This window comes from Protomyctophum bolini (assembly GCF_963924005.1).
Source record: "Protomyctophum bolini genome assembly, chromosome: 9".
In the NCBI taxonomy this organism is placed as follows: domain Eukaryota; kingdom Metazoa; phylum Chordata; class Actinopteri; order Myctophiformes; family Myctophidae; genus Protomyctophum; species Protomyctophum bolini.
Genome location: NC_137870.1, coordinates 34,014,595 through 34,158,773, shown reverse-complemented (window position 1 = coordinate 34,158,773; position 144,179 = coordinate 34,014,595). Strand labels below are relative to the sequence as shown.

Below are 144,179 nucleotides of genomic sequence, written 5' to 3'. Positions count from 1 at the left end.
ACTAATTTATTTATCCAACGTGGGAGGTCAAATGGAAGCATGCCCATGAAAACTAAATAAAAACTAAATTCCATGTCCATGATATCATGATAGTAGCATCCTGTGTATGTTATATAGCTCACTTCAAACATGTAGTGCAGTTTTGGCCAATGGTTTCCTGGTCATGGAACAATTGACCAGCTCTGTACTCTTGCTGTAGTCTCACATAGCCATGACGGAAGCATTTGGAAACTACACGAGGCAACAGTCAGGCAACACAAGACTATACTCTTGCAGTAAGGCTGTGACCGAGGCTAACTCTTGCAGGGATCTTGGAGAAGGCCTGGGAGTATTTATATCCGGTCTATGTGTGTTTTGTGGATTTGGAGAAAGCATATGACCGGGTCCCGGAAGTGACACTGGAAAAACAGAGAAGATGATAGCGTTGTTAGCTTGTAGATCTGTGGTGCCAAAGAATGACGTATATCGAATCAGAATGTTCGCAAGGCAAAAGATGGCCCCAACAACAAAGACGAATGCATATTGTGAACAATGGAGGATAGACGTTGCAATGGCGATAAAATAAAATAGATTTATTTCAAGGGCAATGTGTGGGAGCTAGTAGGCATTGTGCGTGGCTCTGTTCAGTTCAGTTTGCAGACGACACCAGGCTTGATCATGAAAGATGTTGAAACAGCCTACAGGAGAGAAGTGGAGAACAACCTGGCTCTCAACATTGACAAAACTAAAGAGCTGATCTCCCATCCAGATCGGAGGAGCTGCAGTAGAGAGGGTCAGAGAGTTTAAATTCCTGGGGGTGCACATCACTGAGGACCTCACCTGGGCAGTACAGAGTGGGTGGTGAAGAAAGCACAACGCCTCTTCTTTCTCCGAAAACTGAATAAAGCTGGCATGGGTCCAAAAGTTCCAAGAGCTTTCTACAGATCAGCCACCACAGAGAGCATCCTGACTGGCTGTTTCACAGCCTGGCATGGCAGCTGCCGACCTACACCGACCTACACCGCAAGGCATTGCAGAGGGTGTGCGGACAGCCGAACGCATCAGCAGATGTGCTCTCTCCATCCAAGCCCTGTACGATGAACGTTTAAGATGCTGCCGCATGGAAAGCGGTTTCGCAGTACTGGAAATAGACTGCACAAAAGCTTCTTTCCCTGCAATCAGATACATCAGAAACAAACAGATTAGAACCAGAGCGAAACAGGGCAAAGGAAAACGCATTCAGACATTGCGTTCTGGACAGCTGCTTATCTGACCCACTCATAGGGGACACACAGACACTGAAATCTCCATTATATGGGCATAAAAGGGACAAAGGCAGACAGACGGGTACTGTACAACAAGTACAATGGGAATTGCATAACTGGCTTCATTTCCAACTTGCATCATTCCTGATTGACTTGGACTGGTCTTGTGAGTGTCAAGCAGAGGGTCAAGCATTCCCATATATTTATTCCCATATATTCCTACATGCAGGGCATTACATAGGAATTATGTGATGGATTTGCTGTAGGGTATTGCCCTTAAATAAATCATCCAAATCAGCCAAACCACTGTTGTCCCAGTCACTGAAGACTGTTAGGAGGCCTTCCTTATTCATCCTAAACAGCTCTGAGCAAAACACAGCACATACGGCTCCCCAAAAATACATCTGAAAAGGTTATGAATCATTAATCAAACAGTGGGGATGTACCTTGCCTCCAGCACTCTGACAGCCTAGCTGGAAAGAAGATGCTGCAGGATGATCTCTGATGTTACTCCCCCAAACAGGATGAACCTCCTTTTTGCAAACAAATTCATCATGGGAGATCCCTGTGCACTGGAGCTGATATGTTTTGGGTTCGCTTTTCTGTACTCCCAAAGGGACCTCATACTCCTGCTGCATTTAAATTGGCTATGTGACAGGAAGCAAGGAAAGACATTTTTAATAATCATTTTGCCTCTGGTTAGATGCTGTTTAATATGGAGCCCTCACATAAACATTCAAGCAGTGAGATTTATTCATTCATTTAGCAACCAAGATTAGTAACAAAATTGCAAACTAGAAAATTAAGTGGGATTAGTACAGGTTTGATTTATTGATATATTTTGAGCTCAAGCATATAGCAAAGTAAAATATGAAGAACATAAATTGTCTTACATTTGTCCTTGATGATAACAGTTTGTCTAGTTCTCATTAGATCATTTGGCACTTTATTTGAATAATAATCCCATAATAATGATTGTGTCCCCTTGGGTCACAATTTGGGGTTGGAGGATTTCAGCATTCACCCATATAGCCCTTTGGAGCAGGCTATATTTGGCAAATGTGCACAGTAAGGGTGTCACATTATAGATTTACTGTAGACAATAAAATCCTCAGTGCTGATTGAACTCATTGCAGAATGCTTGCGCACGCACGCACACACGCGCGAGCGCACACACACACACACACACACACACACACACACACACACACACACACACACACACACACACACACACACACACACACAGACACACACACACACACACACACACACACACACGCCCTTCTCATTGGTTATTCAAAGGATTCTATTCCTGCCCTCCAGAGGTGTTACTGTGTAATACCATAACCTGGCTGTGGTTTAACCACTAGCCAGAAATCTAACTCTAGCTTATGGGTAAGACAAGAACCTAAGAATAATCGTGATGAAAATAAGTCATATGTTCTCACTTTAAAAATGAGGTATCACACTTTCCGAAAGAGAAATAAAAAAAACTTTAAAACAGTTCACTGACATTCTAATCTACACTGTAGTGAGCATAACAATAATTGAACAAATATAGAGCATGTACAGCAAAATCCAGACTCTTTACACATTCAGAGTATTCAGGATGATGCTGTGGAGTATGCAATTCATGGCAAAGCATAGTATGAAACGATGCCATAATTGTACTATAGGAATTCAGTATAATACAACAGTTTTGGCACAATCTGCCATAGGTGAGAGTGATTCGGTGAGAATGGGTGGATCCAATCCATGGAGGTGGTTTGCTGATTAGTATGGCACTTTTATTCTACACTACAATAGATGGATAAATAAATACCTATATTATCCCGCAGGGAAATTGTCTTAATAACAGTGCTGATATTTTACAGCATTGTTAAAAACAGGGCGGCCAGCATTCAAGAACTCTTTGCTTCCTGCCCTCAGACCAGCCTCAGACGGGTTGTATCATTACAAAGCCTATACTTAGTGGACCCACTCTGAGTCCCCCACCACACGTATAAAATGTACCTTTTGGCCAGAAAGGGATTTTCTTTCACCGGAAGGAAAAGTCTGGTCTATGAGGTTTTCTCTTGGCAATATTGGTAGAGGGCGCTAAAGTAACTAAAAGTATTTTTCGTCCAGTAAAAAAATAAATCCCTTTCTGGCCAAAAAGTACATAGTGTAGTGGGGGTTGCTTTGATTGATTGGTTGAAATATGTATAACAGATTGGAGAATTACAGTACATTTCAAGCACAACTCAATACAAAACTGTTAACTGTGGACGACACCATAAAGCATTACACTTGTTTACAATAGGGTCCACCATGTTCAATACTGCTTTAGGTCATTTTGGACATCTTTAGGGGGTCTTTGATATGCATCATTATTTTTTAAAGGAAAGGTCCCTGCTCTGTTCCCCCCAGAACCCCTTTAATGCAACGCCACCAATTAAGGGCATTAGGGCTACCACTGAGTGTGCTTCTGCCCCTACCTTGCCTTGCCGTGCTCCTATATTCTATCCCCCCTCAGCCAATCTCCTACTCCCTTCTACCTGAGGCCAAGAGTCTGATTGAGTGTAGTCACCTGTGAGGACCAGCTGAGCCTGGTTGGGTCTTGAGCTCCTGAGACTATTTAGAGTAAACTGTGTGTGATTCTGTGTTCGGCAGTGCTGATTCATAAGTGCATGTCAGGTTCTCTGTTATGTTTTACAATTTACACTTTACAGTGTATTATTTTGAGTTCATTTTGCATTATTTCTAGAGTATGTTGTTTCATTGTTACTTTGTGACACTGTACTTTACTCTGTTGAGATGTTTTACCAAATCACAGAGTATGGTAGCCTGGATTGTTTGGGTCAAATACCTAATACATAAGTGTTGGTTCTTCCTGACAGTACCTCCACCCGATCCACCAGGGCTGGACTGGCCATAGCACATACCGGGCATATTCTTGGTGGACCGTAGGGGGCCGCCATGATATAAAATATTTTGACAAAATATTTTGACAAATTTACGCGAAAATGACCGGGCCGAATTTCTGTCCCAGTCCAGCCCTGCGATCCACACTCTGCCTGGGGTTGTCTGTTTCTTCTTTCTGGATGTCTGGTTTCCTCCATGAATTATGAAACATGATCCGTACGTGGATTGTTGCAAAGCTGCCCATCTCAGTCATGATGTCAAAGGGCATTTGTATTGTGGTTGGATCTGGCTGACTGTGAATTAGTTTGAGTTCTCAGTGACCCCTGTAGACTATTAGCGTATGATACAAGACGGGCAAAGCATTGCTTCACAATAAAGGATAGCTATTTTGATCCCTTACCCATGGTACAGAATCTACAGAATACTTAATGCTCTGCCATCTTTTGACTTGACAATCCAGCATTAGAATGGCTATTGTGTTGTTTTATATCTAGCCTATTGAGTTGGCAATTGAGTTTTCAGCTGTCTTATTTTATTGATATTTACATAATATTACATGATAGTTACATCTCCGCAAAGCTTGCAATGCAACGTATAATAAATGTAGCCTATAGGCCTACACTGTAAAATCCTGAGTACGGTTACTGTACTCTTTACTGTCACTTTGCTGTGTAATAATGTTTCTCAAAGGGATTTGCTTTTCAATGATTATAGGATGGTATATAATGAGACTCCATAATGTATTCAGAGTCCCACCCTGGGAACTTATAGGATCCCAAACCAATGCCATCCCACCACTATGCCTAACAGAGCCACTTTAGCAACAGGGCTCCTCCTGCCTGTACATTATTGATGGGGCTTAAATAGAATGTGCCTTTGTTCTATAGGTTCTACCAAGGACGGCCACAAGCCGTGTGTCTACGCCCCCAGCGTCCCCGCTTTTCCTACCCGACTTCGCACCAGTGAGGGTTGGGACTTGGGAGGGTTACAGAGCCCTGTATGCAGATTTAAACACCTTTACAATTGTTTTAGTTGCCTTTTAGGTTCAAGATTAATATTAACTTGTAATATGCTATTGGCTGTTTGTATTCTTTTTGGAAAAATATAAAAAGATACTCATGGAAAGGCTTTTATTATTTTACTTACCGGTATATTGACTCTATAAACAATTTAGTATAATTTAGGCCTATGTAAGGTTTTGCCCACTCAAATGGTACCTTGTCAGATAATCCCCACATAGCCTACAATAACTTCCGTGAACCACTTCACTGTAGCAGCCTTTACATAAATTATATTTGTACTTAGGCTCTCAGTCTGCTGTCGTGAAAGTTTATAGTGAGTGAAATTCAAATTAAGTTTCAACACCAAAGTAGTGATAGTTGTTGTGAATTAGGAAACTGGACATTTGCTTTATCCTCGCGTTGCAAGTTGCATTTTTTGTTTTCACCAAAGTTTTCATTTTATTTTATTATTCTTTATTTAAGGACATCCACAATCATACAACCATTTTTCAAATAGTATTTCTTTGTCCACAGGCTCTTTTTTTCCAGCCCCTCCCACCCCTCATTGGTGCGACATCGGGTAGTAAAAACGGGGTCTCCCCATGCGTGGTCATATAGGGGCATTGGGGGAAGGGCCGCGATGGGGTGATGCACCCCATCCCATCATGCAGAAGGCCATTCATCCATCACATTAAGAGGTGCCGCATTAATCATTAACAAGTAGCCTCCTGTTGAAAAAATGACAGACAGCTTGACAAATAAGTCCAGATGAAGTGGGACAAGGTGATGATGGCCTTATTCACTTTCCAGACAATTTATTCAAGACACAACAAAAGAATACCCAGATGCAGAGAAAAGTTCCTGACTGGAAATACAATTACTAGAAAAAGTGCTCCTCAGAGTAGTCCTGCAGGTCTCCGCCAGGTCAGGTAGGTTATTGTGCCTCCTGGTGGTGCTATAATAGGCCAATGTGAAAAGGTGCCATTTTCTTCTTACACCTTTGATGGACGTTCAATTTCATTATTCAGCAGCATTTTCTTCCATTTAGTAAAAATCCATCGGTTGGTGGATTTTTTTGCAGTATGCTGACCTGACCTGACGAAGATCTACTAAGATCGAAACGTTGTCGTTTATTCAATAAAGTAATTCTTTACCAAATCCTTCCATGATTGCCTTATTGGCCCTGTGCCCACTGTCGAGGTGTGTGTGCTCTGCGTTCCTGATTTGAGGCATTTTGTTCAAAACCGGAAGCCAACTTTGGAAACCAATGTTAGCCAATTAGGATGGAATATGAAATATCGGACAGATCCGTCTTGAACACATGACTATAGAGATACTGTGTACTCATTTGCGGGAGTTTTGGACAGAATCTGAAGGAGTAATATAACAAAATGTGTTTTTACAAAAGTCGGCCGAATATTTGGGGCAGAGGTTAATTCGGAAATGGCATCCAGGGATGTGTGTGTGCACAGTTTCATTCTATCGCCTGGCGGCTGGCGGAGACAATAACGTGTCTCTCAGAGAGGCTTAAACCAAAATCGGGGAGAGAATTTCTGCACAGACTGAAGGTGGAAACATATTTATGGCACTTAATACCTGTCTTTCAGATGGTCAGCTCTTTTCATCTAAAAATTCCAGTGGGATTTTCTGCACTTGGTGCTAGCTGCAAGGGTCACTTTTGATAATCTAGAAATCCTAGAAAACGGCCCCGGGGAGAGGATTTCAAGTGTTGGGACCCAGGCCGAATGGGGCCGCTCATCCACGGAGGGATTACTTATCCTTTTAGAGGGATTTCACATTCTTGCTATAGCTTCACCACTGTGTGCAGGGGGCAAAAGCCAAAAAGAAAAACATATTTGTCCTATCAGTATATCCTGTCGGTGTGAGTGCGTGCCGTGCACGCAGTGGTGGAAAAAGTACTTTTTTTAATGACTGAGTCCATATCAGTGTGGTTTGATTTGTTCATTTTACAGGACGACATCGCCCTAATCTCTGATACAGTCGAGAAAGGAAGGGAGCTACTACTGGCAGTAGAAAAGGAGTGCAGGAAGATCGGCCTCGAGCTCAATGCCAAGAAAACAAAGGTAATGACAGTCAATACCGAGGACAAAACCATTGCCACTAGAGACGGGATGGTTTGATTGATTGAAGTATTAACAGTTTGCAGAATTACAGTACATTTAAAGCACAACTCAATACAAAAACTGTTAACTGTGAGTGGACGACACCATAAAGCATTACTCTTGTTTTCAATTCATCATAACATCATAAAGGAGGTAAAAAGGGGGGAAAATATATACAGTGAGGGGAAAAGGGGGTGGGTGGGGAATTCAGGGAGCCAGTTTCGAAATGCAGCCGTCCGTAGGTGCCCTTTGAGAGCGGTTTTGAAGGAGTCAAGGGATTTGCATGTCTTAATGACTGTTGGTAGGGCGTTCCACATTTTGGTGGCATAGGAGGAGAAAGAATTTTGTCCCTTGTTTGTGCCGAATCTGGGTTGCACATGGTTTGTTGCACTCCCTCTGGTGTTGTGGGTGTGGACTTCGTTAACATTAAGGAAGTATTTATGGCCAGTTTGAAATCTTGGGGGACATGTCCCTGTTTGATGGAGAGGTTTAGGAGCTATAGAGATGGCCGAGTCTCTGAGAAATTTGGAGGGAATATTGTCATGGGGTTGAAGGGCTCTCAGTTTTTTAAGTACCTCCTCAGTTGTTACCATTCATCTTTACAAACACCTCCTAGGTTTTTGTAGTAGGCTTTGATGTGCTCTACACACCATGGGTTCCCAACCACTGGTACTAGTACCACTAGTGGTATACTTGAGCCCCCCTCTGCTGGTACTCAGAGGAGGTAGTTGTTCTGACCAAGCAATTGGTTGAAATAGACTCTCCAGCCGTGCTGAAATGAGCATAACATGAGCATGACCTATAGCCGTAAGATTGTAGGACGGAATAATCACAATAGAAATATATCAGTTGTGCATCAGAGCAGCAGCAAAATTGTCTTAGGAATGGAACAAAAACAAAACAATGTAAATAATAAATTACTGAGAGTGCGAGGGCAGTTTGTTAAACAGCGTTGTTGCAATGTTGTTTGTGTGAGTTTGTCGAGCTCAGGGCCTCAGGGCCTGGACTGCCTCAACTGAACAGGATCTGAAGGTTCGAAGAGCACTTGCCTGGAAAGCTGTTCATAGCTACTGTGGAGTCAGTACTGCTGTATGGGGCCGAGACATGGACCCTCACAGTACAACAGGAAAAAGCCCTGGATGGAGTCTACACAAGAATGCTACGAATGGCACTATATAGGTGTCACATGGACGGACCGCATCAGAAATGTAGAGCTCTATGGGGACCTACAACGGGTCACGGACAAAGTCAGAGAGAGAAGGATGAGGCTGGCAGGGCACTGCGTCAGGCAACCAGAACTTGAGGCAAGTAAATTTACTCTATATGGGAGCCAACCCAGGGCAAAGTCAGGAGGGGAAAGAAGTGTACTACCTATGTAGATGTGATGCAGCGCGACATAGCTTGGCTGACAACACTGCAGAACTCAAGAACCTGATGTTGGATAGGAAATTGGGCAGCGATCCAGGAATCCCAAGTTGGTGTTGGCTATAGACCTCACTCTCGCAGTAACAACAACAACTGCAACAAGACGTTAAACACAAACAATGTATTAAAACATGTTTCTGCATCATCATTCACATCCTATTGCCTTACTCATTGACTGACAGAATCCTGTAGCGCTCACTGGAGTGTGCCCCCTTATGGTGCAGTGGAGCTATAGCTCTGTATGTGTTGTCTGACTATTATAGTAGTAAAAGACTAACATTACATAAAGCAATGACAAAATGAAATACACTTATGCAGGAACCTTTATCCTTTTAACTATTTAACTTGTAATCCCATGAACTCTACTATGAACGTGAGTAGGAATTAATTATAATGAAATAAACAATAAGGGGTGTTTTAAGCTTAGGCCTACTTAGTTACTTTCCACCACTGCGTGCGCAAACACACACACACACACACACACACACACACACACACACACACACACACACACACGCGCACACACACACACACACGCGCGTGCACGCACACACACACACACACACACACACACACACACACACACACACACACACACACACACACACACACACACACACACACACACACACACACACACACACACACGAACATGTCATCTGACATGGCATGGCTTCACATCTTATCTACAGGTATGTATGACAGAGCCATTTACCTACTATGATTGGCCCGTGTATAATCTAGGGGACAGAAAAAACCAAAGCATCTTTTGTTTATTCACATGTATCATGATAGACACTGTGACCTAAATTACAGAAAAGAGGGCCATGAATATTTAATTACTGTCCCGTCTGCTAAATTGAACGTATAGCCTGCAGGTGGATTAAATGCAAATGAATATGAAAATACCTTGGATCAAAAAGAATATTCCATCATCAATCATTCTTTCAACTGAGGACAAAAAATATATTCTTTGAAGCAACATTTCATCCCAGCAGATTGTTTTTATTTATTTTGCACAGAATGACAAAGTTTTCTTTTCTGTCAGCTATAATGATGCTTAGTATAATAGATTGAAGATCAATCAATATGAGTAATATTATTTAGAATAAAATCCCAAGTGTTAGTAATGTACTAATAAGTTAATAACTTACTAATAAGGGGTCCTCATCAGCAATGTTTTACACTATGCGATACACACCAGGATGTGACCTTTGTCCCCTGCATGTTGTCCTAAATATGCAAAGAGAGTATAGTGAATGAGTCCCAGCCCCGCCTCACTCCTATTCCTCCAGAGTCCAGGCTATTAACATTTTAGAGGTCCCACCATCTGTCTCTAAAGGTTACTGTCCAAAGTAACCATTAGAGAGAATGAGAGCACACGCGCATCCTTGTTGTTTTAATGAAATTAGAAAGAATAAAGTATAAAATAGGGTAGATTTATCTAACATACAATTACTCCAACATAATGAACCTTATGGTTCATTATTTCAAAAAAAGGTTGTTTTTAATAGCTGGGAAGAAAGATTGCCACTGGGTTTAGGTATAGGGGAAGACATGTCACTTCCCTTTGGGTCATGCACCTGTCAGCTTGTAGAGCTGCTATTTTCAGCGCACGACACTGTTCATGTACGATGAAATAAAATAAAGCATGCTTTTCTTGCCTAATCTGTAGCATGTTACCTCCCACCCTGACCAGACCCTCCCAAATTTGCTTACCAGTATAAACAGAGATCCACGGACGATGTCATCATAGCCACAATACTCAAAACCACCCTCACCCACCTGGAGAAGAGGAACTCTATATAATATAATATATAGGTGGCATATGTTCATATGTGGATGCTGTTCATATGTATGAACAGCATCCTCATATTATGAGGATGCTGTTCCTACACCATTCAGTATTCATCACCATAGTCTCCTCTAACTCTGGTCCATATATATATGGACCAGAGCTAAGTCCCCTCCTGCAGACTCGACACCAAACTCCAGGGAACCAACGTGGCTGGATCCATGTACTTCCAGTCAGGCCGACACCATGCAGGTCGTGCTGATGGGGTCCAATGTCGAGGAGCCGAAACCCAATGATTTTACTCTCTTATACTTCACTTGGGATACATCTAACATGAATAAAGTATCTTCGGAAAGCTAAACTAAATCTACTTAGAAATTGTACAGAGAAAACATATTTTGTAAAAAGATTATTAGGGTGGTGTTTCTAACCGGAAGGTATCCGGTTCGCTACCTGATCCCCCATGGATCCATGCTTATGTGTCCGTGCTCCCAATGAGCTAAGATGGTTGTTTCCACCATGGGCGTGAATGTGTGTATGAATATGTGATGCATTTTCCATCTATTTTATAATTATTTTACAAATGTATTTCTGATTCATTCCCTTGTTTGTGATGTCAGTCACTTATTTTGACCATCTTTGCAGATAGATTGGTGTTTGGAATTGTACATGATGAACCATACAGTCACCATACATTAAGAGCCATAATTGAAAATGGTGATTAGGTACCCTCTAGTGGAGAGTAAAAATGTCTTTCTTTCTTTCTTTCTTTCTTGTACTTACAGTAGGCCTATACATTCATGCAGTTAGTCTATATTCCTCATTTAAGAATAGTTGAATAATAATAATAAATGGTCTGCCATCTCTGTTCAATTTCCTGAAATGTTAATAAAATGTAAATAATTAAATTAATTCATTAAAGTAATTAATTTCCATTCAATTAATGAAAGGAATCAAAACCAACATAATTCCTCTTATAGAAAGCATCTAATTTGTGATATTTGCATTTGTGAAATGTGTAATAAGGTTGGATAGTCTGAATATTGATAGCATTGATTTAGGTGTATATTGCAGGGCAATTTCTATTGATGAATAGAATAGATATGACTAGACATAATAATAATAATAATGGTAATGTATGCAGACATGAACAGAAACGACAGCAACCATTCATTCTTGACAAATATATAATTTCTTTCTCATAACAGCTGCACATAATAGAATTATACATTATTGCAAATAATGTTTAATATAATGAAAATACCCCTGAGACTTCTTAAAAGTCTGAAAGTGTTGATCTCAGACTTGGATAGATTGGTTCAACTTCAAGTCAAGTCAAATTAGCAGACCAAAATAAGCTTTGGGATGCTTTCTGCAAATAAATAAACAAATGTGCCCACTTGTCTTCTTGACATTATGGTTATATTGTATGTTTGAATTTTGGTTTGTACATTTTTGTGCCTTATGTGAGGTACAGAATATTGGCTAATGGCCTACAAAAGTTTTCACCTTGAATTTAATAATACATGCTTACTACAACATGCAACAACAAAACAAAAAATGTACAGTAAAAATGTACAGTGTACAAGTAAGCAAGCGCTGGGTTGAACAAAAGTCTATGCTGTCCTTCAAAATGGCAAAGCAAATCTATGACTTTTAGTCAGTAGTTGGTAGGCCAATGGTAGTCTGCTGTCTGCTTCACCTGTGCTCATGGTTCATACACAGAAGTGCAGGCTTTTTTCTATTACACATACAAGCGAAAAGCATGAGCACCTGGCATACTCCTGGAATACTCACACACTGACAAACTCACTGTTTTTTTTTAGATGAAAGCAGATAGTTAGGTCATTTAGACTGGAGTATGTATAGCCATCTTTTGGTCTCCTTGACCATTCCTGTCTGGATTTGAAATGTCATTTCTTTCTTTTCTTATGTGGAATATTCAAACTTCATGTTCAAGTGGTGAAAAGGTTTAGCTTTCCAAAAACGAGAGCCAACGCTAACAACAAAATAAACGAGAGAGAGAAAATACAAAACCAACCATATACGTTGATTCAGAGAAACCCATTCATACCTCCACCAGTATGGAAATGTGGCCCTGTCTCATCATGTCATGATATTTCATCATGTCATGTTAATTAATGCTAACTTAGCCGCTTGAGCTTTCGATAGAAGGCTGCAGCCACCAGTACAGCAATCACCCCTATCACACCGAGGACAGCCACTGAGATCCCCAGGCCGACTGCCTGACCCTTGCGAATACGCTGGGTAGAGGGGTCTGCACACAAGGGAGAATGACAACAAAAATCATACATCACAATGATCACACACATAGGGCAACAAAGCACCCAATGTCTTGTGAAGACAATACATTCATAAATAATGAAGTTAATAATACTGTTGTTTGGGGGGGGGGGGGATGCATGACTAAACTCGAAAAGTTCAGAGGAGCGCACAGGTCTCTGCCAGGCCGGGCTGTGTATTTCTGTGTCAGATGTGTCAGTTGTTGCGTGTAGCCATCAAGACACAAAGTGGATGCAGGTTGGGGGTGTGTGTGTGTGTGTGTGTGTGTGTGTGTGTGTGTGTGTGTGTGTGTGTGTGTCTTCCATTCCCTATGGATGGAAGAGAAATTGCTTTTGGCTCTGTTTGTTTATTTATTTAATGATTGTTTTTTTGGGCTTTTGTGCCTTTATTGATAGGACAGCAGGCTGACAGGAAATGGGGAGAGGGAGATAGAGGGTGACACGCAGCAAAGGTCGTCGGTATCGGGATTCGATTGGATGTCAGGCTGCATCAGCAGCCTATAGGCGCCCGGACCACTACCACGAAAACAACCACGACCCTATGGCCTTCGGCCATCCGGCCAGGCAGAGACAATAATTAAAATAATAATATTGATGCAAAATAGACTTACCGTTAAGCTGGATTACAGCGGCTAGAAGAAAGAAATGTGAGAAATACTCAAAGTTAGTATCCATGGTTCATTTTGAATTATTGTAAAATAGACTGAAATATATTTGATTATTTCTCTATTTTTATTTAGAGAAAGTGAGAAAAGGCATGAGAGACACACATGGACAGAATAGAAGATGTAGAGTTTAAATGTATGTGTATACATGCTGATCGACTGATGGGAGACATACTGTTCTCTGCCTGGGTTGCAATGGGTACCGTGAGTAAAGATGCCTCAGTGATACCATCGCGGATGATAGTGGTCTCAGCATCCCTCCTTCTCCTCCTATTATTGCACTGCTGTGGAATCAGAGCGAAAGAGACAGATTGGTTCACGGTAAAATCCTCGGTGACATTCATTTGTGCAATCTGAGTTAAATGAACACTGATTTGACTGTGCTATTGGTGTGAAAGGTTTGGCTTACTTTAAAGGTCTCACAGGTGGAGCGCTCACAGAGTCGGGTGATGCAGTGAAGGTAGTAGGTGGAGACCGTTTGGTTCTGCTGCTCAAGGAAGCGGAATGCAGGGAAATAGAAGCGGGCCTTCTGGCTGTCCCCGTTCTCCAACATGATTGTCATCGGATCTATGGAGCAACTTTTGGAAAAAGGCGAACCTCACCTCAAGCGCTCAATTGCACACAGATAGATACAGAAAGTATATTAATGATTGAAAATAAGTGAGGTGAATTTAAGAATAAAGGCTCCCCTGACTTGAGGTGGCTGTGTATTTACTGCACGAAAAGTGGAAAGGCTGTACAGATATGGAAGTGTTTGAATTTAATGTGGAATTCTGGTGACCATCGGGCAGAAACCGCGCCATCAGGCCTTGATCAAGCGAGAGGAAATAAGTTACGTTTGTAGAACAGTGATTATACAACTGTGCTGTTTTACTTACGAGACAAAGAGATTGAAGAAAGTAGAATTGTTGGGTTGAGGAGAGACTGAGGCATAGCACCGGTCCAGCAGAACATGGTACCTGTGCAGAAAAAGTGAGGTCCACAGCACCGAGTCAGAGACTCCAGGTCACAGGTGGAGTCCTCAAAGTCTATAACTAATTATTCAGTCGGACACACTAACCAGCAATATGCTGAAATAATAATATATCTACAGTATGTATCAGTGTATGCGTGTCCATACATACAATGCTAGCATGTGCAAGCAAGCATGCATACATACAATATTTGCATTCATATACAGACATAGATACAAATTATATACTGTACACACATACAGACATGCAAGCAAAGTACCTACAAATCAATTTCCTAATCATAAAAAATATGCATTGCTGTCATGAAAGAATGGTTTCTTACAGGGATGTCAGATTGGAGGCTTTCACCTGTACGTAGATTTTAGTTCGCAGTTCAAGACCCCGAGGTGGTATTATGAGGGGCGTAGTATAATTCAGATCCTGGCAAACAAAGAAGGCATGGCAATTAATATGAAAGTATTTGAAATGCAGATGTTCAAACTTCTAGGCTTAACAGTGCATAGAGCCTAATATCTGAGATATGTGAGCACGTTCCTCTTCATGGTGCTTACCCGTTGGCGTTTGCCAATTTGTGCAGCTCAGAAATCTATGTGTCAGTGCATGCATTTGAGATAGCACTACTGTGAATGTGTTTTCTCACCCGGAACAAGGCCATGCTCAGAGTACTGATGAAGCTCCCATTGTTGTCTTTCAAAGCAATGGAGGAGGCTGACCTGAGAGGGAATAGAGAAGCAACAGTGAGCGAAGGTCCATACAGAGAAGACAAAAGAGTGATTTATGCTTAGTTGTGTGCCAGTGTCGCGTAACCAAGTATGAATCAAGCTAAACACTGATGCATCCATCTCAACCCATTATGAATATCCTGCTCTCAATAGGAGTATGCTCAGGAAGTATGATAGACATTTACTGTATGCATGCTTAACGCATCGTAATAGCAATCCCTCTATATCATGCATTAAGACAAAATGAAACACTTACACATCCACCTGGGTGTTGTTAATGAGATACTCAAGTGGGTAGGCACAAGAGTAATAGTACTTGAGCTCTGCATTGTACGTGATCTTTCCAATGGTAGGATCCCAAGACCTGATCACTCCACTCACGTTGACTTCCTGGATGTTGGAGAAGTCCGAGAAAACCCCCGACCCTGGTGCACTTGTGGTCTGAGAAATTAACAACAGATTGTTAATGCAGTTCTGGAACATCAGACTGACACCAAGTGGACACTGTGCAGTGATGTGCATCGTACCTGCTTAGCAACAGTACACATTCAAGTTCTTAAGCACTAAAACCCTATAGCCTGTATACTTTGTTGATCGGGATCCCTCAGGGCCCTATATACTTGGCCCACACCTTTTTCCCCTCCACACCAAATATCACTGCAAGGAAACTGCCAATGTACAAGCTATATATGTCACAGAATATTCACCTCAGAATAGAGACAGGAGAAGTCACATTATTTTAAACTATTTTCAACTGCACAAGATGTGGTCTAATAATGGGGTGGCTCTGTGGATCTCACACTTCATGCGGCTATTCTATGATATCAGTCTTCTGTGACATTTGACTCCATATTTGAGTAAGGTTTCAGCCTGAATATCCGACTGCCATTATTACTTTTTATTATTATTATTTAAATATTTAACTTCTATTTAATTATTATCAAGTTAAATATTTCAAAAAGTAGCCTATAAATCTGGGAAAGAAATGTATGGAGATACTTCCATGGCCTACTGGCAGTGTGCACAAGAAATACAGACAGACAGACAGACAGACAGACAGACAGACAGACAGACAGACAGACAGACAGACAGACAGACAGACAGACAGACAGACAGAAAATGGCAGACATCTGTGCCCCCAGGACTTACCTTGAACTTACTACCACAGGCATTTCCTTCTCTGATGGGGAAGCTAAATCTCAGCACCGGAGGAGCCACTGAAGTGTCCAGCGTTCCTTTGCAGCCCACGTTATCCATAATATGGTTCAGCACCAGCAAGCTCCCATTGTACCCAGTGTACATAGCTGGGCAGATTAGAATGGCCAGTTCAATGCTGTTGGTCCCACAAGACACTGATATATCAGTATATTCTGTTGAAGAGGATCAGACAGTAATGTTACTGAGTGCATCATCAGATCATTTGCTATGCAACATAACTTTAGGAGAGGATGACATTCAGGTGAGGTCATTTCAATGACATGCTGAGGGTGAGTATTATATTGCATAATAATTACCGGTATATTAATAACTAATAAAATAACTAATGTGTGTGTGTGTGTGTGTGTGTGTGTGTGTGTGTGTGTGTGTGTGTGTGTGGCTTGCGCGCGCGCGTGTGTGTGTGTGTGTGTGTGTGTGTGTGTGTGTGTGTGTGAACTTATTTATTATTATAAATATTATTAGTATTGTAGATGATGACATTCAAGTGGACTTTACAATGAATAAACTATGACCCAAGTTGTTGTACAAATTAAGTCAGTCCCCTATTTTAAATTAGAACTTAACAACATATGAACTTATCTTAACCCATTTTGTATATTGTTATAATTTAGCTATTGAAAAATAGCAGATCTACAAGCTCACAGCGCACCACCGAGTGGCGCGCTATGAGCTTGTAGGTCTGCTATTTTTTGAAAAATCGTGAAAATATTTATTTCAGAAAACTGGAGGATTTAGAAGAATTTCTTTTAGTTTTGAGGTCAGGCCTAATAAATAAAGAACCGCTCCATGGTATGAGAATAAATGTTAGTCCTTTACCTGGTCTCCTACCAAATGATCCGCATTCAGTTAGTGTAAGGGCCTCTCGGCCCGCAATCCAAAAGGAGCTCAGGATGAGGAAACAGACTAAAGCCATGTCACCGGAATGGCCTCTGTGAAATGCTGAGGTAAAGATAAAAGCAAGCAAGCAAGCGGAAGATGAAAATCCAAAACAGTGTACAGCAAAACATTTGTAGATCCAGTGAGGTGCGTATGGATGCTGAAGGTCCAAAACAAGCTGGATAATCCAATGTTGTCAAGCAATGAAAGTCTTATGCTGTGTATATGCAAATACCTCAGCTCAGTCAGATGCTTGTGTCTTACCTCTTCAGTCTCTCAGTTGTGTCGAGGTGTGTCCACAGTGGTCTGTCTTATATATGGCAAGCGGAACAGCTGTCAAGTTGCAATGCTGTTTTAGGATTGGATGGAAACGGGGTCAATGCCATTTTGGTGGAGCTGCCTCAGTTTGCTTAAACAATTCACTTTTGTGGTTGAGGCACCATGGTACTTTCCTTGAGGCAATTGGTGAAACCCAACACAGTCACCTTCAAAGTTACATGGCTAAACAATGTCAATGTCACAAAGTGGCTTTGTGGCATTGTGTGTGCAATGAACTCCTTTACATACTAATATGAAACTTAATAAAGTAAGAAAGTGTATGGTTCATAGTCTACTGGGACTATGAACACAATGAAAAGGGAGGTCCTGTTTCCCCATATAGCTGTCTATAGGTTTAATGTGTCCGGTCCTGAACCTGAATGACCCAAAAGTTTGATGAATTAGCGCAAATGATCACTTCGAAATTCAGGTGTTAGCTCAGCAATTTTATAGTTTGAAGGATGTCACTAATAATTAATTTTAATTATTAGTGAATATTTTATTATTAAAAAAGTAATTTAAGTACCAATTATGTGTACGGTATGTGATTGTGAAAATAATAATAATAATAAATGTAATAATAATAATAATATGAGGAATGTTCAAGCCCACTTCTTACTTAATCATTGAGTAATTTTGCTGTAATTTAGCTAGTGAGTCAAAACACAAGGTCCCAGCAGGTAAACAGATCATCTTCCACATTCAAGTTTTGGGAAATGGGTGAAGGACATTGGAACATGATCTTGTCAAGTGAGTCACCTGGGAAGAGAAGTCATTTTCACTGATTAGGGTCAAATCAGGGTATCAGTGTTGGCCTCGCTCTTTTGTCAAAATGTATAAAACTATGAAGAGGATTACGGACACCGTACTTACATTGTCATAGTTATGACGTGTACACTCCAAACGGACTGAATGCCCTCCTGTCCTCACATGATCATTTCTGAGTTGTCCCTCAAACACTCCCTACGACATATCATATTTTCAGGTCACTCAAAAGAATAAACTTCCTGGCTGTGGTTTCTCATGGAACTTCAGTTGAACTTGGGTTCAACTGAATTAACCCTACCCAGTATATGCTCTTTGGAAGGAAAGTTGCACCAGTTTTCAATGATAATATAATAGGCCTACCTCGACTACACAATAGTGACTTTTCTTTAATCGTTCTCAATTCTTCCATATAAAAAACACATTATGTTAATTATAAGTATGTTTTAATGTTAGAAATTCATCCAAATAAACTAAAATATTTGATATATCATATTGTATCATAGTATTCTGTTGTTTGGGGCATACTGGCATAGGGAATTGTTCACAAAGATAATCCTAAAACCTATATGAAGCATTGTGACCCAGTCTTCACCAGGGTCATTGTCAGCAGTACTAGCTTACACACCTGTATTGTGTTGCATTAATGAGTTGAGTGGGAGGATATTATCAGTGTGCAAACATATTTGGTAAAAAACAAAACAAAAAGGATGTGGCATCATCAGTAGAAGAGCGAGAGAGGAGGAGGGATGTCTAGAAAAAGTGCTCATCAGCGCATAGGTCTCCGCCCAGCCAAGAAGGTAGTTTGTTACTGATGTGGATGTGTTGGTGTTATTGTAGGCCTACTTGATATGTCAGCTGGGTTCGACTGGGTTCGATATGTCAGCTGGGTTCGACTCCCGAGCGCGACATCATTTGCCTCGTGTCACTCCCCATCTCTCTCTCTCCCCCTTTCTTCTCTGTCTACTGTTCACTATCAATAAAGGCATAATTAAAAGCCCCATAACAAATCTTAAAAAAGGGGGGGAGACATGGAAGAGGAAGGATGGATGGGGTTTCGGGAATGATCAACGTATGGAATGTCAGAACCGGTCCTGACATATATCCTGCACATACTAATATTGATGACATCAGAAATCAGCTGGGGTCATATTTTGTCTGAGAATCTATGCTATATAGGTTATGATTTTACCTGCAGTAGGCAAGTAGGCTTACTGGGCTACTAAGAAAAATATTATCATCATATCATTATCATATCATATCATATCATATATCATATCATACTATAATTAACTCAATGTCTGAATGAATGAATGTCTGAATGTGTGTGTCCTCTGTGACACATTTTATTAGGTTCCTGTGTTTTTGTGCCTTTGATATATTTCTGTACTTTTTCACATACAATACATACTTTCTCATAAACAGTTGAGCTTGACCCTGGTTGTCTAATTGATCGTCGTATTTTAATTTCATCATTGGATGATGTTGCATTTTCGCTGGATTGTCGCTGCACAATGGTGTCTAAATCTCTTTTCATTGTGAAAACTTTCCTGCACTTGATATTTTATTTTGGGGATTTCATTTGGAGGCAAGTTATGTGCAATATCCAGAAGGGGATGAAATTCACGGATCTGGGCAGCTTGTAATAACGTAGCCCATGAATTTAAGTCCCTCGGTTCTACTCAGCCATTGGAGATTCCAAAGAACTGTGTACAACACAGTCAGTGGACTCCTGCCTATTGATTACTGGTCTCTGATCTGGTTCCATGCTTGCTTGCTAGCTAATGCTTGCTTGTTAATGCTTGCTTGGTTTCTTGCTGACTGGCTTGCTCACTGCTCTGTGACTGAGTGGAGATTGGAGAAACAAATCTAAGCTCCAGTCAAACTGGGGCTTAAATAGGGCTGGCTTGATTGCAGGATGATTGTCTCCAGGTGGTGTCCACCTGCCAGGCAGGAGGCCCAGACACGCCCACTCCCAGAACTAGGTCAGACTGTGAGATGCTCATTTTGCTCAACAAACATATAACATAAATTACTATCAGTGAAATGAAAGATATTAATGATATTTACATGTGAACAGTAACTTGTAACTTTCTGCAGGGTAATTTCCCAGGGGTGGGGGATCATTCTATGTCATACTTACCTACTTTTTGTTTAATAATTGTTATATTTCAACATCACGGAGTCTTTTGGGTACACTGTAATGCTAAATGCAAGTCTCTAAGTCTAAATGTAATATGGTGGGAAATATAGCCCATTTTGTGACCAAAGGAAAAAACGAAAATACTAATAGGACCTATTTTTTGAATTATTACTCTTGTATACCTTTATTCTATAATCCCAATAACCATTTTTTGTCATTACAATGTTTTATAATTCAGTCCCCATCAATTCCAGGTATAGTTTAATGTATTAACTTGTATTATAAGGATATTATATGAAAATGAGAATTTCGGTTATTTCTCATATAAAAGTGGTGGTAACAGGTAGAAAGCTACCAAGTTGGTAGTGCTACCACGGCTTACTTAAATGATACCATGGGCATGTGGGAACATAAAAATCATCATTAGAATTTGCCACCAGAATCTATTATATCAACCCCACTGGCCCATGTACTAGATGTGGGGGGGGGGGGAATATATGTGAATAATTGTTTTGAAATTACTGTGAATTTAATGTTGTAAAGAAAGCTGATTGATTGAAACCTTTATTTCAGGGGAATCCAATTGAGACCAGGGTCTCTTTTTCAATGGCGCCCTGTATACAAACAAGAACATTTACGGCAATGATTTTACATAGATGACATGGACACACAGTACAACAAATATAATACACAAGCACATACACACAGAAACAAAACCTTATAACCAAATATTACAAAAAGCAGGTGCATATATGCCTTCCTCTAGTGTGAGGTCAGTTAAGAGTATTTTAAAAGTAGTAAAGGACATTCAACTTCAATTTGTTTTGACAATTATTCCATAAATGTGGAGCATACACCCTGAAGGCAGTATCTCCCAATTTAGTAGTAGTTTTTGGTACCTTCAATAAAATCATATCTTGTGATCTGGTACCATGAGCTGATGTATTGAGCTGTCAAGGCCTTTTGAAACTTCATTACTCATTCATCAGTTTTAATATAAACGATGCACATAAGGAAAAAGATCATTCACAGTCAAGACTTCTATCTATGATATAGCCGCTGTATACACCTTACACTTTTATCATTTTGTTCAGTAATAACGGATGTGTCACAGATTCAGCAGGTCATCCTTCAGTGGTCCTTATTAGATTTAAAATAAAAATCATCTTACTGTACTATAATGTTTGTGTTTAAATATTCTTCATTTAATGATGTCACAGTAGCCCACTTGAAAGAATGCATTTGGTTCAATGTAACAGATCCTGTTCCAAACAACAGATTGCAAGTATAGCCTACTGAGGTATTCAATAGTATTTACTATTTTCTATCAGGACCTACAGAAGGCCAGCTTTAACAAAGAATAAAACACGTCACTTTAAAAAATAGATATAGAAAAAGATATATATATATAAAAAAGAAAAGAAAATACAGAGTACTACCCAGGCAGTGCCCGACTGGCATGATGTGACAGGACATGAGTCCTGACACACACACACACACACACACACACACACACACACACACACACACACACACACACACACACACACACACACACACACACTGGCCATTCACTGGTTATGCATACATGCAGGACACATGCAAACAAACACTTAATAAAAGCAAGCAGACATTAATAAAGAGATAAAAAATGCAATATAGTATAATGAATACCACTCATGTAGATTGTAAATAGACAGTTTATTACATGCGTGGCACATGTAAACGCACAGAACTCAATCTGTTCATTTGAAGGTGGGGTTCCAGGATCCTGAGGATGTGACTGTGGGTAGGCGGGTATTATGGAGCAGGCGGACTGAGAGCAGGAAAAAGCTGATACTGAGCCCACCTAGGATAACCACGCCCGAGAGCAGCGCACTGGTCACTGGATTCATTGGCAGGGAGGTGTTACTAGATGCAGCTGAAAGATAACAGAAACAAACACAGAAACTTAACAACTACTGTATGCAATCATTGACATGACCTGATAGCTAATATAGCTGCATTTTCAGGTTTGTGTGTGTGTGCTTGCGTGCATGCGTGTGTATGCGAGCTACATTCACTCCATACCTGAATGTTGGTTAACAATGTGTTAAAGAAAGCTTACCAAGTCGTGAGTTGTTGGCTGGTGTTTCATCTGTAAATATTGAGACAGTGTTCATTAAAATGTTTTTGACAAAGTACTCAATTATGAATAAATATAAAAATATAGATAGTTCATATACTTTCTTATTCACAGCCACCTATTTTTTGGGGTAGAAAAATAGAGTTTCAAACGATCTGACAACTTTGATACATTTCTAGAAAATATAAGGGAAATTAAGCCCAGGAATTTGTGGAATTTGGGAAAACTGCACAATTTCAATATAGAAATAATTTCAACTTTTCTTTGGTTTTCCCTTTTTCTTTTTTAGGTGGGTGAGGGCTTAACACAAACAAGCAATAGGCCTACTAGGTCTAGTCTTTAAGTATTACCATTAAATTGAATTAATATGCACTGCTGAATGCAGTGCACTCTTCCATCACATGTACAGCTTTAGAACAAAGGGAAGAAGAGCTCCATGGGTCAGGTGGCTCTCTAGACAGGTGCTCTTTGTTGGAACCGGTTAGCTTTATAAACCCAAAGTCCAGTGGCAGAAACTGTATACTATAGACCAACAAGGAAGAAATCCAATGCACTGTGAATCCTGTTCATCAAAATGTGTTGATCATTCAATATGAATTGAAATAAAAACGTATTGGACTGCAATTAATACCACTGGGGTGAGAAAGCAGCATCTCTTGGACTTTGTGTCAATTTGTCAGCATCCCATAAAATAGGAATTCTGTGAAATTGCAATCCTCTGCATTCAAAATATATTCTCCCATCACATTAGTGCCAACTCACTGTCTAAGGACTGCATTCTTTCAGGAAAGTCTTGACTAGAGTGACTATTTTCATATGTATTATAATATTTCAGATAGTAGCAAAAATCAAAGTACACAGCAGGCGTTGTCCGACCGGGCAAGTGCTCGTTTGAGAGTGGACGGAACAGTCTATAAACACGACACGAGATATCTATCTATACACCTGAACGTGGCCAGAGTGCTCCATCATCTGGTCTGTGGAATGTTAAATAAGAGCACTGTTTACCTATAATGTGCTGTTGCTACACTTGCTACACATAAAATATAAAATAGTTGAACAACATGTGTGAAACCATAGTCATATTCATAGCCATGTAGGCAAAAAAGGAATAATCTAATACATTTTTAATTAAAAGGTAATTGAAAGGTAATCATAATTTTATAATGGACGATTTACTTTTCGGGCAAGTGCCTCTGAGACCTTAGTATCAAACTGTCAACCCCTGACACAGCTAATAACTTGTTAACATAACATCTTCTGCTATAGCAGTTAAACGTGTGGGATGTAGCTCGATTGAGCATGCTAATTGAAGATTTTTAATGAATGACTCATAATTTTTTGTAAAACATTTATTTTATAAACATTTACAAACATGACACGTGGCTAGGTATGAGATTTCCAGGGATCGGCACGCAAACGGGAAAATGGCTCATGTGATGATGCCATGATGATGGAAATGGACCGAGGAGAAATTCAGGGATACTTCTAGGCAGTAGGCACAGCAGAAGAGATGGGGGACTTATACAGAGAAATGTAGATGCGACATGCATGTGACTGTGGATGAAGTATGTTAATGCCTCTGTGTGTGTCTGGGTGTGGGTGTTGCTGTGGGCCATTACTCACCACTCCTGGTGATGATGGGTCCTGCAGAGATGATGGCCTCCTCAGAGGCTGGCCTAGAATCTGGCTTCTGCTCCACATCCCGCCTACGGCGTCGACCACAAATCTAGCAATTGCATTTTCAGACTATTAAAAAGCACATTTCATTGTAGGACATGCAGCAGTAGTTATTCATGTTCACCTTGTCTGTTTGTCTGTTAGCAAAATAACACTGGGCCAGATGTTCAGGGCAGCCTGCTGATGTTCATGTGTAAATCTTCTCTTTGGGCGCAAATAGATGATTAACATTGAGTTGAAAGGGTCAAAGGTCAAAATGTCATAATTGTTGATACAGTATCTCAGGAATGAGGAGTCTTAACACTTTCCCTCCCTAACACAACTTACACGGGTACACAGGCTTTAGTTACGACACTATCTGACAGTCAATCAGTCAAAAGAAGAAAAACAACAAAACCTAACCTGCCATTTTCTTCTTCTTTCTAATTATTTGTTTGGCCCGAAATTTTTTGTTTGTTGTCATGATTTGTCACAACTCCAGTTGGCTTTGTACGAGGCTTAAAAGGTCTTTAAATAAATACTTTTTGAAATGTCTATGAGCTTGAACAGGGAATCATTTCCTGGGCCCCGGTAGGGGGCGGGACTGCGACGCTCTATGATGTCATGCTGTGACATCAAATGACATCATAATGTCTAAATTCTGTCTGTAAACAAAATAACTCAAGAATGGATAGGCGTATTTTCAGCGAACTTGGTGGGATTGGTCGCAAGTAAGCTGTCCTGGAAAGATGAAGGTCAAAGGAAAAGGTCATGTGTGATGGAAATGGACATGGCATAGGCTACAGGTTTACATGGCTTATACTATCCATTAAGTCATATTGTTATTTACAAGGAGCCATGTAAAGACTTTCGGAGAACCTACCTATACTTACCGGTATGAGCATGATGCAGTCATCCACCCGGCAAAGCTTGGTGACGCAGTGCAAGAACACTGTAGACATCTTTTGATGTCTGTGTTTAACAAAACGGAAAACCTCAAAGGCAAAGCGACCCATCTGACTGTTCCCATTCTCAAAAACTGTTGTCTGTGGGTCTTTGTGGCAGCTGTTTCAAAAGAGAACAACACATTCATATTACAGTGTACATAAAATGCATGCACACTGCGCACACAGACATGGAGACTATAAGCTGCTATGTTTAAATGTCCATTTGAGATACTTTCCAGCCTTGCAATAAGCCTTTTAGAGTTCATTAATTTATGTATGGTGGTCTGGTGAATAGGCAATGGGGCACTTTTCTTTTGACCCCGGCATTATTTGAGAAAAAGACAGATTACCCAAAGAAAAGGTCATAACGCAGTTCATCATTTGGATTCCCTGAGGGGGTTGTGTAACAGTAGTCCATCAAGATATTCCATCTATGGAGAGACAAAACCGTGAGGCCTTGATGGAGAATAGAGATCTAGCCACACAAGGAATAGTACTGATCTGTCATTCTCTGCTGTGGAATGGCGCCTTCACACAGTATAACAACATAATGACAGAATCAATGAAAAGAAAACCATAGAGCTGGCTGGAGCGGAATTGGAAGAGATGGGGATTCAAAAGTGTTGAGGTTGTACTACTTTACCAGTGTATGATAAAGAACTATAATGTAATACATGTCAATGCTCTAGGAGTCTAATGGTTAACCATCACTTGGGAGACTCTGCAATACCATGGATATAAAATATTTCATACCGTTTATCTAAGTTTGTGGCTTTGACAGCTGCAAACACTCTGGTTTTTAAAGCTAACCCTGCCATTGGGATTGAGAGATGCTGGTAGTATGTTGAGTCCTGTGGAAAAGACAGAATTATAAGAAAACCAAATCAAATGCTATATATTTGGATTTTCTTTTATGTGACACAATATAGCTGCCAGGTTTGCAGGAATTATTATGCTTTTCACATGATCAAACCTAATGTCATACTCACATTGTATAAGACCATACTAAGAGTGCTCACAAATGTACCGTTGCTTTCCTTCACAGATATTGCAGCAGATGACCTATGAAAAGGTAGTTTGAGGTTATCATTATTATGTATTCACATCATTAACACAGTAATACACACAATTAATACATCATATTAAAGGGGTGCATACTTAGTTTAGACTAGTCATTGCTTAGACATGGGTTAAGGTTAGGTTTAGGTGTGCTTCCCCGTGGGAGGTTAGGTTTAGGGTGAGGGTTTGAGATAGGTTGTAGTTGTAGGAGTGACTAATGACTGGTCTAACCAATGACTACCGGTAGTCTAAACCAAAAACTGTCTAAACTAAGTACTGCACCCCATATTAAATTATTTAAAAGGTAACGTATGCAATGCATTTGAGCTACAAAGGGGAGCTTCTAGTAAATGCAAAAGATAATTTTATTATCGAACTATTGTCCCAAAAATAAAAGAGCAAAAGAGAAGATGTGAATAATCACATATGGATTTCAAAGTATAAATTCACTGTAGATCCAGATTTTCTGGATGGAACTCACGATGCCAACTGTGAGTTGTTGACCAAGTACTCTAGAGGGTAACTGCAGCTGAATTTATACAGTAGCCCAGGCAGGTAGCTAATAATGGTTGGCGGGTCGGGAGTGTCAATATAGCCAGAGATATTCCCAATCTGCACGAGAGACATGTTCCCATAGGCATTGGCCCCATAGGCCGTGGTTACCTGTGGAGAAAGTGTTTTACAGATATATTATTTTATTATTAATTATTTTCACTTTAAAAGTTTTATTCCGATAATACTGCCATATTGCTGAGGCCTTGCAAAGACCTTTATCCCCCAGGATAAAGTGTCATCGTCAAACATGTTGCTATCTAAGCAAAATATCTCAGATGCAACATAGATTTGGCATATAAATTAGGCTTAAAACTGTAATTTTCCTAGAGAAGGTGTCAATTCTATTTCAATTAGTATTGTAATTATAATTGGTACGAGGCCCTGTTCATACGCTGCAGCTGACTGTGTGCTCCTTACCTCAAGAGTGTTCCCGCAGAACTCCAGAGTATTGAGGCTAATGCTGAACAGCACCGCTGTGGGGAAAGTGTTGTTGTTGATGTAGCCCCTGCAGTGGCCATCACCATGCCGACCGTTTAATGCCAAGTCTGCATCAGTATAACCAGAAAACAACACTGGGCAGAAGTTGATCTTCAAGGTAATGGTTTGAACCCCACAGTACACACTAATGTCCCGCTCCGCTGGAGAAATAGAGAATTAAGGACAGAGTGTAAAAAATATAGAAAGTGAGTGGACCATACTGAAATAGAAGTTAAAAAAAAGATGTGGAAATAAATAAATAAATAAAGCTAAAAGAGCTGGTGGTTTAGAATCCACATTTTGGAGAGGAGAGAGAATGACAGGTCTGACATTTACACAATTACATAAAGCTATTTATTTTGAGTATTCTCACCAGGAAATCTGCTGTGGTAGTTGGCATCACAGTTGTATCCATTGAATTGCGTGGAGACTGATGCAATCTTACTCATCATTAGGAAAATACAGAACATTTGCTTCATTTCAGCACCTGTGAGAGGCTTACTTACTGTCATCTTCAGAATGTCAACATTGCATCAACCAATATTCCTCAGGTTACGGCATGGATTTTCGATATTCAAAAGAATATTGCACTGCCTTCTGGTTTCTTTCTAAACTATTATGAATCGTACCCCCATCAAATGTTGTTCCCTCTACACACTTACTTCTCTTGTCACGTTAGCCCCAAACCTCAACTGCTCCACCCCTTTTAAACAAAGGTGCCCCCTCTTTGCAACTCATTCCCCCACTCCCTTTTCTCCGCTATACCTCACTCTCCTTTTGCCTACTCTCTCCACTCATTTTCTGCCTCATCTAACACCAAAGCAATTGACCCAAATCCCTCTTACCTTGGTTTGTGATGAGTGAAACATTTGTCACTACACCACATACTGTAGTTTGAAGGCATGAAATGCCCCAAAAGGAAAGTTAGCCTCAGAAGGTTGTGTGTGTGTGTGCGTGGCTGCGTGCGTGTGTGTGTGTGTGTGTGTGTGTGTGTGTGTGTGTGTGTGTGTGTGTGTGTGTGTGTGTGTGTGTGTGTGTGTGTGTGTGTGTGTGTGTGTGTGTGTGTGTGTGTGTGTGTGTGTGTGTGTGTGTGTGTGTGTGTGTGCGTGCGTGCGTGTGTGTGTGCGCGCGCGCGTGTGTGCACATAAAAGGAAAGGAAAAGGAAGGAAAAGGAAAAGGAAAGTTAGCCTCAGAAGGTTGTGTGTGTGTGTGCGTGGCTGCGTGCGTGTGTGTGTGTGTGTGTGTGTGTGTGTGTGTGTGCGTGCGTGCGTGCGTGCGTGCGTGCATGTGGGAAAGACAGAGCAGCGTATTATCCAAAAGACCCTGTACTACAGAACATGGGAAACTTCATCAGATCTGAATGGCCTGGACAAATCTTTTCACAGTGACCAGAAACTTGAGCGGACTCAGAGGGTTCCCACTCATCTCTCCTCGGTCTGATCTCTGTCTGTCAAACAACACAAACAGCGGGGCCTCAGCAGGGGGGCCGACCCCCGAGTCCAGGAATTAAGCTGTCATCGGCTTATACACAGAGCGAGCTGCGGCCTACATTCACATGAACATAAAAGTCAACTGTGGTCTGATGCAGGGCTGTGTGTAGGTAATTGTGAGGCACAAGGCATCACTTAGAGAAAAGGTATTCTATGGCATATGTGATAGTCACAAATTGATTTTGGTACACACAGAGAGTTGTGCTCTGTACATTCTTTTTTTTAAATATATGTTTTGGAGCTTTTTGCCTTTATTGATAGATTACAGTAGTTTGACAGGAAAGAGGGAGAGAGATGAGGGAAAGATACACATCAAAGGTCATCGGGAACAGGACTCAAACCCGCGACACGCTGTCAGCCTAGTTGCCTGGTCCGCTGGCCCAGGCCATTCTCTGTATGTTACTTTTCTACTAGCTCTATGAGAACCATTGATTGATTGATTGATTGATTGAAGTATTTATTAACAGTTTGCAGAATTACAGTACATTTCAAGCACAACTCAATACAAAAAACCTTTTAACCGTGAGTGGACGACCCAATAAAGCACTACACTTGTTTACAAGAGGGTCCACCTTGTTCAATTCATCATAACATTTAGAGAGTCGGAGAATATACACTTCTATATAGCCAAAAAACTGGAAATCATCATAAAGGAGGTAAAAAGGGAAAAGAAAACATATACAGTGAGGGGACAAAGGGGTGGATGGGGGGATTGAAATTTTACGGGGCCAGTTTCGAATTGCAGCCGTCCGTAGGTGCACTTTGAAAGGTTTTGAAGGAGTCAAAATGTTTTGTGCTATGCCTCTGGCTGAGCCATCTGGCAACTCTTGTATTAAGGACAACTTTAAAGGTCTGGGTCTGGGATTGTCTTGAACATAATAAAGTATTGATTGTAAATGTAAAATATCATGCTATTTGGAACTTTCTAACTGTTTAGCAACAGTACAGACACATAATTAAATTCTTGTTGGAAGTGCTACCCATTTGTTCACGTTTGGATCATTGATTGTGCATTTAAGCATGGGATAATTTATGACAAGGCAGTCATTGTTGAGAAATGTATGCCACGTGCGGCCGTAAAGTTGTACCATCCGTCCAGCGCAACACGGTTGCCTCAGAAAAGGATTCATCAAATAGAATCCATTTTCAGTTACTGCATTGCTATTTTTCGGTTCGAATGTTTTCAAAAACATTAAAGCTATAACGTGTAACTTTTTCAATAAAACAAAAGTTCAATTTGATATAATTATTGACTGGCAAAAGTTTCACAACACCCACTCCATGAATTGAAAGCCTTTTCTAAATATATGTTCTATTGAAAGTGGGCAGCACAAAACACGTTTGACACAACCCCATTTCCATTCGAAGTTCAAATGGAACAATTACGAGCTCATGGGTATATAGTGCAAGAATGAACTAAAGACCTGCAATGATGGTAGTGACCAGCAGTGAAATTACCCAGTAAGGCTTTACTAATGGATTGCATTTTATAGCGCTTTTCTAAGCACTCAAAGCGCTTTACATACATTGGGAGGTGAAGTGGCGAACAGTCGACGCCATGCAGCGTAATCACTTCCCACATTCACACACCGATGGTGGCAAGTTAGCACCGAACGACTCACGGCAGCATAAAATCAAGCAGTGCAGCAGTTCTGAGCCTTTGATTAAAGTGTTTTTCTGTGCCCCAGTCCCTTTATATCTACATACTCAATTATAATTAACATTTTTTTCAATGTATTTTTTATATTCTGTTATTGACTGCTGTAAATGTATTGTCACAGCCCCCTGTAGTTTGGCCTATACTAGGGCCTGTGTGGTTTGTTAGGTAGGCCTAGTCTTGTGTTTTCCACAGGTCCTGCCGAGTTGCCAATCGGGTGCATTGGGAGCACCTGGCCAGTGTTCCCAGGGTGCACTATAAGAGGCTGGGTGTGGCCACACTCAGGCTCTCTCTCTCCTTCCATGAGAGCAGCAGCATCTTTGCTCCATTCAACACTACACCCACCACACATCCACTCTCACTACCCACACTCTACTGATTAACACACTCCACCTTAGTACTCTAGTATTGTTTGATTCATATGTTTGTTTATATTGTGCACTTTTAAACAGCCGTGTGTCTTCCTCCTTTGTTATGGCCCAAGAGCCAGGTCATAACAGTATTTATGTGTCATTTTTTACTATGGATTTATAAGATACTATGCCTTTGCCTACCTGTAGGGCTTCCCTCTCCATGGTAACAGCCTCTCTGAGTTCCTCTATATAGCTTTTTATGCTATATAGCCTTTACCATTGCTTGTTGTAAACCAGATACCTGATGAAGGTCGTTTAGACCGAAACGTCATCTAATAAAACTGCTGCTCTATAAGTGAAAGACCCTTTTCTTCTCATGATTCCCATTTGGTTGCCGGCTCCGACACACCTGTCCTTGTAGGAGTGCACAAGGCCTTTTCGTTACAAAACATATTTATTTGAAATAGTTTTGGGTCTTTTGTGAATGATTTTGAAATAAAATCTGAATGAGTGTTCTTTGTCACATCACAGTTTACAAGTGCTAGCCTATCATGCACTACATCGTTTTGTAGAATTATGAGGGAAGAGGATAGAGGTATAAGTGGGAGCAAAGAGATAGAAAACAGGTTAAATGGAACAAATAAAGATATACAGATAGCGTATGTGAAAGCAGATATGTACATGATATTTAGAATGTTAGCATTTCTCGGGAAGAAACCACCTAACTCCAAAATGTTAAATTTTCAGAAAATTAAGAAAACCTTATAACATTAAGGCTCTTCAGCTCAGGATTGACCATTACCATTTATTGCAAAGCTATTGCATTTAGTTTGGTGGTGTGGCTCTGCTCATATGAGATTACCTGTGCACCAAGACAGAAGAATCTGATGTCATCAACCCCCAGAGCAGAGCAAAAGACATTACATACATACATTACAACATAACTTTCAATGAATGCCATATACCACATATAGACACATATCACATGATCATAGTACAATCCATAAATCACATAATAATCACAGAATCACCCATTATGAACTAAATGCCACAGGGAGGAGGCTGGGGAGGTGGAGGGAATTTGAACACTGACATCTGAACAACCATTTTGTCAGCTAGAGTGAACACAGTAGTGGGTGACTGACTAAAAGCATCACCTGATTGTATTTTGGGCATGAGTGAGTTAGCTTGCGAATAAGAAACAGATGGACTGATTAGTGGGAGTATATGAATGAACTATTAGCGAATGAATGGTCTGTAGGCCTATCTATCGCTGTGCTGGATATTTTGAAAACAACGCAATACTTCCTCATCAAAGTTGGTGTTGTGACTTTATACTGTATATTGTCAATTACTTGCATGAGAGGGGGAGCGCACGGGTGACTGTTTCATCGCGGGGCGGAGTATAAATTATACTTGATAGGCTGCAGGTGCACGTGCAGGCGTGCATACGCAGGCTCTGCTGCCGTGATCATGAGCGCACCTCCCGTTCTTTTGACAGCGACTGGATGTGTGGTTTTGAATTGCTATTATTCTTCACACACAACAGAAACCGAAGGATTATACATTTCAAGGGCGAGAGATCACAATAAAAATCCTAATCATTCTTCCTCCACACTGTAGTGCGGCAAATAACCAAACCAATTGTGCATTTTATGACTAAAGCATGAAACTTTCAGCATATCACATTTACACACCCCAAGGTTTGATTTCAGACGTGGAACACTTTCTGACCTCTGGTGACCTTCAGAATTGCATTTCAGCACGTTTTGTCGTCCCCCCCCCCCCCCCCATTTTGATGATTTTGAATGTGTGTGTTTGAAGCACCCGGATTTACGTGACGTAAATAAACTAAATCACTTCCTGAAGACATCAATTTATTAATTAGTCAGCTCAGCTGCTACATTTTCATTGACTGAAGAGAAGGTACCCCATTGGAAGGAAAGCCATTGATATTGAGCTCCTTGAGGAGCTCAATGGCTCAGATTTTTACGCGGAGGAGGGAACACGTCCCCAGCGGGAATTGAACCCTGGAACCCAGAAAATAAAGTATTTGCATCGTGACTACGAGTTGTGCCACCTCTCCTCCTTTATGTTTAAGTTTGTCTCAGGTCAGCACCTGTACCTCCCCACTATTGTTGTGCGCTCCTAGCCTCCTACATCTTTGTTTGTTCTCCCACCTGTGAGTAGACAATGACATTTTTGGTCATGTGGTACGGTTGTTTAACCACATGAACCCTAGCATCCCTATTCTGGGGCGAACATTTTTTAGAGCTTAAGATAAGTGTAGATAGAAAAAGGAGCAGAGCCCTGGTCCATAGGGGACCCTGGTCAACTATGGTTTTAAAGAAAGAAGAGCTGTGTAGTATTACATTTTTGAGTGAAAGACAAAGAAGAGTAACCTATTTTAGTATATATCTATTTCCTTTAAGTTTGACTAGAATTTCTAAAGCGGCTATATGTTCCGTTTTTGGTAAGTATTTCTCAGCTACGCAAATCCCACTTTTATAGGAAACTTTATAAAGGTTTGTCTTAAAGTCTTGTGTGGACTCTTTAATACACCATCATCTGTGTGCATTATATGTGCGTAATCATGAACACACGTGCACTTGTTTGTTTTCATTGACCTGAAGTGACCTGAATTGTTTTAGTCATCGCGATTGATATGGGTGTCTACTGTCTTCAACAAACAGCTTTTATGCATCACTGCATTATAAGGAGTCTTCCAGCCTCACGTGTTACCTGTTCTAGATGGAACTTAATGGCCACTGCTAGTGACAAAGCCCTGAATAAACAACAGGCTGAGCAGCCTGCTATTCATCACACACATCTAGTCCTCTGATGAGGCAGGGCTGGCTGAAACCAATATGAAGACAAGTGCCATTCTGTGCAAACAGGATCAGATGGCCATGTACACAAGAAATGAATACATACGTATAGTCAGCCTGTTACCAACAAGCTTATTTTACAAATCCCACCCAGTAAATGACCTACTTGTCCAATAGGTCTACATAGTGCTCCACTTCTTTACCGTCTTTCAGTCATATTCTTTAAGAAGTACTCAGAAGGCGTATGTGTGTGTGTGTGTGTGTGTGTGTGTGTGTGTGTGTGTGTGTGTGTGTGTGTGCATGCGTTTGTGCGTGTGTCTATGTGTGTGTTTGCGTGTGCTGTGTATACATACATACGTGTAATGTGTGTGTAAACTGTTCAAGGTTCAATCGGGGGCACAAGTGTAAGGCGGTCAACTTGAGATAGAAAAGGCTGCCATGCTTTACTGAATTTGGAGATTGAGCCACGCAATGTGTATTTAATTTTTTCCAATTAAAAAGAATATAGTACCGGTATGTCAGATATCCAACGGGAATGTGAAGGGGGTATGTGTAAACTGTGATTTTTAATGTTTAATATCCATTGCCTAATGTTGCAAAAATGAAAAGAAAAGAAGAAAGACCAGATGGAAAGGTTAAATAAATAACACTTGTGTGAAACAACATTTTCACTATAATAATTTGTCTCAGATAGACCTCAGCCAAGTTCATATTTGTTTGTCCCCAGCTGTTAACATATTATTATGATTCTTAACACAATTCTCCTTAATGGCCATCAGTTGAGATGAGAAAATGGTCCGTGATGGTAGAGTAGAGCAGGGTGATGTGCCCAGTCAGAGTTCATTACTACTGATGATTTTACAGTGGCAACTTCCATGTCGGCCACAGAGGAGTTCCATCTCCCCCCGGATAGTAGCCTACTGTCTCAATCTGATCAAACTTAAGCGACAGACATGCAAAAAATGCAATCTATGCTGCATCGCAAAACCCGTGAGAGTGTGAGTGTAGTTTGATACTCCAGGGTTAACACAGGCAGGAAAGTCAAACCCTTCATCAAAGGCAGTGCTGTGATTTGATCTCCACTGAGTAATCATGTTTTCAAAAGCTATAGAACTCTTTACACTACTACATTAAGGAAAAGTACTTATTTTATTGTTTTTCTCCTAAAAAGGTAAACTTCTCCTTTATCTTTTCCAAATAAAGTTAAAATGAACTGTTTGTATATTTATTATTTTCACATTCAGAAGAAGGCATGTTTCTATTGCACTGTAAAAACTAAAATGTTTGCTGAGGTTTGTTGATGCAGCCTATTGTTTTGTAAGAAACCTGCTAAAATTCCCAGGTGAGAAGAGAAAACAATGGCATGACTTAGTGTTTGTGTGTAACCTTACACTTTATAAAGAATACGGTATAGTACGTGACACAAAGGCATGTGCCTTTTCAATAACATGAGTGACCTTGTTGAGAATATAACTAAAAATAAACTCAGTTTTTTACTTTCTTGACATTTTTAACTGCACATGAAAGCTATGAACGATGGGTAAATGTTGATGAGTATCTGTATTTGCAGGGGGGAAGTCTGCAACAAATTATCTTTTATTATTTAATGGCCTTAATTAATCATACTCATGGTGATGTATTGTGATGCACTGTAACAGTACGTTTCTACACAACATTTGATCACATCTAAGACTATAACTGATAAAATTTAAAATTATATAGATTAGATTATTTTATGTTGTATACTGTGAATTCCATTTTACAGTAGAAGAGCTTGATAGTGTTATGGCACAGTGCTGCCCCCATGTGCTGTCAGTGTCTTAGTACATGACATGGAATAGGTGCAGCAGATGTTGCCATGAACTTCAATTATGAACTTCAATTCCAGGCTCAGGCCTAGAATTTTGTCTCTTTATGGGCATGACCAGCTCGGTGTTGTAAAGATACATAGATAGATAGAGTTTTTTATTAAACTGCCTTGCATCATAAGATGCCCAGCCCGCACGTATAGGCTTACAAGACACTCACAAAATGTACATACACCAAGATACCACAAACAAAATACATAAACAGTTATGGATACTTCGTTCTCCAACGTAACTGCCATGCAATCTCTATGAATTTTCCTAAAACAAAAACTTTCTTTGTGAACAGCCTAACAATTTAACATACGGTACAACATCCACACATCCAAAACAAATCTGGGTTCAATGTTGGTTGGTCAAATAAAAAATATATATTTTATTGTATGAAATTTAAAGATAGTGTAAGTGATATTTTTTGGTTAAATACTTGTTGTTGTTCAAACATATATTAATCTATATCTATATTGTAATAGTATAGATAGAGTGTTTGTCTAGGCGGGGGTCTCCCAATCTCTCTAGCTCTTTAATAAATAAATACTTTTTCTTTGCAAATTTCTGCAAATCTTACCAAATGATTACAATCAGAATATAGAGCTATTTAACATTTATAAAATATTATCACAACAAAAAACAAAAATAAGTGATATTTGAATTAAGTGAAATCACTGAATATATATATTTTAAAAAAAATCACAAAATATACTGTGGAACTGGAACATACAATTTACCAATATACTTGTACAAACAACTCCAGGGTCAAAACTTAGCCCTGGACTAATCTGAGTAACTGGACTGGAAGATGGGGTATGGGGAGTCAGGGGGATCAGAATAGAAATAAATAAATAAAGAGTGTCTAAAAGCCATACAGGAAATAGGCGCTGACTGAGGCAGTGTGGGCGGGGCATCAAGGCCACTGTGGCCTCAAGGCATATCATTTGATAGGCCAAACTGAGGGGCAATGATGGCCATGGCCTCCATGAAATTCAGCCCCAGGGGGCCTGTCCAGTGTCCACAAAGAGAAGGCAATCTGGCTCTGTGCATAACCGTGGTCCCATTTTTTAAATTCCCGTTTCCTGTTCTTGTTCATTTTGCCATAGCTTTGTTTGATTTGCTCAGCAGCAGATTTGAACTGGAAACATACATGACACCTTCACATGTGTCTCCAACGGTGTTGGGCAATATTAAGAGTAATGTTACTTGCATATTACTCCTTCAAAAAGTCATATTATATTACTTATTAGTTATTATTACTTGGAATCAAGAGTAATATGTTATATATTACATTAAAAAAAAGTATTTTCTGGTCAAGTAATATTTTACACTACTCGTTACTGGGTACAATAATAATATTACAGTAATATATTAAAAGTAACTTGTTATATTGCCCAACACTCGTCTCCAGTTGAAATTTGCTGCTGAGCCAATCAAACAAAGCTATGGGAAATGAAAACTGGGACTTATTCACAGAGCTGTGTCCTGGTACATCGGCACTATGCGCCAATTTGAAAAAATGCGGGTCGAGGTTCTTCCTTGGCCTACTGGGGTGTGTGCAAGGTTTCATGGTCCTGCAGTGTCTGATACGGTATGTTATCCTTTTAGCTCTAATGTCTGACTGTATACAGACAGACAAACAAACACAAACGGACAGACCAGTATTTTTCCTTAACAAAATATGTGTTTATGCTCTTTTCTCTCAAATTTCATCCCTTGCAGTGCACAATTATTTTTAGTTATTTTAATAATAAATTGCATACTTACATACTAAATTACATGCTTATATCTGTAATTATACAGTTACAAATACTGTAAAAACAAACCCTGGATAGTCCTACATAAAACCTAGTGAGCAAGATTAAATTTGATCTACTTAATAGGAAAATTACCGTTTTAAACAGGAAAGTTAGATAATGCTTAATTATGTATGAGTTGTTCATTAATGGAGAGGTCATACCCGCCTCCCAACAGAGGACGAATTACACTGCAGGGAACTATACACTCCGGTCAATGGGGCTTAAAGTGGAAGATACAGCATTGATCAAAATATCAGAAAACATATAGCCTGGCCCTTGAGAAAGACTTGAACAATTTGCTTTATGCTGATCCGAATATAACTTCCACCTGTTAACATAGAGCCTGAAAGACTTGAATGCAGTTGAGGTGGTCTGGAGCTCAGTTTGACAAATGTCAGGACTGGGTGTGTGACATCAGAGGCCAGACATACAGCTAAGCTCCGCTTCTGGTAGGAGAGAGACGTTCTGACTGTACAGGTGATTACCATGAGGCTTGCAAGATGAGATAAAGCCCACACAGGAGGTTCTGCTACATCTCCTCGTGTGCCCTAGCCTCGGTCCCGTGTGCTCAGTGCCCACAGAAAGTGGCGAGACCTGACCAGTGCTCTCTTGCTAATTTATATAGAACACAGCAGTAAAATAAATATTTAGAGGAAGGAACACAACGTGCATGAAAATATCAGCAGGTTTTGAATCAGCGTTATGTGGGTTGAAAGTTATATAGAAACAAAAAATAAATAAGGAGCATTCTTTTATAAACAATTAAGTTATCTGACCATAATGAGAATATGTTATGTTTGCTACACCCAACTGGTGTATTAGTGGATAATTCCAAGTCATGCCAATGAACACCAACCTGCATGGGGCTGCTAAGGAAGGACTTGTGGCTGACTGTTAGTGTTTGGGTCACACAAGAAAGAGGATCAGTTGCTGTATCTGGTCTCTATTGATCCCAGATACAGATGACTCCAAACATAAGCTCTTAACAGCAAACAAAAGCACTTAACACTAACAGCAAATGTTAGACCAAACGTTATACCAGTTGGTTAGTAGTTGGCTCTATGCACAGTTCGCAATGCCTGTTCATAGGTAATGACAACAGTCCTGAGACTCCTTCCACTATTATCATCTTGGACAGCACCACGATGGTCGTGGATAACACTAGTGCCTCGAGTACCTCCCTAGGGAAATGCTCGCGAGGCATCCTAACCAGATGCCTGAAACACCTAAGCTGGCTCCTTTCCAGGTGAAGAAGCAGCGACTCTACTAGTACTCTGAGTCTCTCTCACGTGACTGTACTTCTCATATCGCCCTATCTCTAAAGGGAGATGCCAGTCACCCGAAGAAAACTAATTTTGCCTGTTTGTATTCGCAACCTTATTTTTTCGGTCATGAAAGAAAGAAGAACAGTGCGGTACAGTGACTGTAATACCGCCCCTGCTGCTCCGATTCTCTGGCTGATCTCTTTCTCCATCCTCCCCTCACTCGTGAACAAGACCCCGAGATTCTTAAACTCCTTCACCATGGGGTAATGTCTCATTCCCTACTTGGACTGCATGCACAATCCATCGGTTTCCTGCTGAGAACCATGGCTTCAGATTTGGAGATGCTGATCCTCATCTCAGCCACCATACACTCGAATGTGAACCGGTCCAGTGAGAGCTGAAGGTCTTGGACCGATGGTGCCATCAGGACCGCATCATCTGCAAAAAGCAGTGAAGTAACCCTTAGCTCACGAGCCATATACCCTCTCTGCCACAACTTCGCCTCGAGATCCTGTCCATGAAAATCACAAACAGGATAGGTGACAATGCGCAGCCCTGGCGGAGGTCGACCGGAAACTAATCCGACTTACTCCCGACACAGACACAACTCTCGCTTTGGGTATAGGCTACAGAGTGAGATTGGTTGGCCCTCAACAAGGTCCCCCTCTCACCCCATACTCCCGCAGCACCTCCCACAGAACCTCCCGGGGGACCCGGTCATATACCTTCTCCAAATCCACAAAACACATGTAGAATCTCCTACAACACTCACCCTTCTTTGACTTCGCCCCTGCCACAACCGATACCAAGAACTGGCAGACCCAAATGCAGACAGATCAGACCCAAATGCAGACAGATCAAAGATCTGGAGAACAGGAGAGGAGAGTGAATACAGGAAAAACTTTAACTGAATACATGTGGCTGGCTAGAAGTGTTCAATGATCTGACATTTAAATACTGGGAATCTGGGAGACTGATGAAATGATGGCAGGCAGGTGTGTTAACTGGGGAGAAAGAGCTCGGAGACTGGCAGAGAGCAGCAATTTCTGACCTTTTAAAGGAAATGTTTCAAACGGTAGCCAACAAATCTTGAGTTATGTATGTGCTAATTTATTTATTACAAAAGTAATAGGCCTATGGTATAAAATTACTGTTTTGGCATATATAGTAACTTGTTAATGCCAGTGGCCAACACTGATTTTCATTAATTTATGTTTAAGAAGAAATTGACACTGGCAAATAAATTTACATTCTATGAAATAAATGCCAAACTTTATTTAATCCCTAAACATACTCCCTCCTTTAGCTCTTGATCCAGTTCCAAGACAATAATTATGTTATTGTTTAATATATTAAAGTAGTGCATTTTCCACCATGGCCCTGGTCAGTTGTAGAGAAACATAATATTATAGTATTATTATACAGTGATTGAAGATCTGCTTTTGACGGTCTGAACGTCACCCATATACTAACCTTTCTGCGAACAGAACAGGCCCGCCATTTCCCTGAATGCTTCTAGTCCTTTAAACCCCCAGCAGCACACAGTAGCGGCGACTGGCGATACGGACTCGGAGGCAGCAAGCAGAGACACTGGGATCTAGTGTGCCGTGTGCGAGATCGGGATGAGAGATAGGCAGGGACACGGGGCGAATGAGTCAGCCAGTGGACCACCTTGTACCACATCACATCTACTGCCACAGCTTTATGAAATCTAATTAAATCAGAGTCGTACTTTTAATTGACGGAGGAGCAGTCGAGGTGGCGAAAGTCTACATTACCATTTTTCTTAAATCGGTTTTCTTTATTCCGCCCGCCCCTGGTCCTTGTTTTGTATTGCCTAGGGTTTCCTTTTATTTTCCACAAGGTTGGAAGGGGGCCTCTTTTGGCCTGTTTATTTTATTTATTTATTTTAATTACAATTAATTTTGAAGAAGTATTGAGGATTTTCTGACTCTTGGTTGCATCAATAAAGGAAGATGTCGGGGCAAAGCATTACGGACAGAATAACTGCAGCCCAGCACAGTGTAACGGGATCCGCTGTGTCGAAAACAGTATGCAAGGCCACTACTCATGAAGTCATGGGGCCGAAAAAGAAACATTTGGATTGTGAGTATCTCTCAGAAATAACATGATGTGTCATCATACAACATACAATGTATGTAGTATTCACTGAGTTGTTGCGGTAGTGGTGCAAGGCCTCAAAGCCTAAGGATAAGCTATGCTAGCTGGCCCCTGTCAAATAGCCTACCGGTATGTACAGTAAATCACAGACCTAACGCCACATAACAACATAAATACGGATAACATAGTACATAGAATTTGACCTATAGCCTACAAGCGTAACAACGCATCATATCATTTAGACTCTAGTAAGTCAAATCAATGCTTATCGAACTAGCCTACTTAGCTTTGGCTAGATCATTCCGTACAGCACAGCTGTCTTTATTGTCTTTTATTTTGTATTTTATCTCCCTTGTAGCCTGCTTGGAACTTCTATCCTAGGCTACATGGCTACTACTTAAGGATGGCCTTTTAGTCAATATGTAAACGAATACCGGTAACCCAATTTGGACGCTAAGCAGAGTAGCCAAGTCTGTCCATATACAGGCCTAGATTTCAAAGTTACATGAATGCTTGTAATTCCATTGCTCAGTAGTGTATACACGCATCCCATTATACACCTGCAGCCAGTCAGGTGTAGCCAAATGTCAGACACTTGACATAAGCAGATACAGATATGATGGATTTTAAGCATGAATCTAGAATAATGTAGCCAGTAGATACTGTAATATTGTTCTATTAGTTTTGAGCAATATTGGCAGCAGGAACCTGTCTGAATTAGCAGAGTGCCCTGTCTATGCTATCATATCACAAGGATGTCTTCCTCTACTCAAGGCAACCAGGCTACTATAAATACACTATACCACTTTTACTGTCATTGTAGTCAGAAAGACTCTTCCTGGTTACAGCACTTAGATATTCAACACTGAATACCACTCACCATAACACTGCTAAATTCTTTATACTGTTAATGTGATCTCCAACCATGTCAAATATCTTCAATCCAAAACAATACATTAACCTACAGCAAAATATTAACATAGACTATAACAGCATAATTATACATTGTCTTGTGGAAGAAACAATGTTAATTGCAGATAGGACGTTTTTTCATTGATGGTCACTTTAGGTGAATGTTTTGACCTATGTGCAGCTGAGCTGCTAGCCTGTAGTCTCACACCTGTTGGGTCGTCCACATAATTATTCTACAGGACTTGACACTTGGCAGTGTGGAAGTCCATAAGGCCTAGATTTCAAAGTTACATGAACGTAACCCCCTCCTTTCAAACCCAGCCAACCCTCCTCCAGTGTGACTGAGACTCACCTGTTCTCTAAGAAAACTGAAGTCTACAACCCAATTCGACTACTGCTTGTCCACACAGTCTGCAATACATAAAGGAGGTTTCCTGGGGGTCACTGTCATAAACTCAGAACAGCAGGCTATTAAGCCTAATTTATGTTCAATAGAAAATGTTTTTTTCCTTCACTTTAACACACAGTGTTGTATATGTATAATAATAGTGCTTATAGTATTGTAATGTTGACTATATAGAGCATCTTTCAGTGACAGTTGTTCACTCAGACAGCACTTATGTACAGTATGTAAATCTGCAACTTTTATGTCACCTTCTACTGTACCTGTCATGGACAGGAATGATACAGTTGTGTGCAATTAATACATCTGAGTTTACAACTTGCAACCCGAGCTGAAGTGAATATTTAGGAGGCTATAACTTACAACATGGCACTAGTTGTTACCCCTCCCCCATGTTTCCCATCTTCCTCTCATTTCATCTCACTATCTTCTCAGAGTAATTCAGCCAGCCATGCTAACTGCTGCTTCTCTGGAAGGTTATCCTGTCCTACTTAGAAAACCCCCTCCTTTGAAAGCAGTCAAATATAGGGCACAAAGGCAGGCCAAATTACACTGTCAGTCTGATCACTGCTCTGAATGGCAGGAGTACTTGCACCCATGGCCAGGCTGCTCTGACTGGCATCACTCGACAGCACCAGGATGAACATATGCACACATTACGAGTTCCGTCATGCAGCTGTATATGAAGAGGATCGTGAACTGATACAAAACATACGTGGTATTGTTGGGTAATGTTAATGCCGTACCATGAATGCCAGTCTACGGAGTAACAGTATTGTTGGGTAATGTTAATGCCGTACCACATGCCAGTCTACAGCGTAACAGCCATGATCTGAAACGGAGACAGACACAACCTGACCAATTTCCTCCTACAGTGGTTTTACATTCTGCTCCAGCTGAAATTGTACTGTATATTATTCTTAATTTACATTGCAAACTCTTAGACGATGGTTCGGTGCGGTGTCTGTGTGATGCTGTCCATGAACAGATGTGGATGGATAAGGTCTCATACCTTAACTGGATCATTTCACTATTTTTTTTCAGCATGGTGACTGGTGAGGTCAGAACGACAAATATATAAAGTTTAGTACAGTGGCTGAAGTGTCCTTTAAGGTTTGAGTCATAGCGGTAATCAGCTAATTTGACGAACCTGATGCTGTTGTGCATTAGGAAATGAAAGTTTCTCGCTGATCTAGGCTAGGCTAGGAAAAAAGCTTGAACACAATCATATTGGCAATCATTGAAAGATGTCCGGATTTCCATCAGTGCACATAACAAAAAACAATAGCTTATTCACTTTATGGTCAACATTGACAACATGTTGTCAATAATTAGAAAATCCAAACTGAACATGACCACGATGCAGGCAAATTCTGTTTGCTTTTTTGCAGTTGAATTAAACTAATTTCACTGCAATGGTCTATATTTTCCAATTACTAGAATTTAATGACAAATCCATTTTATTTGATGATACCAAGCCTATCACGATCGTCCATTTTTTTTCTCCTAGGGTCAAAAATATCCTTTCAGATAACTATATTAGCTACCACTTACAGTAAATCATGTTTGAATGTGTTTAAAATATAACATTTAAAATACTGTAAGTAGGGTTGCCACTTTCCAGCATTTGGGCCATCCAATAATGACAATGAGAAACAGCTGTAGTTATATCTACAGCCTCTAAACTGTTCAATGTGTTGTTTGGTTATTGTTGTTAATAACCATGTTGCAAATATGAATCTGTAAAATTAAATCACACGTCCACCACAGATGTATGTATGGTTTAATATTGATGAAAATGCTAATTTGAATTCACTGTGGCAAAGCTAAGCAGTGTGTTCTTAGTATAGACTATTGGAGTTAACCACAGACCTAGCTTAAATGAATGAATATTTTATAATATGAATAATAGTCAAGTGATATCACTATCAGACTAGCAAGATTAGTGCAAATTATTTAGCATATTATCGTTTTTCAGGTGATGATTAGGTGTCTAGCTTAAGGGTACATGTGATTGTGAAGTTTCTCCCACAGAGAGATCTGTTGTCATTTCTCTGGGTTTAGTTAGTGTCTATAGTTGTACGCCCACACATGGCAGTGTGCCTGCCAGAGCACTACTGTTAACTTCATATTCCCCACATAAAATTATGCTATACAGCTTTACAGTTTCCTCATGGATAGGTTTTCTTTATTATTCGTTATTGGATCTAATTTTGTAAGTTTGTTTTCCGTATCCAGTTAAACAAACTGGCAAATTTAGTTTTTGACCAATTTGCGCCAATGCTAAATTGCTGCACCAGTTTGCTACTAATGTGCTAGTTAAAACAACCTGTAGATCAAGCTGGCTCAATTCACATACTGTAACACTGCCCATTCTGTTTCCCCTCAGATTTAATCCATTGCACCAATGAGATGAACGTGAACATTCCGCAGCTGGCTGACTCGCTGTTTGAGAGGACCACCAACACCAGTTGGGTGGTGGTTTTTAAGTCTCTTATCACCACACATCACCTAATGGTCTATGGCAATGAGGTGAGCTGCTCTAATATGGAGCATATGATGAGATTACACAATAATCGATGTACATACCTTTACGTTAATAATATTATAATCACCTCAGAGTGACTTGTATTGCATATGTATTTTCTTTACTACAGCGGTTTGTGCAGTACTTGGCTTCAAGGAATACGCTATTCAACCTCAGCAACTTTTTAGACAAAAGTGGGTTGCAAGGTAAAATATGATGATATTATTGACTCATTCATTTCTATTCTAATTTGTGTTATATTCGTGCACCTTTTTAGGGTGAACATCATTTATGAAACAAAGTAAATTGTTGATTGTTATACTTTAAGGTTATGTGACTACTCTTTCTTTTCTAGGGTATGACATGTCCACATTTATCCGGAGGTATAGTCGATATCTGAATGAGAAAGCTGTTTCATACAGACAGGTTGCCTTTGACTTCACTAAAGTAAAGCGAGGGTAAGGATATAAACCTTAATGCTGAACATACTGAACTGTAATCCAGATTTTGATTGAAATTAGTTATTACACTCACTCATTTCTTTGTGAAGCTAAAACATCAGTCAGCCCTAGGAAAATAGTTGCTTATAAAATGTGATATACAGTATGGTATACAGTATGTATTTTAATCATTTCAAGAGCACAATGTGAAAGCAATGAAGGGAAAAGAAAGAAGTCTTTCTGTGTCATTATCTTTCTCCCATTAATTCCTCCACTCTGACACCCCATGTGTCCGTACAGGGTGGATGGTGTGATGAGAACCATGAATACAGAAAAGCTTCTGAAGACGATCCCTATTATTCAGAACCAGATGGATGCCCTCCTCGATTTCAATGTGAGTTTAAGGTGAAGCCACCCATAGGTGCTGTTCTTGTGTGGGGTGTGCAGAGTGCAGACTGTTGTCATTTTGGATCGTCTTACTCAAAAGTAAGAGGCTTTGATCATATTAAGAGAGAGAAAAATGGGAACCACGTGAATAAGCTAAATTGAGGTGATCTCTACAAACTGTTTTACAAACTCTACATCAAAATAAATCTCGGCCGGTGCGTGTGTGAGCACTAGTAGGGCTTTAAAAATTTCCAAACATTACTGTACGTTCAAATATTCCATTAAAGCAGTGGTTTTCAACCAGTGGTCCGGAGACCACCAGTGGTCCTTGAGGGGGTTCCAGGTGGTCCCCAGCCAAATTATGTAGAGTTTGTAACCAGATGGACCCTTATTAGATCTTCAACTCTTGAGAGCGTAAAATGAAACCATAAAATGAAACCAAATGGACCCTTATGGGTCCATTTGGTTTCATTTTACACTCTCAAGAGTTACATTATTGTCAGACATCGGCATTACTTAATTTACAAGAAGTCTACTCTATACTAGAGAATGTATAAGAATTGTTATTGAGATTGTTAGACTGTTTGCCTGTTAAATATTCTCTCCTAATGGTACCACATCAATCAATCACATCAATACCACTAGATGGCACTGTTGCGCAGCATCTCTCTCTCGCTCTCGCTCTCGCTCTCGCTCTCTCTCTCGCTCTCACACACACACAGAGGCCAGGGAGGAGAGCTTGTACAGTACAGTACAGTACAGTACAGTACAGTACAGTACAGTACAGTACAGTACAGTACGGGTCTGATTTGACCTAATGTTCTTGGTGTGGATGGATGTCCCTTTATGCTAGTTTGCATAAAGGATGCATAAAGTCGTCTAGGATGACTCATTACACTAACGCCATTGTGAAGTGTGTGTGTGTGTGTGTGTGTGTGTGTGTGTGGTCACCTTTAGCCAACCTATACTGTACCTATTCATGGGAAGAGAATGCTGGGCCTTTATTTAAAGTTGTGACTGTTTCCTACAGGTCAATGCCAATGAGCTCACGAATGGAGTCATCAATGCTGCCTTCATGCTGCTCTTCAAAGATTCCATCCGGCTCTTTGCTGCCTATAATGAAGGCATTATTAACCTTCTTGGTAAAACCTTTTATTATTATTTATTACTTTACTATCGTCATAGCAAAAGCTAGAATGGCAATTCGTGTGGCAATATGTAGTAGAGACATTATGTGCGTATTTAGAATATGTTTGGAATTCATCTGATCATTGTATTTTCCAAGGCTTGCTTACTTTCTCAGTTTGGTAAATCGACTGTTATCTATTTCAAACCCACATTAGAAAAATACTTCGACATGAAGAAGATCCAGTGTAAAGAGGGACTAGACATCTACAAGAAATTCCTCACGCGAATGACGCGGATCTCGGAATTTCTTAAAGTAGCAGAGGTAATTTGTGTTTATGTTTTATTTTGTATCCTCATTATGTAGGCTTAGTAGGCTGGCATACGCATTGCTGATCAATGTTGAGTTGGTTTCCATGTTTGCCTTACAGCAAGTTGGGATTGATCGAGGAGACATTCCAGACCTATCTCAGGTAAGCACTTACACAACAGCTGGGATTGAGAAGGATCCCAGCAAGTACACTTAAAGTACACTTTTATCAGAAATCTTTCTTTCTTTCTTTCTTTCTTACACTGCCCAGTCCTTTTGCCTTATTTACCTTTCACGTTGTTCTTCTCCACTTCAGCTCTTAAGTCCTCTTAAATTAGATCTGTCACTCTGTCCAACAATATACATAGTACTCCACCCTGCACAAATAAGATAAGACACTTTGCATGATGTCTTTTTCTAATGCATGTTTCCGAAAGAGGTATTCTTCTTCTTTTACTTTGTACAGTAAATAAAGGTGATAAATGTTGTAAGTGTGTAATACAAGTAGTGTATGACTATGGTTAAAGTCCAGTCACAGCATATCAGCCCACTGACATGTTGACCAAGAACTGTAGTAACTAGTATTCATTAGGTGCACATATTGTGCTGGGGAAACATAAAACAATTGTTTCACCCCAAGGACTGCGGTTAGGATACCTCTATCACTAACTACCACCACCTTTATATTCTGTATTTTCCCTTATCTTTCCACTTTAGTTCACAGTTTGTGTAAGTACTATCATCTCAGTCTACTTCCGTGTCTGTGACTTGCTTTAGTGTTGTCTTTTGCATGCCTCTGCTTCTGACTCTGTCTATACATTGTGATGAACAGTTGAAAATTATGTAGTTAGTAAATTATGCTCATTTTGTCACCTGAGGTATACACCAATGTAGCTCATCTAATATGGCTGCCCAATCGTGCTTAGATCTGGTCAGTTCAACACTATACAGGTGGTTGAAAGTGCCGTGGTGTGTCATTTCACTCTGATGTTATTCTCAGTCATCCAAGGGGTTATCTTTTCAGTTGGAATGCAGTTATTAATCAGTGGTGGGCAACTGATGATTCAAGGGTTTGCCATTCTATTGGGGACAACAACAAAAAAGATGTACCATATTATGTTACTCTAGAATTGAATGGAGACTTCCCAATCACAGATAAATAAATTGGCTGTGTACTGTACAAGCTGCCACATTGCTGTCTGCTTTTGTGTGTTATATAGAAAGCCTAGTTGCCCTCCACTGTCTTAGATGGTCTCTATGTACATACTTATCTACATTTTCTGTGTATCAACAACGTTCTGATTGTATGTCTTCTATCATTACAGGCTCCCAGTAGCCTTTTAGAAGCTCTGGAGCAGCACTTGGCCTCGTTAGAGGGCAAAAAGGTGAAAGATTCTACAGCTGCCAGCAGGTAGGTTTGTCAATAGAGCCGGATGATATTTGATCTCTTGATAATGGTTTGTAACGGTCCATGTACAGTACAGTATCCAGAGTGCATTCCTGTGTGTTTTTACCCTCAGGGCCAGTACTCTATCTAATGCCGTGTCGTCACTGGCAAGCACAGGAATGTCTTTCACCAAGGTGGACGAGAGGGAGAAACAGGCAGCACTTGAAGAAGAGCAGGCCCGCCTCAAAGCTCTGAAGGTACACAATGCTCCGTGAAAGAATTGAAGATGGATGTGATTTTATTTGTAGCATCTCTTGTTTGAACGGGACTGCTTCCTTGCTTAGGAACAGAGGTTGAAGGAACTCTCCAAGAGGCCTTCGTTCGCTACAACGGATACATCACCAGTGTCCACCACAGGGGGCACTATCAGCACAGCACCTGCCATTGACCTGTTCTCCACACCCAGCTGCTCCAATGGGTACAGTTTGCATTTCAGTGGATTTTTATATTGAATTTGTGACGTTCTGCTCCTGTTAGACTATAATCACTCTTTGGAGCAGGGGTTCCCAACCTTTTTATTACCACAGACCAGCTGACAGTTCACAAAATGTTCGCGGCCCGGCATAGTTGGGATTTGGGAGAGGGGCGGGGGTCGTGGTCACGCATCATCGTACCAAAACACGGAAGACAGTTGACTGGCATCAAGTAGCAACAAGGATAGGATGATTCAAAAAAAGGTTAGGCCCATGTCTTTTTCTGAAATTGAATTTGGACATCAAAACATGCAGAGTTTACTTGCATACTTTACCTGGGTTACATCATCTTCTGATGTAACATGAAACAATAATCCCATACCATGTAGTGTTTTGTTTCATTAGCGCAAGCATGACAAAATAGGCTACAGCTTGTTGTTACGCTGCTGGATCAAGCTGCTCGCTAACTGTTATGCTGTGCTGGAGTACCTCGGATTACACTATTGTACCACATTTTATGGTCCAATAATGCAATCCTATATACAAATATGTATGATGTTGCACTACTAAAGCATCGTTCACATGAAGCTCGAGAACAGTAACTATAAACATGTTGTTTTGAAAATAATTCTAACTTAAGTGGTTGAGTCCACACCACAACTATAGCAATGCTAGTTGCTAATCGTTTTTGGATCACTTCAGAGGGATTGAACGATTGGCAGCCAATCAAAATTGATTAGAAGGACATTTGGGATGCAATCAGTGCGGTCTCAATCACCATCAGAACGTTTTGTTGTTAACGGAGATGAGGAGACGATTATGAATAGTTAAAGTTATCAGGTTGGCTAGCTGGCATTACCTCAGGTACAACTTATCTTGCCTGCCACCTTATGATTTAGAATCGCATCCGAGTATACTATTGCATACATCTTTCAGCACCACTGAGACGAGATCTCAATCTCTCTCTCTCTTTCCCCCCTCTCTTTCCATATGTGTGTTCTCACTGTTCTGCCTCTGAAACATCTGGACTGCGCAGTGCGGTCACCAGTGTGGATGCTCACATAATTGTCGCTATAGCTATCTAGCTTGTTGTGAACCGCCCTTAATGGGGATGTCTGCTTTTATCTGTGCAGTGCTCTGAAGATGGAGAGTGACCTGTTTGACCTGCAGCCATCCTTCCAGCCTTCTATTCAGCCTGGCTCTACTGGGCTTCCAGTGGCAACCGCCTGGGCAGGTAAGGAGCCTCCTCATGGCCACAGGGAACGGTTTGGCTGTGGACTTGGACTAGCAATGAGAGACATCTATCCATAGGACTGTCGGCTGCAACGAGAGGACCCTGTCTGCATTTCACTGTTTTCTTCAATTAGAAGTAAATAGTATACATTTATGTAATCTTATGGAACCAAATGATGGCAAAACATTTACATAAAATGTCATAATTTTAAGAGCAAAATTTGCTTTAGTAGGGCTAGTAAATGGTAAATAATATGCAGAACATTTGAGTTGAAACGTATGTCCTATACCCTCATATTTCATATATCATGCTAAATGTTAACATTAATTACCTTACATCAATGTTAAAATTTTAAACAAACTTAAGTCGTCATTAATGATGTTCCGTCCAGTTTGCCTTCCTGACAACCAGCTAGCCAATTACACCAAGAGCGTCCCTCCAGACTGTCTAAACCAATCCAAATTTAAAATCCCACTCAATTCAATGTTACATGATTTAATTATAACTATTATGATTATTAAAATGTATAATATTACATAGATTATTTGCCATTATTTCCTATATAAGATTGCAGAATTGCATTCGTTTCGAAAATACTGACATGTGGAGAGGGTCATCTTGTGGTCCTATGGCTAATCGCTGCTCTAAGGCCACAGCCAACCACTACTGACCACCAGGGCCTCGGACTGTAGTCGATGCCCATGTCACAGGATGTTCACGACCTGTTCTGCATGCTCTCCCTCTCTTGTCGTCATCTAACTGACGTTCACTTGTTCTTCTACCATTTTCTTTTCTTTCCTTCTGCCTGCCTAGATCCTTTCACCTCTACTGAAGCTGGAGATGATTCCATGCCAAACCTTAACCCTTTCCTCTCAAAACTTGTTGTCGAAGCCGCTCACTTACCCGTCGTGTCTTCAGATGGTGTTAGCTTTTCCTCTAGGACGTCTGGTCATGAAATGTTTGGTGGTAATAATGACCCATTTTGTATCTCTTGTATTCTCTCTCTCTCTCTCTCTCTCTCTCTCTCTCTCTCTCTCTCTCTCTTTCTCTTTCTCTTTCTCTCTCTCTTTCTCTCATAACACTTGTCTGCGTCTGTCATGCCTGCTTAGTTAATTGTTTAATAGGTTGTTTAATTAGGTATGTGGTGTTAGCAGAAGTCTTATTCGTCAACCTTTCATTGTCGATCTCTATATTATACTCCATTGCTGTAAATTCATTAACTTGAAATTATTCAAATGTTTTAGCCCCATAACACCCCCCCTCAACTCCCAATATACTGTAGAAGCCTACCCATTCCCTTTCACTTATGCAGAAGCTATACAATCATCCGCATTACAGTTCTCTTCTTATCATATAGTGATAATATGGTGCTTTGTTGCTTAGAAAGATTATTACTATAAGATATTACTATAAGTTGAAATCTGTTTTTCCCTTTCACCAATACTATGTTTGATCCTCCAGATCGATACAATCCGTTTATTGACCCAAACTCATCCGTTTCGACCAATTACAAACGCACAGTGCGGATAGAGCACTCCATCTCAGGTACTTGGATGGTGCACCATCTCAGCCTATGTTTCCTGTGCCCCCCTGGCAAACATAGACACCTGATCCTATGCAATATCAAGGGGGCATACAGCTTGTGGGGTGTATAGTTACTATACAGTTGTATAGGGTACATAATGTTGATGTATAATGTCTATCCTTCCTGAGCCCCATTCTATATGGTCATTACAACCCTATTTTACAATATTTTACTTAAATCTATTCATGTTTTATGCAGTTGGTTTATGGAATTGTATGTTAGACGTTTCCTTCCTGCTTCATTGCTATTATTTCTGTCTTTCACGCTTGTCTCTGGCCGTGCCTTGACATTTGGCCTTTCCTTTGGTCTGCTTCTCTCTCTGCCTTCCTCTTGGTGTCTGCGTGTCAGACTCCTTCTGTGGTCCAGTGTCCATTGCCCAGCATCTCCCACACCAGGCTCCCTTTCCTACTGAACCCTCTGTAGCAGGTCTATTCAGAGGTACAGTCATGGATTCAAGTTCTCAGTCGCCACCACTGATTTCAGTCATTTTACATTCCACAAAGGGAATCAAATGGGATCATGTTAAAAATATGCCGGAAATAGCCTATTACAATTGATAGCTTGTAGATCGGCTATTAGTTATTTATTTTAAGATGAAACAGTAATTTAAGTATAGCACTATTGGATTAGATGGTTTGAATTGGTCAAACTAGCTATAGAATGCATGTTCAGAAGCATCTTAAAATAAAAAGCACATGTTAAAGCCTCGATCTGCGATTTCTTCTACTGGAAATATGAAGAAAACACAATTCTACATATTGTGCTAATTGTTTTCAGTCATGAGATTTAATATAGCTTTTAACCTTGGGTAGAATACTTAAGGCTCCCTCTAGTGTACACATTCAGTAGTACATTTCAAGTACCACTTCTATATTTGTTACCACCAGGCCGAAGTCATGGGGAGAGAGTATGTTTTGCACTCGTCCATGTGTGTGTGAGTCCGTCCGTCTGTGTACAGCTAATCTCCGGCACCGTTAACCCGGTCTAATCTGGTACCAGTGCAATAGCAGGCACTGTGCTGTCTCATCTAGCTAAACACTTAATCCAAAAACAAACCCTACATTTACCTTGAGTTATTTTGCCACCTGCATCTCTTCAGCTCCACATGTTTTGAACTGTCTCCTTCAATCTCTTTCAAAAGGATACTCGACGGGACAGGCTACTCCACAGCAGACAGCAGGAGGACTCCAAGTGGACTTTGAATCCGTATTTGGAACCAAAGGCACGGCCAGTAACAATTCAGATGGTGAGGACAAGCAGTATTTCATTTTTCACAGTTTTAAAGTCATACTGTGTGACTTTGTCAGTTAAGTTATTTTTATATAATCTTTCACTGGTATATTTTTCACATACTGGAAATGACTTTAAGCAAAGCAATTGCTCATGAACATTTTCATTTTTCTGTACAAAGCTAAAACAATGAGACAGCAAATGAGGCACCTGCTAAATAAATGGAAGGACTTCAAGGACAAAATACATAACAAATATTGTTAGCCACATTAATCCCGGCATCCCCATTTTTGGAATATCATTCTAGGTTAACATAGGTGGGAGGGGAAATAGCACAAAGAAATAGCATATCGACTATTTTCTAATTGTATTCATTTATTTTAAACAGGGCTTAAGTGGTTAACCCATGGCTGAATTGAATTCAGGTTTTATATTTATTTTATTTTGGTACTCAAAGGTTTGTTTGTCTTGCCAGATATTTTAAAACCCACAATGGCTGGCTTTAACCAGGGGATGGCCTCTAATCTGCAGCCAGAGAAGCTAGTGTCGGATGACCTTGACTCCTCCCTGGCTAACCTAGTGGGCAGTGAGTATCATGCTGTGTTGTCATGCTATGCAACTACGTTTAAATTCGTTTTTTGAGGAAATACTGTCGAAGCAGACAGCATATTGTCTCTGTCGGGTGGAAACCTTGTATCTTGTTCTGTTCCAGTGGATCCAATTAATTATTATTTAGTCACAAGCTCTTAATACTTTTCATTATTCAAATAGACTTATCCACTTTAAAGTGGATGAAAATGTATTTTGTAGTTTCACTGAAAAGTCAAGCTGTGTGTTTTTGAACCAATCAGAACGTAGCATCCCTCCAGGCTATGGGAAATAGCTCCATCTCATGCACGAAGCATGCACGCACATGCAGAGTGTTTGTTTACAAAGTGACAGCAAAGCTCATGGCTTATTTCTAACCTATAATATTTTCAGATACATATTTTATGGTGATGATTAAGTTTAAAACAAGTTGACACTGTCTGGATGTCATGTAGCTCTGGTCCATAGCCTTCTACTGCTTCTACGATTCTGCCCTGCAGTATAAGGCTATGCGACTTTTGGTTTTAAAACTCAAATTGAAATCAGACCAGCCTCTCCTCTTTAGCGTAAAATTTAAGTTTTTGCTACTCACCAAAACAAAGGTGGGTTGTGTCATTAGAAAGCCTACTTTCCTTAGTGGACGCACTCTGAGCCCCCCACCACACGTATAAACGTTACTTTTTGGCCAGAAAGGGATTTCTTTTCACCGGAGGAAAAATATTCTCTGAGGCAATTCTCTGGGCAATATCGGTAGAAGGCACAGTGGAGTAACTAAAAGTAAAACTAAAAGGGAAACAAAATCCCCTTTTGGCCAAAAAGACTGTTTATACGTGTGGTGGGGGGCTCAGAGTGCAAAAAACACACACATTTCCCATTGGTTTGGCATCCATTGTTGGGAATGCCCACGGATATTATGGTCTAAAAGTGTGATTTTTCATTTCACTAGGTCTTTAAACCTGGCATTCTTATTTTGGCCTGTCAGTGTAGGAGGAAAGTTTCAAACATTAAAAAATTGTGTTCAATAATAGTGAATCGCAAAGTCTTCATATAAACTTAACTAAGACTAATTGCAGACATTTAATATTTGCTGTACAAATTTACTTATTTTGTTTCCTTTTTCTCTCTCCTTTCTTCTTTTTTTAGATCTAGGCATTGGCAATGGCACAGCAAAAAAGTAAGTGAATGGTGGACACTGGGTTTTCATTGCCCTGCACTGTGCTTGGCATTCAGAGGCAGTTAGCAGCAGGCTCTAATATGAACTGTTTTAAATGATAGTGACATCCACTGGAGTCAGCCCGGGGAGAAGAGGATGACTGGGGGAACCGGCTGGCAACCCAAGACAGGTCCCTCTACATCCTGGAACCCTGTCTCCATGGTGATACACACAAACCTTGGCTTGTACCTCAAAAATAATCATGCTGTCTTCCTGTGAAAGAATAATACCCTCCTCATAATGTTCCTCAATTAGTTTATGTTACTTTGATCCTTTACCCGTGAATGTTTTTGTTCTAATGGTTGAAGACAAAATTGTACTGTTATATATATTCATAATAGTCTATTTGTGTTGTCCTAGCCGACTTCAGTAATGACGTTTCCTGCTACCACGCCAACGGGCATGATGGGATACGGCATGGTCAGTAGCATGACGGCCATATGTCCGTATGCAGTGGCACTATCGTCGTGGTTACTTGGCAATGCATTGATTGCTATTAGTTTTAGCCACTTACTGACGTTTGGCCACAAATTCAGCATTTTACAGAAACGATGTATCACTTGAATGTATTAATTCATTCATTAATCCTCTTACTTTCCTCTCCAGCCTCCACAGATGGGCTCCATGGGGCTGATGAACCCACCCGGTATGATGTACAACCAGCCAGTGATGAGGCCACCCAACCCATTTGGCTCTGTGTCCAGTGCTCAGGTGAGTGTCGGGCAACACCGTGTTTAGGTGTGTGATAATGACAATATTTATTTAACAGTGCTTTGTCGCAGTGAGAGGTTACAGTATTTGTATCCATTACATTGTGTCATATAGTTGGGCATTTTTTTAAGCCCTGCTGAATGTGTATATACTGTACGTAGTACTACTCCCCCAGTGTAACCTCAAGGCACCAGGCTTTCCACCTCGGAGGAAAGCCTGGTCTGTGTTTCAAAGTTGCCGTGTGAACCGGTCTGGAGCGGATGATACGTCATATTGTAGTATTGTTTTGTAGTCATCAGGCAGGAACCTTCATCTGAAACTTCCTTTCCCTAAAACCGGAAGAATAACAATAAAAGCTCTCGTAGCCTGTGGCTTTTATTGAGAAAAATCGGTTCGAGGGAAAAGGAGGTTCCAGATTGATGGTTCCTGCCTGATGACTACAAAACAATACTACAACATGGCGTAGCGATATCATCCGCTCCAGACTGGATCATAAACCCAAGAGGAAATGCTGCCCAGGCTACCCCCCAGTGACGACGACAGTTTTACACGTGACCCTTACCTCTCTGTCAGTCAACACCTTTCCTTGTGATTCCCCTATCTTCTCCAGTCTCCACACAACTCCTTTGTCATCAATCATTTGTTTATTATTCTATTTCCCAAACTAATCTCCTCACTTCTTCTCAACTCTTTTTGTAAAGTCTCTGTCTCTGACTTATCCTCCAACCCTCCTACTTCCCATGTCCCTGAAATAGCCCTCTGCAGCCTCTAGTCCTTCCAGCCAGAGTCCTCTGCGAGCTCCTGGACAGGACCCATTTGCACAGCTCTCTCTCAAGGATTTCTTGTAGAGCATCTCTTTAGGTACAGCATGTTCTTTGCTTGCAGCTGCACCTGCATGCGCCGCAAGCCCACAATGCTAAATCCCCTCCCCTTTTCTGCTTTTCATTTTTACCTTCCGTTTTCCCATAATGCAAACATGCCATGTCCTCTTCATCTCATAAAATGATGTTTTGTTTTTGTTTTTCAGTCTATGCTATCATTTTGCGTTATGTTGCTATTGTAATTGCCTGAACTTGGTGGTTAGCATGAGGACTCGGATCTCCATATATTGTAGATGCTCTTTTTTTGCGGACAGTTTTGTCATAGTTTTTTCACATACTGCTAAAACCATGGGCGATATTCAGCCAGCTGGCAACTATAGCTGATTGTAGGTGTTCATCGGGATGTTGGATCCTCTCTCAAAAATATTAAATCAATCATAGATCATTATCACAGCTTTCTGTTTGCTATTGCAATTTTCGCTCATTTGAATGTAACAGTTTATGTTAAGCTTTTCTGATCATATATGTTGCCTGTTGCCTCCTTACAGATGCAGTTCATGTAATATGAAGGAAGTGTCTCTCAGAAGATGAAGCACTTAGCAACAAAGAGTTGTCCTTGTTGCAGTCTTAACTCTTCAGAGAAATGCTCACACACGTGTGCGCATACACACACACACACACACACACACACACACACACACACACACACACACACACCAAATGCAAACATGTCATGAACATTATGGTGCAATGACTGTCAGAAACCATGGTAACCATGTCCAAATGACGTTTGGAAGATAACTCACACCCATTATTCTGTAATTTGTCCAAGACGTTGAGTGATGCTGCTGTCTAACCCCCAAACCACCCCTATAAGGGTTCCTCGTCCATTTTACAGTATAATCTGTAAAAGTTAGTTATGGGTGCTGAGGAACTTTGATATTATGTATTTGGAAATACTGTGGTTGGATGTGACGGCTTGATGTTCTCCTGGGAGGGGAGGGGGAAGCAGGGGGTGGGGGATGAGAGTCCTTCCCTTTCTTAACCCCATCATCGGCCATCCATTTCCTACAGTTATTTAACTGTCACTAAGTAGTGATGCTAATGACGTTTACACCTGTTTTAGTTTTTGTCTTTTTTACCGTGTTTACAGTAGACATTCCTTGTGTGTTTGTATTTATTTATGATTATTGGTTTAAGATTGGGGAGGGGCTTATTGTAAAATCTACAGTACATTGAACACCTGTGGGAGTGCTTCAGCGTTAAAACATGGATCTCAGACTGTATTATTGAGAGGTAGAGTTTAAAAAAAAATAGCTATTATATAAAAAAATTACACCTATAAGCGGAATGATAGAGCACTAAATATTCTCCAAGTTTTGTGTTAAGAACGATTTTTACTAGATGAAAAATTTCACAAACTCCATTTTACCTAAAGTGCAGGGGTTAGCGTATGAGTCAGTTATCTACAGTATATAATCAATTCTGTGCCTAGGGTTTTTGCAATGGAACAATTTTCTGTCTAGTTGGAAAAGAACACGTCATCCACGATTCTGAAGCATCACACTGGGGGTGGGCTCCATTTTGCTTTAAGCTTGGCATGCCATTGACTCACTGACCGTATTCATGGCTGCCTTTACTCTGAATGTGAACGAGTTGTCTTCATGTTGCACACATCTTTCTACATTAGCTGTCCCTCCTCAGCTCCTCAGAAGTGGGATGGGAGGACAGTAAGGAGTCTGTTTGCTGGCTGTTTCTGAGGGAGAAAAGTCACAGTTTAGATGTAAATTAATTGTATAAAGATCCAGTGGAACAGAGTGGAGTGGAGCACTGTTGAGCGGTGCTCTTATGTATATAAAAAAAAACAGACTGTTCAATGAGAGCAAAGTGAAAGATGTATGAAATATGAAAGCAATTCAATCAAATTTGACTCTACCTAAGTTTGATTCAGGATATACTCTGCGTTTGTCTTACGCAGATATTTTTCTTTATGTAATTAGAATGTGTAGCAGACAATGACTGAGGTCTTTTCTTTCTTTTTCAAATAAAGAGCAGCTTCCACAAATGTCTGTTTGTTTCACCTGCGAATGTTAATATCGGTGTTTCTTTGCATTGCTAGTGTTGCCGTTGTGGTTCGAGATAAGAGATGCCAGATGAGATGCTTGCATTCTAACCCTGAATCTTGGATGCTGTTTACCTTTGTGAGCTAATTCCTATGAGATTATAGCTCCTATTGTAGGTCTTTGATAATTTAACCATCTCCCATAAGTACAAATTTAGTGTTAAATTATTATTTTCATACTTTGTGTATTGACAGTATACCTACCTGTATATGTGCCATCCATAAAGACAATTCAATACTCCGAGATTTATTTGAAGGCATAGCCATGTGCTCTTACAAGTACAGCTTTTCTGCCCAACAGTTGAGTCTTCATTGTTTAAAATGATCTTTTCTCATACTTCCTTTTCACCTGTTCTTTATTTGTATTAAAATCCGGGACTATCTCTTCTCATGTTTATCATGAGTAATGTACAAAGCAACTCATGTGAGAATGTTTTCTAAAGCAGCAAAGCATATTGTACTTATATTGTGAGGATGTTTCCCTCCCACTGGGAGGCCTACAGGAACGTTTTCAAAAGTGTTACTAAAAGCTGCATTTGATATGCCAGCTACAATATAAATATATATGCCAAGGTCTACTACTAAATTAAATTACACTAAAATCACCCTCTGTCCGTATATTTTGTAGGCTTCACTTTGTAAACAAATTAAATGTGTGACTAAGAGTCATAGGCTACTGTACAAAACAAGGTCCCTTAAGTCTGTGTAACTTTAAGGTGTGGTTCCCACAAGGGGATGGACACAAGATAATCCGCATAAGTAGGTTGATTATGGGGCCACGATTAAATCAGCCATAGCTTTCTTATGAAAATACCCCCAAAAAGAAGCAAACTTTATTTAATTAACACATAATAGGCTATTTAGTGAGTTCCCAACTTCAGCTGTGTTGAAATGTTAATCTATAATAAAGTCTTGACTGGGAGCTTTACAAAGTTACAGTCTGCAGACTTCTATTTTTATAGAACTGGAATGCACCCTCCAGTAAGTGCCAGGGATTGAACCAACAACCTTATTGAGTCGCTTGTTGGCTTCCCTAGCAATGCCAAAATTCTGTCTCAAAGGAGAACTGTGACATGATCAATTATAAAAGATAATAGAAAAGACTAACTGGAAATAGAAGACGTACTGTTCTTCCATTATTAAGAAAAGAGAACAAATAAATAAATCCAAACGTGCCTCTACTGATGAAGTCACAGCCCTCCTCTGAGACCTAAATAGACAAATAAAATGTCCCCATCAAGCCAGGTGCTATTGATTGATTGATTGATTAGGCTTACTTTATTATCAGTTTGCAGAAAAAGCACAGAAAAGTAGCCTAGAGTTTCCCAAATGGGGTCCTTTATACTCAATTCATCGAAACATTTAGTGACAAATCCTTATACTGTTTTAATACTTCTGTTCTCAAGCCCTTCCTTTGGGGAATGTTGTAGCTAGGGGCTACACTATACAGTAAACATGCACTCCTTCTTGTCAAATAGTGTCACTGCTGGAGTGAGGTGGAAAGCCTGAGGCGAGGTTACTGCTGGAGGCTAAAATAACTGACGTGTGAACCTGCAGCCTGGAGACACCTACTGGTCGATCACACCACATTGATGTACAGTAGAATGTGTAAACTTGGCTGGTAGTTGATAGAAAAGAAGGAATGCAATCTCGATCATGTTCACACGTGACGCAGGCATCTTAAATTAAAACATGTAGGTACAGTGCTACTAAAGTAGAAGTGTGTGCTAATTTACCCTAGCCTAAGGATAGCCTTCATCAGCTGACTTGCATGTTAACAAACACGACCCGCTGTGCTACACGCACCGTTGGATTCCACTTTTGTGATCACGCCCATCTTCTTTCGACAGCAGATGTCTGAAGTGTAATAGCAGCCTCAGAGAAAGGTAAAAGTTTGACTTTTTTCTTACTTCTATGCATTCTGAGTTGAATTTTATAACATTAAATTGTAATGGTTTTGATAGTCATATGATATCCTACATCTCGAAGTGCTGTTGAGTTGTCTAAAAAGGAATTAATAATTGTTTACTACAGTTTATTTAGGCAACGATTTGAACTGCTATCTCAAGACTAGTCTACTTTAAATTAAAAAATACCAGTGACATATAGCCTATTGAGGATGTGCTTGTCTCATTGTATGCACATGTGCAACACTTGTGCAACACGTACCGCTCAGCTGCTCAATTTATATCAGAGCGAATTTATAGCCTATTCTATGTAGTCAATATTATAAACTAATCATTGTTTTTAAGTATAGGATTCCATTTGGAAAATCTCATAGCAGCAGGCCCTTTAAAGTAGGCCTACTACAGAAACGGACTGAAATCAGGGGCTATCTGCAGTGTAGGATATCATTTTAGATATTGAAATAATAGGCTGCAGGATGTTGGGATTGTTTTCGACTATCTGGCTCTTTTAATAATCTAAAATACCTTTTTCAGAATGTTAATGTTTTTATTTAGTTTGACAGATAAGAAATATAGTCTCTGAAGGCATTTCAGTGATGACAATTAACCTGAGTCTGAGCAATAGAATTATCCTATCATGCTAACTTGGTTTCATTCATGGAAACAACCCACAGAACAAAACATTGATTGTTTGCATGCAGTTTTCCATATACTCATCATGGACACACTTTAACCGTTCAAATGTATTACCAGTTTTTGATGTCATAATAGCTTTGATGAGGCTCAATTTGGATGAAGGTCTTTTGCATTAAAGTGCTTTTGGTCAAATTCAAATGCCTCAATTTGTCTTCAGGATAGCTTTTAGAATATTTTGAAATAATTTGTGATATTTTAAAAGCCGTGATCCTGCTGTGACAACATAGAGTTGTTTAATTAAGGAGGCTAATTACATCTTACCTCTAATTTGACTTTACACTAGTGTTGGGCAATATTACTTAGGAGAGTAATATGTTTACTTTACTTATTACTCCTTAGAAAAAGTAATAATATTACATTACTTATTACATGGAATCAAGAGTAATATAGTTACATATTACTTTATATTACTTTTCACCCGGGCCCCTTCCACCCGCAAAAAGAACACAATCTGTTTAGCCAGCTCGTTTTACAACTGAATCCAATTCACTGGAACAAGAAGTCTCCAATCAGCCAAACTGAATAATTGCAGGATGTAAAACAAAAATAGTCAACAGTCTATACTCATTACTCGTCATTATTTTGAGGGCTAAGTTGGAGTTGGATACTTGGTGGAATTGGATAGGATTTAAAATCTAATATATTTATTTTCATTTAGGCCATGTCATTCAGTAGAAAATAAGTAGGCCTTTTTATTTAATAAAGTGTGTATGCCTGTATATTGTGTATAATGACATCTATTTCAAAGTTGGATTTCTATTTCCAGTTTTATAACCAGTTTTGTAACCAAAATCATGAATGAATTCCTCTTCTTTGGCATTATCAAAGGCGTTTATGAAAGGCGATTTGACAATGTGACCTGTCTGTTTAGATAAAGAAGAGGAGGCATCATGCTTGACCTGAGCCACCTCACCGAGGAGGAGCAGGAGATGATCATGACGGTACTGAAGAGAGATGGAGAGCTGAAGAAGGCGGAGGAGGAGAGAATCGGGTAAAACATTTATATGTTTAACTCTAGTAGTGTAAACATGGGTCAATAAAACGGAGCATGCATCTTATTTTAATTTTAGATTATTATTTTTTAATTATTGAGGTGACCACCGAACTACAACATGACGTCACTGAGCTGCGGTGAAGAGCAAAACACCGCTCTCCACAGCCCTTCTCTCTGTTTTTACTCACCACCGCTCCACGTTATTACAGCTCCGGTGGTCACCTCACCACCGGAGTGGTGGTCACCTCACCACCGGAAATCCAGACTATGAATAGGCCTTGACTCACCACCTCACACGAATATCAAGAACATTTCAAACATGTTATATCCATACATTTATTCCTATGAGGTCTGAACTATTCCCCCTCAGTCTGTGTGACAATAATCCATTATAGGAGAGTAAACAAGCTGGTGAGGGTGATGTTTGTCTGCCCATAATAGAATAATATAATAACAGTTTGGCGGATAAGGACATAGGCTGCCTCACTGAGAGGCCTCAGTGTGAGGAGAAGGGCAATTCAATTACAACCAAGTTTAACTCCACACATGAGAGAAGATCATGCTGGTCTATTGGACAGGAATAGAAGCCCTTAGGCTCAACAAAGAGATACACCTCACTTGATGATACGGTATATCAAGATATGTTCATGCCATGTACAGATAGTGACATACAACTGCTACAATATTTGCTAATCTTGGACTCACTATTGGACCACTAGTCTGACATTTCTGTACAATGTTGTTCAATGTTACAGCTCTAACCTTAACTCACTTTTACTGCTAAAGTAATGTAATTGCCAAAGGAATGGCAGAATTCTCCAGTCTATCTAATTTGAACAGTTGAGGCCAACCAAATAACATCTGTTTACAGACATGAGGTGGATCTCTACAGAGACCATAGAACCATACTTTAAATTAAGAATATAAAAATGAGAGAAAGGTCATTATTGTAAATTAGTAATAATATATATTTGTATGTCAAATGTTGTGGTGAATGGACAGAGCAATTTGGTCCATGTCACATGCTGTCAATAAACCATGGAATGGAGTGTTAATTGGCTCGATATTTTAGGCTTACTGCATGGTAAAGGAAAACTTTACTGAAGAGGCATTATGTTTTATTTGCAAAACTCTAGATTTGATAACAACCCACAAAATGAACCAATGCAATTCATTGAGAATGTAATGGAATTGGACACCATTTGGAGACAGAATTAATTGAGGTCCAGGCCTGTTTATACTCAGCTTAGTCAGTGTAAAAGGATTAAGCCAATAGTGTGCAATAATGTGCTCCCCTTTTTCACATGACCACCGTTTCCCCTCAAAAGGAAAGATGAGCTGGTATGGTCATTTCAAAGCACATGATTTTCATTAAATTCTTCTTTCACTGGAATTTGTGTGCACATTCCATTCTGAACAATCATGTGGAATGTTACATTTAAAATATATTAACTGGTTAAATAAACTGTAAAGAAAGGGGGAATGTCCACCCACAATTTACCGCTCTCCCGTCTTTTTATTTTAAGCCTAAGTACTAGTAGGGCTAGAGAAGGGCCGTAGGCCATAGGGCTTCATCAGGAAGCTGATGAAGCCCTACTGGGGAGAAAGTGTTGGTTAAAATAAGAAAGACATTATTATTATTATTATTATTATTATTATTATTATTATTATTATTATTATTATTATTATTATTATTATTATTATTATTATTATTATGTGTTTTTTCATCCAAATCAAATGCTCCTTCAAAGACACTCAATATGGAATTTGTTCCATGAATGCTCCATCCGTTCTTTATTCCATGAAGACACTATATTTGTATAAGATTTGTTGCTGGCACAGGTATCAAGTGTTAAGGCCTTTTGTGTCTGCCTTGGGATTTATCTTTCACCTGATAATGTGAGAGCATCACCATTCAAAGTCATGAATTAAAATGGTGTCAGATACTCTGTTCCATGTAGCCTGAATAAAATGTCTCTATTGTTTGTTTTTCTTTTATGACAAGTGTCTTACTCTTATTGTGCACCAGTCTCCACGGTTTGGATAACTACAATAACTTGGAATGTAGCCTTTCTTTTGTCCCTGGCATTTACTGCGATAGGGCATTCCGTTCCATTTGTACACCCTGTACTGTGTAGCTATTTGACATAGTGTATTGCTATGAAATGGAAATGCTATTGGCTTAATGATTGTCTGGGAACATTTCTTGATTCATGTTTAATGTTTTCTCACCAGGAAACTACAGAAAGTAACAAGCACGGGCTCACAGCCAGAGTCCAGTCTCAAGTACCTGACGGGAGAGTGGTTTTATGAGGCCAAGTCTCTTCGACACATGGACAAGATTCATGGTTCAGAAATCATATTGGCTTCCATGAAGTGGAAATCAGGTCCTTTGGGTGTGTTGATATTTTTTACTAAATGCACTATAGAAAGACACAAAGACAACATCCACATGTGTTACACAAATAATAAGCTTGATTATAACACCTAAAAAACACATATATCACGTCAAAGAGTCTGCTAAGCCAAATTAATGATGTGGTTTGGACTGAATGTGGTTTTTTCACCTTACTGATGCAGATGAGTCTCTTAAACTTGAAACACCTAAGACACTCAGTGATAGAGACAGTGTCCCTCCACCGAAACCTGCCAGGCAGTTGGAGCCAACACAGTCCCAGGAGATGAGGTACGTGTTCCTCATTTAATCATTTACCCATTCTTCATTTAGTGATTCAGTCATCTATCCTCCCATTCATTCATTCATTCATTCATTCATTCATTCATTTCCTCCCTTTTTTAAACCCTACCCATTTTAACCAAATACATACATACATACATACATACATACACACATACAGTAAAAGAATATTATTGACAAGCATCTCTTCCTTGTCTATATTTCTTGAAGCTATGTATAAGAGCAGCAATTAAATATGAGTGATTCACTGAATAACTCACCCAACATAATAGAAACCATAATATTTGAACAGCTCTTTTGTGCTTTGCTATGTATGTACGTCTGTGTGTGTGTGTGTGTGTGTGTGTGTGTGTGTGTGTGTGTGTGTGTGTGTGTGTGTGTGTGTGTGTGTGTGTGCGTGCGCGCGCGTGTGTGCGTGCATGCATGCGTGTGTGTAGGGGGTGTCTTGTGACTCAACTTGAGTCAACAAAGGTGGTGCTGGCATGAGATATGCTTTATAGCCTACTGTTGGCTACTGTTCCAGGACCTGGCATCACAGAGCTATGAATTCATGGAAGAATTCTGACTTGATGTGACGTGATCCATCATGAAAAAAACACACACATTTATAGCCTCTGTGATGTGATGTGGCTCTGAAGCTGTAATATCAAATTACTTTTAAATATCACTGGGATGTGAACTGTGACATGTTTTTAAGATTAGATAAAGGAAACAGAACATTTTATTCTGTTATTCTGTATTTTATTATTAGATATCAGAAAACCAATTACTTTAAAGTTATTTAAATAAGAGCTTGTACATGTCCATGAGACACATTGAACACATTACTTACAGTACCTGGCAAGTCTTTTGAAGTGTCTGCACTCCCAATCAATCAAGCAAAACAGCAGAAATGTATCAGTTAATGATTAATTAATGATCATTATTGTTTTATATCAATAATTGCTTTTGTATGCGAAAACTATATGAAACTAACAATATGGAATGTTGATTCTGTTCTTTTTTCGACTATACAGCAGAAAGATTCCAGCTGTGGGACGTTTACTATAGAGGGATTTATGGACTGTTTCTTTTTTATAGCAGCCTGCCGGGGCTTGACATTAACGTTTTGAGGCACTTGTCCTTCTGACAAGTACATTTCCCATTCAGTTGTCCAGGCACAACAGTCACTTGTCTGGAGCACGAGCATGCACACATTCATTTTAAATCAACTAAGTTGGTTTTGGTGAATACATGAATAGATGAATATTCTCAGTTTACAAGTTAATAGCACTTCTCTTACATAATGTATTCTAAATACACAGCCATAGATCGGTCCTATCTGCACAGACAGGTTAGCAGACTGACCTGGTCGTCATTTAAACTTGTAGCACTGCGTGTGGACTCACCCAATAATTAATTCCTAAGACTTGGAGTCGTTTTGGGGACGTTTCATATTCATCTGAAAGTCCTGGCAGAAAACGTGTATTTAGTCAAATATCTCCAATTGTCCACAAGCTGCACATGGACGACATTATCTCCGGTGTGAGGCCCGTAATGACTGCAGGACTGAACATATCAAAACTTCCTTTCCTTTCCTTGTGCTTTTCAAACATCAACTAAATCCCAAAGGACGTCTTCCTATTTTCAGTCCAGCTTTTCCTTGTGGAAAAGTGGCGATATTTTACTTAACACACGTTTTATGCCATAACATTCAGTCCGAGTCTGGCGGTGTGCCGCAGGCTCGACTCCCGATTCCGACGGCCTTTACTGCATGTCACTCCCCCATCTCTCCCCCCCCCCATTTCCTGTCTACTGTCTGTCCCTCTATAAAAAATATAAAATAAAGGCGAAAGCCGCAACAAAAAAAACATTAAAAAAAGAACACAGACATTCTATGGCTACCGGTATTATCAATATTGGAAGGGTGATTATTAGGAAAGCCAGACAATAATGCCAGACAATATTGTTGGGTGCTAGGAGCATAACAGGAAAAGTGAAACCAAGGGTCACTTGTCCAACGGACAAGTAAAATCTTAATGCACTGCATAAATTTCCAGACCCATAGAGAGAGAGTTCTCTAGCATAGATTCCTATTGTAAGAATGGAATGCAGAAGTTCTCATTCTATCTCAATGAGGGAGTTCAAATGTTTGGTATGAACACATTAATGTTGAGCGAAACATAGCCAGTAAGGTGCTCACTCTTTTTGCTCACTCTATTTGCAGAGAATACATCATACACTTCCTAAAAAATTCTTCATCAAAAGTATATCGATTTATTTGACCTTTTTACATCAGGTATATTGAATGCCAACTATTCAATTGAATCCATCTTATTTCTCTAGCACTTTAGATGCAGAAATGGATGAATTAAATGCAGCAGTGCGCTCTCCAGCAAGGGTAAGTATATGTGTGAAATAGAAATAGATTGCGTTATTGCATTTTTGGTGTTATAATGTCTTATTATAACTACAGTATAACATGACATTTATGATATATAATAGGTATAAGTAATACGATATTTACTGGTGTTTTCACTGGTGTTTTGTTTTTCTTTAAGACCAGGCACAATCCTTTCAACCGGGCTTCCATTATTCTTGAGGCACCTGAGAGGGCAGATGAGATGCACATCAATGGAAACAGTGAAGTTAGAAAGTCATCCGAAACAGGTTTGAATCATCTTCTCAAACAGAAATACATACAGTAATAAAGCTGAGGAAAAGCCATGGATACATTTTAAAGAATGTGGTGGCCTGGTAGGAACAAAGTATGATCACCAACATCATGGCAAAACCCAGTGCTTCAGTCACAGTGTTCACCTTTCCTTTTCTTTTCTTTTCTTTTCTTTTCTTTTCTTTTCTAGAGACATGTTTTTTGTCTAGGGCAGACCAATTAGTTGTTTGTTGTTGTTGTTTCAACTATTTGAAGTTTTTCTAACTGTCTTTCCTCAGATCATATAGCTCCTCTGAAGAATCACACAGCTGGTCAGGCCAGTCAAATGTCAGGGGGCTCCACTACCTCAGATTGCTCCTCTGTAGGATTCAAGCCTGTTCCCAAGAAGAGAACCTTTGTCTCCAGAGGTTCCAGCACTCCCAGCGTGCAAAGTGACAGCTCTGGGCTAGGATCTCAGCCAGGGCCCACGGTCATTCTTCCTGCCCCAAGAAGAAGTCGCGTCTCAAATGGAAGTTCTAAACGGCCTAGCCTAGAAGGCATGGGAGAAGAATCACAAAAATCAACCACTAGCAAGTCAAACGACGTTGCTACTTCTGAGCAGGCACTGGAAACTGCAGTTGTGATCTCTCAACAGCCACATTGTGATGCAGCTCAGGTTTCCCTTCACACTGACCTACAGATGGATAGACCTACTGTCTCTATAGTAAGAGACAGGGAAACTACACATTCCTCTGATAGATCTTCAATAAAAGACTCTTCACCTCCAGCTGAAAGAAACAAAAACAACAGGCCCACTGATGGAGCCTGCACTCCAGATAGATGTGATGACAAAGATATGACTCAAAGAGACCATGGAGAGACACAGGCTGACTCATTGTCTACCATTACGATTCGAGATGCAGAGAGGATGAAAACTGGCAAAGTGGAAGCCGTAATGAGACAGGGGGATCTCAGTTTTACTCAAAGCATTGGAGGTAAGTTCTACAACAAGTTCGATGCAACTACATATACACATTCGAAAGTAAAGTTACAGCAACTGAAAAGCTCTCTAATTAGACAAACACTGCTGTTCTCTTAATGTATCTTTCTTTCTATTCTTTCTTTTTCAGATGAGCCAATATGTTATGATCTGAACTTCATTGATAAGCCAGCTCTGCACACGCGCACAAAATCTAATCCTAATTTATTGCTCCAGGCTCCCAATCCTTCTGGGGAGGAGGAAGACTCCATCGCCAAGGTCCTGGAGTGGTTCAGCCGCAGCACTGATAGCATTGATAAAGAGGGCGGGCACCAAGCTATAGTCAATATTGACAGAAGTGTTGAGGATTCTCTAACAAAAGATATGGATATCTATAAAAATAGAAATAGAGATAGAAAGAGGGAAGCTCCAGAGATGAAGAGAGCACATCAAGATGGTAAAGATAGTATAGAACCTATAAAGTTAAGAGCAACAGATAGAATGGACATTCAGGAAATGACAGAAATGCACGAAGAGGCGAGGAAGTGTAGCAGGCCACAGGAAGTGAAAGAGAATGAAGATGAAAGCCAAGCTCAAAAAATCTCTCACCTAAAGTCATTCTGGGAGAAGGAAAACACCGGTCCTAAGATACTCATTAGTAGGTCAAACACGAACAGTGATAAAGGGCAGAAACCTAGACTCCCTACGACAGAGAAGGACAGAGAAAAAGATGAGAATGAAAATCAATGTCTTACTTCTGACATGTTTTCTGCCCCTGGCCTATATGGTGGAAAGGGAAAATATGAAAAGGATGCATTCAATGTCAAGGACAAACAAGAAAAAGAACTACAACCACTCAGTCAACAAAAAGCCAAGGGCAGCAGTGAAAATGTTCAATTAAATATAACTCCAAACCAGCAGACCGAATACACAGCAGTTACACACACATCACCTGGCTTCATGGGAAATTATCAGAGTCCTGGAACTCAATGGAAAGATGACGTAAAGTGCAATACTGACTATATGTCATTACCAGATAATTCCCAAGTAGTTGACAGGATAGGTTCAGACACACAGATCATGTCTCTGGACTCTCGGACCAGATCCAGCTCTCATCCAAAGATGCAGTTTGTATCGAGACTCAGCCCTGAGTCTGAAAGGTACTCTCCAAGTCCACAACCTGAATCTCTCCCCCAAGCTAGAGCCAGCCCTCTGCCCATAAGATCTTCTTCATCCATAACAACCCCACAGCCCGAAGACTTGATTGACGCAGACCTCCATGCAAGAGGCAGCCTGGACACAGAGAAACTCTACCAGTACAGGCACAGCCCGTATTTGGGCCGGAGGAGTGGGAATGAAATACAATTTACCACCAAAACGCAAATGCAGAGAAGTTCGAGTGAAGATGTAAAGAGGAAGGATAATGAAGAGAGAAATGTGCAGTCAGGCATATCTCCTAAAAAACAGGATGACACCATCAGTAAAGACAAAAGTACCAGCCCCCATTCACAGAGACACGGCACCCAGCGTCAGGAGAGCACAGCAGAAAAAATAAAGCAGCTCAAAGCTTTCTGGGAACAGGAGAGGAACAAGTCTGTGAATTACACTGGTTTATCTAAAGTGTCAGGGGATGGTAAAGCCACCCGCTGTACAAACCTAGGAAAACTAAATAATAGATTCACCAAGTCTGCATATGACTTGCGGTCAATTGGAAATGATTCAAGTAGTGATGATGAAGAAAATAGGCAGAATTTTGCCATTCTCAGGCTAGACAAATTATCCCCAACTGTAGGTGTGAACCGTGTGCAGTTTAAAAATCTCCGTGAGTTTTGGGGTGAGGCCAAATCTAATTGCAAAGGGTCATTTGACAAACCCAAAAAGAAAGATCAAATAGATGGTGAAACTTTAGCTGTGGGGTTAAAGCAGTGTGCCGACCCTGAGCTTTATAAACCCACCCCGGTCCAAGCAGAGAAAACCAGTACTAGAACGGCTGTCATGAAATCATCTTCACATTCCCAGACTCAAAAGTCCCCACATGATAGACAGCTTGGGTCTGTGTCAGGAACAGGAAATGACAACAAATCAAGCCCGTCTCATGCTAGGAGGGGCTCCAAGGACTCTACCAGGGAGGAAAAGCCACCGAAACTACTAAGCAATGTTGGAAAAGAGACTCGCTCTCCTAAGGCCAAGAGAGACCATTCGAGCGGCCGTGGCGGTTCTTTGTGCCGTGCCACTAGTATGTATGCTTTGAATGTCACTGAAGATAACGAAGAACCCTCTCCGGGACTGCTTAAAAAGAAGCAGGAAGCCTCCCCTGTCCAGTCTCAGGATAGAAGGCAGAGTGCTGATAGGACTCAGAAAAGGAGGCAGAGTGCTGACCGGAGACCATCAGAGGATTCTGAATCTCTCACCCCGCGTGCACGAGCGTTTGTTCCCAGAGACTATCGCCATTACTTGGGCATGACAGAGAAGACCAGTGTCCACACCTCCTTGGCGCCAGCAGCAAAGGAGCAAGGCTCAGAGGGCAAACCTGCATATGACGTTGACTCAACTGTGCCGGTGAGGTCCAGCACCCCAGTGAGTTCAGAGGAGCGTTATGGCAGCAGGAGAACTAGCAAAACCTCACCACGCCCCCTGTGTAGAAACAGCGGTTCAGACACTGGACGGGATTCATCCATAAGCAGCGCATCAGACACCTGGTCTTCAAGGAACAGTTCTAACCGTGAGCACCAAAGTTCAAAATGTTCTTTACCATTGCTGTCTCGAAAGCCATGTCCTCCAAATTATTGTGAAAATCCACCCAAACATTGCTACAGTATTACTATTGCTACAATCTTGGACCGTTCAATTAATGATTGAAAATAATATGAAACATAACATTTAACATGAAATGTTAAAAACAAAGGTTATTCCAGAAGGATGCTCTGAGGATATACATCTATTTAGCAAATGTTGTTAAATCGATGCCCAACATCTTTCTGGAATCACCTTTGTTATGATGTCCAAATTTAATTACAGAACATTGCCAACGATGAAAAGTACCCATTTTAACAAGTCCTGTGGTATGAGTTTAAGAGCCCAAACTCTCGCTGTAAAGTTATGCTGAACATATGCAGTTGTATGATGTTGACAGAAGGATATCTCTTCAAATACTGTGAGCTTGCAGATCAGTTGCCCTTGTTTATTTAGTGGGCTGGACAGTCAGTTGTGGTCTTTATTGACACCACTGGCCATGGCTTTTACAGTTCATATTAGTATTTGCATGGATATAATAAAGTAGAACTAGATCACCAGCTGCTCTGTGGTAGCACAGTTGGTTGCTTTCATAAGTATGTTCTACTTCTTACATAAGGGGGGGGGGGGGGGGGGGGGGGGGGCATTTCATCGTGTACTCAGGCTTTTGGGAGCATCCCAGACCGTTTTTAAGTTGCTCGATTTAGTATTTAGATATTTGAAATTACTTTTATCAGACACTTCCTAAACAAACCCACTGTAACTTCAAACTCCATATTAACCACGATAGATTCATCGAAAACACCCATCCTACATACTGTTTTTTTCCATGACTTTTTCATTAATTTTATTTATTAATTCAAGTTTTTTTCATGTTCCCAAATAATTATTAAAAATAAATGAAAAAAGTAATTGAGAAAACATGGCCCCCTCACGTATTAGGAGGTCAGTAGTATATGAGTCACCTGAACCAAGGACGGGTGTTTAAATAGAGTTTGCAGTTACAATGGGTTTGAATAAGGGGACGTGTGATAAAATGAATATCAAATATCTTAATACTGAATCAAGCAACTTAAAAACTGTCTGGGGTGTGGAGTGGACAAAGGCCTGGGTAGACAATGAATGTTCTTTTGTAATTGTCTTCCACACCTATGGATAGGAGTTTCATGGATGGATAGGACATTAATTCTGCCCTTCTCACTTCCAGTATCAGGTACTTACTGTACTGTCAATCCCAAAAGAAACTGCATCAAGGAGGAGAGAGTGGAATCTACACTCTTTTCTTTTACCCTGTTTTGTAACGCCTACAAAATAGATGACCTCCCAGAAGATGGTGTTCACTGTATTTGATCGACAGAACGTATATATATTTTTAAATTGGTTGTTATTTATCAAAATACCAAACCGTTTATAGTTACAGCTTCATGCTAACATTGCTTTTCCCTGTTTCATATAATTATCAAATGAAACACTGTTTCTTTGTTTATTTCTTTTTTTTTGCTGGTCAGATTAACAAAACTTTTTATAGAACATTTAATAGACTCAATAACTGATACGTGAATCAATAATTATTTGCAGAACTAATGTGATGTGATGTGTTGCCATATGATTTTCCACTAACTCAGGTGAAAATGATGATGAGGACCAAAACCCTGTAAGGAGAGCTCTGAGGAGGGCAGAGGCACGGCCCAAAAATGTGGCTAAAAGTCTGGAGGACATCACTGCCTCGTTAACACCTCGTGAGCATTATTTCAGCATCTCCCAAATAACAGGGTCAATTTGAATGTTTATCATCATATAAACTGCAATTATTATCCACAGGCCAAGAGAGAAGACAAGATCCTATTGTTGACTTGAGACGCAGTAGTGATGGCATTGGTTAGAGGTTTTTCTTATCGTTGTTTTTTGGTCGTTGTTTTTACATTGAGAACATTTTGGTAATCAAATCCATCGAGCCTTTTGCACTATAAATAAATGCCACTCTCTTTTCCTTTTCACGCAATCACTGCTCAGTGTCGTCTATCCCCTCGCCATCTTCATCCTTATTTTCGGACCCTGAACACCTGAAGAAGATGAGCAAATCGGTTCCGTCCTTTCATCAGACGGAGGTAAAGCCTTGCACCCTTTTGATCCTCTGTCTAAAAGCTGGATTTGTATCGTTGTTGCACAGAGCATTCTGTAGCCATTGTCTGTCTTCCAGGTTGATGGAACAGAACCGGACTCCACGTCTGAGGACAGTTACCATGGACACAGGCAGAAGACAGGAAGATCTATGACTAACCTCAGCAACTCCTCTGGCATGGCATCTTCCTTCTCTGTAAGTTCACCCACCACTTGCATTTCTGCTTCCATTCAATCATAACTGACAATTTCCACAGCTTCACTGACAATTTAACCACTTAAACCCTACATAAGTTATTGTTGACCACGGTTAGATGTTGTCAGACATATATTATGGCCTCCACATTTCATATGAGAAACCATTTGACACCATCAGAAAAATTATCAAAGTCCCAAAAACGTTGCCCAAATGAGTTAGGGATTACGTGTCATAGATATAGGCTATACGAATGTCATAGATAGAGGACTGACATTAAAAATGACTGACGTTACAGGCTGGCTAAGTCTGACACAGTGGAGCAAAACCGTTTACACGTGGATCTCGGAATCCTCATGCTTTGATTTTGTGTTTTTGAGGGGAGCTAGCCCCTCCTATATTCAGCTATTAGTGTAGATTTTCGTCTTACACAAACATTAAATTCCCATTGACAATGAATAGAGAATGTGTCTGAGCAAATAGAATATGTTACGTCATAATGATGTACGATGATAAAAGCGCCCCTCACTTCACACGGGTGTGATTTGTTTTTTTACAAACAGATTTCAGAATCTGTAACTGTGGGGTATGTGTGTTGCGGACATTAATCATTTTAAATATGTACTTGCTTCTCTGTGTGGGTTTGTGCTCCTAGCTTAGTGGCAGTGTGATGACCATGTACAGTGGTGACTATGGAAGTGTGGAGGTCCAGGGCAACATCCAGTTCTCTATCAACTATGTGCAGAAACTCAGAGAGTTCCATATTTTTGTGGCTCAGTGCAGAGACTTGGCTGCTGTAGACCCAAAGAGGGGCCGCTCGGATCCGTGAGTACTGTGTTCGAATCACATGGGAGACCAATGGCAGGCATTTTAGAGGAAACCCCCAAATTCCTTTGATGTACTAACCTACTTAGCTAGCACTGATTTTTACTGTTGATTTCTCAGAAGAATGTTTAACCACTTAACCACTTACAGTAAAGCCTATAGTGTAACACCCAGGATTCAAACCCTGGTCTCCCGGGCAGGGTTCAAATCCTGGGCGGTTTATTTTTGCCGTGACCCGGATCGTGTTTCCCTGTGGGAGGACGTCAAAGTCACAGGGATATCCCTTTGGCTTAGTGGTTAAGATGTTGGCTTTCCACGCGGGAGACCCGGATTCAAATCCCTGGTGTTGCTCTAGCATCCCTATTATGTGCATGTCATAATAAACAAACATTCTGTGAAAATAGGCAAACAATTACCTAAATTAACAGATCTACAAGCTCATAATGCAACACATTGTGAGCTTGTAGATTGGCTATGTTGGTTAAGAGATATGGATCCACGTATAGACCTCTGGGGGAACCCGATTAACAAAGTATAATATCGCTTTTTTTTTTTTTTATCATAGCCCAAAATAGGGATGCCAGGTGGAAAGTGTTAACATTTATTAGACTTTCAAAGCTAAGTCAAGCAGATTGTGACTATATGGATATTCAACTTCAAAGTACTTTATTTTCCTTGGGAGAACTTCTTTTGTGCAGTGGTTAAAAAGACAACATACACTCACAATATTATAGATACATACTGTAGATACCCAGTTCACTATAATTTAACTATGAAAGTCCGTATGTCCTCAGCATTAGCCTGTATTGGGTGTGAAGAGTGTGTGTTGTCCTCAGCTTCTTTACTGTCCATTTTTTGTGTATACTGATTAACAGATACATGACTACTACGGATCTTGATCTCTGGTGGTTCACTTTGACATAGACCCTTTATAGTTTATACTTTGTTTATTTTGTCACCCTTTGCAGGTATGTTAAAAGTTACCTTGTTCCTGACAATGCTAATCTAGGAAAGCGGAAAACATCTGTGAGAAAGAAAACACAAAGTCCAACATTTAATGAGATCCTCAGAGTAAGAATCCTTAAACATAATCAGAGTTGAGATTGTACAGACATCTTCCAATATATTAATATTCAGTCTGACCAACAATTAAGCCAATTAAAATAAACTCTCTTTGGTCTCACCAGTATCGCGTTCGCATGGAGTATCTCAGAACCCAGACTCTCATTCTGTCAGTTTGGCATCATGACACATTTGGCAAGAACAGCTTCCTAGGTGAGGTCGATGTGGACTTGTCCAAGTGGGACTTTGACCACACCCAGATGAACTACTTAGCCCTGAAAGCCAGGGTAAGAATACAACACACACGCACATACGCACACACGCACACACACACACACACACACACACACACACACACACACACACACACACACACACACACACACACACACACACACACACACACACACACACACACACGGCTGTACGCAGTATGATGTCTTTGAATGTATTATATGTATGTGAAATACTCTCAACCTCTTCAGTCCAGCTCCAGTGTTGGGCCTTCTGATGACAGAGGAGAGATGAGACTAGCCATCCGTTTCCTGCCCCAGATCCCCCAAAGTGACGGTCGGTACTCAATCTCACTCTCACCCCCACCTACTGCTCCCAAAGTAGTTAGGAAGTAAATGCAGAAGAGAGGTTTCATACATGTGCAAATGTAAAGTGAGTAGTGACAAATACCACAGCAACAACAACTAAAAGAGCCTAGTTATTGAGTGTACCTTACTACCTTTATACCAATATTATACCAGTAAGGGCGAGAAGCGATCCGCCTCGTTGACGGAAGACTGCTGGGCGAGCGCTGGCACTTTGGCATGAGGAGTCAGATCAACATGGAATATATTCTGTACTGGCCATATAAGGAGCATGTCTTGAGTGTACAAGGTTTGATGAGGTCAGATCAACATATGGAATGTGGTCAGCTCCATACAGTATATATATATAAGGGTGGTAGCAGGGACATTCTCTTGGGTGTACAGGGTTTGATGAGGGCCTAGGTAGTGCCGGGACTTAATGTTTGGGCCTGTTGAGAACTCCAGTTTTCGCCGGGTGTGGCTGCACTAATAACTTTGGGGCAGGCCCGTCTAGAGTTTGAATGGACAGGTGGGCCTGTTGAGAACTCTAGTTTTCGCCGGCTGCCGGGCGTGGCTGCACTAATTACTTTGTGGCAGGCCCTTCTAGAGTTTGAAATTTGAATGGACAGGTATAAGTCAAAAGGGAGACATCGAAGAGGAAGGATAGATGGGGAAGGATCAACATATGGAATGTCAGAACAGGTTCTGACATATATCCATATATGGAGATCTAAGAGTTTGAGGATTGAGGTCAGATGTAGAGTTGCTGGCCAATATTGATGACATCAGGGATCTCCATACGGGCTTAACTGCGACAGCAGGTCGCATTTACTATGACATCAGGGTCACATCTCCATCCCTGATGATGTCACATGTCACGAGACCTGAGCACCATATATGGGGTGCAGGCTTTAGTTCCGACATACTATTGATCCGAAACCTCAATCCTAACCTAACCGCAAGCACGGGAGCAGCGCATGTCGGACCATCGCTTTTTCGCATTGCGTCGCATGTCCCCCCGCTTCGGATCTTCGGTGTGTCGGAAAAGCGTGCGCACCCCCCATATATGGTGCCCAACACACAGGAAATTGTTAATTCCATAGTTAACTATGAGAGGCAATAGAGCTTGTCCATTACATTTAATTATTTGTCTGCCATTTCTGTTGGGCAGGCGCAGCTAAGGATGGCCCTAACACTGGTGAGATTCACATATGGGTGAAAGCATGCAAGAATCTGCCGCTCATCAGAGCCACCATTGACCCATATATTAAATGGTATGCACAAAACATCCACTGCGAATCATTTGAGGTGATTGTGTATATTGTACGACGTTAACAGATCTGTTGTTTTGTTTTTAAGCTTTGTGCTGCCAGACACGAGCAGGAAGAGCCGCCAGAAGACTCGTGTGCTGCGGAGAACAGTGGATCCAATATTCAACCATACGATGGTGTATGATGGCATCAGGCAGGAGGACTTGACTGAAGCTTGTGTGGAGCTAACTGTCTGGGACCGAGACAGACTGGCCAGCAACCTGCTAGGAGGCATGAGACTGGGGCTTGGTACAGGTACTGCTAGAGTTGATTGTATACTCTACTGTGCTGTATTTTCATACTTTCTATCATTTAAACCCTATACAGTGTATTTTGTTGGCCAGGGTTCCCTATGGGTCTGTACTTGTCTTTATCCCTCCTTTTGTCCCTCTGCACCAAGTCTCTTCACCAGAAATAGACGATTAATGAGCTCGTAAATCAGCTATTTTCACCAAATAGTCGCCTATTTTTGCCTAATGTTCACGTATTATGACACACATGCCCATAATAAAGACGCCAGGGTTCATGCAGTTATAGTCACATGTTTTCAAAAGTTTGTATGTGCATCTGTCTCCCTCTGTAGGCAGAAGTTATGGAGCAGTTGTGGATTGGATGGATTCAACTACATATGAGCTGGCGTTGTGGGAGCGAGTGATGGCTTCCCCCAATGAATGGGTGGAGGACGTGCTCCCCTTAAGAATGCTGACCCCTGCCAAAACTGCACTGAAATAAGTTATGACTGAACACCTGCTGCATTTCAAATACTATATTTATAAAACATATTTTGTGTTAATAGCTGCATGATCAGATGTGTTCTATTTTATACTTAAATACGTTAAAAAAAGAAACACAAAATATCTTCATCTACCTAAGCACATATTGTCACTTCAAACACCCTCTATTTAGCTTTACTTGAATATGGTACTGGCTTACTGTACTATACACTGTAAAATCCTGAGTGTTCATTTTAATCTGTGCAAATGTTATATTTGTACGCTCTGAGATTTAAATGAACACTGTACTTTTACAGTGTACTTATATCTAAGGAGCTTGCATCTGTGAATAAACTGACAATAATTACTTTGACAGTACCAATAATGACTTACAATTTACAGTCAAAATCACACATGACATCATTTCCAGTAGTACAAGTACATACTGTAATGCACAATGTTTTATATTAACAACACATGTAATTCAAAGATGCTTTGAGGAACAGTTTTCTTGGATTTCTTGGAGGAATAAAATGCATCAAGGTGAAACTGAGGTGGATGTATTGGTCTCTGATGATTCCTGTAATTCAGGGGTCCCCAAATGTTTCAGCTCGAAAATATAAATGTCTCCCTGTGACCCAAACTTACAAAAATACATTATGAATCAATGACTTAAAGCCCTGTTTAATAGTGAAAATAGCAAATCTCCAAGATCCCTATTTTGGGGATGTCATTAGGCATCAGGCAGAAACCAGCCATGTACAAAATAGTGTTCTAAAAACATGTTTATACAACATGATGACTTTATACATTGTCAGATATTTGAATGTCCTTACATTATCACCTATTTGAAGGGCGGCAGGGGGGGGGGGTTTGTCAAATATTAACCCCTTAAATCATAAGCTTAGAACTCAATCTATACACTCAAAGCTAATCTAAACGCTTACAATGTGTTGCTTTGTGAGCTTGTAGATCTGCTATTTTCACTGAATGACACTAACCTGTTTTTCCCAAATGTTTGTCTAAGACTAAAATTATATATGTCATAGCAAAGGTAGCCACGGTACCCAGGCTTTTAAACATTTGATATGTAGATCTTCTATTTTCAAAAAATAAAGTAATTCATAAAGTTTTTGCATTGCTCAAAAAGAGAAAAGGTATATTCCTCACCCAACCTTCAAGTCAGGAGCTCACAGAAGGTTCCCATTTATCCAAACGCTCTGACTTGATTCCGAGCTAAACCCTCAGAAATGTTCCTTGACCAAACTTTTCTTCTTCAGATCTCAACATGTCTGGTCCCACTACTGTGTGGTTTATCAATTTTTGATTCTGTTTTAGTATTGGTCTATTTTACAAACCACCACCAAACACCCAGGCTGATCACTTCCTATACTTTTATCCACCTTTAGTTTTCCCCTGCCAAGGTATACACTGCTTCCAGACAGTGGAGTGCCAAAAGCCGACTGGCAGGCGTCTCTTCCGGTTCTTAAACAGCTGGTGGATGGAAATGAAGCTCCACCCACGCGGCTGAATGCTGCGACGACCAGATTCTCGGAAACGCTTGCATTCTGCCGTTAGGGTGGATCTTCTTTTCCATCCACCAGCTGTATGAAAACCCGGAAAAGACGACGGCAGACAGCAGAAAACGGCCACGCCTGTCTGCCCAGGTCTGGCAACAGCTAGAGTGTGTGCTTCGCTTCCTTCAGTCAGTGTTGCCATGTCTGCTTATTTTTTTTATGATTACATTTTTTTATTGCTTTTTCAGTTTAGTCACACAAACAATTAAGACAACAAATGAAACAAAACTAGACAAGAAAATTATAAATACATTACACAACGAAATCTTTACAGAAAAGATAAAACAATACAGACAATACAATACAATAATAAAACAAATTAATAATAAAAAAAAGAAAGGGAAAAAGAAATGCCATTGCACCTGGGTAATATTAATTTACACTGTATTCAAGGAAAACAAGAGAGAAAGGGACGTTGCGCTCATACCACAATGGGATCTCTGACAGCAATATGCATTATGTATCCTCCCCATTTACGGATATATTTGTCCAGTCTGTCGGACCTCCTATATGCCATTTCTTCGTATGCTGCAACCTTACCTAACTCCACAAACCAGTCATGAAACGAGGGACTCCCTGACGCTTTCCAACCCCTCATCAGCACCTGTCTACCAATCATGATAGCCGTGAGGATGAAATCTACATAATCATAGTGAGCAACCTGCTTTGGGTCACCCAGTATGTAAAGCCTAGGGCAGAAAGGAAAATCAACCGATATAATTTCTAAGATACAATTATGAATTTGTTTCCAATAACTCTCAATTTCAGGACAGTCCCACAAAGCGTGAACCAGGGTGCCCACCGAAGATGGATCCTTGCACTTCCAGCACTCAGCTGTGTCCTTAAGACCCAGTCTGTGCAACCGTGAGGGTGTCCAATAGAAGCGGTTGAGAATTTTAAATTGAATCAATTTGATTCTGGTATCTTTAGACATTTTTGTTGAATTTCTGCAGATGTCATCCCACTCCTCCTCTTCAATATCTATATTCAATCCTAACCTCGCCTCACCAGGCTTTCCACCGCCTCGGAGGAAAGCCTGGTCTCTGTTTCAAAAGTCTGTATGATCCGGGCTGGGGCCGGATGATGTGGTTACTTGTAGTATTGTTTTGTAGTCGCCAGACAGGATGAACAGGCGGCGACAACTTCCTTTTCCCTCTCTTACGAGAGCTTTTATTGCTTTTAATCAAACAGGAAGCAACAAACAGCTTCCTGTTTGTTGTAGGCAAACCATTGCCTACAACATGACGTAACCATATCATCCGGCTCCAGCCCGGATCATATACCGAAATGAAATGGTGCCCAGGCTAATTCAATCCCTCTCCCACACAGTTTTTGACACGGCAGGTGTGAAAAGGCCCATGGAGCCTCCCTGCCAATCCTGCAATCAAGGCTGAGTGGCTGGCAGCTTGCTCACTGCGCACAGGTGTGGGAGGCTACAAATAGGACTAGATGCACTCACTCATTCATGCATGCTTCACCACACTGGCTTGTTGTCTACCAACCTCCAGCACCATCTCTCTCTCTTCACCCTCCAACTGTGTGCGTCCACGAACCAAACGTGAGTCAGAAAGCCTCTGGAAACCCAACTGTTATTCATTGCCATAATCACCCATCATGGACTCACTGTGTATATTGTTTATTATGACCAGCAGTTCTTTGAGTTGTTTATTTCCTTAATGGTTCATTGAATTGAACTGTGGACTAATAGACCTAGTGTTTGGCCTGCCTAACTGCATCACACATATGTGTGTTTACCCTGGCATTTTCAATGAAGATGTTAGAATAGTAAAATGAGGCCTCGTGACCTGTACCAAACACCATGCGTGATGCCATGCAACACCTCAGAATGCTGAGGTGGAGTTCTGGCCGGTGAACCAAATATTCCACATAGTAAGTGCCTTAATTGCAAGTATTGCCAGAATGTAGATCTGGGAAGGTCAAATTCTGTAACAAGGTCATCAAATGATTTTAAAGTCTATTCTTTGCATAAGTGGCCCAAAGTAAGAATTCCCTTATTCACCCATCCCTTCCATACAAATGGAGCTTTATTAATATGCAATTTAGGATTCCGCCAAATACTTGATTCTGAGCTGAGGTATGGGTTTGTTTTGAAAATTCGACAAATTGTTTTCCATGTTTCTTGTAAATGGGAAATGACAGGGTGCGCTTGAGCCTGGGGAGACATTTTGCCATGTCTGCTTATTATAAGCAACCTTTTTTCTGTAATGTCACTTATATAAATAATAAAATAATAAATAATTGGTAGTTGCTGGTTGATGATTTTTTGGGCTTGATTCCTAATGTTGTTTAAAACAGTGGTTCCCACATTTCTTCACGTCAAGGAACCCCAAAGTAATATGTAATTTTGTGCCTTTTTTTTTATTAAAATGATTTATTCTCAAAGTGTTTTTAAATAACATATGTACAACCTCACAATGTGTCGGTACCATCGACAACTACACAAAACAAATCATATTTTCTGTAAGAAATTGAAAGAAAACCTCTTTTAACAAGACAAATGATAATTAAAATGATCCACCAAACAACCTTATGCCTAAACCTCTTTTTTTTTTAACCATTTTGAAAACGTTTTTTTTAATAGTTCAAATAGTCGATCTACAAGCTCACAATCTGTCGGTGTAGATCGGCTAGTTGAACAATTTTAAAATGTTTTTCAAAATCGTAAAAAAAAGGCACTGACAAAAATTGTTAAATGAACACCAGTGTCACGTGTTTGAGATTTGTCTAAATAACATGGTAAGTCTCAACTGATTACAAAGAATAAAATCATTAGTTAAATACTTTAATATGATGTCAACAAAACTGTTACAAAACATATTTCTATGATTCATTTATAATACAATAATGTACAGATTCTGTACATAACTCCATGTTACTAATCTATATTTTGTGTTTATAGAGTCAGCCTACATGTCTACTGCCTTGTTACAGTGTTGCCTTTGTGAAATGTATACGTGTGATTCTCAGCTTGTTTCAGTATGACAATTCTAACGATGTTGTTCTCCAAACTGACATTTATATATAAATATGAGTGAGTGTTGTTGTTACGGTCACGGATCTCCCTTGGAGTTGGGCAGAGAGAAGAATGGTGACAATGGTCTCTGATCTTTAACCACTTTTACCCTGTATACTTACTGATTTCACTCTACTCTAAATCTGAGAATGGCAGATCTACAAGGTCATGACGCCCCGCGATGGGACCGTGTAGATCTGCTATCTTTTGTACGACGTTGTACAAAATAGGGCTTAAGTGGTTAAGCCTTGTTCTTTCTCTTTCTGTGCAGGAGGAAGGCAATAAAAGAGACAAAGATAACAGCCAGGAAGGCAACGGAAACAGTCACACCCACCAGCATGCTATTGTTGTTCTGGGATTTGGAACCTGGAAGAGCAGAGATAAGGAAAGACATGAGGAATTTGGACAAAGTCGTTGTACTTTGAGATATTATTATATGTGAACACAAATTACAGTTGGAAAAGATAACTGTCGGGTATCTTGAAACTGCTATGTCATCCTTTTTTAAATGATTGAATAATAATATCAAAACGTTGTTGCTTCAATCTAATAAAGTTACGTGGGAGCTAAGAAATAGTGTGCGGACTGCCTTCCTTTCTCCATGAATAATATTCATCACCAAATGTCTGACTATGGTTTTCCGATAAAACGAAACAAAATAGGCCTGGGCCGTGGCTCAGCGGTCCAGGCACCTTGGCTGGTAATCCAGTCTGGCAGTGTGCCGTGTTCTCGACTCCCGATCCCGCTTGCATGTCTTCCCCCATCTCTCTCCCCATTTCCTGTCAGCCTACTGTCTGTCCCTCCATAAAAAATATAAAATAAAGGTGAAAGCCACACAAAAAAAACATTAAACTAAACAAAATAGAAATGAGCCAGAGGAATATGTTTGACTTGGCCAAGACCTTACAACCACTAATTTGTTGCTATGGCAAGCCTTGTTTAAATGTACTTTTAATGAGAGCTCTGAAATGGAAGTAAATTTCTTAAGCTAAAAGCAGCCTAATGATAAATTGGAACACACACACACACACACACACACACACACACACACACACACACACACACACACACACACACCATGTAGACTTACCACGAATAGGTAAACCAGCTTTTGAAGCTGAAAAGTGCATGGAACCAAAATATTGTTATAAATGAAGATCCACTGAGATTATGATCATGAAAACATCACAATAATTAATTGGCACAATTGAATGATGGTCATACCGTCATTGTTCACCATGATGGGAGGAGAATTAAGTATCGCTGTGTTGTCAGACTCTGGCTCTGCATTGACATCCCTTTTCTTCCTGATGCTCAGACTGGGTCCACAGTCCTGGTTACAGGGGGATAAATTCTTATTGACATCTTTGCAATAAATACGGCAAAATGCATAAAGTCACAAATGATGAATGTTGCCGAAATGCAGTAGTACCATGTATTTTTTTTACGTAGTAAACTAAACTAACCATTTAGGAGCAATGCTGTTGTGCATACTTTTATTATTTTTCCACCTAGTTTACAATCAAAGCATGTGTGCTGTTGTACTGTGCTGAGTACAACCTGGTGTCCCTATTTTATGCATGTCATTTTTGTATTTATGTTTTTTTTTTTTACCTTTTTGATTTAATAATTTAACCAAAGAAAAGTTAACAAAAAAGGGATATTTACTCATGATGACCCATAAAAATGGTTGTTGTGCTTGTTGTGGACCAGACTTATAAATTTGCATTGTTTGAATGAATAATGTCAGCTTTAACCTCAGCTTTAAAATGCATTATTTGGAAAGACGGGTTTACACAACAGATGTGCATAATGGAATGTGAGATTATTGGCGTATTGCTGTTACTCACAGGCAGCAGATTGGCACATTTGTCCACTTCACACAGTCTGGTGATGCAGTGTAGGTAGAAAGTAGAAATAGTCATGTTCTTGTGTTCTACGAATCTAAAGGCCTCAAATGAGAAGTGTGCGTTCTGAGCCACCCCATTAAGCTCCACCTTTGTTTGTCCATCCCGGTTGCACCTTGGACGGGAGAAAACATGTGAGTCATTGTGTGTTGGGAGTGGCAAGAAGCACACGGTTCTCTAATAAGTATGTCTTTTCATGGCTCACACATTGCATGTCTGATAGAGACTTACCCGACAAAAAGGTCATAGTATGTGCTGTTTGAGGGTAAAGGACTTGTGGTTGCATAACATCTGTCTAGCAGCACATTGAACCTTCATACAAGTACAAAAAGATCTGTTAAGAATCATGCTGCTTGACACTTTAGTAATATGAAGATTAAATGTAACGCCGCCATTTCTACCTGTCTGTAAGATTCGCTGCGTGAATTCCCACATAAATCTTGGTCTTCAGATTGAGCCCAGCTGCCGGCAAGTCGAGTGGCACAGAATATCCAGGGTCCTGTTTTGTAGAAATGTAAGAACACTATTTGCACCACAGTCAGTGAAGTCATGATAGAAAATGTGAAAGAGCAGTCTACTTACACTGTAGAGCTTCATACTCAGGGTGCTGATGAAACTACCATTATTGTCCTTCACAGCCAGATTCACACCCGAACTGTTGAATGAAAAGGAGTTGATATTGTCAATATGTTCTTGACTCACACCTGATGTGTGTTGAATAAAAGGGTGATGATATTTTGAATGCTTTTAGCCAATAAACTCAATCCACCTAAATGGATTAAAATGGATGTATTGCTTCTGATTGTTTTACAATAATTACTCACACGCCCAGTTGAGTATTGTTCACCAGATACAGCATAGGGTAGCTGCAGGAGAACATGTACAAGAGATGCTGCCGATAGGTTATTGTACCAGCACTGGGGTCGTAGGCACTGATGACACCGGATATGTTAACATGCTGCATACTTGAGAAATCTGAAAATATTCCAGTACCAGTCGTATCGTATATCTGTTTGAAGAAGAAGAAAAAAACGTTCATGAATTGACTCAGGACTCCAAGATGTTAAGACATATCTATGTTATTTTTATATTCCATTTTTGGAAGGTTGACATTACGGACACATTCATGACAGATTCATATAATTCCACTTTAGTGGAGCTCATTTGAAATATTGTAAAGCAAATTATTATCCACAGATTGTCATTCAATTTCACAAGCATGCTGATGAAAGCAATTATGAATACCCTCAATTTATTGCCGCAGATAGCTACACCGCTTTCAGTTATGGGGAACTTGAATTTTAAGATGGGTGGGTCAGCATTCCAGTCAGCAGTTCCACGGCATGTGGGACTTGTGTACTCTCCATTCAGTCCCATCAAGGATTCATTGTAAAGAGCAAAGTACACTGGACAAAGATAAATGCTCATGTCCATATATTTAGTGCCGCAGTCCACTGTTATATCGGAATTTTCTGTGTGAGATGAGAGAAGATTCCAAATACAGAAATCAATAACAATTATTTGATGATGGAATTTTGTGCAAGGACATTTGACATACAGAATACAGGTTCATTCATATTGGGAAGGTACCAACCTGGAGGCCTGTATGTACTGTGTGTATTGCACTCTGACTGGGCCTCGGTCCTCAGAATTAGGCCAAGCTGGTACACAAGAATGACCAGCCTCATTGTAATTGACCTACAAGAAAGAAAACACAAGGACAATGGTTGCCAATGCATGTGCCAACTTCTTTTATGAGGGCGTGATCAAAAGAAAAAAAAAGAAGAAAACACTTGCTAACATCTTTTGACATTTCTGTTCATCGAATGTCCTACATCAGAACAAAGCATGTGGAAACGATTGATAAACACAGTCGATTCCCGACCCTTTATGCAAGATAAGAAGCTACCAGGACATCCAACTTAGTCAATAGAAGGAAAGATATTTTCCTGTTCATGTCAATATTTTGAGCCATGAATTACTGTGCACGTATTAACAGAAAGAAAGTTCAAAGGGAGTCTACCAACGCGCCTCAAGCCTGGGAACGGCTGGTCTGGTGCATCACAGGAACAAGGACACTTAATGCAGAAGGAGGAGAGGACACTGGAGCAGCACAGACATTTTAAGTCTTTTATTAGGTGCTAGTATAGAAAAATGACTAACGTTTCGACAGTCTTCATCAGTCTTCATCAGAGTCATCAACCTGACTCTGATGAAGACGAAACGTTAGTCGTTTTTGTATAGGCCTACTAGCACCTAATAAAAGGCTTAAAATGTCCGTGCTGCTCCATTGTCCTCTCCTCCTTCTGCAGAAAGAAATCTCACTTTCATGGCACTGCATGCAGACATGCTTGAATTACAATTTACAATTTAAGCATTTAGCAGACGTTCGTAATACAGAGCGACTTACAGTGAGCAAGAACAAAACATGCTAATACATCAAATACATAAAAATAGTCATCACGAATCATACGTAAGCTAAGAACCTAACAGTGGAATATCTATATTTTTAGTGAATGTTTAGTGGATGTACTTCCAGCTTCCCTGAGTTGGCTGGTCTGAATTAACCTTTCACGTAGGGCTTGTTATAGTCAGAGATGGGACAAACAACATTTAAGATAATGTCTGCACATTAAAATATTTCCATTTAAATCAGCTAATTTACTAGTACTTCAACAAATTAACATCAAACATTCATTTTAAGGCTATATAGAAAATATACAAGGAATATCAACCCACCTGTGTGCCTTCATTGTGCCCCTTGGTATGTGTGTTACCAGACATGTTCATTTATACCACCCCCAGCCGTCAGCGGAACAAGTGGGCGTCAGACAGAATATCTCATACAATGGAGTAACATGAGCTACTGTAAGCATGTGTTGCATTTTACAGTACAGTACAATTCAGAATATTTGTTGATAGCACGCACGCACACACGCACCAGGCACCTAGGCTGGTGATCCAGCCTGACAGTGTGTCACAGGTTCGAGTCCCGATCCCAACAAACTTTGCTGCATGTCTCCCCTCCATCTCTCTCCCAATTTTCTGTCAAACTACTGTCAATAAAGGCAAAAAAGCCCCAAAAATATCTTGCTGAAATATTTTACTTCCAATCAACAAATGTTACTGTTCAAAGTGTGACAGCTATAGACTTTGCAGGACTGTGGTACATAATCTGTTACTAAGGCAGATTGTTATTATCTAGTAATCTCTAGTAAAGTGCTAAGCGTAAGGCTTCCTTAAATCATCTAGTTGACCTAACAGATTCATGTGACAACTTAAGTGCCATCGGTCACCACCAGGGACACGTACTGTCCGACATGTTTTGGACTCTTATTTCTGGGAACACTTCTTTGTTACAATCTCTGCGGTACTACAGATCAATGTAACCCTGTCTCCCCAGATAGCCATCTTCGGAACCCCTGCTGCTGACCTGCGCATAACCTCTAAACAAGCTAGTGTGATCGCATTCTGCTCTCTCATTGCCCGTCGCCAAATCTTATTTCAAGGAAAGGTGGCAAACCACCGCCATTCAACCTCATCTTGGCTATGATGTTGAAATTGGAAGAAATCTAATTCACAATCAGGGGCTCAACCGATTCAATTCATCACTTACTTTAACAACATCCCCTAAACCCATCTCAGTATAAATCCCCTCCTATACCCTCCTCAAACACTTTCTCCCCTTCAACGGGGGCACTGGTAGGTGGTCGCCCAGCAGGCTAGGACGACCTACACTCACGTCAATTAGAGGCCAGACCACACTGAATATGGTAACTGAACTCCACACTGTTTTTGATATCAGGTTGTTGCTGCTTTATCATTTCTGTATTTTTTCTTTTTACTTTTTTTCGGTTTTGTTTTATTGTGTATTACTGCCTAGTACTATTTGCAATACGCGCATGTGAGCAACTTATGTGTATTTAAAAAGAACACCCATTTGTCAATAAAATATAATTAAAACAAATCATCTAGTTGGGATGGTGTCTTAAGAAGTCAGTTGCAGATGGTAGGAGACAGGTTGATGGTTTAGAAATATGAAGATGCAGGCTACTGTACTCTAATGTACAGTGATGTATATGATATAGGCCTACATTATTATGTAATGTAGCCTACTGTACATACTGTTCAGAATACAGTACTATACTTTAAGCCGGTAATTTGCTTCCTAGTGGGATTTGCAGCCGAAATTAAACCATCTACATTTACTGAATGCCTTTCATGATTAAGATTGTATGTAGACCATAGACTGTGATGTAGACGCAGGGAGGGCATATAAGTGTTTAATAAGAAGGATAGCATTTTGAGTTGTCCAATGCCTTTCATTTTCAATGGTGCAAAATTGCTGCTCCATTAAAGATATTGCTAACACCATGATACATTTAAATGAATTATTAATTAATAATTTCTTTAATAAGAAGGATAGCATTTTGAGTTGTCAAATAAACATTATAGGGACGACACAAAGGAGGGGGAAAGCTGTCTGTGAGCGATGATTTTAAAGAAAGTGCACCTCTGGTCCTATTTTTGTCTTTAGGATATCAGGTTCATGGTCAGAAAATGCATTATGTAAGAATGATCATAGTCATCCATTGTCTTGGACATACAGTAGTAAATGTTGGGGATGGGGGGGGGGGGGGTGATAGCGCAATCTGAGATTATTGTAGCGATAAAGGTGTTATCATTATTCTATATGCCCGTTTTGTACTGAAACAGCTTGTGTTATAGCCCCAGGCTTTAAATTGAATCTGAACTATTTCTGTGCAGTTCTCTTACAGTCTGTGACTAAAAGACACACCTACCTGAGAGAAACCCTGGGCCTTTTGTGCAACATCATGAAATGAAAGAAGACTCTAACTTTCCAACATCCCTGAGGGAGAACACTACAATGCACCCTGTGGGTACAACCCAGAAAGGGGCATGATAGATTACTTAAGTGGTATCCAATGTCAAATGCCAGTTTTGAGCTGATCTTTGTTTTGTTGTCTAAGCATTTGTCTTCAAAGCACGCCATTGGCGTGGTTGTGGTTGTGTGGTGAGTTCAGTAGGCTAACCCAGGCACATTATTTCAGCACTATGACCCAAACCAAGACATCTTAGTCACATGTTGGAACTGTCATCGTGTGGGGAATCTGGGGATTTACCGGATAATGTTTTGTGACCTATTTTTCATAGGGAACCATAGACACATGTACAAATATGTGTCATCAAAAGCTTTACTGGACATTTAACTACTTGAAGACACACAATAGGCCTGACTTCTAATTAATAATTTACAATATTCACGACCAGGCTAGTTATTAACACAGTGTTAATTAAAAAGTGGTTAATTCTGATAGTGTAATATCATAATAATAATACTGGGTGCATACAGGTATCTACGTTCTGGGAGTTAAAGCAACACTGTGGATGTTTATGATCAACTAACTTCTCTAGGTTGACCTCCCTTGAGGTTATCCCTTGGCTAAGGTCTCCTGGCAGACACAAAGATAATTGACTGTTATTGTTCAATGATACCACCTCATTTGTGTCTTTTTTTGTTCATTATGTGATGTACAGATAAGTCTCGACAGATGTGGACATCCCTCCTACAGTATTCATGCCTGACTCGCGAGGGTGTGTTTTCTTTTCTGCTCCAGGTGGGCCTATACATGTAGGTAATAGGTATAGTATTATCCCTCACACTTAGCAACAATGTGAGACTGTCTCCTGTGTCAGTGACTGCAACACATGTGGAGGAAAACAATACTTCCAAAGAATAATTCCAATTCACAGTGGGAGAAGTTCCAATTCACAGACAGAAGAATAGGTCTTACTTTTGTCAAAGGATGCACATGACGGCAACCCATGGGAAAGAAAATAAAACTTCCAAAGAATAGTTCTAATTCACAGCGGGAGAGGTTCCAATTCACAAATAGATGAATAGGTCTGACTCTTGACAAAGTATAAGCACATGCATATTTGCAAACGCGTGTCACCACACAGTGGCTCATATTCAGAATTCCAGAATGAAGAATATTTCACAGAAAGCCTCAAATATTTATGCTGCTGCTGCTGCTACTGCTGTGGATGACGATTGTCCTTATAGTGTTCAGACAGAACATGAGGTGGTACATGAGGTGGTACCATATGGTACCACTGTACCGATCAGCCCTAAAAACAAGGCTCCAAAGTCCAAACATCCCAAAACAAACTGGTCAGGCTACTTCTTGGCCTTAGCTTACTCCAGAACCCACCTCACCCGTGCTCATTTCGATAGGTTGGAATGAGGGTTGACGACAGACAGCAACTTAATGGGCCTGGTATACAGGATTCGCTACACCACTAAGATGCGCCACTAAGATACCCATGTACCTGTATGAAGTCCACCATCAGAACACCACAAGCCATGTTCAACACAGATTTATCTCAAACAAGGGGTTACATTCATTTCACTCCTATGCCACTAAAATGTGGAACACCCTACCAACAGCCGTTAAGAAATGGAAATCCCTAGACTCCTTCAAAACCGCTCTGTAAGAGCACTTACTGCAATTTGAAATTGAAGTCCCCCGGGCCCCCTCTTTACACGTATACACGTTTTCCCTTTTTTACTGTATAGGCCTATACAGTATGTAATTGAAAGTGGAGGAGCCTTATGAAAACAAGTCTAGTGCTTTTTCTGGTTTTATCCTCTTAGCAGATTTTTTATTGACCTGTACTTTCCTTGAACTGTACCCATTCTACAAAGTACAAACTATTACAAATGTATCAATCAATCAATCAATCAATCAATCAATCAATAAATCAATCAATAAATAAATAAATCAATCAATCAATCAATAAATCAATCAATCAATCAATCAATCAATCAATCAATCAATCAATCAATCAATCAATCAGAGCGCGTCCTTGCACTGTGCACAACCCGTCCCATGATGTGTAGGCTTTAATCTTTGCTTTAATGACGCGGTGCGGGTGACTCTCGGTCTCGGGTGACGCGACCAGTCTATGGACGCGACTCACGCGAGGTTAGGCCACGCGCAATCTGAGAACCCATCGTCAGAAGAATAAAGGAAAAACAGCGCCCTCTTTTCCATAGTCTGTCTTGAAAGGCCACGCGAGACTAGCACTCTTTGCGCAGTAGCCTGCACCTGTGGAAAGCCTCGTTTCAGTTTACTACTCAGTGCTCTGATCCGGTCTAGAGCCCACCTACTGTATCCGTCAATGTAGACGCACGCATACATGCACACACCGTTGCCGTATCCGCTCTAGACCCAGACCGGGTAAGGAACCTTTAAAGCGAATTCATTCCAGTTAGTTTAGACTTTAGAACGTTCCAGAGAACATTTCCTCGTGCCTTTAAAACAGTGGGAGGAGCACAACCTCTACACCATTCATTCATTGCCTGTGACCGAGGAGGACCTGCCAACGGTCAACCGAAGATCAGATAGACCTCTATAATTAATAGCAACGACAAAGAACATTTGCAGAGGTCGATACACCGGTAAGCTATATACTCTCCCCCCTCCAAGATTGCGAAAATTGTCTGTAAAATACATGTTAAAAATTACAATGCGGTTGGATGGATGACTGTCACTGTAAACTAGGCCCGGCCTAGCCAATAGCCACAAGCAACCTGTCTAGCATTTAGCTCCGGTCCATAGCGTTAAGGACTATAAACGCTATATCTGGCATCCAGATTCCAGATAGCACCATAGCATTATTCTACCTACCGGTTCCCTCAGTCCCTACGCTCATTCTGCAGCTCATGAGCGTAGGGGGGAACGTATTGGGGCTAACCGGTAGATAGCTTGCTGCTAACGGTAGGCCTAGCCTACTTAAACCGAACGTTTAGTAGACGAACGAATTATTACCGTAACATACGGTAAAATAATTCAGTTTCACATTTTGCAAATTGGTAACTTTTAATCGTTTTCTGAGTGTTTGGCATCATTATTATTAAAATAAAGTTATGAACGTGTATAAACCATATACCGGTAAACGCACGTGCACCGTTGATGACGCAGTGCGGTGACGCAGCAAGTGAGCAGAATGTTCTAATCTAGATTCTAGAACATTCTGCTCACTTGCGTCACGTGATAGAAGACAAAGTACTACTGGACGTTCTTGAACGATCAGTAGTACTTTGTCCTCTGTCACTTATTAGCTCATCTGTTACGTTCTACTGTACTATTTAACATTCGATTTAGCATTTTCATGTTTAAAGTTAGACAAAATGAATTATTAAAAATATAGATCTGAATTTTGACTCTTGATCCAAGGCTAGTATATCACTAGGGATTCGGGCCACCACGTGGCCCTCACATCTACCTGGCTGATATGATGATATTGTCCCTTTTATGCCCATATATAGAGCGTAGTCACACTTATGCCACACAAAGGGACAGTCCGCTTTTTCATGCCAATAAAGATGCACTGTGATTGCCCTGTACCCACTTGAGTGCCAGACGCAGTGTGCCTTCCACACTTCCGCTTGACTTCCTCCTTACAATCTAGCTTACAATGTGATAACACATGCTCCAATGATCTGCAGTAGCCAATGAGGCATCAATTTTTTATGGGCGCTAGGCCCTTCTATTTGTGTTTGTACCGTGGAAACGATTTTTTTGGCTGAGCATGGAATATGATGTATGATAAGAGCGCCCCTCACTTAACACATTTATTTATTTTAATATCTTGACAACATATTTGTGCATGGCTGCATTGGGAACTCCACTGCAGTGGGAACATACAGTAGCTGCATTGGGATGGTTTTGGCTGAGTCATGGTTGTCCATGTTCTCTCCCCCGGCCCCCACACACGTAAAGCGTTGTTGAGTACTAAAAAACGCCCATTCTCGCCCATCCTCGCTTAAGCCAATTTGAATATAGGATTCATTGATTGATATATTGATGCAGCATGTTAAATGTTCCCAATTTCTAAATGGCTTTACAATGAAAATACTGTTTAATGTTCTACTTTAGAATCCTTAAATCCACCATGGATGAGTTGGCAGCGTGTGGTGGTGCATCGTTGCCGTTTACCATTTTAACTGAAATAATTATAGAATTACATGCATCTCTCTATAATTTTATAAATGTTCTGTCCAATAGATGTAATATGACTGTCATTAAACATTTATGGTTTGCTCAACACACAGCTGTGTGAATGGAACACAAACCAGGAATAATGACAATGCAAAATGTTACAATTCGGTTCTTGCTCTGAACCTTTAAACTTTATGTTTATTAAAGGATCCCCATTAGAGACGCATGAAAGAGCCTCTAGTCTTCCTGGGGTCAAAGATGTGAAAGGCACATTTATAGACCCTCGTGGGCAAAAATCCTTGATTATGCGATGGAATATGCAAGTTTTTATGTGGTGAAATTGCCATTTCAAAACATAATTTAGCCCATCTCTAAGCCACACCCACTGCACTCTGCGAGGGAAAGTTGTCCTGTCACCCATTGAGATGCATGTTAAATGACTGGATTTCTCCATATAAATCGATCATTTCAGTAGCAAGAGCTTGAAAATGTCTTCTAAATCTAGTCAACAAAGCCTGCAGTAGGATATGCATTGCATTGGACAAATGTTCATGACGTTATTTCAATAAACTAGAAATACCAGGGAGAAAGTTGAAACGGCTATCAACTTTGACGAGCGTGTAACGCTAACGGGCAATCTGTGCCATTTGGCTGATTATGCAATGAATTGTGCGATCGCATCATCGTGTTTTTCTGTAGGTTATACATTTAATTTAATATCTCATAATGTTTAGTACAATATTACTTTCTTTTTATGAATGCAATATTTTTTATTTTACCGCAGGCAACCATGTCAAAGGGACCAGCAGTTGGCATTGACCTGGGCACCACCTACTCCTGTGTAGGGGTGTTTCAGCATGGCAAGGTGGAGATCATCGCCAATGACCAGGGCAACAGGACCACACCCAGCTATGTTGCATTCACAGACACAGAGAGGCTGATTGGGGATGCAGCCAAAAATCAAGTGGCCATGAATCCTTGCAATACAGTATTTGGTAAGATTTTATTCCATAAGTGAAGCATGGAAGTTGATCACTGCTTATGTTTGTTTTTTATTTTTACTAATTTACTTTTTACTCTCCTCTCAGATGCAAAACGCCTAATTGGACGGCGGTTTGATGATGGTGTTGTCCAGTCAGACATGAAACACTGGCCTTTTACAGTAGTCGATGATTCCACACGCCCCAAAGTACAGGTGGAGTTCAAGGGAGAGACCAAGGCTTTCTACCCAGAGGAGATCTCTTCCATGGTGCTGGTCAAAATGAAGGAAATCGCCGAAGCGTACCTTGGCAAGGTAATTCCTAGCTAGGGGACTATCAAGAAAGAATGTGGCAACACACTGTTGTTGTAATAATGACCCCTCACAAGATCTATCTATTGAAATCAGTCGACTTGAGCTGCTACTACTGCATAAGTCTGAAATGGTGATCAACAGGAAATCAAACAATTGTGTAAAATATACCTACAATGTGCTAATTTATTTACAAATGTGTCAATGTGAATGCCTTTCTAAAGTAAGACAAGGACAAAAATATATTGTGCAAGAAATTTAAAGATAAATTAATCCCTAGAAAAAGATTCACAGCAACAATGCTTTACACTCCATAACAAATCTCTCCAGAAAGGTTCATCTTGGTCTTGCAGATAGTGTATAGACATTGACATTGACAATGAGATGAAAACAAAACACTGCATGATTTGCATGCAGTCAGCTAGTCTTCGTTCAAACTGAGTAAATAAAAGGTAATGTGTTTTAAATACATGTATATCCCACAAAGCAGACAGTGTTCAGATCGGGCATTAATTTGATATTCCTGTTCCTCCACAGACGGTGTCCAACGCTGTGGTAACAGTGCCTGCCTACTTCAATGACTCTCAGCGTCAGGCTACTAAAGATGCAGGGACCATTTCTGGACTCAATGTCCTCCGCATCATCAACGAGCCAACAGCAGCTGCTATTGCTTATGGGCTGGACAAAAAGGTACAGTACCTCTATAGGCTACACCATTTTCATGATGCATGTGTTCTTAGAAGTAGCATTTAAAAAAAACCTCTACCTGCATAATGTCTCAATTGGAGATGGTTCAATATGTATTTTTTTCTTGCAGGTGGGAGTTGAAAGAAATGTTCTTATCTTTGACCTTGGTGGCGGCACATTCGATGTCTCCATCCTGACCATCGAAGATGGCATCTTTGAGGTCAAGTCCACAGCAGGGGACACACACTTGGGAGGAGAAGACTTTGACAACCGCATGGTTAATCACTTCATCGCAGAGTTCAAGCGCAAGTACAAGAAAGACATCAGCGAGAATAAGAGGGCTGTGCGTCGTCTGCGAACAGCCTGTGAGAGGGCAAAGCGTACCTTGTCGTCCAGTACACAGGCCAGTATTGAGATCGACTCTCTGTACGAGGGCGTCGACTTCTACACCTCCATCACCAGGGCCCGTTTTGAGGAGCTTAATGCTGACCTGTTCCGTGGCACCTTGGACCCTGTGGAGAAGTCTCTCCGTGACGCAAAGATGGACAAGGCCCAGATCCATGAGATTGTTCTGGTGGGAGGCTCCATTCGTATCCCCAAGATCCAGAAGCTGCTGCAGGACTTCTTCAATGGGAAGGAACTTAATAAGAGCATTAACCCAGATGAAGCAGTTGCCTATGGTGCAGGTATGGCTGCAGTTTATAATAACTAACCTCTTAAATTCCTAAACCAAGAAATCATCTAAAATATGTAGATGTGGATTTAACTTGTAAAATGTTTTGCAGCTGTGCAGGCTGCCATTTTGTCAGGTGACAAGTCAGAGAATGTGCAGGACCTGTTGCTGCTAGATGTCACCCCTCTGTCCTTGGGCATCGAGACTGCTGGAGGAGTCATGACGGCACTAATCAAGAGGAACACCACCATCCCTACCAAGCAGACTCAGACCTTCACCACCTATTCAGACAATCAGCCTGGTGTGCTCATTCAGGTATTACAGCTAATGGCCTCAGATGAGTTGCGCTTGTATACGAATGAAATTGGTGTTTAGTACATTTATAATGGGGATGCAAAGATTCTCGCTTTAATATTGAACTGTACAGTTCAAAACATTTTAATATTTACAATTAAAGTTTTCGTTACTAATAATCTGTCACTGGGAAAAACTCGATAATGAATGCTTATGTTTGGCTGACCTAACATTTTGCCCACAGGTGTACGAGGGTGAAAGAGCTATGACCAAAGATAACAACCTTTTGGGGAAGTTTGAGCTGACTGGAATCCCCCCAGCACCTCGGGGTGTTCCCCAGATCGAGGTGACATTTGACATTGATGCCAATGGCATCATGAACGTCTCTGCTGCTGATAAGAGCACTGGCAAGGAGAATAAGATCACCATTACCAACGACAAAGGTACACCAAACAGAAGTACAGCATTTCAGCACTGTGCCAAAATGGCATGCAGTGTGAAGTTTGACTTAAGCTATCCTCGCCTTCCCTTCTTTCCTCTTATTTTCTGGGGCAGCCGTAGCTTATAAATCGGTAGAGGCCATCTGGTATTCTGAAGGTCACTGGTTCGCTTCTTGGCCCTGACTGTGTTTAAGTGTCCCTGAGCAAGACGCATCCCGTAGTCAACAGCAGTTTGAAGCTGTAACTAAATTGCTCCCACAGAACTAACTTTCATAACTTGGCAGCATTCTAACATATCTGTCATTTTTTGTTGTCACTAGGTCGCTTATCCAAGGAGGATATTGAGCGCATGGTCCAGGAAGCTGAGAAGTACAAGGCTGAGGATGACGTGCAGAGAGACACGGTTTCAGCCAAGAATGGCGTGGAGGCTTATGCCTTCAACATGAAGTCTACTGTGGAGGATGAAAAGTTGCAGGGCAAGATCAGTGATGAGGACAAACAGAAGATCCTGGATAAGTGCTCTGAGGTTATCAGCTGGCTGGATAAAAATCAGGTATGAATTAACACAGACTGGGATCAGTCATCCACAAAAGCTTCTCTTAATTTGGCTAATGTTGTCAACCTTATAATATAGACAGTTGTAGTCATCTTGTACTTGTTTCAAGTACCTGCTTTATCTGACATTTTGCTTAGAAAACTGCATGAGAAAGCCATAGCTAGCATATAATATGAATGATAATGCACCATTTGAAATATATAACATTACAAGAAACGTTTGATTTTTTTTTTTTACAATTTAAAGATCAGTCGGTTCACACGTTTGTTCAATGTTTTATCATTAAACATGTCAGTAAAGTTGTTATTTTTTACAGCAGTTTGAGAAACTTAGTATTAAATTAATGCGTTTCCCCCCCCCCCCCCCCTCAGTCTGCAGATAAAGAGGAGTTTGAGCATCAGCAGAAGGAGTTGGAGAAGGTGTGCAATCCCATCATTACTAACCTGTACCAGAGTGCTGGTGGAATGCCAGGGGGAATGCCAGGTGGAATGCCAGGCGGCTTCCCAGGGGCTGGTGCTGCCCCAGGAGGAGGAGGATCATCTGGCCCTACCATTGAGGAGGTCGACTAAACCAGGAACATTCCATACCATCTGTATTTCTATATGTAGTTTTTTGGGTTGTCAGAGAATCATTCATTGTATCCAATCAATGATTATATAGTCAGGGAGGCTAAAACAAAATCTTCAGAATTTCCAAGAACAATTTGTCTTGTTCTTTGTTTTTTGTTTTGTTTGTTCTGTATGCTGTCTCATGGACTGAAGCTATTGTAAGAGCAACTACTTCTTTGGGACTTTGGTTGGCACTTATGGACTTTGTTCTGTTGCACTATTTAATGTTTCAGTTATGTATGGCACCACAAAGAATTTACATTAAAATATACGATTTTGCTTATTTAGTTTGTGAGTCTTTTATTTCATCACCTTTTGCTTTATGGTCTAGTTGCCAGCCCATAGAGCCCCATTGTGAACCCAGACTTTTATGTTAAAGTATGGGTCCCCTACATGTAGAAACTGCTGGATGCTAACTTGCATATGTTGAGCAATTTTCATAATGGCATATGTGACCATACCATTGACGACCTATAGAAGGCAAAAAATCCAAATTTCACCATGCTTTATGTAGCATGTGACATGTCAAAGAGGGTTTTCATGAGGCTTTATCCATATCAAGCATTAGCTTTGAAAAAAAAACTACTGCCATAGCCCGAATCAGCTGACATCACATTTGTGATTATGGCTATGGCCGTTTTAGCCTAAACAGTTTTTCTTTTTGTGGGGGCCCATACTAAACATTTCTAACAAACATGGTTTGGGTGCAGGTCTTTTTTCCGACAGCATATTGATCCGAAACCTCAATCCTAACGGCAAGCACGGGAGCAGCGCATGTCTGACCATCGCTTTTTCGCATCGCAGCGAATGTCCCCCCGCTGCGGATCGGATCGTTGCCCCGTCTGCTAGAATGCTGTCGGAAAAAAGTCCGCCTCCCGGTGTACTCAACATGTCTGTGTTCACATTCTGGCTACTAAGACTATAGAGGGTATGCGCATGCTTAAAGTGAATGGCACATCGAGTGGCAGAGCAACATGCAAAGTGAGTTTAACAGGACTTTTCTGTTTGGATGCATGGGTTGTCAAGGCCTGAAAGTATTTTTTTGCCACTCTGTAGGTATTCCTGCATAACTTCCGGGTTTGATGTCACGTGCATACCCTCTATTACTTAGACTGAATTTCTAAAAACAAAAGAATGGTCTTCTATAACTATGTTTTATTACCACAGATACATTTTTAACTGATCACAGACAAATATTATTGATATTACCATTTATTTTGTTCAATGGTCGGGACAGCAAGAAAGACATCTTGTATGGGAAGATTTGCTGGGATAATCATCTTAGACATGTATCGTGGTTTATGGACCACTGCTTATGTCACGTGAGGATGTGTTGGCAGATCAGCGTGAGTTTGAGTTTCTTGGGCATTCATGCATCCGGTAGGCACACATGTAGAATATACCTGGGGGGTAGGGGGGGGAAAGGAGATCTGAATTATTCAACAATGTGCTGCATTCTCAATTTTAAGTGGTTGACGTTATTCTCTCATTTAGAATGGATCTCTGAGGTTTAAAATCATGACAGTACACATACCTGAGAAGAATGTGAGCACCACTGCTACCCAACCCATTATATAGGACCATGAGAATCGCCAGTTGCCATAACGTTTACCATAGTAGTTCACTGTCACTCCTGTGTAGACTGCCATTGCTAGCAACACAAAGAAGCCTGCAGAGGACAAGGTCATGAAGTCATGGAACTGTTAACATACTGTAGTCAATGCTACTGTACATCAGGATCATCGAGGATGTACTCACAGGAGATGAAGAAGAGGATGCCGGCTGCAAATGTCTTGTCAAACCCACCAAAGAAGGATGAATAGTGGATGAAGGCCATGACACCGATCACAATGCCGAGGAAACAGGCTAGCAGGGAAAGGATCATGAAAGCCCGGGTGGCATCCCAATATGCTGAGGAGACAAGAGCACAGGGAAAGGCTGAGACTTGGGAGACTAGAAGCATTTCCAGCTAAAGGAGTTAACAGTAGTTCAAATGTATCTTATTTATCAGAATCAAATTCTTCCATCTGTTCAGGATTTGGACTTGGTACATTGCTCTCAAAGGGGAAAAGTATGAATTAAAATGGTACGGCCTGCAAAAAGTAATTAGTAATTATAAAAGTAAGTTTTTGGTAAGACCAGGTGTGAGCAGTATATGGGCAACATGAACAGTACTGGGCATGTACAGTAGGCCTATATATATGATGAGAAAAGTCATGAATAATCACAGACCAGTTATGAATATGTCAACATTGCATGTTATGTTAAAAATGTTGTACATTTTAGATATTGCACATATTAGATATTATACATACCCTGCCTTTGCTATCATAGTATGTGTACACATACAAATAGCAATCTTGTGAATGCATACTGTATATCATAAAAATAAGCTTTTTGGCTTTGGCTTCATCATTTGAAAGATAGATGGCGTGATCGACCTTTTCAACTGAATCTCAGTGTTACATTTTGTGCTATCAACCATTCACAATCACCACACAGCAGAAACCTTGTTCAGGTTAGTTGCATGGGCACAGGGAAATGGTCAATCGCAATGTGAGCGTCTGTCAGCATTCTATGTATGGAGAGAGTTTTACTGTCTTACCAATGCTGTCTGTGTGGGTCATGCATTTTCCAGGCACACAGTACCGCCAAAGGCCCTGGTGCATGTAATTGTTGGAGTGTTTGTACTGCATCCAGTAGTCGGTTGCCGTGGAGATAACAAGGAGTATATTCCCAACTCCAGCACAGAACAACCCACCTCCCATGAAGCTGTACATCCTTAAAACACTGACTAACACAGGGAGACAGGAGGCAGTTATATACTGTGACAATAATAATGGCTGATACAGAACATTGTTAAACTGCAGCTATGAGAACAAAAAATAAATAAAAATCTAAATACATTTGTTATAATTAGGAGGATAATTGCTAAACATTTAAATTTAGCAAGACAAGCCTGTCAGACAATAAGACAAACATTAATTTGTAAAATGCCTTGCACAAGTTCACGTCATTAATTCATACACTCAATGCTGCGTAAGTCTCCGAGAAAATTACAGGTTATCAGTTTTTAAGGTATTTGAATAAGTATACACACTGATTTGACATGAATTGCCTACCTTTATCTTTTTTCCCCCAGAAAAAGTCAGTGATTCGAATATAACTAGGTTGTCAAAGCACAGCGGAGCCCGATATTGCCCTGGGTGGCAGGAAAGTTTTGTTTGTGGATAGGAAACCAAGCGAACAGAGGACCTGATGGAACAATGGAGCATGCTGAGCCACAACCAATCACAGGGGATGAGTTTTGTGTTTTAGGGAATCTGCTGAAAATACAAAACTGTTAAAGCGCTGTGCAAGTCTCAGTAATACTGATGACACAGGGTTTTCATTTCACAATGCTGCACAACTATCCACTGTGTCCCAATGGTCTGAGATAGGCTGAGGCACCACACTATTATTACTGTAAAAGTTAACAGAACTTATCTCAGAAATGAAATGACTTGATGAGGGGGTAAAGGAAAGAAAAAAGGTGCTTTTAACATTTGTGGTGTGTATCACTTTCTATATGTATATTGTTCATGCAACATGCAACATTTTCTTCACTGAAGATCACATTAACGATAACTAACCCTAACCCTAAAAATAAATCATTCCTGATTTTGCCATGAGTTCTGCTATACATCATTTATTTATAAATTGTGTGTGTGTGTGTGTGTGTGTGTGTGTGTGTGTGTGTGTGTGTGTGTGTGTGTACGAGCCTCGTATACTTTCCCTCATTATGAGAGAGTCTGAGCATGAATGCGTATGCAGATATGGATGATGTACGTGAATGAAAAAAAGATAAAACATTGGGTCGGTGGGATCACTATGACACTAAAATATGTAATGTATTGAGAAACAAAGCCTCCTCCTTTTTGTTCACTATGTATATTGTACACAGGTTTGAATTGTCAAGAAACATGTACCTAGTTTTCTGAAAACCTTCAAGTACTTAAGGGGGGGGGGTTCATGTATGCATGTATTGTCCATATGACTTGTCTTTTTCTGTTTAATAAAAATATTGAAACACAAGAAACTTGTATCACCCAATAAAAAAGAGTGAGAAACTCCCAGCTGACTCGTCCCACTCCTGCTTCCAGGAGGCCTCCATCCTGCCTTTGTAGAAAAACGATCAGAGATCACACTGAGCATCTCTTGTGCTGACTTGTTGTATGGATGGCGAGACTTGAGTCTGTTTGGAGACAACTCTGTCGTAGTTGTGTTACTTAGGCAGGATATGCCAGTCATAACTGGGTTTTTCTTGCCAAGGCGAGGGTAGCAGTGCCAGTTTATCATCGGAGGCCGGCTGGGGCAATTAGAAATAATCAAATGTAGTGTTTTCCCATCCGAATAAAGTTATTTTTGTCGTTTTCTCATGCCCCACATAGTGTCTTTGTGTACTCAGAAAAGCGCTAACTAAATTTAAGATATTATTATTAGTAATAGTAGTATACTCTTTAATATATTTTTTATCCCACAATGTTGTAACCCATTTTTCACCCCTGTGTCAATCATCTAATGTGATCCTGGGCTCTACACACCCTCCACCAACCTAGTCCCCATATATGGGGGACAAGGGGAGAGCAACGGACTTGAACTCATGCTTCCTTCATGCATGAGTGTCCAAGATGCTCCTTTACACCTGACAGGGGGGAGTTTCCCTGGTTGGACGTAGCGCGTGGAAGGAACACTTTATTCCAACCAGTTCCTTTCCCCTCCATCAGGCGCCCGGCTGGCCAGGGGGAGGCAGTTTAGTGACCAGGATTACTGCATGTTTTTTGTGAGGGTACCTACCCTATGGGACACGGGGAGAACATGCAAACTCCACACAGAAAGGCCCTTTCGCCAACCCCGCCTTCGGGGTTGGCGTATAGACACCAGGACACAGACACATAGCACCACAATCCAATATTAGTCTTGTCTGACCATTTTTGTAATGCAGTTATCACAAAAGTAAACTATAGTATCTATAATGCAAAAGGAAATTTCCATTCACTAGTTGAGGCAAGGTGATATGAAGTTTGTCTCAAGACCAGACCCACCTCTGATTTGTGGTTGAATTTGTTCTAGAATGTGAGGGTGTTTTTATTAATTTATTTCACAGTGTAAACGTTTAAAATGTATCACTTTGAGAATAATTTCTTCATACAAATTGCATCAGATTTTTCCGTCCCAGCCAAATACAAATGACATAATACAATGTACTCACTGTTTCCATATCCTGTGACATTCCTTCAATAAAAAATGTTAAAATAGGCCTAAAAGCCCATCCCTATTTAGAATACATGGCTCTTATGACCACTAGATGGTGCATTTTGTTGAAAAATAGAAATTTCAATCTATGTCTCACCTATATTGTCCAATGTAAAAACAAAATTAAGCTAAAATGTAACGCACACAAGCACAAACTGACTCACAGAAACAACACATGGGTACTGCATGTTGTGCTGGTAGAGTATGTTTGTGTCGAAATGCAAAGTGGCTGTTCTCCCAGCTAACATGTCCATCTGGGCCCAATTGGGTTTTGACATGGGCTATGGGCATGGGTTACAAGTGGGCCGTGCACCCAGTTTTCACAAAGGGCCCACCCGTGTTAGCCCATATGGGTTTACGTGGGTTTCTAACTGGATCTTAGGTGGTATCCAAATGGGCCATTTTATTTCAGAACCATGTGTTTTCCTATATGGGTTTGAACTGTGATCTGCCTTAAGTGGGTACCAGCTGGGCGAATTATATGTGACCCATGTAGGCCACACTTGTGTCCGCCCTCATTGTCTTCCGTCCTGTTTCTGTTGTCACCTGCTGTCGATTGTTCATTCCTACGGATAGGATGCAGTGCGCCACATTGGCAGTGTTTCCAGTTTTCTGTAGTAGTTTCTTCACGTGTTCAAACTTTATGACTGGATAGCACTTGATCTGTAGAGTCCTACATTACTATCTCCTACGATCAAGGGTTAGGGTTAGGGTACTGTAGCATGCCGTTTTTTCATCATTTTTGAGGATTTGAAAAAAATGACGAAAATCATTCCGACACCATGGACTATAACCCATGGTCAGGAAGTGATTTTGTCTTTTTTTCAAATCCTCGTTTTTCATCGTTTTTGACCATGGATTATAGCCGGGTTAGGGTTAGGGTACACTAGCATGCCATTTTTCATCATTTTTGAGGATTTGAAAAAAAGACGAAAATCACTCCGAGACCATGGACTATAGTAAACTGACGCTGCCAGATCCAAAAAGCTTGCTACACAAATTTGTTTAACAGCTTATTGGGATCTGGGATCGCGGAAGCAAATTCGATGACGGGGCTGTTCCTTTTTTTCAAGATACATGGTAGATGATTGGATGGGAGCGTCTGTCTATCACCGTGTGGGCGTGCAAACACAACCAATCATATTGACGTGTCTATATAGCTTCACATCCGGTTTCGCACATATCCCGCCCTTAGCTCACGCTGATTGGTTCGGTACGGGTCGGATCTGTGTTAGCTCAACCCCCTCAGAGATCCCAGCTCCAAATAAGCTGTGAAACAAATTTGTGTAGCAAGCTTTTTGGATCTGGCAGCGTCAGGTTAGGACTATAGCCCATGGCCTGTAAAAACGGGGATTTGTAAAAAAGACAAAATCACTTCATCATTTTTGACCATGGATTATAGCCGGGTTAGGGTTAGGGTTGGGATTAGGGTTAGGTTCCACGGGCTAATAAAGTGTAAATTCGGGGATCCTTGACAGGGTTTGGGAACCACTGTTGTAGAGGGTATATAGAATAGATGGATGTTGATAGTATTAGTTAGTGACTTTGACAGTGTACAAATGGAACCGGATTTCAGCAGGTCAAATGAGGTACAGAAAACCGTATGACTCCCAGGCTGATCTCACTGGGGGAAAACTGTATGAGTTTATTTGTTTAAGAACTAACAATAAATTGAAAAATATATTCTGGATGTGACACTTACAAGCCGAAATAGCGCAGTTGGTAGAGCATTAGACTGAAGATCTGAAGGTCCCTGGTTCAATCCCGGCTTTCAGGAGTTGAAATGAGGTACAGAAAACCCTATGACTCTTAGCGCGCAGGGTCCGGCCCATTCCTCTCTGTTATGTCATATGACGAGCATTTAACTTTTAATATCACAATTATTGTAGCTAATCTTTAACTGAATCTGGAAGTATTCCTTTATTAAATGATTCTTCATAGTCTGGAATTGTAACTGATCAATTTTCTTTTGTGACTTTCGCCTTTATTTTATATGGAGGGACAGTCAGTGGTGTAAACTTTATTTATATAGCACATTTCATAAATAAAATGCAACTCTGTCACATTCTGTCTCTCCCTCAGTCTCCACATTGGCCTCCCATATCCCATTCCAGCACACCCAGTTCCATTTACACACCTGTCAACTACCTCATCAGCCCAGCAGTGAACACTTCTCCAATCAACCTGCTCACTATAAAACTGGACTCAGTACAAACACTCATTGTCAGTTCATAACCTGTGTCACAGATGTCCTGCCTGTTCATGTGTTGACTTTGATGTCATTCTTCTGATTCATGCCTGATTCCTACCTGCATTCCCCTGTGTAAGATATCTCGTAATTCTTTATTAAATACTTTATTATTATACTCTAGTTTGTTGTGACTTTGCTCCTGGGTTCAACTCTGTCTGCATCCTTGACAACTAAAGTACTTCACATATTAAACTTTATTTATATAGCACATGTCATACATAAAATGCAACTCAAAGTACTTCACATGAAAATAAAATAAAAAATAACAAGCAGCGGAATGCCATAAACAAAAAGTAGGTCAATCTACAATTAGCAAATAAAAATATCAATACAAAACTAAAACATTAAAAATGGTAAGGAAATTTGTATTGGATAATACATTTTAAATTGATATTATTAGATATTCAACTTTATTGACATTTATAATTAAATTGGTGTCTTTACACTGTAGAATCCATTGTTGTTTGTTTCTGTTGCTTAACTCTGTTGCTTTAACTACATATAAGTGTCTATTTGTTTGTCTCTAAATGTTTTGATGAATTGAACAATGCCCTTTGTTCAATTCATGCCATACTATAGCACGCCGTTTTTCATCATTTTTGAGGATTTGAAGAAAATTCAAAATTTCAAAAAACATGGGTTATAGCCCATCGTTTTTTGAATTTTTGAAAAAAATGTTATCCTCATTTTTCATCATTTTTGAACATGGGCTATAGCCCCTACCGTACGGCATACTATAGCACGCCGTTTTTCATCATTTTTGAGGATTTGAAGAAAATTCAAAATTTCAAAAAACATGGGTTATAGCCCATCGTTTTTTGAATTTTTGAAAAAATGTTATCCTCATTTTTCATCATTTTTGAACATGGGCTATAGCCCCTACCGTACGGCATACTATAGCACGCCGTTTTTCATCAATTTTGAGGATTTGAAGAAAATTCAAAATTTCAAAAAACATGGGTTATAGCCCATCGTTTTTTGAATTTTTGAAAAAAATGTTATCCTCATTTTTCATCATTTTTGAACATGGGCTATAGCCCCTACTGTACGGCATACTATAGCACGCCGTTTTTCATCATTTTTGAGGATTTGAAGAAAATTCAAAATTTCAAAAAACATGGGTTATAGCCCATCGTTTTTTGAATTTTTGAAAAAAATGTTATCCTCATTTTTCATCATTTTTGAACATGGGCTATAGCCCCTACCGTACGGCATACTATAGCACGCCGTTTTTCATCATTTTTGAGGATTTGAAGAAAATTCAAAATTTCAAAAAACATGGGTTATAGCCCATCGTTTTTTGAATTTTTGAAAAAAAAATTATCCTCATTTTTCATCATTTTTGAACATGGGCTATAGCCCCTACCGTACGGCATACTATAGCACGCCGTTTTTCATCATTTTTGAGGATTTGAAGAAAATTCAAAATTTCAAAAAACATGGGTTATAGCCCATCGTTTTTTGAATTTTTGAAAAAAATGTTATCCTCATTTTTCATCATTTTTGAACATGGGCTATAGCCCCTACCGTACGGCATACTATAGCACGCCGTTTTTCATCATTTTTGAGGATTTGAAGAAAATTCAAAATTTCAAAAAACATGGGTTATAGCCCATCGTTTTTTGAATTTTTGAAAAAAATGTTATCCTCATTTTTCATCATTTTTGAACATGGGCTATAGCCCCTACCGTACGGCATACTACAGCACTACGTTTTTCATCATTTTTGAGGATTTGAAGAAATTTCAAAATTTCAAAAAAACATGGGTTATAGCCCATTGTTTTTTGAATTTTTGAAAAAAATGTTATCCTCATTTTTCATCATTTTTGAACATGGGCTATAGCCCCTACCGTACGGCATACTATAGCACGCCGTTTTTCATCATTTTTGAGGATTTGAAGAAAATTCAAAATTTCAAAAAACATGGGTTATAGCCCATCGTTTTTTGAATTTTTGAAAAAGATGTTATCCTCATTTTTCATCATTTTTGAACATGGGCTATAGCCCCTACCGTACGGCATACTATAGCACGCCGTTTTTCATCATTTTTGAGGATTTGAAGAAAATTCAAAATTTCAAAAAACATGGGTTATAGCCCATTGTTTTTTGAATTTTTGAAAAAAATGTTATCCTCATTTTTCATCATTTTTGAACATGGGCTATAGCCCCTACCGTACGGCATACTATAGCACGCCGTTTTTCATCATTTTTGAGGATTTGAAGAAAATTCAAAATTTAAAAAAACATGGGTTATAGCCCATCGTTTTTTGAATTTTTGAAAAAAATGTTATCCTCATTTTTCATCATTTTTGAACATGGGCTATAGCCCCTACCGTACGGCATACTATAGCACGCCGTTTTTCATCATTTTTGAGGATTTGAAGAAAATTCAAAATTTCAAAAAACATGGGTTATAGCCCATCATTTTTTGAATTTTTGAAAAAAATGTTATCCTCATTTTTCATCATTTTTGAACATGGGCTATAGCCCCTACCGTACGGCATACTATAGCACGCCGTTTTTCATCATTTTTGAGGATTTGAAGAAAATTCAAAATTAAAAAAAACATGGGTTATAGCCCATCGTTTTTTGAATTTTTGAAAAAAATGTTATCCTCATTTTTCATCATTTTTGAACATGGGCTATAGCTCCTACCGTACGGCATACTATAGCACGCCGTTTTTCATCATTTTTGAGGATTTGAAGAAAATTCAAAATTTCAAAAAACATGGGTTATAGCCCATCGTTTTTGAATTTTTGAAAAAAATGTTATCCTCATTTTTCATCATTTTTGAACAGGGGCTATAGCCCCTACCGTACGGCATACTATAGCACGCCGTTTTTCATCATTTTTGAGGATTTGAAGAAAATTCAAAATTTCAAAAAACATGGGTTATAGCCCATCGTTTTTTGAATTTTTGAAAAAAATGTTATCCTCATTTTTCATCATTTTTGAACATGGGCTATAGCCCCTACCGTACGGCATACTATAGCACGCCGTTTTTCATCATTTTTGAGGATTTGAAGAAAATTAAAAATTTCAAAAAACATGGGTTATAGCCCATCATTTTTTGAATTTTTGAAAAAAATGTTATCTTCATTTTTCATCATTTTTGAACATGGGCTATAGCCCCTACCGTACGGCATACTATAGCACGCCGTTTTTCATCATTTTTGAGGATTTGAAGAAAATTCAAAATTTCAAAAAACATGGGTTATAGCCCATCATTTTTTGAATTTTTGAAAAAAATGTTATCCTCATTTTTCATCATTTTTGAACATGGGCTATAGCCCCTACCGTACGGCATACTATAGCACGCTGTTTTTCATCATTTTTGAGGATTTGAAGAAAATTCAAAATTAAAAAAAACATGGGTTATAGCCCATCGTTTTTTGAATTTTTGAAAAAAATGTTATCCTCATTTTTCATCATTTTTGAACATGGGCTATAGCTCCTACCGTACGGCATACTATAGCACGCCGTTTTTCATCATTTTTGAGGATTTGAAGAAATTTCAAAATTTCAAAAAAACATGGGTTATAGCCCATTGTTTTTTGAATTTTTGAAAAAAATGTTATCCTCATTTTTCATCATTTTTGAACATGGGCTATAGCCCCTACCGTACGGCATACTATAGCACGCCGTTTTTCATCATTTTTGAGGATTTGAAGAAAATTCAAAATTTCAAAAAACATGGGTTATAGCCCATCGTTTTTTGAATTTTTGAAAAAAATGTTATCCTCATTTTTCATCATTTTTGAACATGGGCTATAGCTCCTACCGTACGGCATACTATAGCACGCCGTTTTTCATCATTTTTGAGGATTTGAAGAAAATTCAAAATTTCAAAAAACATGGGTTATAGCCCATCGTTTTTTGAATTTAAAAAAAAAATGTTATCCTCATTTTTCATCATTTTTGAACAGGGGCTATAGCCCCTACCGTACGGCATACTATAGCACGCCGTTTTTCATCATTTTTGAGGATTTGAAGAAAATTCAAAATTTCAAAAAACATGGGTTATAGCCCATCGTTTTTTGAATTTTTGAAAAAAATGTTATCCTCATTTTTCATCATTTTTTAACATGGGCTATAGCCCCTACCGTACGGCATACTATAGCACGCCGTTTTTCATCATTTTTGAGGATTTGAAGAAAATTCAAAATTTCAAAAAACATGGGTTATAGCCCATCATTTTTTGAATTTTTGAAAAAAATGTTATCTTCATTTTTCATCATTTTTGAACATGGGCTATAGCCCCTACCGTACGGCATACTATAGCACGCCGTTTTTCATCATTTTTGAGGATTTGAAGAAAATTCAAAATTAAAAAAAACATGGGTTATAGCCCATCGTTTTTTGAATTTTTGAAAAAAATGTTATCCTCATTTTTCATCATTTTTGAACATGGGCTATAGCTCCTACCGTACGGCATACTATAGCACGCCGTTTTTCATCATTTTTGAGGATTTGAAGAAATTTCAAAATTTCAAAAAAACATGGGTTATAGCCCATTGTTTTTTGAATTTTTGAAAAAAATGTTATCCTCATTTTTCATCATTTTTGAACATGGGCTATAGCCCCTACCGTACGGCATACTATAGCACGCCGTTTTTCATCATTTTTGAGGATTTGAAGAAAATTCAAAATTTCAAAAAACATGGGTTATAGCCCATCGTTTTTTGAATTTAAAAAAAAAATGTTATCCTCATTTTTCATCATTTTTGAACATGGGCTATAGCTCCTACCGTACGGCATACTATAGCACGCCGTTTTTCATCATTTTTGAGGATTTGAAGAAAATTCAAAATTTCAAAAAACATGGGTTATAGCCCATCGTTTTTTGAATTTTTAAAAAAAATGTTATCCTCATTTTTCATCATTTTTGAACAGGGGCTATAGCCCCTACCGTACGGCATACTATAGCACGCCGTTTTTCATCATTTTTGAGGATTTGAAGAAAATTCAAAATTTCAAAAAACATGGGTTATAGCCCATCATTTTTTGAATTTTTGAAAAAAATGTTATCTTCATTTTTCATCATTTTTGAACATGGGCTATAGCCCCTACCGTACGGCATACTATAGCACGCCGTTTTTCATCATTTTTGAGGATTTGAAGAAAATTCAAAATTTCAAAAAACATGGGTTATAGCCCATCGTTTTTTGAATTTTTGAAAAAAATGTTATCCTCATTTTTCATCATTTTTGAACATGGGCTATAGCCCCTACCGTACGGCATACTATAGCACGCCGTTTTTCATCATTTTTGAGGATTTGAAGAAATTTCAAAATGTCAAAAAACATGGGTTATAGCCCATTGTTTTTTGAATTTTTGAAAAAAATGTTATCCTCATTTTTCATCATTTTTGAACATGGGCTATAGCCCCTACCGTACGGCATACTATAGCACGCCGTTTTTCATCATTTTTGAGGATTTGAAGAAAATTCAAAATTTCAAAAAACATGGGTTATAGCCCATCGTTTTTTGAATTTTTGAAAAAATGTTATCCTCATTTTTCATCATTTTTGAACATGGGCTATAGCCCCTACCGTACGGCATACTACAGCACGCCGTTTTTCATCATTTTTGAGGATATAAGAAATTTCAAAATTTCAAAAAAACATGGGTTATAGCCCATTGTTTTTTGAATTTTTGAAAAAAATGTTATCCTCATTTTTCATCATTTTTGAACATGGGCTATAGCCCCTACCGTACGGCATACTATAGCACGCCGTTTTTCACCATTTTTGAGGATTTGAAGAAAATTCAAAATTTCAAAAAACATGGGTTATAGCCCATCGTTTTTTGAATTTTTGAAAAAAATGTTATCCTCATTTTTCATCATTTTTGAACATGGGCTATAGCCCCTACCGTACGGCATACTATAGCACGCCATTTTTCATCATTTTTGAGGATTTGAAGAAATTTCAAAATTTCAAAAAAACATGGGTTATAGCCCATTGTTTTTTGAATTTTTGAAAAAAATGTTATCCTCATTTTTCATCATTTTTGAACATGGGCTATAGCCCCTACCGTACGGCATACTATAGCACGCCGTTTTTCATCATTTTTGAGGATTTGAAGAAAATTCAAAATTTCAAAAAACATGGGTTATAGCCCATCGTTTTTTGAATTTTTGAAAAAAATGTTATCCTCATTTTTCATCATTTTTGAACATGGGCTATAGCCCCTACCGTACGGCATACTATAGCACGCCGTTTTTCATCATTTTTGAGGATTTGAAGAAAATTCAAAATTTCAAAAAACATGGGTTATAGCCCATCGTTTTTTGAATTTTTGAAAAAAATGTTATCCTCATTTTTCATCATTTTTGAACATGGGCTATGGCCCCTACCGTACGGCATACTATAGCACGCCGTTTTTCATCATTTTATAGGATTTGAAGAAAATTCAAAATTTAAAAAAACATGGGTTATAGCCCATCGTTTTTTGAATTTTTGAAAAAAATGTTATCCTCATTTTTCATCATTTTTGAACATGGGCTATAGCTCCTACCGTACGGCATACTATAGCACGCCGTTTTTCATAATTTTTGAGGATTTGAAGAAAATTCAAAATTTCAAAAAACATGGGTTATAGCCCATCGTTTTTTGAATTTTTGAAAAAAATGTTATCCTCATTTTTCATCATTTTTGAACATGGGCTATAGCCCCTACCGTACGGCATACTATAGCACGCCGTTTTTCATCATTTTTGAGGATTTGAAGAAATTTCAAAATGTCAAAAAACATGGGTTATAGCCCATTGTTTTTTGAATTTTTGAAAAAAATGTTATCCTCATTTTTCATCATTTTTGAACATGGGCTATAGCCCCTACCGTACGGCATACTATAGCACGCCGTTTTTCATCATTTTTGAGGATTTGAAGAAAATTCAAAATTTCAAAAAACATGGGTTATAGCCCATCGTTTTTTGAATTTTTGAAAAAATGTTATCCTCATTTTTCATCATTTTTGAACATGGGCTATAGCCCCTACCGTACGGCATACTACAGCACGCCGTTTTTCATCATTTTTGAGGATATAAGAAATTTCAAAATTTCAAAAAAACATGGGTTATAGCCCATTGTTTTTTGAATTTTTGAAAAAAATGTTATCCTCATTTTTCATCATTTTTGAACATGGGCTATAGCCCCTACCGTACGGCATACTATAGCACGCCATTTTTCACCATTTTTGAGGATTTGAAGAAAATTCAAAATTTCAAAAAACATGGGTTATAGCCCATCGTTTTTTGAATTTTTGAAAAAAATGTTATCCTCATTTTTCATCATTTTTGAACATGGGCTATAGCCCCTACCGTACGGCATACTATAGCACGCCGTTTTTCATCATTTTTGAGGATTTGAAGAAATTTCAAAATTTCAAAAAAACATGGGTTATAGCCCATTGTTTTTTGAATTTTTGAAAAAAATGTTATCCTCATTTTTCATCATTTTTGAACATGGGCTATAGCCCCTACCGTACGGCATACTATAGCACGCCGTTTTTCATCATTTTTGAGGATTTGAAGAAAATTCAAAATTTCAAAAAACATGGGTTATAGCCCATCGTTTTTTGAATTTTTGAAAAAAATGTTATCCTCATTTTTCATCATTTTTGAACATGGGCTATAGCCCCTACCGTACGGCATACTATAGCACGCCGTTTTTCATCATTTTTGAGGATTTGAAGAAAATTCAAAATTTCAAAAAACATGGGTTATAGCCCATCGTTTTTTGAATTTTTGAAAAAAATGTTATCCTCATTTTTCATCATTTTTGAACATGGGCTATGGCCCCTACCGTACGGCATACTATAGCACGCCGTTTTTCATCATTTTATAGGATTTGAAGAAAATTCAAAATTTAAAAAAACATGGGTTATAGCCCATCGTTTTTTGAATTTTTGAAAAAAATGTTATCCTCATTTTTCATCATTTTTGAACATGGGCTATAGCTCCTACCGTACGGCATACTATAGCACGCCGTTTTTCATAATTTTTGAGGATTTGAAGAAAATTCAAAATTTCAAAAAACATGGGTTATAGCCCATCGTTTTTTGAATTTTTGAAAAAAATGTTATCCTCATTTTTCATCATTTTTGAACATGGGCTATAGCCCCTACCGTACGGCATACTATAGCACGCCGTTTTTTTCATCATTTTTGAACATGGGCTATAGCCCCTACCGTACGGCATACTATAGCACGCCGTTTTTCATCATTTTTGAGGATTTGAAGAAAATTCAAAATTTCAAAAAACATGGGTTATAGCCCATCGTTTTTTGAATTTTTGAAAAAAATGTTATCCTCATTTTTCATCATTTTTTAACATGGGCTATAGCCCCTACCGTACGGCATACTATAGCACGCCGTTTTTCATCATTTTTGAGGATTTGAAGAAAATTCAAAATTTCAAAAAACATGGGTTATAGCCCATCGTTTTTTGAATTTTTGAAAAAAAAATTATCCTCATTTTTCATCATTTTTGAACATGGGCTATAGCCCCTACCGTACGGCATACTACAGCACGCCATTTTTCATCATTTTTGAGGATTTGAAGAAATTTCAAAATGTCAAAAACATGGGTTATAGCCCATTGTTTTTTGAATTTTTGAAAAAAATGTTATCCTCATTTTTCATCATTTTTGAACATGGGCTATAGCCCCTACCGTACGGCATACTATAGCACGCCGTTTTTCATCATTTTTGAGGATTTGAAGAAAATTCAAAATTTCAAAAAACATGGGTTATAGCCCATCGTTTTTTGAATTTTTGAAAAAAATGTTATCCTCATTTTTCATCATTTTTGAACATGGGCTATAGCCCCTACCGTACGGCATACTACAGCACGCCGTTTTTCATCATTTTTGAGGATTTGAAGAAATTTCAAAATTTCAAAAAAACATGGGTTATAGCCCATTGTTTTTTGAATTTTTGAAAAAAATGTTATCCTAATTTTTCCTCATTTTTGAACATGGGCTATAGCCCCTACCGTACGGCATACTATAGCACGCCGTTTTTCATAATTTTTGAGGATTTGAAGAAAATTCAAAATTTCAAAAAACATGGGTTATAGCCCATCGTTTTTTGAATTTTTGAAAAAAAAATTATCCTCATTTTTCATCATTTTTGAACATGGGCTATAGCCCCTACCGTACGGCATACTACAGCACGCCATTTTTCATCATTTTTGAGGATTTGAAGAAATTTCAAAATGTCAAAAACATGGGTTATAGCCCATTGTTTTTTGAATTTTTGAAAAAAATGTTATCCTCATTTTTCATCATTTTTGAACATGGGCTATAGCCCCTACCGTACGGCATACTATAGCACGCCGTTTTTCATCATTTTTGAGGATTTGAAGAAAATTCAAAATTTCAAAAAACATGGGTTATAGCCCATCGTTTTTTGAATTTTTGAAAAAAATGTTATCCTCATTTTTCATCATTTTTGAACATGGGCTATAGCCCCTACCGTACGGCATACTACAGCACGCCGTTTTTCATCATTTTTGAGGATTTGAAGAAATTTCAAAATTTCAAAAAAACATGGGTTATAGCCCATTGTTTTTTTAATTTTTGAAAAAAATGTTATCCTCATTTTTCCTCATTTTTGAACATGGGCTATAGCCCCTACCGTACGGCATACTATAGCACGCCGTTTTTCATCATTTTTGAGGATTTGAAGAAAATTCAAAATTTCAAAAAACATGGGTTATAGCCCATCGTTTTTTGAATTTTTGAAAAAAATGTTATCCTCATTTTTCATCATTTTTGAACATGGGCTATAGCCCCTACCGTACGGCATACTACAGCACGCCGTTTTTCATCATTTTTGAGGATTTGAAGAAATTTCAAAATGTCAAAAAACATGGGTTATAGCCCATTGTTTTTTGAATTTTTGAAAAAAATGTTATCCTCATTTTTCATCATTTTTGAACATGGGCTATAGCCCCTACCGTTCGGCATACTATAGCACGCCGTTTTTCATCATTTTTGAGGATTTGAAGAAAATTCAAAATTTCAAAAAACATGGGTTATAGCCCATCGTTTTTTGAATTTTTGAAAAAAATGTTATCCTCATTTTTCATCATTTTTGAACATGGGCTATAGCCCCTACCGTACGGCATACTACAGCACGCCGTTTTTCATCATTTTTGAGGATTTGAAGAAATTTCAAAATTTCAAAAAAACATGGGTTATAGCCCATTGTTTTTTGAATTTTTGAAAAAAATGTTATCCTAATTTTTCCTCATTTTTGAACATGGGCTATAGCCCCTACCGTACGGCATACTATAGCACGCCGTTTTTCATCATTTTTGAGGATTTGAAGAAAATTCAAAATTTCAAAAAACATGGGTTATAGCCCATCGTTTTTTGAATTTTTGAAAAAAATGTTATCCTCATTTTTCATCATTTTTGAACATGGGCTATAGCCCCTACCGTACGGCATACTACAGCACGCCGTTTTTCATCATTTTTGAGGATTTGAAGAAATTTCAAAATGTCAAAAAACATGGGTTATAGCCCATTGTTTTTTGAATTTTTGAAAAAAATGTTATCCTCATTTTTCATCATTTTTGAACATGGGCTATAGCCCCTACCGTTCGGCATACTATAGCACGCCGTTTTTCATCATTTTTGAGGATTTGAAGAAAATTCAAAATTTCAAAAAACATGGGTTATAGCCCATCGTTTTTTGAATTTTTGAAAAAAATGTTATCCTCATTTTTCATCATTTTTGAACATGGGCTATAGCCCCTACCGTACGGCATACTACAGCACGCCATTTTTCATCATTTTTGAGGATTTGAAGAAAATTCAAAATTTCAAAAAAACATGGGTTATAGCCCATTGTTTTTTGAATTTTTGAAAAAAATGTTATCCTAATTTTTCCTCATTTTTGAACATGGGCTATAGCCCCTACCGTACGGCATACTATAGCACGCCGTTTTTCATAATTTTTGAGGATTTGAAGAAAATTCAAAATTTCAAAAAACATGGGTTATAGCCCATCGTTTTTTGAATTTTTGAAAAAAATGTTATCCTCATTTTTCATCATTTTTGAACATGGGCTATAGCCCCTACCGTACGGCATACTACAGCACGCCGTTTTTCATCATTTTTGAGGATTTGAAGAAATTTAAAAATTTCAAAAAAACATGGGTTATAGCCCATTGTTTTTTGAATTTTTGAAAAAAATGTTATCCTCATTTTTCCTCATTTTTGAACATGGGCTATAGCCCCTACCGTACGGCATACTATAGCACGCCGTTTTTCATCATTTTTGAGGATTTGAAGAAAATTCAAAATTTCAAAAAACATGGGTTATAGCCCATCGTTTTTTGAATTTTTGAAAAAAATGTTATCCTCATTTTTCATCATTTTTGAACATGGGCTATAGCCCCTACCGTACGGCATACTACAGCACGCCGTTTTTCATCATTTTTGAGGATTTGAAGAAATTTCAAAATTTCAAAAAAACATGGGTTATAGCCCATTGTTTTTTGAATTTTTGAAAAAAATGTTATCCTCATTTTTCCTCATTTTTGAACATGGGCTATAGCCCCTACCGTACGGCATACTATAGCACGCCGTTTTTCATCATTTTTGAGGATTTGAAGAAAATTCAAAATTTCAAAAAACATGGGTTATAGCCCATCGTTTTTTGAATTTTTGAAAAAAAAATTATCCTCATTTTTCATCATTTTTGAACATGGGCTATAGCCCCTACCGTACGGCATACTACAGCACGCCGTTTTTCATCATTTTTGAGGATTTGAAGAAAATTCAAAATTTCAAAAAACATGGGTTATAGCCCATCGTTTTTTGAATTTTTGAAAAAAATGTTATCCTCATTTTTCATCATTTTTGAACATGGGCTATAGCTCCTACCGTACGGCATACTATAGCACGCCGTTTTTCATCATTTTTGAGGATTTGAAGAAAATTCAAAATTTCAAAAACATGGGTTATAGCCCATCGTTTTTTGAATTTTTGAAAAAAATGTTATCCTCATTTTTCATCATTTTTGAACATGGGCTATAGCCCCTACCGTACGGCATACTATAGCACGCCGTTTTTCATCATTTTTGAGGATTTGAAGAAAATTCAAAATTTCAAAAAACATGGGTTATAGCCCATCGTTTTTTGAATTTTTGAAAAAAATGTTATCCTCATTTTTCATCATTTTTGAACATGGGCTATAGCCCCTACCGTACGGCATACTATAGCACGCCGTTTTTCATCATTTTTGAGGATTTGAAGAAAATTCAAAATTTCAAAAAACATGGGTTATATAGCCCATCGTTTTTTGAATTTTTGAAAAAAATGTTATCCTCATTTTTCATCATTTTTGAACATGGGCTATAGCTCCTACCGTACGGCATACTATAGCACGCCGTTTTTCATCATTTTTGAGGATTTGAAGAAAATTCAAAATTTCAAAAAACATGGGTTATAGCCCATCGTTTTTTGAATTTTTGAAAAAAATGTTATCCTCATTTTTCATCATTTTTGAACATGGGCTATAGCCCCTACCGTACGGCATACTATAGCACGCCGTTTTTCATCATTTTTGAGGATTTGAAGAAAATTCAAAATTTCAAAAAACATGGGTTATAGCCCATCGTTTTTTGAATTTTTGAAAAAAATGTTATCCTCATTTTTCATCATTTTTGAACATGGGCTATAGCCCCTACCGTACGGCATACTATAGCACGCCGTTTTTCATCATTTTTGAGGATTTGAAGAAAATTCAAAATTTCAAAAAACATGGGTTATAGCCCATCGTTTTTTGAATTTTTGAAAAAAATGTTATCCTCATTTTTCATCATTTTTGAACATGGGCTATAGCCCCTACCGTACGGCATACTACAGCACGCCGTTTTTCATCATTTTTGAGGATTTGAAGAAAATTCAAAATTTCAAAAAACATGGGTTATAGCCCATCGTTTTTTGAATTTTTGAAAAAAATGTTATCCTCATTTTTCATCATTTTTGAACATGGGCTATAGCCCCTACCGTACGGCATACTATAGCACGCCGTTTTTCATCATTTTTGAGGATTTGAAGAAAATTCAAAATTTCAAAAAACATGGGTTATAGCCCATCGTTTTTTGAATTTTTGAAAAAAATGTTATCCTCATTTTTCATCATTTTTGAACATGGGCTATAGCCCCTACCGTACGGCATACTACAGCACGCCGTTTTTCATCATTTTTGAGGATTTGAAGAAATTTCAAAATTTCAAAAAAACATGGGTTATAGCCCATTGTTTTTTGAATTTTTGAAAAAAATGTTATCCTCATTTTTCCTCATTTTTGAACATGGGATATAGCCCCTACCGTACGGCATACTATAGCACGCCGTTTTTCATCATTTTTGAGGATTTGAAGAAAATTCAAAATTTAAAAAAACATGGGTTATAGCCAATCGTTTTTTGAATTTTTGAAAAACATGTTATCCTCATTTTTCATCATTTTTGAACATGGGCTATAGCCCCTACCGTACGGCATACTATAGCACGCCGTTTTTCATCATTTTTGAGGATTTGAAGAAAATTCAAAATTTCAAAAAACATGGGTTATAGCCCATCGTTTTTTTGAATTTTTGAAAAAAATGTTATCCTCATTTTTCATCATTTTTGAACATGGGCTATAGCCCCTACGGTACGGCATACTATAGCACGCCGTTTTTCATCATTTTTGAGGATTTGAAGAAATTTCAAAATTTCAAAAAACATGGGTTATAGCCCATCGTTTTTTGAATTTTTGAAAAAAATGTTATCCTCATTTTTCATCATTTTTGAACATGGGCTAATTGGGCTATAGCCCCTACCGTACGGCATACTACAGCACGCCGTTTTTCATCATTTTTGAGGATTTGAAGAAATTTCAAAATTTCAAAAAAACATGGGTTATAGCCCATCGTTTTTTGAATTTTTGAAAAAAATGTTATCCTCATTTTTCATCATTTTTGAACATGGGCTATAGCCCCTACCGTACGGCATACTATAGCACGCCGTTTTTCATCATTTTTGAGGATTTGAAGAAAATTCTAAATTTCAAAAAACATGGGTTATAGCCCATCGTTTTTTGAATTTTTGAAAAAAATGTTATCCTCATTTTTCATCATTTTTGAACATGGGCTATAGCCCCTACCGTACGGCATACTATAGCACGCCGTTTTTCATCATTTTTGAGGATTTGAAGAAAATTCAAAATTTCAAAAAACATGGGTTATAGCCCATTGTTTTTTGAATTTTTGAAAAAAATGTTATCCTCATTTTTCATCATTTTTGAACATGGGCTATAGCCCCTACCGTTCGGCATACTATAGCACGCCGTTTTTCATCATTTTTGAGGATTTGAAGAAAATTCAAAATTTCAAAAAACATGGGTTATAGCCCATCGTTTTTTGAATTTTTGAAAAAAATGTTATCCTCATTTTTCATCATTTTTGAACATGGGCTATAGCCCCTACCGTACGGCATACTACAGCACGCCATTTTTCATCATTTTTGAGGATTTGAAGAAATTTCAAAATTTCAAAAAAACATGGGTTATAGCCCATTGTTTTTTGAATTTTTGAAAAAAATGTTATCCTAATTTTTCCTCATTTTTGAACATGGGCTATAGCCCCTACCGTACGGCATACTATAGCACGCCGTTTTTCATCATTTTTGAGGATTTGAAGAAATTTCAAAATTTCAAAAAACATGGGTTATAGCCCATCGTTTTTTGAATTTTTGAAAAAAATGTTATCCTCATTTTTCATCATTTTTGAACATGGGCTATAGCCCCTACCGTACGGCATACTACAGCACGCCGTTTTTCATCATTTTTGAGGATTTGAAGAAATTTCAAAATTTCAAAAAAACATGGGTTATAGCCCATTGTTTTTTGAATTTTTGAAAAAAATGTTATCCTCATTTTTCCTCATTTTTGAACATGGGCTATAGCCCCTACCGTACGGCATACTATAGCACGCCGTTTTTCATCATTTTTGAGGATTTGAAGAAAATTCAAAATTTCAAAAAACATGGGTTATAGCCCATCGTTTTTTGAATTTTTGAAAAAAATGTTATCCTCATTTTTCATCATTTTTGAACATGGGCTATAGCCCCTACCGTACGGCATACTACAGCACGCCGTTTTTCATCATTTTTGAGGATTTGAAGAAATTTCAAAATTTCAAAAAAACATGGGTTATAGCCCATTGTTTTTGAATTTTTGAAAAAAATGTTATCCTCATTTTTCCTCATTTTTGAACATGGGCTATAGCCCCTACCGTACGGCATACTATAGCACGCCGTTTTTCATCATTTTTGAGGATTTGAAGAAAATTCAAAATTTCAAAAAACATGGGTTATAGCCCATCGTTTTTTGAATTTTTGAAAAAAAAATTATCCTCATTTTTCATCATTTTTGAACATGGGCTATAGCCCCTACCGTACGGCATACTACAGCACGCCGTTTTTCATCATTTTTGAGGATTTGAAGAAAATTCAAAATTTCAAAAAACATGGGTTATAGCCCATCGTTTTTTGAATTTTTGAAAAAAATGTTATCCTCATTTTTCATCATTTTTGAACATGGGCTATAGCCCCTACCGTACGGCATACTATAGCACGCCGTTTTTCATCATTTTTGAGGATTTGAAGAAAATTCAAAATTTCAAAAACATGGGTTATAGCCCATCGTTTTTTGAATTTTTGAAAAAAATGTTATCCTCATTTTTCATCATTTTTGAACATGGGCTATAGACCCTACCGTACGGCATACTATAGCACGCCGTTTTTCATCATTTTTGAGGATTTGAAGAAAATTCAAAATTTCAAAAAACATGGGTTATAGCCCATCGTTTTTTGAATTTTTGAAAAAAATGTTATCCTCATTTTTCATCATTTTTGAACATGGGCTATAGCTCCTACCGTACGGCATACTATAGCACGCCGTTTTTCATCATTTTTGAGGATTTGAAGAAAATTCAAAATTTCAAAAACATGGGTTATAGCCCATCGTTTTTTGAATTTTTGAAAAAAATGTTATCCTCATTTTTCATCATTTTTGAACATGGGCTATAGACCCTACCGTACGGCATACTATAGCACGCCGTTTTTCATCATTTTTGAGGATTTGAAGAAAATTCAAAATTTCAAAAAACATGGGTTATAGCCCATCGTTTTTTGAATTTTTGAAAAAAATGTTATCCTCATTTTTCATCATTTTTGAACATGGGCTATAGCCCCTACCGTACGGCATACTATAGCACGCCGTTTTTCATCATTTTTGAGGATTTGAAGAAAATTCAAAATTTCAAAAAACATGGGTTATAGCCCATCGTTTTTTGAATTTTTGAAAAAAATGTTATCCTCATTTTTCATCATTTTTGAACATGGGCTATAGCCCCTACCGTACGGCATACTATAGCACGCCGTTTTTCATCATTTTTGAGGATTTGAAGAAAATTCAAAATTTCAAAAAACATGGGTTATATAGCCCATCGTTTTTTGAATTTTTGAAAAAAATGTTATCCTCATTTTTCATCATTTTTGAACATGGGCTATAGCTCCTACCGTACGGCATACTATAGCACGCCGTTTTTCATCATTTTTGAGGATTTGAAGAAAATTCAAAATTTCAAAAAACATGGGTTATAGCCCATCGTTTTTTGAATTTTTGAAAAAAATGTTATCCTCATTTTTCATCATTTTTGAACATGGGCTATAGCCCCTACCGTACGGCATACTATAGCACGCCGTTTTTCATCATTTTTGAGGATTTGAAGAAAATTCAAAATTTCAAAAAACATGGGTTATAGCCCATCGTTTTTTGAATTTTTGAAAAAAATGTTATCCTCATTTTTCATCATTTTTGAACATGGGCTATAGCCCCTACCGTACGGCATACTATAGCACGCCGTTTTTCATCATTTTTGAGGATTTGAAGAAAATTCAAAATTTCAAAAAACATGGGTTATAGCCCATCGTTTTTTGAATTTTTGAAAAAAATGTTATCCTCATTTTTCATCATTTTTGAACATGGGCTATAGCCCCTACCGTACGGCATACTACAGCACGCCGTTTTTCATCATTTTTGAGGATTTGAAGAAATTTCAAAATTTCAAAAAAACATGGGTTATAGCCCATTGTTTTTTGAATTTTTGAAAAAAATGTTATCCTCATTTTTCCTCATTTTTGAACATGGGATATAGCCCCTACCGTACGGCATACTATAGCACGCCGTTTTTCATCATTTTTGAGGATTTGAAGAAAATTCAAAATTTAAAAAAACATGGGTTATAGCCCATCGTTTTTTGAATTTTTGAAAAACATGTTATCCTCATTTTTCATCATTTTTGAACATGGGCTATAGCCCCTACCGTACGGCATACTATAGCACGCCGTTTTTCATCATTTTTGAGGATTTGAAGAAAATTCAAAATTTCAAAAAACATGGGTTATAGCCCATCGTTTTTTTGAATTTTTGAAAAAAATGTTATCCTCATTTTTCATCATTTTTGAACATGGGCTATAGCCCCTACCGTACGGCATACTATAGCACGCCGTTTTTCATCATTTTTGAGGATTTGAAGAAATTTCAAAATTTCAAAAAACATGGGTTATAGCCCATCGTTTTTTGAATTTTTGAAAAAAATGTTATCCTCATTTTTCATCATTTTTGAACATGGGCTAATTGGGCTATAGCCCCTACCGTACGGCATACTACAGCACGCCGTTTTTCATCATTTTTGAGGATTTGAAGAAATTTCAAAATTTCAAAAAAACATGGGTTATAGCCCATTGTTTTTTGAATTTTTGAAAAAAATGTTATCCTCATTTTTCCTCATTTTTGAACATGGGATATAGCCCCTACCGTACGGCATACTATAGCACGCCGTTTTTCATCATTTTTGAGGATTTGAAGAAAATTCAAAATTTAAAAAAACATGGGTTATAGCCCATCGTTTTTTGAATTTTTGAAAAACATGTTATCCTCATTTTTCATCATTTTTGAACATGGGCTATAGCCCCTACCGTACGGCATACTATAGCACGCCGTTTTTCATCATTTTTGAGGATTTGAAGAAATTTCAAAATTTCAAAAAACATGGGTTATAGCCCATCGTTTTTATGAATTTTTGAAAAAAATGTTATCCTCATTTTTCATCATTTTTGAACATGGGCTAATTGGGCTATAGCCCCTACCGTACGGCATACTACAGCACGCCGTTTTTCATCATTTTTGAGGATTTGAAGAAATTTCAAAATTTCAAAAAAACATGGGTTATAGCCCATCGTTTTTTGAATTTTTGAAAAAAATGTTATCCTCATTTTTCATCATTTTTGAACATGGGCTATAGCCCCTACCGTACGGCATACTATAGCACGCCGTTTTTCATCATTTTTGAGGATTTGAAGAAAATTCTAAATTTCAAAAAACATGGGTTATAGCCCATCGTTTTTTGAATTTTTGAAAAAAATGTTATCCTCATTTTTCATCATTTTTGAACATGGGCTATAGCCCCTACCGTACGGCATACTATAGCACGCCGTTTTTCATCATTTTTGAGGATTTGAAGAAAATTCAAAATTTCAAAAAACATGGGTTATAGCCCATTGTTTTTGAATTTTTGAAAAAAATGTTATCCTCATTTTTCATCATTTTTGAACATGGGCTATAGCCCCTACCGTACGGCATACTATAGCACGCCGTTTTTCATCATTTTTGAGGATTTGAAGAAAATTCAAAATTTCAAAAAACATGGGTTATAGCCCATCGTTTTTTGAATTTTTGAAAAAAATGTTATCCTCATTTTTCATCATTTTTGAACATGGGCTATAGCCCCTACCGTACGGCATACTATAGCACGCCGTTTTTCATCATTTTTGAGGATTTGAAGAAAATTCAAAATTTCAAAAAACATGGGTTATAGCCCATCGTTTTTTGAATTTTTGAAAAAAATGTTATCCTCATTTTTCATCATTTTTGAACATGGGCTATAGCCCCTACCGTACGGCATACTATAGCACGCCGTTTTTCATCATTTTTGAGGATTTGAAGAAAATTCAAAATTTCAAAAAACATGGGTTATAGCCCATAGTTTTTTGAATTTTTGAAAAAAATGTTATCCTCATTTTTCATCATTTTTGAACATGGGCTATAGCCCCTACCGTACGGCATTTGTAAGTGTAAGGCTTAATTGGGTCGTCCACTCACAGTTAACAGTCTTTGTATTGAGTTTGTGCTTGAAATGTAGGCCTACTGTAATTCTGCAAACTGTTAATAAATATTTCAATCAATCAATCAATCAAAATTGACATTTCAACTATTGATCAGACGCTGTGCATTGACGACACCTAGTGGTCATTCATTTTAATTGCATGCATGCAGAGAAATCACAACATTGTGAGACGCACTGGGTCGTTGCCATGTTTTGCCACGGAAACCAGCGACCTGCCTTGTGTAAGTAAGTAAGTAAATTTTATTTATAAAGCACCTTTCTTAACAATGTTACAAAGTGCTGTACAGTGACACAATAAAATCAATCATAATTAAAACAGGACAGTACAACAAGCAAATAAGAACAACATAATCAAGTCAAATAAAATCAGAAATATAGCTGCAAGCAGCGATAAGGCGGGACCAAGGAGAGAGATAGAGAGAGAGAGAGAGAGAGAGAGATTATATAGAGAGAGCAATATGCACAAATAAGAATCACAGGCTGAGTAGTCGCTACCCGGATTTGAACCAGTGACCCTGTGGTCCAAAGGTGAGAGCTCTACCGACTGAGCTAAGCAGACACTGTCAGTTGACTCATTCTATACAATAACATGCAGTATAGGTATTAGCTGCCAACCGTATTTGGAAGACGTATTAGTTGCATGAGAGGTTTCACAAAACAGAAACTTTCATTGGCTCATAAAAACTTCATTTTTTCACTTAAAAGAAATCTGTTACGATTTCTTGTTCGTTTAAGTCCAAAGTTCAAGTGTAGACGTTTTTGTACATTTTGATCAAAGATTCTGGGAGGAGATAGATTTTAAATGGTTTTCATATAATTCAAAATGGTGGGTAATATAAAGGTCAGAGGTCAAAAGTCAGAATACGAAAGTTGTTCGCCATGAGGAGTCATTGCCAACGGTTAAACGGTTCATGAGATATGCACGTTCAAAGTTAGCATTTTCAGTGCTATAGCGCCACCATTTTGCCAATGGTCATGGGCTTCACATGGTCACCGTTTGGCATGGCCCTCTACCAGATTACCGAGTTTCGTAAAAACCGACTGCACGGTTCAGTCAGAACAGCTATTTTTGGCGGAAGAAGAAGGAGAAGGAGAAGAAGGAGAAGAAAAAAAAACACAAATACAAGAAGTGACCAAAGTCACTGCGTGTCTTCTTGGTCCCTTAAAAATGTTCCCGAAATAAAAACGTTTTCAGTGGACGAAGCCAGGCTTGATACGAGCAGACGTGGCAACGCGATCGAAACACAGGGGCAATCTCCCGTTGGCCGAGAGGTTGGAACTCACGGGCCAATGGGAGCCTGTGTCGTGTAATTTCTCCCTTTACACTGACTATAATTCTATCTATTTGAGACAGAAACGGCTAAGCAATACGGCAGGCTGTAGGCTGTAGTCAAAAGCACCGGACGAATGAAGGCAGGCAGAGAGTGTTCTGAAGTGTAGTGTAGAGTCGATCATTTTATTGCAACCGAGACCAAGACAGAGAGCTTCGCCATTGTCCCTGAGCCTGGAGCTCAGGGACTCCCTCGTACTGAACCGCTGCCGCGGCCAGTTTAAGACTCCCTAAACCTTGCATTTTACAGGACATATATACAGTGTTTTTGCATAGACACAGATATACGGAGGTGGAGACTGAAACTTTACATACATACATTCATCAACATATTGCCACTTGGTAAGCAAAGGTCTCTTCTGGATACAATAGAATGCTAAGTTCCCTATCACACCTGGCCAGGCCAAGCTACTTGACTAAGGCCCACGACACCTTGACTTTAAATATCAAAGACAGGCCTCTGCAGACACAGTGACTGCAGATAGTGACAGTTGACTTATTTAGCATGCCCTTAGTACAGTGACCAAATGTATAAGTCGGACATTTTAACATGGCTTATATATGAATATCATGAAATATAGATACCACACCTGCATGCTTTTGGGCGGCCAATAAGGGCAGGGGTAAAACAGAGAGAATTGTTCCGGATCCTTAACATCAACTAGCACAGAAAAGCTGTGTTGTACTAACCAGCAGTTAGCTCAGTGTGATGAGTGTCTGTGTTTGTGATCCACAGGTCCAGGGTTCAAATCCCACATTATTCATGTGTCTCTGTGATGCTTTGCTTTGCACACTGACTTTCAGAAGGACAACTTTAAAGCAGCACAGAAATTCCCAATGATTGTGTGCCTCAGTGGACCAACGGATAAGTCAAATGATATCCGTAGTATACCTAGTAGAAGTGTGCCGGTTCGAACCCCGACATACTCAAATCTTTGCTCACTGACTTTCTTGAATAAAAAATAAAAACTCAAAAGCACCAGGAGACATCTGCTGAATGCCCCAAGGTGCCTTGGCTCAATGGTGTGGAGCGCTTGACCCAGTTGCCAGCTTCAGACAGTTGGCAGGTTCAAGTCCCATGTCATGACATCAAGGTGCTGGGAAGGACCATCGGGAGACGGTGCTCTCTCCCCCTGTTTCGTGAAAAGTAACAGTTGGGGGTTATGCCATACGATATAGGCTATAGCCCACGGTCCAAAATGATGAGAAACGAGGATAATTTTTTTTTTCAAAATTTCAAAAAACATGGGCTATAACCCATCGTTTTTTTTTTTTTTCATTTATTCCGCAATTTCCGCAAATTGTGGAAATTGCGGAAATGGAAATTGCGGAAATTGCAAAATTGCGGAAATTGCGGAAATTGCGGAAATTGCGGAAATGGTAATTGTGGAAATTGCGAAATTGCGGAAATGGAAATTCCGGAAATGGAAATTGCGGAAATTGCGGAAATGGAAATTGCGGAAATTGCGGAAATTGCGGAAATTGCGGAATTGCGGAAATTGCGGGAATTGCGGAAATTGCGAAATTGCGGAAATTGCGGAAATGGAAATTGTGGAAATGGAAATTGCGGAATAAATGAAAAAAAACGATGGGTTATAGCCCATGTTTTTTGAAATTTTGAAAAAAAAAGTTATCCTCGTTTCTCATCATTTTGGACCGTGGGCTATAGCCTATATCGTACGGCATAACCCCCAACCGTTACTTTTCAGGAAACAGGGGGAGAGAGCACCGTCTCCCGATGGTCCTTCCCAGCACCTTGATGTCATGACATGGGACTTGAACCGGCCAACTGTCTGAAGCAGAGGCAACGGGTCAAGCGCTCCACACCATTGAGCCAAGGCACCTTGGGGCATTCAGCAGATGTCTCCTGGTGCTTTTGAGTTTTTATTTTTTATTCAAGAAAGTCAGTGTGCAAAGCAAAGCATCACAGAGACACATGAATAATGTGGGATTTGAACCGTGGACCTGTGGATCACAACTAAGTACAGCCACTCATCACACTGAGCTAACTGCTGGTTACTACAACACAGCTTTTCTGTGCTAGTTGATGTTAGTGTGGAATGCAAAGTGTCAGTAAAGATTTGAGTATGTCGGGGTTCGAACCGGCACACTTCTACTAGGTATACTACGGATATCATTTGACTTATCCGTTGGTCCACTGAGGCACACAATCATTGGGAATTTCTGTGCTGCTTTAAAGTTGTCCTTCTGAAAGTCAGTGTGCAAAGCAAAGCATCACAGAGACACATGCATAATGTGGGATTTGAACCCTGGACCTGTGGATCACAAACACAGACACTCATCACACTGAGCTAAATGCTGGTTACTACAACACAGCTTTTCTGTGCTAGTTGATGTTAAGGATCCGGAACAATTCTCTGTTTTACCCCTGCCCTTATTGGCCGCCCAAAAGCATGCAGGTGTGGTATCTATATTTCATGATATTCATATATAAGCCATGTTAAAATGTCCGACTTATACATTTGGTCACTGTACTAAGGGCATGCTAAATAAGTCAACTGTCACTATCTGCAGTCACTGTGTCTGCAGAGGCCTGTCTTTGATATTTAAAGTCAAGGTGTCGTGGGCCTTAGTCAAGTAGCTTGGCCTGGCCAGGTGTGATAGGGAACTTAGCATTCTATTGTATCCAGGAGAGACCTTTGCTTACCAAGTGGCAATATGTTGATGAATGTATGTATGTAAAGTTTCAGTCTCCACCTCCGTATATCTGTGTCTATGCAAAAACACTGTATATATGTCCTGTAAAATGCAAGGTTTAGGGAGTCTTAAACTGGCCGCGGCAGCGGTTCAGTACGAGGGAGTCCCTGAGCTCCAGGCTCAGGGACAATGGCGAAGCTCTCTGTCTTGGTCTCGGTTGCAATAAAATGATCGACTCTACACTACACTTCAGAACACTCTCTGCCTGCCTTCATTCGTCCGGTGCTTTTGACTACAGCCTACAGCCTGCCGTATTGCTTAGCCGTTTCTGTCTCAAATAGATAGAATTATAGTCAGTGTAAAGGGAGAAATTACACGACACAGGCTGCCATTGGCCCGTGAGTTCCAACCTCTCGGCCAACGGGAGATTGCCCCTGTGTTTCGATCGCGTTGCCACGTCTGCTCGTATCAAGCCTGGCTTCGTCCACTGAAAACGTTTTTATTTCGGGAACATTTTTCTGATTTTATTTGACTTGAATATGTTGTTCTTATTTGCTTGTTGTACTGTCCTGTTTTAATTATGATTGATTTTATTGTGTCACTGTACAGCACTTTGTAACATTGTTAAGATAGGTGCTTTATAAATAAAATTTACTTACTTACTTACACAAGGCAGGTCGCTGGTTTCCGTGGCAAAACATGGCAACGACCCAGTGCGTCTCACAATGTTGTGATTTCTCTGCATGCATGCAATTAAAATGAATGACCACTAGGTGTCGTCAATGCACAGCGTCTGATCAATAGTTGAAATGTCAATTTTGATTGATTGATTGATTGAAATATTTATTAACAGTTTGCAGAATTACAGTAGGCCTACATTTCAAGCACAAACTCAATACAAAGACTGTTAACTGTGAGTGGACGACCCAATTAAGCCTTACACTTACAAATGCCGTACGGTAGGGGCTATAGCCCATGTTCAAAAATGATGAAAAATGAGGATAAAATTTTTTTCAAAAATTCAAAAAACGATGGGCTATAACCCATGTTTTTTGAAATTTTGAATTTTCTTCAAATCCTCAAAAATGATGAAAAACGGCGTGCTATAGTATGCTGTGCGGTAGGAGCTATAGCCCATGTTCAAAAATGATGAAAAATGAGGATAACATTTTTTTCAAAAATTCAAAAAACGATGGGCTATAACCCATGTTTTTTGAAATTTTGAATTTTCTTCAAATCCTCAAAAATGATGAAAAACGGCGTGCTATAGTATGCCGTACGGTAGGGGCTATAGCCCATGTTCAAAAATGATGAAAAATGAGGATACATTTTTTTTCAAAAATTCAAAAAACGATGGGCTATAACCCATGTTTTTTGAAATTTTGAATTTTCTTCAAATCCTCAAAAATGATGAAAAACGGCGTGCTATAGTATGCCGTACGGTAGGAGCTATAGCCCATGTTCAAAAATGATGAAAAATGAGGATAACATTTTTTTCAAAAATTCAAAAAACGATGGGCTATAACCCATGTTTTTTGAAATTTTGAATTTTCTTCAAATCCTCAAAGATGATGAAAAACGGCGTGCTATAGTATGCCGTACGGTAGGAGCTATAGCCCATGTTCAAAAATGATGAAAAATGAGGATAACATTTTTTTCAAAAATTCAAAAAACGATGGGCTATAACCCATGTTTTTTGAAATTTTGAATTTTCTTCAAATCCTCAAAAATGATGAAAAACGGCGTGCTATAGTATGCCGTACGGTAGGGGCTATAGCCCATGTTCAAAAATGATGAAAAATGAGGATAACATTTTTTTCAAAAATTCAAAAAACGATGGGCTATAACCCATGTTTTTTGAAATTTTGAATTTTCTTCAAATCCTCAAAAATGATGAAAAACGGCGTGCTATAGTATGCCGTACGGTAGGAGCTATAGCCCATGTTCAAAAATGATGAAAAATGAGGATAACATTTTTTTCAAAAATTCAAAAAACGATGGGCTATATAACCCATGTTTTTGAAATTTTGAATTTTCTTCAAATCCTCAAAAATGATGAAAAACGGCGTGCTATAGCATGCCGTACGGTAGGGGCTATAGCCCATGTTCAAAAATGATGAAAAATGAGGATAACATTTTTTTCAAAAATTCAAAAAATGATGGGCTATAACCCATGTTTTTTGAAATTTTGAAATTTCTTCAAATCCTCAAAAATGATGAAAAACGGCGTGCTATAGTATGCCGTACGGTAGGGGCTATAGCCCATGTTCAAAAATGATGAAAAATGAGGATAACATTTTTTTCAAAAATTCAAAAAACGATGGGCTATAACCCATGTTTTTTGAAATTTTGAAATTTCTTCAAATCCTCAAAAATGATGAAAAACGGCGTGCTGTAGTATGCCGTACAGTAGGGGCTATAGCCCATGTTCAAAAATGATGAAAAATGAGGATAATTTTTTTTTCAAAAATTCAAAAAACGATGGGCTATAACCCATTTTTTTTGAAATTTTGAATTTTCTTCAAATCCTCAAAAATGATGAAAAACGGCGTGCTATAGTATGCCGTACGGTAGGGGCTATAGCCCATGTTCAAAAATGATGAAAAATGAGGATAACATTTTTTTCAAAAATTCAAAAAACGATGGGCTATAACCCATGTTTTTTGAAATTTTGAATTTTCTTCAAATCCTCAAAAATGATGAAAAATGGCGTGCTATAGTATGCCGTACGGTAGGGGCTATAGCCCATGTTCAAAAATGATGAAAAATGAGGATAACATTTTTTTCAAAAATTCAAAAAACGATGGGCTATAACGCATGTTTTTTGAAATTTTGAATTTTCTTCAAATCCTCAAAAATGATGAAAAACGGCGTGCTATAGTATGCCGTACGGTAGGGGCTATAGCCCATGTTCAAAAATGATGAAAAATGAGGATAACATTTTTTTCAAAAATTCAAAAAACGATGGGCTATAACCCATGTTTTTTGAAATTTTGAATTTTCTTCAAATCCTCAAAAATGATGAAAAACGGCGTGCTATAGTATGCCGTACGGTAGGGGCTATAGCCCATGTTCAAAAATGATGAAAAATGAGGATAACATTTTTTTCAAAAATTCAAAAAACGATGGGCTATAACCCATGTTTTTTGAAATTTTGAATTTTCTTCAAATCCTCAAAAATGATGAAAAACGGCGTGCTATAGTATGCCGTACGGTAGGGGCTATAGCACATGTTCAAAAATGATGAAAAATGAGGATAACATTTTTTTCAAAAATTCAAAAAACAATGGGCTATAACCCATGTTTTTTGAAATTTTGAAATTTCTTCAAATCCTCAAAAATGATGAAAAACGGCGTGCTGTAGTATGCCGTACGGTAGGGGCTATAGCCCATGTTCAAAAATGATGAAAAATGAGGATATTTTTTTTTTCAAAAATTAAAAAAACGATGGGCTATAACCCATGGTTTTTGAAATTTTGAATTTTCTTCAAATCCTCAAAAATGATGAAAAACGGCGTGCTATAGTATGCCGTACGGTAGGGGCTATAGCCCATGTTCAAAAATGATGAAAAATGAGGATAACATTTTTATCAAAAATTCAAAAAACAATGGGTTATAACCCATGTTTTTTGAAATTTTGAAATTTCTTCAAATCCTCAAAAATGATGAAAAACGGCGTGCTGTAGTATGCCGTACGGTAGGGGCTATAGCCCATGTTCAAAAATGATGAAAAATGAGGATAATTTTTTTTTCAAAAATTCAAAAAACGATGGGCTATAACCCATGGTTTTTGAAATTTTGAATTTTCTTCAAATCCTCAAAAATGATGAAAAACGGCGTGCTATAGTATGCCGTACGGTAGGGGCTATAGCCCATGTTCAAAAATGATGAAAAATGAGGATAACATTTTTTTCAAAAATTCAAAAAACGATGGGCTATAACCCATGTTTTTTGAAATTTTGAATTTTCTTCAAATCCTCAAAAATGATGAAAAACGGCGTGCTATAGTATGCCGTACGGTAGGGGCTATAGCCCATGTTCAAAAATGATGAAAAATGAGGATAACATTTTTTTCAAAAATTCAAAAAACGATGGGCTATAACCCATGTTTTTTGAAATTTTGAATTTTCTTCAAATCCTCAAAAATGATGAAAAACGGCGTGCTATAGTATGCCGTACGGTAGGGGCTATAGCCCATGTTCAAAAATGATGAAAAATGAGGATAACATTTTTTTCAAAAATTCAAAAAATGATGGGCTATAACCCATGTTTTTTGAAATTTTGAAATTTCTTCAAATCCTCAAAAATGATGAAAAACGGCGTGCTATAGTATGCCGTACGGTAGGGGCTATAGCCCATGTTCAAAAATGATGAAAAATGAGGATAACATTTTTTTCAAAAATTCAAAAAACGATGGGCTATAACCCATGTTTTTTGAAATTTTGAAATTTCTTCAAATCCTCAAAAATGATGAAAAACGGCGTGCTGTAGTATGCCGTACAGTAGGGGCTATAGCCCATGTTCAAAAATGATGAAAAATGAGGATAATTTTTTTTTCAAAAATTCAAAAAACGACGGGCTATAACCCATTTTTTTTGAAATTTTGAATTTTCTTCAAATCCTCAAAAATGATGAAAAACGGCGTGCTATAGTATGCCGTACGGTAGGGGCTATAGCCCATGTTCAAAAATGATGAAAAATGAGGATAACATTTTTTTCAAAAATTCAAAAAACGATGGGCTATAACCCATGTTTTTTGAAATTTTGAATTTTCTTCAAATCCTCAAAAATGATGAAAAATGGCGTGCTATAGTATGCCGTACGGTAGGGGCTATAGCCCATGTTCAAAAATGATGAAAAATGAGGATAACATTTTTTTCAAAAATTCAAAAAACGATGGGCTATAACGCATGTTTTTTGAAATTTTGAATTTTCTTCAAATCCTAAAAAATGATGAAAAACGGCGTGCTATAGTATGCCGTACGGTAGGGGCTATAGCCCATGTTCAAAAATGATGAAAAATGAGGATAACATTTTTTTCAAAAATTCAAAAAACGATGGGCTATAACCCATGTTTTTTGAAATTTTGAATTTTCTTCAAATCCTCAAAAATGATGAAAAACGGCGTGCTATAGTATGCCGTACGGTAGGGGCTATAGCCCATGTTCAAAAATGATGAAAAATGAGGATAACATTTTTTTCAAAAATTCAAAAAACGATGGGCTATAACCCATGTTTTTTGAAATTTTGAATTTTCTTCAAATCCTCAAAAATGATGAAAAACGGCGTGCTATAGTATGCCGTACGGTAGGGGCTATAGCCCATGTTCAAAAATGATGAAAAATGAGGATAACATTTTTTTCAAAAATTCAAAAAACGATGGGCTATAACCCATGTTTTTTGAAATTTTGAATTTTCTTCAAATCCTCAAAAATGATGAAAAACGGCGTGCTATAGTATGCCGTACGGTAGGAGCTATAGCCCATGTTCAAAAATGATGAAAAATGAGGATAACATTTTTTTCAAAAATTCAAAAAACGATGGGCTATATAACCCATGTTTTTTGAAATTTTGAATTTTCTTCAAATCCTCAAAAATGATGAAAAACGGCGTGCTATAGTATGCCGTACGGTAGGGGCTATAGCCCATGTTCAAAAATGATGAAAAATGAGGATAACATTTTTTTCAAAAATTCAAAAAACGATGGGCTATAACCCATGTTTTTTGAAATTTTGAATTTTCTTCAAATCCTCAAAAATGATGAAAAACGGCGTGCTATAGTATGCCGTACGGTAGGAGCTATAGCCCATGTTCAAAAATGATGAAAAATGAGGATAACATTTTTTTCAAAAATTCAAAAAACGATGGGCTATATAACCCATGTTTTTGAAATTTTGAATTTTCTTCAAATCCTCAAAAATGATGAAAAACGGCGTGCTATAGCATGCCGTACGGTAGGGGCTATAGCCCATGTTCAAAAATGATGAAAAATGAGGATAACATTTTTTTCAAAAATTCAAAAAATGATGGGCTATAACCCATGTTTTTTGAAATTTTGAAATTTCTTCAAATCCTCAAAAATGATGAAAAACGGCGTGCTATAGTATGCCGTACGGTAGGGGCTATAGCCCATGTTCAAAAATGATGAAAAATGAGGATAACATTTTTTTCAAAAATTCAAAAAACGATGGGCTATAACCCATGTTTTTTGAAATTTTGAAATTTCTTCAAATCCTCAAAAATGATGAAAAACGGCGTGCTGTAGTATGCCGTACAGTAGGGGCTATAGCCCATGTTCAAAAATGATGAAAAATGAGGATAATTTTTTTTTCAAAAATTCAAAAAACGATGGGCTATAACCCATTTTTTTTGAAATTTTGAATTTTCTTCAAATCCTCAAAAATGATGAAAAACGGCGTGCTATAGTATGCCGTACGGTAGGGGCTATAGCCCATGTTCAAAAATGATGAAAAATGAGGATAACATTTTTTTCAAAAATTCAAAAAACGATGGGCTATAACCCATGTTTTTTGAAATTTTGAATTTTCTTCAAATCCTCAAAAATGATGAAAAATGGCGTGCTATAGTATGCCGTACGGTAGGGGCTATAGCCCATGTTCAAAAATGATGAAAAATGAGGATAACATTTTTTTCAAAAATTCAAAAAACGATGGGCTATAACGCATGTTTTTTGAAATTTTGAATTTTCTTCAAATCCTCAAAAATGATGAAAAACGGCGTGCTATAGTATGCCGTACGGTAGGGGCTATAGCCCATGTTCAAAAATGATGAAAAATGAGGATAACATTTTTTTCAAAAATTCAAAAAACGATGGGCTATAACCCATGTTTTTTGAAATTTTGAATTTTCTTCAAATCCTCAAAAATGATGAAAAACGGCGTGCTATAGTATGCCGTACGGTAGGGGCTATAGCCCATGTTCAAAAATGATGAAAAATGAGGATAACATTTTTTTCAAAAATTCAAAAAACGATGGGCTATAACCCATGTTTTTTGAAATTTTGAATTTTCTTCAAATCCTCAAAAATGATGAAAAACGGCGTGCTATAGTATGCCGTACGGTAGGGGCTATAGCACATGTTCAAAAATGATGAAAAATGAGGATAACATTTTTTTCAAAAATTCAAAAAACAATGGGCTATAACCCATGTTTTTTGAAATTTTGAAATTTCTTCAAATCCTCAAAAATGATGAAAAACGGCGTGCTGTAGTATGCCGTACGGTAGGGGCTATAGCCCATGTTCAAAAATGATGAAAAATGAGGATATTTTTTTTTTCAAAAATTAAAAAAACGATGGGCTATAACCCATGGTTTTTGAAATTTTGAATTTTCTTCAAATCCTCAAAAATGATGAAAAACGGCGTGCTATAGTATGCCGTACGGTAGGGGCTATAGCCCATGTTCAAAAATGATGAAAAATGAGGATAACATTTTTATCAAAAATTCAAAAAACAATGGGTTATAACCCATGTTTTTTGAAATTTTGAAATTTCTTCAAATCCTCAAAAATGATGAAAAACGGCGTGCTGTAGTATGCCGTACGGTAGGGGCTATAGCCCATGTTCAAAAATGATGAAAAATGAGGATAATTTTTTTTTCAAAAATTCAAAAAACGATGGGCTATAACCCATGGTTTTTGAAATTTTGAATTTTCTTCAAATCCTCAAAAATGATGAAAAACGGCGTGCTATAGTATGCCGTACGGTAGGGGCTATAGCCCATGTTCAAAAATGATGAAAAATGAGGATAACATTTTTTTCAAAAATTCAAAAAACGATGGGCTATAACCCATGTTTTTTGAAATTTTGAATTTTCTTCAAATCCTCAAAAATGATGAAAAACGGCGTGCTATAGTATGCCGTACGGTAGGGGCTATAGCCCATGTTCAAAAATGATGAAAAATGAGGATAACATTTTTTTCAAAAATTCAAAAAACGATGGGCTATAACCCATGTTTTTTGAAATTTTGAATTTTCTTCAAATCCTCAAAAATGATGAAAAACGGCGTGCTATAGTATGCCGTACGGTAGGGGCTATAGCCCATGTTCAAAAATGATGAAAAATGAGGATAACATTTTTTTCAAAAATTCAAAAAATGATGGGCTATAACCCATGTTTTTTGAAATTTTGAAATTTCTTCAAATCCTCAAAAATGATGAAAAACGGCGTGCTATAGTATGCCGTACGGTAGGGGCTATAGCCCATGTTCAAAAATGATGAAAAATGAGGATAACATTTTTTTCAAAAATTCAAAAAACGATGGGCTATAACCCATGTTTTTTGAAATTTTGAAATTTCTTCAAATCCTCAAAAATGATGAAAAACGGCGTGCTGTAGTATGCCGTACAGTAGGGGCTATAGCCCATGTTCAAAAATGATGAAAAATGAGGATAATTTTTTTTTCAAAAATTCAAAAAACGACGGGCTATAACCCATTTTTTTTGAAATTTTGAATTTTCTTCAAATCCTCAAAAATGATGAAAAACGGCGTGCTATAGTATGCCGTACGGTAGGGGCTATAGCCCATGTTCAAAAATGATGAAAAATGAGGATAACATTTTTTTCAAAAATTCAAAAAACGATGGGCTATAACCCATGTTTTTTGAAATTTTGAATTTTCTTCAAATCCTCAAAAATGATGAAAAATGGCGTGCTATAGTATGCCGTACGGTAGGGGCTATAGCCCATGTTCAAAAATGATGAAAAATGAGGATAACATTTTTTTCAAAAATTCAAAAAACGATGGGCTATAACGCATGTTTTTTGAAATTTTGAATTTTCTTCAAATCCTAAAAAATGATGAAAAACGGCGTGCTATAGTATGCCGTACGGTAGGGGCTATAGCCCATGTTCAAAAATGATGAAAAATGAGGATAACATTTTTTTCAAAAATTCAAAAAACGATGGGCTATAACCCATGTTTTTTTAAATTTTGAATTTTCTTCAAATCCTCAAAAATGATGAAAAACGGCGTGCTATAGTATGCCGTACGGTAGGGGCTATAGCCCATGTTCAAAAATGATGAAAAATGAGGATAACATTTTTTTCAAAAATTCAAAAAACGATGGGCTATAACCCATGTTTTTTGAAATTTTGAATTTTCTTCAAATCCTCAAAAATGATGAAAAACGGCGTGCTATAGTATGCCGTACGGTAGGGGCTATAGCCCATGTTCAAAAATGATGAAAAATGAGGATAACATTTTTTTCAAAAATTCAAAAAACGATGGGCTATAACCCATGTTTTTTGAAATTTTGAATTTTCTTCAAATCCTCAAAAATGATGAAAAACGGCGTGCTATAGTATGCCGTACGGTAGGGGCTATAGCCCATGTTCAAAAATGATGAAAAATGAGGATAACATTTTTTTCAAAAATTCAAAAAACGATGGGCTATAACCCATGTTTTTTGAAATTTTGAATTTTCTTCAAATCCTCAAAAATGATGAAAAACGGCGTGCTATAGTATGCCGTACGGTAGGAGCTATAGCCCATGTTCAAAAATGATGAAAAATGAGGATAACATTTTTTTCAAAAATTCAAAAAACGATGGGCTATATAACCCATGTTTTTTGAAATTTTGAATTTTCTTCAAATCCTCAAAAATGATGAAAAACGGCGTGCTATAGCATGCCGTACGGTAGGGGCTATAGCCCATGTTCAAAAATGATGAAAAATGAGGATAACATTTTTTTCAAAAATTCAAAAAATGATGGGCTATAACCCATGTTTTTTGAAATTTTGAAATTTCTTCAAATCCTCAAAAATGATGAAAAACGGCGTGCTATAGTATGCCGTACGGTAGGGGCTATAGCCCATGTTCAAAAATGATGAAAAATGAGGATAACATTTTTTTCAAAAATTCAAAAAACGATGGGCTATAACCCATGTTTTTTGAAATTTTGAAATTTCTTCAAATCCTCAAAAATGATGAAAAACGGCGTGCTGTAGTATGCCGTACAGTAGGGGCTATAGCCCATGTTCAAAAATGATAAAAAATGAGGATAATTTTTTTTTCAAAAATTCAAAAAACGATGGGCTATAACCCATTTTTTTTGAAATTTTGAATTTTCTTCAAATCCTCAAAAATGATGAAAAACGGCGTGCTATAGTATGCCGTACGGTAGGGGCTATAGCCCATGTTCAAAAATGATGAAAAATGAGGATAACATTTTTTTCAAAAATTCAAAAAACGATGGGCTATAACCCATGTTTTTTGAAATTTTGAATTTTCTTCAAATCCTCAAAAATGATGAAAAACGGCGTGCTATAGCATGCCGTACGGTAGGGGCTATAGCCCATGTTCAAAAATGATGAAAAATGAGGATAACATTTTTTTCAAAAATTCAAAAAACGATGGGCTATAACCCATGTTTTTTGAAATTTTGAATTTTCTTCAAATCCTCAAAAATGATGAAAAACGGCGTGCTATAGTATGCCGTACGGTAGGGGCTATAGCCCATGTTCAAAAATGATGAAAAATGAGGATAACATTTTTTTCAAAAATTCAAAAAACGATGGGCTATAACCCATGTTTTTTGAAATTTTGAATTTTCTTCAAATCCTCAAAAATGATGAAAAACGGCGTGCTATAGTATGCCGTACGGTAGGAGCTATAGCCCATGTTCAAAAATGATGAAAAATGAGGATAACATTTTTTTCAAAAATTCAAAAAACGATGGGCTATATAACCCATGTTTTTTGAAATTTTGAATTTTCTTCAAATCCTCAAAAATGATGAAAAACGGCGTGCTATAGCATGCCGTACGGTAGGGGCTATAGCCCATGTTCAAAAATGATGAAAAATGAGGATAACATTTTTTTCAAAAATTCAAAAAATGATGGGCTATAACCCATGTTTTTTGAAATTTTGAAATTTCTTCAAATCCTCAAAAATGATGAAAAACGGCGTGCTATAGTATGCCGTACGGTAGGGGCTATAGCCCATGTTCAAAAATGATGAAAAATGAGGATAACATTTTTTTCAAAAATTCAAAAAACGATGGGCTATAACCCATGTTTTTTGAAATTTTGAAATTTCTTCAAATCCTCAAAAATGATGAAAAACGGCGTGCTGTAGTATGCCGTACAGTAGGGGCTATAGCCCATGTTCAAAAATGATAAAAAATGAGGATAATTTTTTTTTCAAAAATTCAAAAAACGATGGGCTATAACCCATTTTTTTTGAAATTTTGAATTTTCTTCAAATCCTCAAAAATGATGAAAAACGGCGTGCTATAGTATGCCGTACGGTAGGGGCTATAGCCCATGTTCAAAAATGATGAAAAATGAGGATAACATTTTTTTCAAAAATTCAAAAAACGATGGGCTATAACCCATGTTTTTTGAAATTTTGAATTTTCTTCAAATCCTCAAAAATGATGAAAAACGGCGTGCTATAGCATGCCGTACGGTAGGGGCTATAGCCCATGTTCAAAAATGATGAAAAATGAGGATAACATTTTTTTCAAAAATTCAAAAAATGATGGGCTATAACCCATGTTTTTTGAAATTTTGAAATTTCTTCAAATCCTCAAAAATGATGAAAAACGGCGTGCTATAGTATGCCGTACGGTAGGGGCTATAGCCCATGTTCAAAAATGATGAAAAATGAGGATAACATTTTTTTCAAAAATTCAAAAAACGATGGGCTATAACCCATGTTTTTTGAAATTTTGAAATTTCTTCAAATCCTCAAAAATGATGAAAAACGGCGTGCTGTAGTATGCCGTACAGTAGGGGCTATAGCCCATGTTCAAAAATGATGAAAAATGAGGATAATTTTTTTTTCAAAAATTCAAAAAACGATGGGCTATAACCCATTTTTTTTGAAATTTTGAATTTTCTTCAAATCCTCAAAAATGATGAAAAACGGCGTGCTATAGTATGCCGTACGGTAGGGGCTATAGCCCATGTTCAAAAATGATGAAAAATGAGGATAACATTTTTTTCAAAAATTCAAAAAACGATGGGCTATAACCCATGTTTTTTGAAATTTTGAATTTTCTTCAAATCCTCAAAAATGGCGTGCTATAGTATGCCGTACGGTAGGGGCTATAGCCCATGTTCAAAAATGATGAAAAATGAGGATAACATTTTTTTCAAAAATTCAAAAAACGATGGGCTATAACGCATGTTTTTTGAAATTTTGAATTTTCTTCAAATCCTCAAAAATGATGAAAAACGGCGTGCTATAGTATGCCGTACGGTAGGGGCTATAGCCCATGTTCAAAAATGATGAAAAATGAGGATAACATTTTTTTCAAAAATTCAAAAAACGATGGGCTATAACCCATGTTTTTTGAAATTTTGAATTTTCTTCAAATCCTCAAAAATGATGAAAAACGGCGTGCTATAGCATGCCGTACGGTAGGGGCTATAGCCCATGTTCAAAAATGATGAAAAATGAGGATAACATTTTTTTCAAAAATTCAAAAAATGATGGGCTATAACCCATGTTTTTTGAAATTTTGAAATTTCTTCAAATCCTCAAAAATGATGAAAAACGGCGTGCTATAGTATGCCGTACGGTAGGGGCTATAGCCCATGTTCAAAAATGATGAAAAATGAGGATAACATTTTTTTCAAAAATTCAAAAAACGATGGGCTATAACCCATGTTTTTTGAAATTTTGAAATTTCTTCAAATCCTCAAAAATGATGAAAAACGGCGTGCTGTAGTATGCCGTACAGTAGGGGCTATAGCCCATGTTCAAAAATGATAAAAAATGAGGATAATTTTTTTTTCAAAAATTCAAAAAACGATGGGCTATAACCCATTTTTTTTGAAATTTTGAATTTTCTTCAAATCCTCAAAAATGATGAAAAACGGCGTGCTATAGTATGCCGTACGGTAGGGGCTATAGCCCATGTTCAAAAATGATGAAAAATGAGGATAACATTTTTTTCAAAAATTCAAAAAACGATGGGCTATAACCCATGTTTTTTGAAATTTTGAATTTTCTTCAAATCCTCAAAAATGATGAAAAACGGCGTGCTATAGCATGCCGTACGGTAGGGGCTATAGCCCATGTTCAAAAATGATGAAAAATGAGGATAACATTTTTTTCAAAAATTCAAAAAATGATGGGCTATAACCCATGTTTTTTGAAATTTTGAAATTTCTTCAAATCCTCAAAAATGATGAAAAACGGCGTGCTATAGTATGCCGTACGGTAGGGGCTATAGCCCATGTTCAAAAATGATGAAAAATGAGGATAACATTTTTTTCAAAAATTCAAAAAACGATGGGCTATAACCCATGTTTTTTGAAATTTTGAAATTTCTTCAAATCCTCAAAAATGATGAAAAACGGCGTGCTGTAGTATGCCGTACAGTAGGGGCTATAGCCCATGTTCAAAAATGATGAAAAATGAGGATAATTTTTTTTTCAAAAATTCAAAAAACGATGGGCTATAACCCATTTTTTTTGAAATTTTGAATTTTCTTCAAATCCTCAAAAATGATGAAAAACGGCGTGCTATAGTATGCCGTACGGTAGGGGCTATAGCCCATGTTCAAAAATGATGAAAAATGAGGATAACATTTTTTTCAAAAATTCAAAAAACGATGGGCTATAACCCATGTTTTTTGAAATTTTGAATTTTCTTCAAATCCTCAAAAATGGCGTGCTATAGTATGCCGTACGGTAGGGGCTATAGCCCATGTTCAAAAATGATGAAAAATGAGGATAACATTTTTTTCAAAAATTCAAAAAACGATGGGCTATAACGCATGTTTTTTGAAATTTTGAATTTTCTTCAAATCCTCAAAAATGATGAAAAACGGCGTGCTATAGTATGCCGTACGGTAGGGGCTATAGCCCATGTTCAAAAATGATGAAAAATGAGGATAACATTTTTTTCAAAAATTCAAAAAACGATGGGCTATAACCCATGTTTTTTGAAATTTTGAATTTTCTTCAAATCCTCAAAAATGATGAAAAACGGCGTGCTATAGTATGCCGTACGGTAGGGGCTATAGCCCATGTTCAAAAATGATGAAAAATGAGGATAACATTTTTTTCAAAAATTCAAAAAAGATGGGCTATAACCCATGTTTTTTGAAATTTTGAATTTTCTTCAAATCCTCAAAAATGATGAAAAACGGCGTGCTATAGTATGCCGTACGGTAGGGGCTATAGCACATGTTCAAAAATGATGAAAAATGAGGATAACATTTTTTTCAAAAATTCAAAAAACAATGGGCTATAACCCATGTTTTTTGAAATTTTGAAATTTCTTCAAATCCTCAAAAATGATGAAAAACGGCGTGCTGTAGTATGCCGTACGGTAGGGGCTATAGCCCATGTTCAAAAATGATGAAAAATGAGGATATTTTTTTTTTCAAAAATTCAAAAAACGATGGGCTATAACCCATGGTTTTTGAAATTTTGAATTTTCTTCAAATCCTCAAAAATGATGAAAAACGGCGTGCTATAGTATGCCGTACGGTAGGGGCTATAGCCCATGTTCAAAAATGATGAAAAATGAGGATAACATTTTTTTCAAAAATTCAAAAAACGATGGGCTATAACCCATGTTTTTTGAAATTTTGAATTTTCTTCAAATCCTCAAAAATGATGAAAAACGGCGTGCTATAGTATGCCGTACGGTAGGGGCTATAGCCCATGTTCAAAAATGATGAAAAATGAGGATAACATTTTTTTCAAAAATTCAAAAAACGATGGGCTATAACCCATGTTTTTTGAAATTTTGAATTTTCTTCAAATCCTCAAAAATGATGAAAAACGGCGTGCTATAGTATGCCGTACGGTAGGGGCTATAGCCCATGTTCAAAAATGATGAAAAATGAGGATAACATTTTTTTCAAAAATTCTAAAAACAATGGGCTATAACCCATGTTTTTTGAAATTTTGAAATTTCTTCAAATCCTCAAAAATGATGAAAAACGGCGTGCTATAGTATGCCGTACGGTAGGAGCTATAGCCCATGTTCAAAAATGATGAAAAATGAGGATAACATTTTTTTCAAAAATTCAAAAAACTATGGGCTATAACCCATGTTTTTTGAAATTTTGAATTTTCTTCAAATCCTCAAAAATGATGAAAAACGGCGTGCTATAGTATGCCGTACGGTAGGGGCTATAGCCCATGTTCAAAAATGATGAAAAATGAGGATAACATTTTTTTCAAAAATTCAAAAAACGATGGGCTATAACCCATGTTTTTTGAAATTTTGAATTTTCTTCAAATCCTCAAAAATGATGAAAAACGGCGTGCTATAGTATGCCGTACGGTAGGGGCTATAGCCCATGTTCAAAAATGATGAAAAATGAGGATAACATTTTTTTCAAAAATTCAAAAAACGATGAGCTATAACCCATGTTTTTTGAAATTTTGAATTTTCTTCAAATCCTCAAAAATGATGAAAAACGGCGTGCTATAGTATGCCGTACGGTAGGGGCTATAGCCCATGTTCAAAAATGATGAAAAATGAGGATAACATTTTTTTCAAAAATTCAAAAACAATGGGCTATAACCCATGTTTTTTGAAATTTTGAATTTTCTTCAAATCCTCAAAAATGATGAAAAACGGCGTGCTATAGTATGCCGTACGGTAGGGGCTATAGCCCATGTTCAAAAATGATGAAAAATGAGGATAACATTTTTTTCAAAAATTCAAAAAACGATGGGCTATAACCCATGTTTTTTGAAATTTTGAATTTTCTTCAAAT

General features: G+C 38.7%; 7 protein-coding genes across 14 annotated transcripts; 3 read left to right on the top strand and 4 right to left on the bottom strand.

Moving 5' to 3' along the window:
* Positions 1-12,639: 12,639 nt before the first annotated feature.
* On the bottom strand, positions 12,640-17,290 carry LOC308321836 (zona pellucida-like domain-containing protein 1; the record flags this gene model as incomplete). Its single annotated transcript, XM_080772927.1, has 10 exons — positions 12,640-12,773; positions 13,410-13,430; positions 13,639-13,747; positions 13,873-14,041; positions 14,342-14,422; positions 14,760-14,857; positions 15,078-15,150; positions 15,416-15,600; positions 16,309-16,529; positions 17,194-17,290. The coding sequence occupies 10 exons, from the start codon at positions 17,288-17,290 to the stop codon at positions 12,640-12,642; spliced, it is 1,188 nt and encodes a 395-aa protein (XP_080629053.1).
* Positions 17,291-22,224: 4,934 nt separating this feature from the next.
* On the bottom strand, positions 22,225-27,813 carry LOC308321428 (zona pellucida-like domain-containing protein 1; the record flags this gene model as incomplete). Its single annotated transcript, XM_080772304.1, has 10 exons — positions 22,225-22,400; positions 22,587-22,616; positions 24,231-24,333; positions 25,157-25,328; positions 25,561-25,641; positions 25,964-26,061; positions 26,200-26,272; positions 26,751-26,932; positions 27,242-27,462; positions 27,675-27,813. The coding sequence occupies 10 exons, from the start codon at positions 27,811-27,813 to the stop codon at positions 22,225-22,227; spliced, it is 1,275 nt and encodes a 424-aa protein (XP_080628430.1).
* A 12,293-nt stretch (positions 27,814-40,106) lies between these two features.
* Positions 40,107-58,081, top strand: picalmb (phosphatidylinositol binding clathrin assembly protein b). Of its 8 annotated transcripts, none has more exons than XM_080771970.1 (23): positions 40,107-40,655; positions 44,375-44,517; positions 44,643-44,718; positions 44,868-44,970; positions 45,253-45,346; positions 46,370-46,481; positions 46,683-46,789; positions 46,896-46,937; positions 48,100-48,185; positions 48,295-48,418; positions 48,512-48,639; positions 49,768-49,868; positions 50,682-50,834; positions 51,330-51,413; positions 51,802-51,891; positions 52,595-52,699; positions 53,159-53,269; positions 54,415-54,445; positions 54,547-54,646; positions 54,845-54,904; positions 55,091-55,195; positions 55,951-56,056; positions 56,565-58,081. In XM_080771970.1, exons 1-22 carry the CDS (start codon positions 40,526-40,528, stop codon positions 56,041-56,043), a joined length of 2,178 nt encoding a protein of 725 aa, XP_080628096.1. In that variant the 5' UTR covers positions 40,107-40,525; the 3' UTR covers positions 56,044-56,056; positions 56,565-58,081. The 8 variants fall into 8 exon arrangements, with proteins under 8 accessions (XP_080628096.1, XP_080628095.1, XP_080628099.1 ...); XM_080771969.1 differs by having other exon boundaries at positions 48,506-48,639; XM_080771973.1 differs by lacking the exon at positions 51,330-51,413 and having other exon boundaries at positions 48,506-48,639.
* Positions 58,082-61,631: 3,550 nt separating this feature from the next.
* On the top strand, positions 61,632-77,949 carry sytl2b (synaptotagmin-like 2b; the record flags this gene model as incomplete). The annotated part of the gene is made up of 18 exons (XM_080772926.1): positions 61,632-61,732; positions 63,971-64,131; positions 64,316-64,421; positions 66,759-66,813; positions 66,974-67,082; positions 67,365-68,060; positions 68,196-70,766; positions 72,403-72,516; positions 72,599-72,655; positions 72,791-72,885; positions 72,978-73,094; positions 73,750-73,919; positions 74,888-74,990; positions 75,107-75,268; positions 75,467-75,551; positions 76,731-76,833; positions 76,919-77,124; positions 77,453-77,949. 18 exons carry the CDS (start codon positions 61,632-61,634, stop codon positions 77,599-77,601), a joined length of 5,160 nt encoding a protein of 1,719 aa, XP_080629052.1. The 3' UTR covers positions 77,602-77,949.
* A 4,485-nt stretch (positions 77,950-82,434) lies between these two features.
* Positions 82,435-86,853, bottom strand: LOC308321834 (zona pellucida-like domain-containing protein 1; the record flags this gene model as incomplete). The annotated part of the gene is made up of 10 exons (XM_080772925.1): positions 82,435-82,559; positions 83,418-83,526; positions 84,044-84,215; positions 84,332-84,412; positions 84,502-84,599; positions 84,683-84,755; positions 84,925-85,109; positions 85,346-85,572; positions 85,695-85,798; positions 86,840-86,853. The coding sequence occupies 10 exons, from the start codon at positions 86,851-86,853 to the stop codon at positions 82,435-82,437; spliced, it is 1,188 nt and encodes a 395-aa protein (XP_080629051.1).
* Positions 86,854-91,431: 4,578 nt separating this feature from the next.
* Positions 91,432-97,961, top strand: hspa8b (heat shock protein family A (Hsp70) member 8b). The gene is made up of 9 exons (XM_080771780.1): positions 91,432-91,586; positions 93,914-94,124; positions 94,218-94,423; positions 94,958-95,110; positions 95,238-95,793; positions 95,893-96,095; positions 96,319-96,517; positions 96,835-97,067; positions 97,442-97,961. The coding sequence occupies exons 2-9, from the start codon at positions 93,920-93,922 to the stop codon at positions 97,637-97,639; spliced, it is 1,953 nt and encodes a 650-aa protein (XP_080627906.1). The 5' UTR covers positions 91,432-91,586; positions 93,914-93,919; the 3' UTR covers positions 97,640-97,961.
* A 1,058-nt stretch (positions 97,962-99,019) lies between these two features.
* Positions 99,020-100,458, bottom strand: lim2.3 (lens intrinsic membrane protein 2.3; the record flags this gene model as incomplete). The annotated part of the gene is made up of 4 exons (XM_080772694.1): positions 99,020-99,081; positions 99,213-99,347; positions 99,437-99,589; positions 100,284-100,458. The coding sequence occupies 4 exons, from the start codon at positions 100,456-100,458 to the stop codon at positions 99,020-99,022; spliced, it is 525 nt and encodes a 174-aa protein (XP_080628820.1).
* Between the last annotated feature and the right edge of the window lie 43,721 nt (positions 100,459-144,179).

Bases quoted from the DNA above. Each gene is read 5' to 3' on its own strand.
- picalmb (XM_080771969.1), top strand. From the start codon at position 40,526: ATGTCGGGGCAAAGCATTACGGACAGAATAACTGCAGCCCAGCACAGT. The intron at 51,414-51,801 runs GTACTTGGATGG...TCTGCGTGTCAG, and splicing joins GATAGAGCACTCCATCTCAG to ACTCCTTCTGTGGTCCAGTG. The intron at 54,446-54,546 runs GTAAGTGAATGG...TTTAAATGATAG, and splicing joins GGCAATGGCACAGCAAAAAA to TGACATCCACTGGAGTCAGC.
- hspa8b (XM_080771780.1), top strand. From the start codon at position 93,920: ATGTCAAAGGGACCAGCAGTTGGCATTGACCTGGGCACCACCTACTCC. The intron at 95,794-95,892 runs GTATGGCTGCAG...AATGTTTTGCAG, and splicing joins AGCAGTTGCCTATGGTGCAG to CTGTGCAGGCTGCCATTTTG. The intron at 96,518-96,834 runs GTACACCAAACA...TGTTGTCACTAG, and splicing joins CACCATTACCAACGACAAAG to GTCGCTTATCCAAGGAGGAT.